The sequence below is a fragment of the Polypterus senegalus genome, chromosome 15, assembly GCF_016835505.1.
Source record: "Polypterus senegalus isolate Bchr_013 chromosome 15, ASM1683550v1, whole genome shotgun sequence".
NCBI classification, from domain to species: domain Eukaryota; kingdom Metazoa; phylum Chordata; class Cladistia; order Polypteriformes; family Polypteridae; genus Polypterus; species Polypterus senegalus.
The window spans coordinates 35,278,971-35,400,866 of NC_053168.1; the positions used below are offsets into that span (position 1 = coordinate 35,278,971).

A 121,896-nucleotide genomic window follows, 5' to 3' on the forward strand; every position below is an offset into this window, starting at 1 on the left:
GGCTGGAACAGGAACTGACGAGGCAGGATAGATGGGGTCTGGGTACCGAATATGACGTCATCAGAGGGAACCGGAAATGGCACCAACGGGGAATGGACTGGTGGTGATGTCATTAAAAGGCAGGGTCTTCAGCTGGTCTGCAGAGGGACAAAAGGAGAAAGGACCAGGTGACAGCACCAACCCCTGGTCCAACTGAGAAATAGCACTATTTGAGTCTGTAAACTGTCACCTATACACATGTGTGACAACTCCTCTACGTCTCCTATGTTAGAAAATAGTTTTCTTGCATGAAGTGTGAGTTGTCTATTAACTATAACAATAGAATTGGAAGAAGATTAGTTTTACAATGGTATTAGTAGTATGTGTTTATTACTTGAGGAAAAAAATTCAAGGTGGGGTGTCATGGTGGCATAATTGTTAGTGATGCTGCATCACAGATCCAGCATACTTGCATATTCCACCTGCGCTAGAGTGTTTTTATTCTCTGGATACTCTGGTGTCCCTCTCATATCTTAAAGACATGTGTCTGTGATTTTGACTGTTAACTGTAAATTATCCCCACATGATTGTGTATGTGAGTGGATCAGCATCCTCTCTAGGGTTGAGTCCTGCCATCCGGGCGGTACTGCCATGACAGGCTAAGGTATGCTTCAGAATGATGTTATGTTATGTTTCAATGCAAAGAATCACTTGGATAAATAAAAGAAAATACAGGTGACATTACAGAAAAGTTAGTCAATCTATTTCTTTTTCAAATGTGTTTGCAGTGTGTGTTGACAAAGCAAAGGGAGTGAGGAAGCAGATGTAATAATATGCACAAAGCCAACAGAGGGAGGACTCATGGGATTCCACTCTTGCTGAAATTAAACCCATCTCTGCCAGTATTACAAGTCAACAGAACTTCATTTTTCATTAACAAATGTATCTCATCGTTATCCAAGGGTAACTGTGGAGCAGTAGGATATTAAACATTAATTGTTTTTTCCATTTTCTATGCATGTATAATTGAACATACAAAGTACAGGATATTTTTGTCTTCTATTAAATGATGATTTATGTTTTATTTTAATGCACTTTAAAGCGATACACATACACATTATTACAATACCTTGTTATATTTGTTTATATGCATTGTGGTCTTTGTGTATGGAAACTAGGTACTGTACCTATTTAAAAAGTAAAAATAAACTAAATTACAAAGCTGTAAAGACATGCAAGCTTGGGATTGTAATTAAAACTTGTTGGGCAAATTTTCTATGCTGTGGTAGGCTAGTAATATCACTTCAAAAGAGGTCAACCAAATTGGTTGATTGTAAAGACAGACTCAGTTATGGGATGCACTCAACCTGCTAGATTTAGTGCATAAAAAAGGAGAGAGTGGGAAAATTGACGGTTGATTCAGACGATTCTGCACTTATGGAGTAAATTGATAAAGGGGACAGATTATAGGAGTCAGATGGAGAACTTAGTTTCTTAATGCAACGAGAATTGTCTACATCTTAAAACCAAGGAACTGATTAACTTTCACCACACCAAAGATGTCCTGTCACCACAAGGGTGCAGGCCCCTACAGCTTCTTGGGGGGGGATCTAGATCAATGACAGGTTGGACTGGTCTTGGAACGCAGAGGAACTACTGTATATACTCACATATAAGTCGGGTCTTGAAAACCTGAAAAATTTATCAAAAAATCAGACCCTGACTTATATGCCCGTTCAAAAATGTGTCACTTAATTTTTTTTTTATATCTTCTTGCCTTCTCCAGTCTTGCACCAGTTTCTCAGACACATCGAATTTTGTTGCAGCAGCGCAATTGCCAATTTCTTTTGCCACTTCAATAAGGGATGCTCTTACGATAAAGGTGTACGAGGTTGTGAGATACAAAAAACACAAATCAGTGCAAACGACGCTTGAGAATAGTTCGGGTGTTACCATGTGGTCATGTAGGCACAATACATAGAAAAAAAGGCTGTGTGCTCCGTGGTTACTCTGTCTGGTGGGTGTTAGCATATCATAATCTCTTGGTCAAATAGCGTGAGTTTTCTGCATTCAACTTATACAACCGACATTATAACTTACCAGTAATTATATGGTAAAATCAAGCCCTGACTTATCCGCGGGAGAACTTAAATGCAAGTATACTGTATACGGTATATAAGAAAGGGCACAACAGGCTTTTCTTCTTTAGGAGACTGAGCTCCTTTAATGTGAGAAGTGACGTCCTCCACATCTTTTCAACACTATGGTTGTCAGTGCAACTTTCTATGATGTGGTTTGCTGGGCTAGTAATATCATTTCAAAAGAGGACCACAAAATCAACAGGCTAATTAAAAGGGCAAGCTCAGTTATGGAATGCACTATGGACACCCTGGAGGTAGTAAAACAAAACTGTGGACATTATGAACAATGTTGCACATCATCTTTCAGCTAATGAATTATTCAGCAGAAGTGTGTCAAGAAACACTACTGGGGCTCCTTTATACCAACAGCAATATGTCTGCATATTGCCTCATTGTGACTAAGACAAGTTTTCTTTCTTTACAGTTTTTTTCCTTTTTAGTCAATCTGTGGCCCTACCACTGACCCTTGTGGGAAATCACTTTTAACATCAGCCGATTCTAATAGGGTTCCTTGCATCATAACCATCTGCTTTCTGTGTCCGAGCCAATTTTGCACCAACCTACAAACAACACCCTGAACTCCAACTTCTTTTATTTCGATGCCCAATTTCTCATGTGGCACCTTATCAAATGCTTTATGAAAGTCAAGATTTTTTTTGTTGTTTCCTCAGCATATTAGTAAAACACATTATTTCCATGTGTTGCTCAATCTTTTCCTTAATAATTCCTTCCATTAATTTACCTGTGATGCATTTTAATCTTACTGGCCTGTAGTTGCTTGGATCTGCCCAGTCACCCTCTTTATATAACAGGATAAAAGTTGCCATTTTCTAGTCCTTCAGAATTTCCGCAGTGTGCAGTGACTTCATAAAATATGCAGCAACAGTTTATATATGTTTTCACTAACTTCCTAAAGCAATTGATTATCTGGTCCTGGTGATTTGTTTGACTTCAGCCTTTTTAATCTAAGTAGTATTTCTCATTCCACAATTTCCAAATCACTCAGTACCTTCTTAGTAATTCCTTTTCCTGCTGGGAGGTTATCTACTTCCTCACATGTCAAGACCTCAGAGAAATGCAAGTTTAGAGCATCTACTATTTCACTGTCTGTATTCTTAAATTCTCTTTTACTATTTGTGTTGCAGTTCTGAGACTGATTTCCTTTAATGTGAGTAGTGTCATTTCTCACATCATCTGCATCATGGTAGGTGCAATTTTAGATTAGATTACTTTAGTTTAATCCCAAGGGGAAATTCTATACAGTGATGTGCCAAATTGGTAACTTCACTTCACGAGAATCCCACTGAATCAACAAACTAACTAACTAGTTGTAGGATGCATTCTGGACCCACTGGAGGTGGTAGTGAGGAAGAGTATTAAAACAAAACTGGCAGCCATTATGAACAATGCTGTACATCCTCTCTCTGACAAACTAACACTGAGGACTTTCAGCCAACAAATTATTCAGCAGAACTGTGTCAAGAAACTCTGAGGGGTCTCCTTTAAACTAACACCAATAGGTCTGTATAACGCTTCATTGTGAATAAGTCATATGTTTTCTTTCTTTTTAGTTTTGTTCCTTTTTAAACATTCTGGTATGTGTTGAGACCAAAGTGTGTCTATCTATCTATCTATCTATCTATCTATCTATCTATCTATCTATCTATCTATCTATCTATCTATCTATCTATCTATCTATCTATCTATCTATCTATCTATCTATCTATCTATCTATCTATCTATCTATCTAAATAACGTGAATTATGTTATATGTTACTGTTAAGCATGACATTACTTGAAAGAGACAACAACATTAACATGTCCTCTCAGGGATGCTATTTGTTATTTAACATAACAATCTCCAGAAATAACTATTCTGGAGATGATGTGTGGAAGAAGGTAGACTTGTTTTATTAGTGATTCTGTTTTCCATTCACATATTAAGGACATGCTCTTTTGAAGCTCAAAAAAATATTGCCTAAACATAAGTGTGTTACTGTCCTGTGATATGCTACCATCCAATCTAGGGTTGGTGTTAACTATTCTGATTGTTGTGTTGGGATTGGCTATGTCACATCTACCCATAACCCTGCAGAGCAATAAGCAAGTTAAGGAAGTGGATAAGTAGATGAGTCTGTGCTTGAGACAAAATACTGTCCTATCTAGACCTGGTCCAAGTCCTACACCTTTGTCAATGAGTACACTCTGTCTAACATCAATCTTGTAAAGAGTAAATGATGACAGATAAATAAAAGTGCATATTTTTCTGTGTCTAAATGGAAATCTGAAACTGGAATACTAATTCTAACATAATGAACTTTAGTATAATACTGTATACCATTTTCAATTTCGCTATCTTGGCAGCCAAGTACAAGGTAGAAACCAACACTAGAGAGGTCACCAGCCCACTTCAGGGCACATTCACAGAAAGCCAATTTCGCATCACCAACCCAACATACACATCTTTGAAAGAAAGGCTCAGACTGCTCAGACAAAAATGCTCAAACATATTTAATTGTTCAAGGCAACCATCTTCTTCCGCCAGTCACATTCTTTCATATTCTGTTGTCAATTTTTATGTGTTTTCCCATCTTTTTTCAATTTTAAATAAGAAGCTAAATCTTGTCATCTTCTTCTTTCTTGAACCAGATACTCCTGACATGCTAGAGTGAGATGTGATTGTTCCATATTAATGTAGTTTTTTCTCAAGTGCATTCTAATCTGGGGAAATATGTGTGAGGTTACAAATTTGTCTCCATAAATGAGTCATAAAGAACACAGGAACATAGGTGGAAACTTGTTAAGGGTACATTTTGAACAAACTTCAGAAAGTTTTTCGTAATACAGAAAGTCTTAGGCACTTGGAATAAGCGTGGTACAAGGAATAAGGTGGACAATAAGACTTTAGGGACCTTCAAAACTCAAATTGATGTTGTTTAGGAGAAATTAAGTAACAGGATTGACAAGGGGCGGCACGGTGGAGCAGTGGGTAGCGCTGCTGCCTCGCAGTTAGGAGACCCGGGTTTGCTACCTGGGTCCTCCCTGAGTGGAGTTTGCATGTTCTCCCCGTGTCTGAGTGGGTTTCCTCCCACAGTCCAAAGAAATGCAGGTTAGGTGCATTGGCAATCCTAAATTGTCCCTAGTGTGTGCTTGGTTTTTGGGTGTGTATGTGCCCTGCCTGGGGTTTATTCCTGCCTTGCACCCTGTGCTGGCTGAGATTGGCTCCAGCAGACCCTCGTGACCCTGTGTTAGGATATAGCTGGTTGGATAATGAATGGATGGATGGATTGACAAGCTTGTTGGATGAATGGTCTGTTCTTGTCAGAACTATGCTAATGTTCTAATGCAGGGACAAACACTAAGTTGTCAAATATTAAGCCATTAGAGTTAGTGTGTTATTGCATAAATGATCAAAGTGAACACAGCAATTCTAGGACAATTGTGACAAAAAGGATCTGCTTCCTGATTTATGGACGTACTGATCCTATCAGATGGCATGAAGCTGTGGTTTTGTTAGAATGTTAACTTTCATCCAGAACTGAGAATGACTGAAGTGCTATGCTTCTTGTGCCCCACTCTAAAAATGTGTCCCCATGGTCTATTATTGTTATACTTTCCTGCTAATCTCTCAAATGTATTTTACATTTTGGAATTTTGTGTTAGATGCTTTGGATGAAGGTGTTTATAATAATAATGACCCACACACTGATCAGTACAATATGAAGTTTTGTACAAACAGTTTTTTAGTTTGTGAAATATGTGAAGATTCATAGTGTCCTTGACTATTTAAAATGCTGACTGGCAGAGACTTTACATCTTCCAGCATCTGGCAGCACCCAGAAAATTGACTGCGTGCAATGTGTTTGAACAATCCCATGCAATGTTTAGTTTAGTTTTTTTTTTCTGTTTTTTTTCTCCTGCAGCCCCATTGTGCACAACAAGCAAATGGAGACACATATCATAAAGTGCACATTTCTCTGCTCCTCTTTGATTATGCCAAATTGTATGTGTTGGAAACGTTAGATTTACTTCTGCATCAATTATAAGTCAGGCATTAAATGCTTATGTGAGCAATAGTTTAGAGATTAGATGCCTGGCTGGCTTCTCCGTGTAACGTAATGGAGCTCCACAGAGCTGCATACATTTAAAAAGGAGATGTGGAGTCTTTGCTACTAGAAAGAATGACAACCATTTCATTGATGACTAGTAAAAAGTATAAACAAGCTGTTCCTGGATGTGATGTGTGAATATCAGGCAGATGGGGATCTGAAGAATCTGGCAATATTTCTAAACTGACCTTGATGTTCAAACATGAATACATTTGAAATCTGGATATCAATTTCATGTCAAGTCCCATCAAGTTTATTGTCATGGATATATAGTAGTGTGAAATTCTTACGCGCATGTGTTTTCAGAACAATTGATAAAAATATAATGCTAAATAAATAAACATTGTCACACAAGGATGCATAGGCCATAGTATAAAATCTCTAGTGATTGTAATTCCCTGCTGTTCCAGCAGTTGGCGCTGTGTCCTAAAGCCTCTTCATCCCTTTGCAGACCAGAAGATTGATGGCTGTAACACCACTGATGCCACCTTCTTTGTTTGTCTATCTGGACTTGACTCATCCTACCAGAAGAACTTAAAACCGGAAGATCTGCCATCTTGAATCAGTTCATACTTGGACTTGTGTCTGAGAAGACATTCTCATGATTATTTTGAATTTGTGTTGGTTGTTTTGCCAACAATTATATGGGGTTCGCCATGTGGTGGCCCAACTCATTATGATCTCTTTTGTCTTTTGTTACAATATAAAGTATGCATGCATGCAACAGAGATATATACCAATTACTGTATGTACTATATAGAAAATTATTTTCAAGTGTGTTTATGTATATATATATAGATAGATACTCTATATACAGTATATACTACCTGTTCTACCCATCCAAAATGGTTTGAAAACTAAATAATCAACATAGACCTCACTGTTAACATTTGCAGTGCACCATCCATTACAATGCGTTTTGTAATGCATGTAATAATAAAATGCATTGCATTTGTCATTCCAACAAATGGTGCATCACAGACATTTGTAGTAGTAAAATTCATTACTACAAAGATTTGTGATGCTTCAACTGTTGAAATGATAAATACAATACATTTTATTACTACAAATGTTTGTGATGTGCCATCTGGTGGAATGACAGACTTACCAACTGTACAGTCAACATATACACAGACACTTATACTTTTTTCAGGTATATATATATATATATATATATATATATATAGTGAAAGGCACTATATAGCGTATGACCCGACACAGATTGGACACGGGAGGCACGTGTAAAATAAAAGGATTTTTATTACTCTTCAGCTGGAGGGCACGTCTTTCCCGTACTCCCCCCAGCCACAACACAGTCCCAAACACCAGTACAGCACAAGCACAACCACTCTTCTCTTCCCCGGCACCACCACTCCTCCCTCGCAACCTTGTCCTCCTCCACCCGACTCTGGTCGATGAGTGGTGGTTGCTGGCTCCCTTTTATAGGTCACCTGGAAGTGCTCCAGGTGTTTGATCACCAAGATCCGGCGGCACTTCCAGGTGTGATGAAACTGTTGCCCACATGGGCTCAGGAGTCCCAAACACAGCACCCCCTGGCGGTAACTGCGGGACCCAACAGGCCAGCCCCACCTCCAAATCCCAGTGGGAAACCGAGGCACTACACCAGCCCAGGGGGTGGCCATCTAGCGTCCAGGGAGAGGTATTGCACTGTCCAGGGCTGCTCCCCTGAATATAGTGTGCAGGGGCGTCCCGGCTGGGCATGGACGCCAGGCGCCTGTCACAATATATATATACAGGTATAGCCAGGAGCCAGAAGGTTGACAGGACATGTCAATATAAAAGTGGGTACGTGGTCGTCAAGGTGGGGATGCCAGTATAAAGGTGAGATAGGGGGAGATAACCTATCTGGACTACATAGTCCTCCAACAGACAAGATGGCAGGATCTCCATTTCTCTGTAGCCGTAAAGATACCCACAAGGCATGCTAAGAACTGTTGTCTCATTATGCAGTACTTTTGGGTTCCGAAAGTGACACCAGGGGGTGCTGCAGCTTAAAACATTTCAGACAAAAATTTTTATAGATCAAACAGTATATATATGAAAAGATTCTTTGTTTGGGACTTAACAGTTAATGCTGCATGAATGAATAATGGTAGATTGCCAGAGTGAAGTGTAGTTAAATTATTATTCATTTGAAAAGTGTTGGCAAAGTTCAATAAACTGTAATGGGGAGAATTTAAAATTAAACTCAAATTATTTTTAGACTTTCTTTTTGAGTGATGTAGATACTTATGGTCAAATGCTTTTAATTAAATGTATTTTGAGTTTTTATTAAACTTAATTTGAAAAATTACATTTGAAAATATGTGTATTTATGCTATTTGTCTTTAATGGTCAAGCCTTTTATTTGAGTTTTTTTTTTTTTATTCTCCCAGTCTTAGTAAAGCACAGTTGATGAACAAGCATTAGAAAATTAAGAGCGTTGACTTGTCTCTTAACAGGTTATAATGTTCATGCTAGTTAACTACAGAACACTTCTCTACCAGCAGAGGTCAGTATGTGCAACTCTTAGAACTCCAAGAAGGTGTACTTCCCTCTAGCCATTTTAAGCATGTGCACATGTGGTGACGGCCCAAAGAATCTAACTTACATTGATTCATCTGGAGTAACAATAGTCCAGATAAACAATTCATTAAAATCTAGTTAGAATACAGAAATCAGGATATGCAATTGAAAAAAGGAAGTTCAAATTTTACCTAATCAGTGCTGATGGAAGATTTGATTTTTAGATTTCATTGGAAAACATTTTTGTTTATTTTAAACAATGATAAAAATAATGCACTGTACAAATTTAATTTTAATATAATGCAAATGGAAAGTGCAATAGCTAGCACTGTATTTCCAGCATTCTGATTTGGAATCATCTGGTCATTGCAAAATGTACATGTTGTCCCTGTGATTACAGTATGTGAACTTTCCATTACTTATTTAATTTTTCTTCCCACATTCCCAAAGTACTGTCTGTCTGACTGTTCCAGACTGGCCTTGTGTGAGTTTCAGTGTTAGCGTTTGCATGAGTGGACCCTGCAATAGGCTGGTGTCCTGTCAAAGGCTGCTTTCGAGTTTTCATTTACATGAAACTTTGTATAACAAAGGGATGGAGAGCATACTTTTTTCTGGAACTAAAAAAATGTGTCAGTAGTATCTATCAGATTGGAGTCAAGTACGAACTCATGTTGGGATATTAAGTAATCTCATAATAATACAAATAGCTAAATCATTAACATAATTTAATTTTTGCTATTACTTTTTTATTTGGTGAAGAAAGTTGCAGTGGTTAGGTATCTTGATGATCTGACGAGTCCTGTGTTCAAATACAGCAATCAAGAAAAGGAGGTAGTGCTTTGAAAGGAAATCACAGATGAAAACAGGACTGCAGATGTCTAACATGCTGGACTGAAAAAGTACATCAGCAGTACATGCAGTCCAATGAGAATGAACTGACACATAGGAACACTGAAAGCCATAATGTCTACTGCACTCTTCCAAAGCCAAAGGTGTCAAACATCCTGAGACTAGATAAAGAAGAGGCAACAGTAGTTTCATTTCTAGTTTGTTTTGGACTATTAATATTTACTGCACATACATTACACAACAAGCATGGGATGATCTAAACAGCAATTCCAGTATCAGTTACAACCTCAGCATGTATGACATTTAGCAGACTGATGACTTTTATTATCAAAACTATTCAGTCCATGACTTACTTCACATAGTGTATGTCTGTATAAGTGGCTTCAGACACTTTACAGAAAGACACTAATTAGAAGCCAAATAAAGTGAGAAGACAGCAGATGTACTATTTCAATAATAGGGGAGGCCACATTCTTTATGGGGTTTGCATGTCCACCAGTTGTCTTAATTTTGTATTTATTTATTATTCTTTTTGAAGTACTGTGGCTAAATGTGGATGTGGTGCATCTTGATTAAGAATGTCACTGTACTCTGTAACAATAATAACTCTATAAACCTGTAATTGTCCTCTTTAAGTCAGCCTATTGTGGGCGTGTGAGTGAGTATGTACTGTGATTGATCCATGAAATTGTATTGGAATAAGTGGATTCAGAGAATGAATGGATTTATAAGATAAGAAAGCCATGAAATTGTTTCTTTTTTGACTTGATTATTGCAGTGATACAGCATTTTGAAGTGTGTCCAAGATGCAGTTTAGGAATGTGTCATATGAAACAGAGCACTTTATCTTATAATTTTGCTGTTTTTTTATTTTAAACATTAAAACAAACATATTACATAGCAAACAACAATACATATCATAAGTAATATTCAAACCAAACCATTATCAGAAGTACAAATTATAAAACAAATGCAATTTATGCAAAAGTTCAAATGATTTAAATAAAGACTGCATTGCTTTTATAGTCTGTAGATAAACTTTTGCATCCTTTGTAAAACACTCATACACAGGATTTTTTGTGACTGTTTCATTTTGTGCATAGAATAATTTATCAATAGGTTAATTATCAATAACAAGTTGTGTTGTTATCTGTGGGGTTGTAGTTGAACGTGAGATCTACTTCCTCAAAGCCATTCAACATCAGACTCTTTTTTAATATAAGATTGCAACTCTGTCCAGAAGTTGGTTTGTTTTTATAATGGGAAATAACTAAAATAAATGTTGAAAAGTTTCAGGATTGCTGTCATAGAGAAGAAAATTTATTGTCAGTATTAATTTGAAATCACCAGAAAATAATGATCTTTATGGGACAGATTTGATAAATTATCCTGTATGGGATCTCTTTCACCTTATCAGGTTTTTTTTTATCTTTTTTTCAGAAAAAAGAAAGAAATTAAGAAAAAGTTCCAATATACTGAAACAGCATAAAACTGGACATCTGGTAATAAACATCTTAAAAATCAGTTATTGGATCCACAGATCAAAATGTCCTTCCCAAGGCGGGGGCCTAGCCTTCAAACATATTAGGGGATTATGCCCCCCTCTGGTGACGATGCTAGTCCTAGATGTATGTTAAATGGAAAGAGAGGGGTGTGTGGGTCCCCATTGCACTACCGTGCAGTACTGGGGCCTCATGTATAAACGGTGCGTACACACAAAAATGTTGCGTAAGCCCGTTTCCACGCTCAAATCGCGATGTATAAAACCTAAACTTGGCGTAAAACCACGCACATTCTCACACTAGCTAAAACCCGGGCATACGCAAGTTCTCCACTCAGTTTTGTAAAATGGCGGCACCCAGCATCAAAGCAGTGCTACTGTTCCAGTGTGGTTTCCCTTTCTTTTTTAGATCCACATCCCTGACGCGGCTTTATAAATACACTGAAATTAACTGCATACTGTTTTATTAGTTTAATGCATCTGATTGTAATTAACCTGTAACAATATACTGGTCCACAGAATGGTCAAACTATTCTAAATACCATAACTGCTTTAGCGTTGTTACTCTCACTGCACCTTCGTCTTCTTCTTTCAGCTGCTGCTGTTAGAGGTTGCCACAGCGGATCATCTTTTTCCATATTACTCTCACTGCACCACTCGGAATATTTATATCACTGTATCTGAGTGGGGAATCACAGCTCTACAGCAGCTGACTAGAAAGAGAATTATCGGATTACAGCATCTAGCACATGCTGCCTCAGCCATGCTGTCTATTGAACTGCTCTCATACGGCAAACGCTTCAGAGCCTTTCCTCGCGGTTCAGAAACAGTTTCATCCCAAGAATTGTAAACGCACTCAATCAGTCCATCAAGTGCTCCTTGTAGAATGCTTTGTAATTATAAGTACAATCACCTCACTGTAAACTTGAGATATAGTTATAATATTACACAACCTGAGCCACTTTATAAAGTGCGTATTTACATTTTTAAGATGAAATGCAGCAAAATATGTTTATTATATCCATCCATCCATCCATTTTCCAACCCACTGAATCCAAACACAGGGGTCTGCTGGAGACAATCCCAGCACATAAGGCAGGAACCAATCCCGGGCAGGGTGCCAACCCACCGCAGGACACACACAAACACTATGGCCAATTTAGAATTGCCAATCCACCTAACCTGCATGTCTTTGTCCTGGAAACTGGAGTGCCCGGAGGAAACCCACACAGACACGGGGAGAACATGCAAACTCCACGCAGTGAGGACCCGGGAAGCAAACCCGAGTCTCCTAACTGCGAGGCAACAGCGCTACCACTGCGCCACAGTGCCACCCTGTTTATTATATTATACAGATAAAACTTTAACTTCATTTAAATAATCTATATTGTTAATAATCTATACTAATAAAAGGCAAAGCCCTCACTCACTCACTCACTCACTCACTCACTCACTCATCACTAATTCTCCAACTTCCCGTGTAGGTAGAAGGCTGAAATTTGTCAGGCTTATTCCTTACAGCTTACTTACAAAAGTTAAACAGGTTTCATTTTGAAATTCTACACATAAAGGTCATAACGGTCGATAACGGTCGACAATGTCCGCCATGTTGAACTTTCTTATTTATGGCCCCATCTTCACGAAATTTGGTAAGCGGCTTCCCTGCGATAACCGAAACCGATGTACGTACTTATTTCGATGGTATGACGCCACTGTTGGCCGCCATATTGAACTTTCCAACGTCACTAATTTTCCAACTTCCCGTGTAGGTAGAAGGCTGACCCCATCTTCATGAAATTTGGTAAGTGGCTTCCCTGCGCTAACCAAAACCGATGTACGTACTTATTTCGGTGGTATGATGCCACTGTCGGCCGCCATATTGAACTTTCCAACGTCACTAATTCTTCAACGTCCCGTGTAGGTAGAAGGCTGAAATTTGTCAGGCTCATTCCTTATAGCTTACTTACAAAAGTTAAGCCGGTTTAATTTCGAAATTCTACACGTAACGTCATAACGGTTGACTACGTTCGCCATTTTGAACCTTCATATTTATGGCCCCATCTTCACGAAATTTGGTAGGTGTCTTCCCTGTGCTAACCAAAACCGATGTAGATACTTATTTCAGTGGTATGACACCACTGTCAGCCGCCATATTGAACTTTCCAACGTCACTAATTCTACAACTTCCCGTGTAGGTAGAAGGCTGAAATTTGGTACTTATTTCGGTGGTATGATGCCACTGTCGGCCGCCATATTGAACTTTTCAATGGTCTTTGTTACTTATGGGCCCATCTTCAAGAAATTTGGTACGCGGGTTCCCAACACTAACTGAATCCTACTTACGTACATATATACATCCATAGCCTGCAGCTCGGTCACCGTGTGAGGCGGCATTGGGTCCCCCATCCCAACGCCTCCCACGTTGTTGGCTGCCTGCCTGTATAAGGCCGTCCGTCGCTCCAGTCTCTACATTCCCTTCCTTGCTTTGCCACGAGATTCACGTCTCCCTGCTGATAACTACAGCCTTTTTATTTAATCCACAGCTTCTCCTCTGTTTTATTGTTCGTTTATTACGATTATAGTTATTGTGTAGGTATTTTAGACTTACTTTACATTGTTCAGGTACCCATTTCCTTTATCATTCCAACCGTACCCCCATTAACATGTCTATCGAGGTGATCACGATCAAAAAACTGTCACTTAATGAGTGGTTTCCTTGCCCGGAGATGGCACCTACCTTTTCCATTCTCTTTGTTACATATTGCACGGCCATATCAGGCTCACTCTTGATATCCAGAGAAACATTGTGTCTTATGTATTTATTGAATGACTGGGACAGGTTCAAGGTGTGGACTGATGACGGTACAGGAGATAATTATACTACACAGGAACACTAGAAGAGTGAAATGCTTAAGCCCTTCACCTATGGATCTGCATGTGAGTTGATGGCTGCCAGTGAATTGTTCGGTTATCGCTTTCAAGTGTACCGAAATGGCCAAATATTTTACACCTTTTGATAACCGCCAATGCCTCTTAAACATTTTAGATTGACAGGTGACGATTTCAGTAGTGGACACATTGATGTTTATGAATGTTTAAACTCTCAAAAGCTGGATGTGAAGTTATCGATGAAACCGGTTGTATACTTACAACGCTTGACAGATGCCGAATGTCTCTTCAACACAAGTCCTACAAATACAGTTGTAATTGAAATAAACCATGAAACTCAAACCGATTATGACAGCAGCAATCTAAGCTGTGAGATTTGAAACAAGATTACTGTTCACATGGCCAACTGTACGTTGCATGCTCAAGAGTAAGCTCAGCGCACAGCTTGGTCATATTACAACCGGAGGACCGAACTCACAATGTGGTATACAAAGAGATCCTTAACAAATAATTATTGGTATATTTTCCCTCAGTTTAAAAAGGTGTAATTTTCTTCTTAATAAAAATTTTAAGGCAGTACTTCGCCACTGCGAAGCTTGGGTATTTTGCTAGTTAAACATATGAGGACTCTGTGGAGCAGCGTTAGCAAGGAGCTGGTGCTCCGTTCATGGATTGTTCCTGCCTCGCGCTGTATTCCTGCTGGGGTTGGTGCAACACTGGAAGGATAGATTGATAGAATAATTAAACACGTACTATGAAGATATTTCAATGTTCCTTAAAAGTTTTGAAGAATCGCTGTTCTAAGCTTACAGATGGCTTAACGTCTATTACAGAGCTGATCGTGTGGCGATTGGGCATTTGGAGAAAGAAAAGTAAGGACAGGAATTGGGGGTTAGTACATTTGAAAGAGACAGTGCAGCAAGACAGTGCAGCAAGCATTTTGCATGAGGCAGGAACAATCTCCGGATGGGGCGCCAGTTCATCACTATCACTGCGCAACCGTGTTCCCATGTTTAATACATGCTTTAATTCCTATCATCATGAAAATAATATCCTGTATACATCTCAGTATTTTAATTATTCAGAGAGCTGTACTATTACAAATTAAATGGATTCTGTGTCCTGTCGGAGGAAGAGAACGTCTGTTTAAGAAGCACGTAGTGATTCACACACATAGAGCACATAGAAGAACACATACAATACAAAGTATTCAACATGCTACTTTCGTTACGATGGGATTTGAGAAACTAGTAAATTAAACGATTTTAAGATGAAGTTTACGATGTTCTACTTTAATGACAAAATAAACTGTGATTAAAGTGGATATTTCGAGATTAAAGTTGACATTTCGTGCTTTTTTCCCACTGTGTGCCTATTTTTTTCTCTGTACCCTAATAAGCTTTCATATGACACTCAGACGGTGAGCTACGACTCACCTTTTCACGATGACTTTAATACCAGACAACTTCTTTTTTATTTCGGACACTGTGCGACTTTGTGAGCTTGAGCTTTCAAGTTTCTCCGACACTCTACAGTATGTTATTCAATCAACTTTCTTTTGTTGATTATACCACTGTTTAAACCAACAAATAGTATGTTTTCCTTACCTCCACTTGGCATTCGCTGAAATTCTTTTATTTCCCCATGTGCTTTTGCCATTGCTTTTTCACAGAACGTTGAGCTTAAGGTCTATTTATATTGTTTTCCTTATTCAAAGAGGTGTAATGATGGGAGGAGTTTGGGGAGTGGCAGCAGGCGTGTGCACATGCATTACTTTTCACACTGACCGGTATTTATGGAGCGGAAGAACGTGGAAGTTGTCAAATGCACAGATGTATCCATCTGGAATTTTGTATGTGTACGCACAGTTCCGCTTTTGTCCTTACGCCCTGTTTTAGTGTGAATTCCATTCACGGCGTTATGCATGAGGACCCTGGAGTGGTGGGTGTTGGGGATGTCTCCCACGGAGTTTTGCTCACATTGTTCATGCACCTCAAAATGCATAATGGAAGGAACAGCTGGACTCTCGAGGATCAGGGACTGGACAGTTGAGTCTATAAAATGGGGGTATCTCAAATATTGGGGCAAAAGCATGAGATTATGGGCTAAGGCCCCAGAAGCACCCCACTACAATGCCAGAAAGTAAGCTAATGCATGCCAGAAACACTCTGAATGTTTTTATTGAATTGTCATTATAACTCCTTAAAAGAGTCTATATCTTCCTAAGGGTTGCTTTTGTTACAGTATTCATTAAGATTAACATAAATGTATTTATTAATAAACTCCTTATCACTGATCTTCAAAATTAAAGTGATACATCATTGTTTTAATTGTGAATAGTTATATTTATTTACATTCATGAACACAATAAAAAATAAAATTAAAATGCTTGCATTGTGTCATACTTATGTACAAGATTGAAAAGAAATGTAATTAAAACAAATTACACAATCGACTAATTTATTCCACATTGTTTAAAATTCTCCCTGTGTCTGTTTGGGTTTCCTCCAGGTACTCCAGTTTCCTCCCACAGTAAAAAGACATGCAGGTTAGGTACATTAGTGATCCTAAATTGTCCCTAGTGTGTGCTTGGTGTGTGCGTGCACACCCTGCGGTGGGCTGGCACCCTGCCCGGGGTTTGTTTCCTGCCTTGCACCCTGTGTTGGCTGGGATTGGCTCCAGCAGACCCCCATGACCCTGTAGTTAGGATAGAGCGAGTTGGATAATGGATGGATGTTCTAAATTACTTTAACATGAAAGTATTGTCAGTCTAATATTTTAAACATGTTTGTAAAGAAAACAACAATATAAACTGCTCAAAAAAATTAAAGGAACACTTTGAAAACACATCAGATCTCAATGGGAAAAAGAAATCCTCCTGGATATCTATACTGATATAGACTGGGTAATGTGTTAGGAACGAAAGGATGCCACATCGTTTGATGGAAATGAAAATGATCAACCTACAGAGCCCTGAATTCAAAGACGCCCCAAAAATCAGAGTGAAAAAATTCTGTGGCAGGCTAGTCCATTTTGCCAAAATTTAATTGCAGCAACTCAAAATTGTATGCAGCAGTTTGTATGGCCCCTGTGTTCTTGTATACATGCCTGACAACATCGGTGCATGCTTCTAATGAGATGACAGATGGTGTTGTGGGGGATCTCCTCCCAGATCTGGACCAGGGCATCACTGAGCTCCTGGACAGTCTGAGGTGCAACCTGGTGGCATTGGATGGGCCAAAACATAATGTCCCAGAGGTGTTCTATTGGATTTAGGTCAGGAAAGTGTGGTGGCCAGTCAATGGTATCAATTCCTTCATCCTTCAGGAACTGCCTGCATACTCTCACCACATGAGGCCAGGAATTGTCGTGCACCAGGAGCCACTGTACCAGCATAGGGTCTGACAATGGGTCCAAGGATTTCATCCTGATACCTAATGGCAGCCAAGGTGCCTTTGTCAAGCCTGTAGCGGTCTGTGTGACCCTCCATGGATATGCCTCCCCAGACAATCATTAACCCACCACCAAACTGCTCATGCTGAATGATGTTACAGGCAGCATAATGTTCTCCATGGCTTCTCCAGACCCTTTCACTTCTATCACGTGCTCAGGGTGAACCTGCTCTCATCTGTAAAAAGCACAGGGCACCGGTGGTGCATCTGCCAATTCTGGTATTCTATGGCGAATGCCAATCGAGCTGCATGCTGCTGGGCAGTGAGCTCAGGGCCCATTAGAGGACATGGGGCCCTTGGGTCAGCCTCATGAAGTCTTTCTGGTTGTTTGGTCAGAGACATTCACACCAGTGGCCTGCTGGAGGTCATTTTGTAGGGCTCTGGCAGTGCTCATCCTGTTCCTCCTTGCCCAAAGGAGCAGATACTGGTCCTGCTGATGGGTTATGGACCTTCTATGGCCCTCTCCAGCTCTCCTAGAGTAACTCCTTGTCTCCTAGACTCTCCTCCATGCCCTTGAGACTGTGCAGGGAGACACAGCAAACCTTCTGGCAATGACACGTATTGATGTGCCATCCTGGAGAAGTTGGACTACCTGTGCAACCTCTGTAAGGTCCAGGTATCGCCTCATGCTACCAGTAGTGACACTGGCTGTAGCCAAATGCAAAACTAGTGAAGAAACAGTCAGAAAAGATGAGGAGGGAAAAATGTCAGTGGCCTCCACCTGTTAAACCATTCCTGTTTTGGGGGTCATCTCATTGTTGCCCCTCTAGTGCATCTGTTGTTAATTTCATTAACACCACAGCAGCTGAAACTGATTAACAACCCCCTCTGCTACTTAACTGACCAGATTAATATCCCATAAGTTTCATTGACTTTATGCTATACTCTGATTAAAAAGTGTTCTTTTAATTCTTTTGAGCAGTATATAATTATTGACTTACATATAACTTCTCACATTATTGTCAATTCTTAGTTTTTTTTTTCAGGTGCATTCCTTATGAATCATCCAACAGCAGTCCACCATCATACTGACAACCCAACATCCCTAGGTACCTTCTTTCCATGTTCTTGGTATCCTAAAATCTTTTATACTACTCTTAACTCACCAGTTCAAGATTTTCAATGTGAAATTCCAAAAGCAAATCTGAAAAGTGAACTTTGTGACTCATGCTGCAAAACAATTCCTTAAACCTGACTAATACATTTTTCACAATTTTTTAAATAATTTGGATGTTTATTATCAACTAAAAACTTAAAAAGCACTTCTTTGAAGTAATCTTGTTTCAGGCCTTTCATCACACCATCAAATTCCACACCAGAAATCAGTGTGCTAACATTAGGTGCAGCAAAAAATGCCCTTCCCATTTACAGTAGTCTCAGTCAAACTCAAAAACGTTCAGCACAAACACATAAGACAGGCTCCATGTTTTGATAGGGCTTTGACAAACTGCTTCATTAAACCCAGCGCTATATGAAGTGGTGGGAGCAGCACTTTCTCTGGATCCACCAAATCAGGTCTGATGATGTTTTTATCACCAAAGTGAAGTTTTTTTTCTAGTTGGTCGTTCTTCTGAACACCATGTGTAACAAATAGAATTAAGTTTGTTGGTGAAAACACTGATAACCTTTTCTTTGTAATTTTGCCCGTTAAATAAGAGTTCAAATGAATTACTAAATTACAGATTTTAGTTTTTATTGCATATTTAGAAAGTGTCCCAACTTTTTTGGAAATGGGGTTTGTATAGCTTTCTCAAGAATATTGCAAATAGCATGAAACGCCTTTTAGCATTGCATTGAGTACAGTATAATTGGTTCCTGCCTTGTGCCCTGTGTTGGCTGGGATTGGCTCCAGCAGACCCCGTGACCCTGTATTCGGATTCAGCGGGTTAGACAATGGATGGATGGATGGATAATTACTGTTCCTCTGTCCAGGATTTTAAATCACATGTAGCTTGCAAACCATTTGACCTATTGACCTGAAATTTGGTACACATATACTAACTGACGTTTACTATTCGCTTTCGGGGTCATAATTGACATCCAGGGTTATTCCTCTTTTTATTTTGTTTTACTGTAGAATCAACTCTCGGCAGCAGCCAGGAGGGCGGCCATGCGCCGTTATCATCCCTACCACCTTCGCCATTACTTCCCCTACCTCAACATATCATTCTTAAGGCAGTTTGAAGACTTAAGTGCCAGCTTAAGTGGAAAAATTAAACAAAACGAAGTAAGCAATTGCAACACAAACACTGTCTTAATCGGTTTAAACGCAAAAAGATGCCGACGAAAGAAGGATAGAAGCGGGCCGCTAGTGTGGAGAAAAGAGGAGCTGCTAAGGAAGCAACAAGCACATCAACCTCTGAGCAAACGAATGCCAAACGTGCAGAAAAAGGGTATGAAAACTATGAATGCTCAAGACAAGTGTATTCACTACTGGTTTTTCAATATTACACGATCGGTTGAAAAAAAGCTTGATTCTTGGTTGTTAATTGCTCAGATACCTCTATCTAAATCTGGGTTTATCTAGGCTAATTTATGCTTCACTGGTTTTGGATGCATCAACTGTATTTATTAGAATACATAGTAATAAAGTATCGTATTTCACAGCCGTCCGTTCAAATCAGTGCACACCGAAAAAGACTCAAAGATTGACCAGATACAGAACAACATGGACCAGTAAACATTCTGTTCGATTCCTTAAAACGTACGGTGCCATCAGCTTTATTTTTTTTACCTCCTTAACGAATGTATTTCCTGCTACATGATTATCAATGTCATTACACCATTTAAACTGTACTCTCATAAAGCCTGAAAGACCTTTACCACTGTATTCAGTACAGTGCAGTTCATTTTCAACTTTTGCTCCGCTTATGAATAATTGGATACACAGAGGAGAAGACTGCTGCAGAAAAGAGCTTTTTATTAAAAGAGCAAAAACTCGTAAAATCTTGATTTGTTTATAGGCACGAATATAGATGAAAACAAATGCCTTCTGAAACGAAGAGTGCTTGGGCGAATTTACAATGCGCATGTTTTAACAAGGATGAAATCATTTTCAAATCTCGCGGTGTTGTGACGTAGTAGAGTCAGAGTGCAAGGAAAGCAAAAAGATGGCTGCGTCCGCAGTAGAAACATGCCATGTCGCTTGTTGTGCAAATCGTACCCCACATGTTCTTTCGTGGGGTAGAAATGGGATTATTGCTTTTGGCACTAGTGGGTCTGTTGCTCTGTATGATCCTCAGGTGAATACAATTTTTATTTTTTTTATGTTATGCTGTGGCAGCTCAATACAATTCTCAAACGTGATTCAGGAATGTTTACATTCTGTTTTGAGTTACCGCGGCGTGGCTCTTTAGTGGTTTGCTTTACTGCTCTACACCTCAGAACTTTGGTTTCGAGTCTCGTCTCGTCTCATCTCGGTCACTGTCTGTAAGACGTGACTATGCGGTGCCTTTTTAAGTGTGTGTACCTCGAGACTGGACAGGCACTCTGTTCAAGGTAGGTTCTCCCTGTTTACTCGATGCTGCCGAAATAGATCTCCAATACCCTCGACCGTGAACAGAATAAGCACTTTAGAATATAGACTGACATGCGTAATATGTCGGTGTTTTTACCATATCGAGAATGGTCATGAACAACTGCACAAATTATGCAAGCTGCTATACAACGTCAGGTTGCAGTTTTAAAAGTGAATGCTCCGCTGTCATATTCTCTGAACATGGGCTTTCCACCCTCCCGTGTAACAGTTATGACGATTTTCAAGTGGAATACACAATCTGTGCACTTGTCATTTATTTTTACCTTATGTTTGCTCAAATCATTGGCAGTGTAGTTCGAATTACAGAATGAAATCGTATAGCAGCCAAAATAAGCAATAAAACGACCATAACATTTAAGATGTAAATTAAAAAGAGAAAAATTATACTTCAGGCAGAATTATTACATTTTTTTTTTTTGTAGCCTTAAATTGCAAAATAGGTTTTTATTTCGAAAAATGAATAACGTTTGTGTCACTGTACACTAAATAAGTAAAGAGAGTTTAGTTTCCATTATTATTTAGATCAAGCATGTAAACATTGCAATATAAATTATTGGGAACACTATGGTAATACTGGGTGGTCTCTCCTTTTGCTGTCAAAACAGGCTCAACTCTTTACGTCATGGGTTGCACAAGTTAGAAATTTTCCTTTGCGATTCTGGTCCATATTAACATAATTATATCAGTCAATTCTGCGGTGGGCTGGTGCCCTGCCTGGGGTTTGTTTTTTTGCCTCACACCCTTTGTTGGCTGGGATTGCCTCCAGCAGACCCCTGTGACCCTGTAGTTAGGATATACCGGGTTGGATAATGGATGGATGGATACATTTCTGTAGATTAATCAGGCACACATGTATACTCTGAATCTCCTGTTCTACCACATCACAAAGGTGTTCTTTTGGATTCAAGGAATCCGGTGACTGGGAGGGCCGCTGTAGAAGACTGAACTCATTTTCATGTCCTTGAAACCAATTTGAGATAATCTTTGCTTTTTAACTTATTGCTTTATTATGCTGGAAGTAGCTGTTTGAAGGTGGGGAAATTGTGGCTATGAAGGGATGTACGTGGTCAGAAACAATATTCAGTTAGGCCGTGGCATTCAAGCAATGATTGATTGACGTTAACCGACCCAAAACGTGCCAAGAAAACATTACCCTCACCAACACACCACCACCAGCCTGGACTGTTATGATGATGATAATATTAATAATAATACATTTTATTTATGTAACACTTACTATGCTCAAAAGTTTACAATATATGCAATAATAATGGAGCTTGATCAGATATACAGCATGCCTTAAAAAGGGCTCCCCACAGCTCAAAATGTCATATCAGTCCAAGCAAAGGCATCAACCAAAAAATTGATTCTAAAATTACTAACCTGCTTGAAAGAAGCAGGTTGTTGATTTGAGTACAAACATAATCAAAGTCAATGACATCTGCGGGGCAGGAAATACATTGCCAGGTTAATAGACTGGGATTTTGCCATGTCAAGCTTACAGAGAATGATGGCTCCGGTCAAAGTAAATTAACTAGGTAATAACTCTAAAGTACTTAATAATAACACACACTGATAATCTCTAAAATAAAAACTTAATCCTAACATATTCCATCTACATATTTATAAAGTGAACTAAAAGGCAAAACTGAAAAACTCTATTAATGTGTGTTGCATTTGCAGAAGGTAGTAGACAAGTGTGCTTTGAAATGGCCCTGCCAGAAAATAAAAGTGGTGCACAGGGAATGCTGATTTGTCTAATGAATTACAACAGTCTTTTTTCATGCTCATGATGTAGTGCACGTTACACTTGCTGCTTATCAGTTAACACATTTTAAGTGGCACCCGTGCTCCGTCTTTTGCAACTTATTGGTATTTCACCTGTCAAAATGGTATATTTGTGTGTTAAAACGTAAGGGTTATGTGCTCACCACCACCTAAGGCATTTCACACCAAAATATTAATGTTGTTGCATAACCCCTTAAATTATACATAGAATAGTCGCAGACGCCTTTTAATAACAGATGAGCAGATACAACTGGTAGAAACGAGCTTCCTTTGTATGCCTTGTTGACTCAGACATAGGATGAGAAGCGCAGACATTTGGGATCAGGCAGCTAATTAGGATGCATCCTGCCCTGGGGATGTGTTTCTGGCAGGTCCAACTAAAGGGTCACTTTGGGGATGGCCCAGGAAACATTGGGAAGATTATATCTCTCAGCTAGCCTAGGAATGCCTCAGTGTGTCCGAAAGGAGTTGGAAAAGGGTTTGGATAAAAGGAACATATTGGCATCTTTACTTAGACTGCTGCACTCAGATAAGTGGCAGAAAATGGATGGATGGGTGGACGGTGTTTCTAAATAGCTTAAGTGGAAAGGAATACACATTGCATGATTTCTGTAAACTAATGATCCTGGAGGTTTCTTGTCATGACTCCTGGCAGCAAATTCTGACACTACCCTCTGTGTGCCTCAGCAGACATTGATATTCATCACACCGGGCTACATCTTTTCCTGTCTTTAACTGTCCAGTTTTGATGTGCCTTTGCCCACTGCATCCTTAGCTTTGTGTTCTTGGCTGACAGGATGTAGTTCTCTGCTGTTGTAATGCATATGCCTCAAGGATTGACGTGTTGTGAATTCTGAGATGCTTTACTGCTCATCACAGTTGTACAGAATAGTTATGTGAGTTGCAATAGCCTTTCTATCAGCTTGTACCAGTCTAGCCATCCTTTTCTGACCACTGTCATCGACAAGGTGTTTCTGTCTGCAGCACTGCTACTCACTGGATGTTTTTTTTTTGTTTTTCACACTATTCTGAGTAAACTTCTAGGGACTGTTTTGTGTGAAAATCCCTGGAGATCAGGAGTTACTTATATACTCACACTAACCTGTCTGGCACCAACAATCATGCCACAGCTGAAATCACATATTACATTTTTTCCCCATTCTAGTGTTTGATGTGAACATTAACTGAAGCTCCTGACCAGAATCTGCATGATTTTATACATTGCACTGCCGTCACATGATTAGCTGATTTGACAACTGCATGAGTAAACAGGTGCGCAGGTGTTCCCAATGATTTGATTTTATTTACTTTATTAATCCCCATGGAGAAATTGTGTGCGTTTTTAACTCTTATTTAACCTGCTTAAATTTTTAGTCTTCTGTTCCATTTATACTGGAGGGATGGGGTGGTGTTATTACTTAAATGTTATACCATGATTTTATTTGCGGATTTATCAACAAGGAATATGTGGTTAGTTGCACCACTCTTGTCCTTGGTTTGGAATTATTAATAGCAGTAAAACAAAACTTAAAATAATAAAAAAACAAAAAAAAAACCAAAATGCACTTGTGATCAGTCTAGTTCAGTTTCTTTTTAAATAGCTTATTGAAAGTACTTGCACATGAAATATATAATAATCCATGAGTTAAAAATCTGTAGTCGGTAAGATATTTACAGCCTGTCCTTACTCTGATTTTAGGTGCACAAAATGAAGACATTTATACTTTTATACACACACACACACACACACCTTCTGGATATACTCTTTTGTCAAAATGTCATTAAATTGTGCAAAATATAATTGGAGGTCATCATTGTCCAATGTGAAATAGAAAATAAGCATAATGCCTTTCATAGTTTTCTTGTGTTTTATCAATATGTTTGCTCAAATTGACACTTTATTAATTGGTTTCTGATACGAGATTGCATGCAGCACACCCTTTCCTGCTTGGCTGTGCAAATGAGCATAGCAAAGGACCCATTTTGTGTGCTTCTTGCCTTACACCCATTGCTGCTGAAATTATAATAACATGAGTATTTTTACTTCAGTTAGATAATTTAATTTGGTCACTCGTTACTTTAAAAAGTAATCGCACTGCTTAGCATGTTACTTTTAACGTGTTGCCCTACTATTCTTGAGATTGTGTTGCCAAGTTTAGCAAGGTACATTCACCTCATCACCACAAATTTAGCGATTTCTGATATATTGAGACCGGTTACTTCAGCCAAAAGATGGAATAAAGTGATCGCCTGAACATTTGCCTCTGCAAATGTATTTTGTTGACACTTCTACCGATGGCTACTGAAAGCTTGTGCAAAGCAGATATATGCTCAGGCTGAAGAAGTGCAATGGACATGTGCAGACTTTGAAATCCTTAACAGTAGTCTGGTTTTGGGTTTCCATTGCCACATGAGAGAAATCTACCTCTGTTAATCAGGTTTTCAGAGGCCAAATACCCAATTTCTGTAATTGGAAAAAGTGTTTACATGGCATTTTAGAAATCAGCTTTCTGTGAATATTAGATTTATTGAAGTTCCTGTAATTGTGCTAAATGTCAGGTTTGACACTCGTGATAGTCCTCTATTTTGTTTCTACAAGATTTCCTTTCAGTGAAACTTTTTTGTCACAAGTATATGTATGCTACATATGCAGGTCCGTCTATGGCTTCATTTAAGCTACAAAGTTTTAAATTATTCTGTTCCAATGAAGTAACAGGCTTTAGTTTTGTCCCTGCTATATAAAAATCATAACAACCTCATTAAACCAGACCCTTGAATTAAATTAGAGATCCATACTTGTATTTGTATTTAGTCATTCATAAATTGTTACAGTTTAAATAATATCCATTGTCCTCCACTTGTTGGTGTACCGTGTAATACTTATTGTGTTTGAAATAATACACTCTAACTAGTGCATTGCATTAAACTTTCTTTTGGCAAATATTTGACATAAAATAAGCGCATGACTACCAATATACAGCAGTTTTTTCATTTTTATTTTATCCTTTAAATCTTTTTTAAGTCTTGAAGTTTACATAAGCAATAAGCTTCATAGACCTTAAAAGTGCTGTCATTCACATCAAATTATACCAGTGTTATTTTCACGCTAACGCATCCTCATTCTGAAGTATACACATGTGCATATATTTCTCTATATTTTTTGTTGGCTGCTTAAAAGTAGTTGATTTTTTTTTGTTTTGTGGCTGTATGCCATGATTCATTTTTTCATTCAGCTGCTGTACTACATTTTGGCTTTAATTATAGTTTTCATTTAGGGAACGTGTCTGACAGACATCTGGACCAAGACTTTCATTTACATGTTTTTCCTTCTGTTTTCAATTAACAGAACTACAGAGTTATTGCTACCCTGAATGGACACACTGGAAGAGTGAACTGTGTCCGTTGGGTTCCACGAAATGACTATGGTGAGTTGAAATGACATTTCAGTGTGCTTTTTTAATATAATAGGGGGCTCTGCTTGCTTCGCTCGCCAACCCACAGGTGGACGCTATGTGTGAGCCACTTTGCGGATCTGCAGCTCTCGTATGGGGATGCAGATGTACAACTTAAACAGGTTGTTATTTTCATGGGAATTTGGCTTTGAAATTAACACGCAAATACTTTTTAAATTTACACTTTTACTGTAAAACTTAAGTAAAAACAATTTTTTGAATTAAATTTTAGTCAATATCGCATTGAATTTTGATTCCATGCTTGGACTGACATCGTGGCAACTCATTGTATAATTGCCCGTGGGTATCATATCATTTCTTTCTCTCTAATAAATAAACCAACTTTTTCGAATGTTTGTCCCTGTGATTTGTTAATTGTCATAGCAAAAGCTATTCTAACGGAAAACTGTAAATGTTTTAATACGAATGGCATATCAAGATCTCCTTTAGTGTCTAATGTTATCTGCAGAATATGTACTACATTACCTTTCTTGTCGCCTGTTAGAATTTTACATGTCAGAATTGTTTGACCAATTTTGCATACAACTAATCTTGCCCTATTGCATAGCCCATCACTCAGACATAAATTACGCAATAACATTTCGATACATCCTTCTTTCAACAGTAATTTGGCCGGTGGAAGACTGGATGGTGTTATTGCTTGTAGATATTCTATAGTATATTGTAAGCTGATGTTTTCATCTTCCACAACATCACCACCAACTGTTTAATCAATTTGCCATGTAACCGATCGAAAATTTTGGCGTTAATTCATTTGACTTCATCATTTCTCTGTGTTAGAATTGCCCATGCACACATTCTGTTGATAAACCTTCAGGATGAAATTCTCCAATAAGATTTGGACGTAATAAGTCTTCATTTATTAGGAACTTAAAGTGAGGAAAACGTAAAAATTTATAAGAGCTGAGAGCTCAGGAACTGTTTCTGACAAAAGCATTCACACGAATGAGAGGTGAGAGGACTGTGGGCTTGGTTGAAAATGGTTGAGAGGAGGGCGGGACTTGAAAAAATCTTTTGGCAAAAGTCTCATCTCTTGGGACTTGAAAAAATCTCTTGGATACAATGCAAAAAAGCTCTTGGATCTAATGGATACATGCAGATGTAATACAGTCGATTCCGGTTAATTGGACCACCGGTTAATCGGACCAGCCGCTTATTCGGACTGAATCCTAAAGAACCGAAACAGATCACATTACATAAACCTAACATTGCTTGCTTATTTGGACCAAAATTCCATTTAATCGGACCAAAGAACGTGACAGAGAATAAGAAAAAGAAGCCACAAGTTGCCCATGGAAAGCGGATGTAAAGCGGGTCAGCAACATCGGGAGGATCCCTGGGCTCCCCAGGAGAATTTATGCTTTTATCAAACGTCAGGAAGTCGGAAAATTTGTACCAAGTGCAAACCAGTGGGGGTGAACATGCCTGCCCTTTCTTTTCTAAAACGGACCGTGCAGTAACCGACGACATGAAGTCGAGCGTAAACAAGTGCACTGCGTAAACAGAATGTGTCAGATCACACTAGACAAGTTCTTTAAACGTTGACTAGAATTTGGGAATGTAACCTTTTTTATTGTGCTTCGCATGCTGAGTGTCGTATAGATCGTTTCGAAGAATCTGTAGATTTCTTTTTCAATAAACAAAGTTATAAGCAACCGTACATGTACGTAGTTCTTGTTTTACGTTCACCGTACGCATGTGCAGCACAATAAAAGTCACAATGACATTTTAATATGTTAATTATAGCACATCCCGTCTTGGTTGCACATGTATAGGGCATGTTTGTGTAATCGGACCAGCCGGTTATTAGGACCAAAGTGATCACGTCCCGATGTGGTCCGATTAACAGGAATCGACTATACTCGAAATATGTTTTTAAAATTTTTGCATAAGGTTTGGTGGGAATTTGAATTATTCAGTATTCACTTATCCTTATATTGCATTCAGATAGACATTTTTGTATTTAATAAAGGGAAAAAGCAAGGTCATAGTATTATATGATTGATTTAGACTTTACAAATGAAATTACTGTGGTCACAGAACCTGCATGCTTTCTAGGTACCTTAAACAGTATTTTGTATCAACAGATACATCAGATTCAGTATCTAAAATGGCACAGGCTGTGCAGAAATTGTCTGTTGATAATTATTTAGTTGATTGCACAAACCTGATTTTGTTATTAGTAGACTCAAATCCTTCACAACATGAAATGTCTCTGCAGCTTATCAAAATTTACAAAAGAAGCGGTTATAATAAAATCTTTATAATAATTGTTGTGTTCTGTTTATTATATTCTATAATATGGTGTTTCGTTTAGGAGTAGAGCACAGCTAGTCACTTTAATACCCCTAATAGCTCTCGAAACATTGGCAGCAGACCAGGAATTTTTGCAAGTGGGCCAAAGCTAGTTCCAACTGTGGTGTTTAGCACATCGGTTGGAGCCACAGCAGTTTGCTGCCACTGATGGTGTTGTTTAATCCTCTATTATTGTTTATTTTATCTATCTATCTATTTTGCAGAATTAATATCTTCAGTTACTCATTTAAAATGAGCTCTGGTTTATATTTATGTAATGTATAAATGATTAACTTGCTTACAAAATCTGTAGTACTAGGGTGTTGTACCTTGTTAGCCATTATGAATGTAGAGAAAAGCCAAGCAAAATGACACCTTTTATTGGCTAACTAAACAGATTACAGTAAGCAAGTTTTCAAGGCAACTCAGGCCCTTTAGCCAATAAAAGGTGCCATGAGTTGCCTCAAAAGCTTGTATATTGTAATCTTTTTAGTTAGCCAATAAAAGGTGTCATTTTGCTTGGCTTTTCTCTACAAAATCTGGAAATTTAGCAATTATAGGTATGTGACTACTCACCAGGTGAAAACCTCAAAATATAATGCTGACAATTGACTCTTAATCATGTTTTTAAAAACTCTATGAAATTTGCTAAATGTGTTTTTTAAGCAACTTCTAGGGATGCTCCGATTGATCGGCCGCTGATGTAAATTGGCCGATCACAAAAGCTGATCTTTTCAGCCACTGCTTTTCCTAACTCCTTTATGAAATGTATTACAGTAGTTGAGCTTCCTTCAGTGTAAACTAGCAGAGAGCTTAGCCTTTACATTAAAGAAAGTGGAGTAATAAACTGAGAACAAGGAATCTGAGTAGTCGCCCTCCGCAATTTGACAAACTGTAAGAAAATCTCCTTGAATTAAAACATTTTTAATTGGAAAAAGAAAAAATAAAGACGGATACGGAATTGCTGCTTAGTGTACAATAGGCTTGTTGGCTTAACAGCAAAATGTATTTTTTAAATATAAATCTATTAAGCATGTTAGTCTTTTATCTTGTTGATAAACAACTTATGAACATTTGATACATTTGTGGCTTTTTAAAGATTTGTACTGTGTTATTATTTGTTGCTGTGTGTCATACAGCATAAGTTTTGGTAAGAAACATCCATCCATCCATTACCCAACCCACCATATCCTCACTACAGGGTCGCGGGGGTCTGCTGGAGCCAATCCCAGCCAACACAGGGCGCAAGGCAGGAAACAAACCCTAGGCAGGGTGCCAGCCTACTGCAGGGCACGCACACACACACCCACACACCAAGCACACACTAGGGACAATTTAGAATGGCCAGTACACCTAACCTGCATGTCTTTGGACTGTGGGAGGAAACCGGAGCACCCGGAGGAAACCCATGCAGACACGAGGAGAACATGCAAACTCAGGAAGCGAACCCAGGTCCCCTAACTGTGAGGCAGCAGCAAGTACTACGTAATTAAAATGGTAATCCATATTTATAATTATCCATCAAAAATTACAAACCTCTAGCTGATACACTGAAGAAAAAAAACACCTTTATAAATATAGTAAATGTGTATTTTAACGGGAGAAAAGCTGTAATGCAATTAATGATTAAAAATAATTAAAACCTATAAGTACATGTATGTTTACATTTAAGCAGTATTAAATTGCTGATATTAATTTACTGTGTGTGTGTATATGTATATATATGTATGTGAATGTATATATTGTGACTGATAGGGGCCGCTGTCGTCCCCTTGAACCCTCAGATCAGACTCCAGACACCAGATAAAAGTCCCAAATATTAATTTACTAGCAAAATACCCGCGCTTCGCAGCGGAGAATTAGTGTGTTAAAGAAGTTATGAAAAAGAAAAGGAAACATTTTAAAAATAACGTAACATGATTGTCAATGTAATTGTTTTATTATGTTATGAGTGTTGCTGTCATATATATATGCGCGCACACACACACACACACATATCTACATATACACATATCTACATATACACATATCTATACATATACACATCTACATATATATATATATATATACACATCAACATATATACACATACATACATATATACATATACACATACATACAGATAAATATACATATATACACACATGCACACATATATGTATGTATGTATGTATGTGTATATATATATATATATATATATATATATGTGTGTATGTGTATGTGTGTGTGTGTGTGTATGTATATATATATATATATATATATATATATATATATACAGTGGTGTGAAAACTATTTGTCCCCTTCCTGATTTCTTATTCTTTTGCATGTTTGTCACACAAAATGTTTCTGATCATCAAACACATTTAACCATTAGTCAAATATAACACAAGTAAACACAAAATTCAGTTTTTAAATGATGGTTTTTATTATTTAGGGAGAAAAAAAATCCAAACCTACATGGCCCTGTGTGAAAAAGTAATTGCCCCTTGTTCAAAAATAACCTAACTGTGGGGTATCACACCTGAGTTCAATTTCCGTAGCAACCCCCAGGCCTGATTACTGCCACACCTGTTTCAACCAAGAAATCACTTAAATAGGAGCTGCCTGACACAGAGAAGTAGACCAAAAGCACCTCAAAAGCTAGACATCATGCCAAGATCCAAAGAAATTCAGGAACAAATGAGAACAGAAGTAATTGAGATCTATCAGTCTGGTAAAGGTTATAAAGCCATTTCTAAAGCTTTGGGACTCCAGCGAACCACAGTGAGAGCCATTATCCACAAATGCCAAAAGCATGGAACATTGGTGAACCTTCCCAGGAGTGGCCGGCCGACCAAAATTACCCCAAGAGCGCAGAGACGACTCATCCGAGAGGTCACAAAAGACCCCAGGACAACGTCTAAAGAACTGCAGGCCTCACTTGCCTCAATTAAGGTCAGTGTTCACGACTCCACCATAAGAAAGAGACTGGGCAAAAACGGCCTGCATGGCAGATTTCCAAGACGCAAAACACTGTTAAGGAAAAAGAACATTAGGGCGCGTCTCAATTTTGCTAAGAAACATCTTAATGATTGCCAAGACTTTTGGGAAAATACCTTGTGGACTGATGAGACAAAAGTTAAACTTTTTGGAAGGCAAATGTCCCGTTACATCTGGCGTAAAAGGAACACAGCATTTCAGAAAAGAACATCATACCAACAGTAAAATATGGTGGTGGTAGTGTGATGGTCTGGGGTTGTTTTGCTACTTCAGGACCTGGAAGGCTTGCTGTGATAGATGGAACCATGAATTCTACTGTCTACCAAAAATCCTGACGGAGAATGTCCGCCATCTGTTCGTCAACTCAAGCTGAAGCGATCTTGGGTGCTGCAACAGGACAATGACCCAAAACACACCAGCAAATCCACCTCTGAATGGCTGAAGAAAAACAAAATGAAGACTTTGGAGTGGCCTAGTCAAAGTCCTGACCTGAATCCAATTGAGATGCTATGGCATGACCTTAAAAAGGCGGTTCATGCTAGAAAACCCTCAAATAAAGCTGAATTACAACAATTCTGCAAAGATGAGTGGGCCAAAATTCCTCCAGAGCGCTGTAAAAGACTCATTGCAAGTTATCGCAAACACTTGATTGCAGTTATTGCTACTAAGGGTGGCCCAACCAGTTATTAGGTTCAGGGGGCAATTACTTTTCACACAGGGCCATGTAGGTTTGGATTTTTTTCTCCCTAAATAATAAAACCATCATTTAAAACTGTATTTTGTGTTTACTTGTGTTATATTTGACTAATGGTTAAATGTGTTTGATGATCAGAAACATTTTGTGTGACAAACATGCAAAAGAATAAGAAATCAGGAAGGGGCAAATAGTTTTTCACACCACTGTATGTATATATATATATATATATATATATATATATATATATATATATATATATATATAATGTACAGTATGTATATGTATATAACCTGATTTGGTCATGGCCTGAAGTAATTTCCCCCATTGGAATGTATGTAAGTACAATTAATCCATTCCAGACTGTACAAACTATGTAAATGTGTTTAATAAAGATTTTTAAGCACAAAAATAGTTAATCATACCATAGAATGCACAGCGTAATAGTAAACTAAATGTAAAAACATTGAATAACACTGAGAAAACCTCGAACAGAGAAAAGTAACATTGCAAGAATTCACGCTATAACCTTACGAACCGCTTGCTGTAAACACTTTTTTAATGAGTTTTAAGCACAGGGAAAACATGAACATTTGAAAAATCTGTAATTTAATAAACAACCAAGAAAAGTAACATTGCAACAATGCACGCTACGAACCGATCGCAGTAAACAGAAGTGGAGGTTAAAATCCAATTGAAAAGTCTTCATTAAGTATGAGGTTAAAACAATGCTCGAATCAGTCTCTTTAAAAAGAAGCTTGGTGCATTCTTTAGCTGCCTTCTCAGCCTTACTTGGTCAGCACTCTCTCTCGCTTGCTCTCTCTTGCCTTCTTTCTCTCTCGCATGATGCACAGGGAGAGACTGAACACGTGCGGAAGTCATCGGCGCATACGAACCAGAAGAGAAACTGGCTTGTTTGTCACCTGAGTGTGTGGTCGTGAACAGATGCAAAAGTTTGGCGAACTTTTTGGTCGTAACCCAATTTGTATGTGGACCGAGACGTTCGTGACCCAAGGTTCCACTGTGTGTGTGTGTATGTATATATGTATATAGAGAGAGAGATACATTACATTCTTAGTTGTGAATTACAATCTGATTATTTAGGTGGTTACCTACCAGGTAACACATGTGGTTTGTTGGCCAGTCGGCAAACATCTGCCCCATCCTCTCAGTTGCGAGAAGCAACTCCTAAATAAGCAATACAGTATCTGCCAAATAATACAAAGAGTACACAACATGTTTATGATACTTTAATTGATTCAATACTGCAAATTTATTTATTTATTTTTGTAGGCCCTGAAACTGAACTTCTCTCTGGTGGTACTGATAATCAGATATTAATCTGGGGGATTCAGGATGGTAAGGTATGTTTTAAAATATATATATTTTTTTGTATTCTTTTAAAAGATTTCAATGTAGTAGTTGTGAAATGCTGTTCTCACCTTTTAGCTTTTATTATTCCTTTGATATTTAATGTACAGTAACATTTTAGTAGCCTTGGCTATTGGCTCTCTTTTACATTTCCAGAAGCATGATCTCCTAAAGCAAGTCGACCCTGCATACTCTTTCTTTTTTGCATTTATTAACCCTTTCACATATGTACGCTATCATGGGAATAGTAAATTGCTAGTAAATTCCTGGGACAAAATAAAATAGTACATTTAGAAAATATTAAGTCCCCAGAAATTCCTGTGTTTATTTATGTATGAATAAAGGCAAAAACCTAAGTGCTAAGTGCAAAATGACAATATCGCAACTCAAAGCGTGTACTTATATTAATGGAAGTGAATCAACCATATAAAAGATCTGTATCATTCTCCCAAAATATATTGGTTTCTTTTATTCTTCGGTTTACCTTTGTCTAGTGGTAAACAACATTTTTTCAAGGACTGGCATGAAAAATAATTTTGAAAGTAAAGGTTTGGACAAGTACTTAATTAAATGTACATAGTAATACATTGTTTATTTGTTGCTTCAGAGTGATGTACAGTATGTGTGTATGTATGTGTGTGTATATTTTTATATATATATATATGTAAAATATACAGTAGAGTCTCGCTTATCCAACATTCCGTATTATCTGGCGTCCCACCGCAAAAAAAAAAGTAAACAAAAAAATATGCATCAATCGGCAACACAAACTGCAGATTGCGAGCGTGAGCGTACTCTATTTTTTGTTGCTCCCGACTCTGCCGCAGCTAATTACAGTGGAACCTCAGTTTGCGAGCATAATTCATTCAGGAAATGTGCTTGCAGTCCAAAGCACTTGTACAGTATATCAATGTGAATTCTCCCATAAGAAGTAATGGAAACTTAGATGATTCGTTTTTCAACCCAAAACTATTCATATAAAAATGATTAATACAAAATATAAAGTAAAAATACATAAAGCAAATTAACCTGCACTTTACCTTTGAAAAGAATCATGGTTGGTGTGAGTGAGTTTCTAAACTCTTGTGGGATTCCACCCAACGGGACAACATGCGGAAGAGCGTCCCAAAGCAATCGCAGTCTTCCAGCGCTGTAGCAATTCGATGTAAAAGCCAATCTGAAAAGATCGCAAACATGCTATAAGCGCCTACCGTTGATGGGTGATACAAGGAACAAGGGACATTATAAATGTGCTGGACTCAGTATTACTTTCCCCCCGTCCTAACCTGACTGCTGTGTCTGTGTATAGGAGAATGAAAAATCCCGCTACATTAAATAATCTCACTGTTGCTGTTTCAAGCTTAATAAAGCTTGTGTTGCTAAAAGTACTGAGACTCAGCTTCGAGTTTTTGGGTGCAAGACGGGGACTCGCACATCACAGCACAAACACACACACACAGTCACAATACTGTAGTAAACAGTATACGCTCGTACGGATGTTGATTATATTAGCGACGGAGTTAAGGATAGAAGCTGCAATTAATTACATTGAGCAACAGAAGAAGCTACAGGAATCGACATAATGATGCTAAGTGAATAAGTGAATACTTATGTTCATGTGATTTCTCAGTTTTTTTATTTTTAATAAATTTGCAAAAACCTCAAGTAAACGTTTTTCACGTTGTCATTATGAGGTGTTGTGTGTAGAATTCTGAGGAAAAAAATGAATTTAATCCATTTTGGAATAAGGCTGTAACATAAGAAAATGTGGAAAAAGTGATGCGCTGTGAATACTTTCCGGATGTACTGTATTTGGTGTCTTTTACACACAGCTGTGACATGCAGTACAGATGAACAATCATAGACAGCTGTACATCATTGGAATGCTGTAAACCTCAGCTATTCAATGATATGCACTACTTCAGTGCGATCTTTGATAAAAGCACTTACCTGTGATGTGCTGCTTGTCTCAGCATACATGTGTGCAAATTACATATTTTACTAATGAAAGAGAGCAGACAACATCAAAAGTTGTAATCTATTTGAAAGAAGGCACCCTTGAGTATGTAAAAAATAACCCTTTTTGCTTTTGATTGACTTGTGGTTTTATTACAGTGTGCACGTATAACTTTAAAACATAGCTTTGCACTGCCGGCAGTACACCTTGTGCATAAGTGGCTAAACTAATGGTCATTTCAACGTAAATCATCTCATGTTTTTGATATCAGATATGTAACAAAAGTTGAGCTTATTGCTCTTATTGCAGTCGTAAAGATTTTTATACATTTTTCTGTTTATCAGTTCACCTTAGTTTAACAGTTCGGTGTGGTTTCTTTGTAGCAAGATGTGCTTTTGACATCTTTATATTTAATTATGAGACTTGTGCTTCAGGCTTAAATCTTGTAACCTTAGAGGAAGTACTGAATACTAATCATTTGTGCGCCACGTGCTAATGAATGGCACAGATTGCACAGCAGTTAAAATTGTGTTATGTAGGTTATAAAGTGCCTCAGGGCATATCATTTATCACTGACACTATTAATCATACCGTATGGTAATCTAGTAGCATGCTGATGATTGTAGGTTTTTAATTGCTTGATTGCCTTACTCACTAAATATTATACCTCTCTGTATGTACTCTTTAAATCACAAATGCTTTAGGTTTTATTGAATTAAACGTTTTTTGAATATGTGAAGTATTTTTAGATTATGCGTAGGGAAACTATTTTATGAGATATGCATAATTTCCTGTAGTTTGAGATGGGGTGTAATTTGTTTTCAGTTAGCTGATGTATCATTTGATACTCAAGTAAATATTTCTGGAGTTCTCTTAAATGTTAATATTCATGTGTTTTTATTGCTTAAACATAGTCATTCTTGTAACAGATCTTATTTACTTTATAACAAAAACATCACCATCTACTGGTTGATTTAGTAATCAAAGCTATTCTGTAGCTTTTCCTTGGAACTTGTTGTGATGAAAATTTTCATCATATCTTTAAACAATTAAAATAACGCTGTATGATTCTAACAAAGGTACAGCATTTGCTATTAGGATTTTAACAGAAAAAAAAGAAAGGTTTTATTGATACATGAATGCAAATCCTTTCTAAATGTTAGTAAAGAGTATGAGTAAGACTAAAGAGCAATAGATGAGAAATATTTTGTTATGGAACCAATGACTCTATAAAGTAAATTAATTCATTGAAAAGGTAACTGATACAGTATTTGTTATGTTACCATTTACATTTTTATTTCAATTAAAATAGAACTGGATTGTTAACGTTCTAATAATTTGTGTTTCTCTAATTCAGAACTTTGCCTTAAAACATATTGAATCCGTTCAGAGTGACAAAGATGTATCTTTAGTATTAGAACATTTGGGAATTATTTTTTGTCGGATTAAAATGTTTTACTATAGCATATCATAACTAGGTGGCTAGAATTTGTGAAGCATTAGCTGTTTTCTTATGATTTTACTGTTCTCTTTTTGCCAAGTTCACAAAGACTGGGGAGCTTCTTGGTCACACTGGTCCTGTCATGAGTGTACATGGGATTGATCAGAAAGAGGAAGGCTTCTCCCAGATTCTCATTGCTTCATCTGCTTCTGATTCTACGACCAGAATTTGGAATAAGCAAGGTTCAAAGAGTAGGTACCTATTATTTAGTGAGTTAAGGTTAATAATTTGCTTTTTTTGCATTTTAATTTACATTGATTACTGTACTTAAATATTTGTAGTTGATCATTAACACGAATTTTACTCAGAACTTTGAATTTTCTTCTATTTTAAACACATAAAAGAGTTTTATCATCTACACCTTATGTCTTGAATTTGCTCAGTTGCGGTAGAGTTGTTCCTGTGGGTTGTTCCTTTTGACTGGATACACCTACATATGCAGATACATGTGAAGTGAGTTTGAGTGTTGCTCAATCTAAAATAAAACTTGAAAATGTGCAGTATGTTCCATTACCTGTTGCAAAAGATAAATATGTTGCATAATACTATGAATCGTTATTTTAATTTTGTGTAGAGCAATTCATTTATTCAAAGCAACATTGTTGGATCTTCAATTAAAATGTTTACTTTAAATGTAATGCAAAAGCTGCTGTGATATTTAAAATTACCAAGTTCCTTAAAGAAGCTTCGGATAAAGACATTTCATTGAAATTTTCACAATCTTCTGGAGACTTTAGTGAGGTTTCAGTTGACATGCCTGCCAACATCATTACATAAGTTTTCTGGATGCACATTATTATATAGACATTTCTTTTTATGTTAAGACTGAAAAAAAATATATCCAAGCATGAAGAACAACTGATGGAATTTCTCACAATGTATATCACTTTATGCAGACATTATTTTTAATGCCATTGTAGCCAATTTTTACGAATTCGGTGCCTTCAGAAAGTAAATGGACTCCTTCATTTTTCATGTTTTGCTATGTTGCTGTCTTATGCGAAAACCATTTAAATTTTTTTTTACCCTCATCAGACAGCACCCAATACCGTAGAATAACCAGGCAAAAACAGAATGTTAGGGAATTTTGCAAATTTATTAAAAAAATGAAATTATCACATTAAGACAAGTATTCAGACCCTTTGCTATGACACTTAAGATTTGGCTCAGATGCATCCCATTTTATTGGGGTCCAATAAAATTTCTCATCTTACAGACCAATTTTCGTATGTAATAGCAGAGTTAGGTTCTTGTTGAAACTCTTAGCAAAAATAATACAGAAAGCAGTTCTTTCTATAATATCACAAGATTAAACTAGATTTGTTAAAGCTAGGTAGATACAGTGGTGTGAAAAACTATTTGCCCCCTTCCTGATTTCTTATTCTTTTGCATGTTTGTCACACAAAATGTTTCTGATCATCAAACACATTTAACCATTAGTCAAATATAACACAAGTAAACACAAAATGCAGTTTTTAAATGATGTTTTTTATTATTTAGGGAGAAAAAAAATCCAAACCTACATGGCCCTGTGTGAAAAAGTAATTGCCCCCTGAACCTAATAACTGGTTGGGTCACCCTTAGCAGCAATAACTACAATCAAGCGTTTGCGATAACTTGCAATGAGTCTTTTACAGCTCTGGAGGAATTTTGGCCCACTCATCTTTGCAGAATTGTTGTAATTCAGCATTATTTGAGGGTTTTCTAGCATGAACCGCCTTTTTAAGGTCATGCCATAGCATCTCAATTGGATTCAGGTCAGGACTTTGACTAGGCCACTCCAAAGTCTTAATTTTGTTTTTCTTCCGCCATTCAGAGGTGGATTTGCTGGTGTGTTTTGGGTCATTGTCCTGTTGCAGCACCCAAGATTGCTTCAGCTTGAGTTGACGAACAGATGGCCGGACATTCTCCTTCAGGATTTTTTGGTAGACAGTAGAATTCATGGTTCCATCTATCACAGCAAGCCTTCCAGGTCCTGAAGCAGCAAAACAACCCCAGACCATCACACTACCACCACCATATTTTACTGTTGGTATGATGTTCTTTTTCTGAAATGCTGTGTTCCTTTTACGCCAGATGTAATGGGACATTTGCCTTCCAAAAAGTTCAACTTTTGTCTCATCAGTCCACAAGGTATTTTCCCAAAAGTCTTGGCAATCATTGAGATGTTTCTTAGCAAAATTGAGACGAGCCCTAATGTTCTTTTTGCTTAACAGTGGTTGCGTCTTGGAAGTCTGCCATGCAGGCCGTTTTTGCCCAGTCTCTTTCTTATGGTGGAGTCGTGAACACTGACCTTAATTGAGGCAAGTGAGGCCTGCAGTTCTTTAGACGTTGTCCTGGGGTCTTTTGTGACCTCTCGGATGAGTCGTCTCTGTGCTCTTGGGGTAATTTTGGTCGGCCGGCCACTCCTGGGAAGGTTCACCACTGTTCCATGTTTTTGCCATTTGTGGGTAATGGCTCTCACTGTGGTTCGCTGGAGTCCCAAAGCTTTAGAAATAGCTTTATAACCTTTACCAGACTGATACATCTCAATTACTTCTGTTCTCATTTGTTCCTGAATTTCTTTGGGTCTTGAAATGATGTCTAGCTTTTGAGGTGCTTTTGGTCTACTTCTCTGTGTCATGCAGCTCCTATTTAAGTGATTTCTTGATTGAAACAGGTGTGGCAGTAATCAGGCCTGGGGGTGACTACGGAAATTGAACTCTGGTGTGATACACCACAGTTAGGTTATTTTTGAACAAGGGGGCAATTACTTTTTCACACAGGGCCATGTAGGTTTGGATTTTTTTCTCCCTAAATAATAAAAACCATCATTTAAAAACTGCATTTTGTGTTTACTTGTGTTATATTTGACTAATGGTTAAATGTGTTTGATGATCAGAAACATTTTGTGTGACAAACATGCAAAAGAATAAGAAATCAGGAAGGGGGCAAATAGTTTTTCACACCACTGTATCTGTTACCAAACTGTGGAGGACTCGTCTCGTTCTAAGATCCTGCTTAATCCATTTCAGGGTTGTCAGAAGCATCATAGGCTTAATGGCAGACAGCAGTTCTATACAATAAATCAGTCTTTGGCTGGGTTCATTCAGATACACACCCCCACTCATACAACTGCCAATTTGGGAATTAGTGATTAACCAGCATGTCTTTGAGAAAAAATAGATTGCCTGGAGGAAAGAGGGACTGGTATAATATGCAAATTTCACATTCAAAACCAGGGTTCTGGATCTGTGAGATAGCAGTGCTACCCAATGTGTTACCATACCACTTTCTATATTAGTATACTATACAGTATACTCTTATAACTTCTGCCCTTTCAGATGTCCTGCTGCCACTGTAGACCGAGAATGCTTTTGATAATTTAATGTGAAAATTAGTTCACTAGATCACTGTGCAAATTTGGGATTGAATCTAACATCTGCTTATATTAAATGATTGTACTCTAGCTCAATAGCTTCTGTTCATTAAAAACAGTATAAATTCAGACTAGTTTACTCTAGAATGAAAACTAGACAGGGCTATATATTTACACCAATACTTTTCACAATTGCTATTAAACCTTTGGCTATCTGCCTCCACAAACAGTTGGAGGTTAAGAGCGTAATAAGGAAAGGACATGAACAAAAAAGTTATCTTTTTTTGGATTACATGGAGCTCTGTGTTAATAATCCATTCTCCTAACTGAACACGGAATCTACAGTATTGGAGGAATTCTGTAGGATCTCTGATTTTAGAATTAATTGAAATGAGTGTCTTGTTCACTATATATAGTCTTACATGTAAGTTTAAACTGGATAACTTTCCTTTTATTGTCACAGAGCAGTTCAAATAATAGGGATTATAGTTACAACAGATTTAAAGAAGATTTAAAGAGGTACAGTATATTCAAATTAAATTTTGCAGTCCAATGGAAAGCATTCAGCAAAGTGGTAACAGATGGTCACTTCTTCATCTCTCATTGTCCTGGAGATATAAAATTGTTAATATAAGTACCATTTTTGAGTTCCAGTCTTTTTTGTATATGCAGTACTAACAAGTCCTTCATTTTAAAATTAGACACAATTGCTTCTTCATTCATTTGGAGCACAATAAGGTTGCATATAAAGAAGACAATATTGGTAGGATCTAAAGTAGAAGGGCATGGCATTATGTAATTTTCATTTTGTTTGCTGGTTCATTTATTTACATACTTTAAGAGAGTGGGAGGGAACAGAAGGTAGCAAAACTGTGCCTTCTTTGCTAGGCATAGAAAAGAATTCCTTTTTAAGGCTTTACATTCTTCTTTTCTCCCCATTTACTAATTACTTTTTCCAGTTGCTCACTGTAAATTATAATCATTTATTCCATATATCTTTAAATTGTACACTTTTTAACTCATGGAAGTTGTCATTAGTACTATTAAATACTTCTGTCATTAGTCAGGATCTAATCAATAACATTTTAGAATAAGCATTTAAATTGAGGAAGCAGGTTCTTGCCCCTCTTATACTCCATTTATTTTTATTCATTTATTAATTGATCTATTTACTTATTTTTACTAGCTAAAGTTTTACTCTTCTGGCCTAGCTCTTTTTCTCAGGGGTGGGGGTTGAATTGTTTCAAACCTATTTTTGTAAAACATATTTTATTTGTATGGAATGTTATTTGATTTTAACAAAATCAATAAATAAAAAAAAGACTTCTGTCATTAGCATAGGTCTTCATCTATTGAATATTTGCACCTCTCATACAAATTTGCTATAGCACACTATTTCTGTAAAATTAAACCTTTTATAATTGGCAAGAATTCACTTATTTTGTCTTAAGAACTCAACTGTGCTTTTTGAAATCTCAGTATAAAGGAGGGAACTAATGTATACTGGGCTTTTTTTTTTCACGTAACCCTCTAGATTGGCTATGGGAGGCAATGGATTTGTTAGGGTATGAAACAAAATGTATTGAAGTGGCATACCTGTATATTAAATATTTGGTTGTTCTGTGTTTGATTCACTCTAATGTGGAAAAAAAATACATTAGTATAATATAAAGGTTGAACTTGTGACAAATGAGAAGTCAGTTATATAGGATGTGTTAATGTTATAGTTAAGAAAACAAGTGAATGAATGAATGAATGTTATTTGTCCCCAGGGGAAGTTTTGCAAATGTTCTCCAAGACGCCAGCAGGCAGCGTGGTTTATGCTTGCTTGCAAGTGCATCTGGGAGGCCACATAATCTAGCATTCCCTAGTTCATTTCTGGTGCAGGGAGCTTAGAGGAAAACCTTGTACTGCTAGGGAGAGTCCCTCAGCCATTCTAGAAAGCTTTGACTTGTGCTCAGGTAACTGGAATTGTTTCTAGCCATGAGCTTAAAAACCCATTACAGCCAGTACACAGGTGAGCTTGGAGTTGAGAGGTAGCTGGTGACAGAGAATCAGTTGGTGTCCAGAAGAAAGACCAGAGGACTGGAGAGAAGGGTGATTTGTACGTATTAAAAATAGAGAAAGGTGTGCAGCACTGTAGGCAAGTGGACAAGCCACCCTACGGAATAGTTCAATACCGAAGATCAGTTGCTATGGTTTGGTTCTTTTACCCCTTGTGTATTGTTCCTTTTTCCTGATCCTTTTCTTCACTATATTTTTTTTTAGTATGTTTCCTTTCATTTTATATCTTTGGTCATCATTTGGGTTCAGGAATACTATGGAAAAATAGTTTTGAGGACCTGCCTCTGTGTAATTGTCATAGCTGGAAAGTTTATTATATGCTGTTGGTCAGGGGTCCCCAATGCATCGATCGCGATCAACCGGTAGATCGCCAAAGTAGTGCAGGTAGATTGCGTTGCATTCAAAAAAAATTTTTTTAAATGTTAGTCAATCATATTTCCTCCCTATGGCATTTGTCACTTGATTGACATACAGGGTGGCCAGTCTGAGATCTCTTTTCTTGTAACTGGTCATCCCGCACGCACAATCAAACGCACGAGCTACTGCAAAATTACGGCTGTGATCTAGTTAGTCTTCCAATTTATATCGACTAAAGAAGGGATTTAAAAAAATTGTTTGGGGAGGTTATGGGCTGGATGTGGAATTGGAAGAGGATTTTTTTCTCACAATGTCACAATTGAAGTGCATTTGTCTGATCTGTCATTCTATCATTGCTATTCCAAAGAAGGAAAATGTGGAAAGGCACTTTAAATGTATTGAATTGTTATTGTGCCATAAAGGTTATTCAGTTCAAGATACGACAACATACATATACACACTCACACACAGTGCATCTGGAAAGTATTCACAGCGCATCACTTTTTCCACATTTTGTTATGTTACAGCCTTATTCCAAAATGGATTAAATTCATTTTTTCCTACACACACCACCTCATAATGACAATGTGAAAAAAGTTTACTTGAGGTTTTTGCAAATTTATTAAAAATAAAAAAGCGTTTATGTTTTAAGAAAATGTCAAATGTTTATTATTGAGATTTTTGTGTTGCAGTTCTTGGCACAGTATTTAGCATTATAATCACAATATGAAGGTTTGCCCAAATTATTTATTGCTCTTGGCCCCTTAATTGTTTCCATCAAGTATTGTTCAGCTTTTAAATATTTTACATATTATTGAAAATAACTATAAAACAAGTTAAATTGTTTATTAGATTAATTATTTTACTTTCAATTTAGAATATATAATTTTAACCTGTTTTTAAATTACAGACAACTTACTTCAACTTCACTTATACATATCCAATACCCATCCCTGAGAGCAAAACAGTTTTCCAAACATTTATTGAAACAGCAGCAGAGTTGCATGTGCAGCCAGGAAATCACCATCAGCTGCTTCCACTTGTCGATTTTAACTTTCCTTTGGGTATTTATTTATAAAAATCTAATGTTTAATAAATATGAGATACAGTTAGACATAAGACCTTTAGCATCTAACACTGAATAATAATATGTTAGTCAATGTAATCTTTGCATCACTTGAGTCGAAATCTGCAGTCTACGAAAGCTATTTCAGCCAACACAAGTCTATTTGTACTTGGGTTTTAACCACATGATATTGTAAAATGGTACTAAAAATGCATCTTAGGTATTATACTAGTACATACAATTTATTATTACTTATTTTCTTATATGATGTAATACAGAAATATGATACCTTTCTCTTTGCTTATGTAAGCAAGCACCAATAAAAATGCTTCAACTTTGAAAATCTCCAAGTCCAGAATATACAGTAACTGAATGTTATGTCAAGCAAACATTTTCTAACTTGTCTTTATTTGTTTTAAGGGGAAATTCTAAGAAGTTTCAAACATGTTTTAAAGCTGGATAAAGTATTGTACAATGTCTTTTACATTTTAAAATTATTCTGATTTGTTTGCTTTTTAGAGTTTGGTCTAAATTAAACCCACCAGTAGCACAGAGGATTATAGTCTTCTCTGCTTGTCAAATTTAAACGGACACAAATATATAACTATAGTATAACTGTTTACAAGCACACATACTTTTTCATTCAGATAATCTCACAGTTGCACAGAATTTTATTATTTCTGTTTTATTGTAGGATACGTTCAACTGTCTTCATAGCTATAATCAAGAGTCATCACTATATCTATAAAAAAGAATGTGACTAAATACTGTATTCTTCACATGGTGAATTCTGTGTGCACATCATTCTTGTTAACATTCTTAAAATAGGTTGTGGGAGTAGCCTTCAGTCAATCTGTAATTAATGCTTTTTATGTGTGGAGGCAGGAAACAATGGATCCTTTTTACAGACATCATCTCAAATATATTAAGTGCTTTCTATATAAATCTAGTGGTGTACATTTTTTTATGCTTTTTTTGCTTGTTGAAAATACAGTTTGATAACTTGTAATAAATATATGTTTAATTCATCTGCTTGATTCTTTTTTTGTGTATTTTCACATTTCTTTCCTTTTAGCACAGTGCCTTCAGACTATATCCTTTGGAAATGGATTTGTGATGGATGTATCTCTGGCACTTTTGCCAGGTACTACTGGTGAGTTTTTTTTTTTTTTCTTTTAAAGAAGAAATAATTCAATTATTTGTTTTATTCTATCTTTTGGCTTTTTGTGTTTTAGTATTTTATAATCCGGAATCATGATTTTTTTCACAATAGATATAGGTGAAGAATTACAAATGTCTCTTTCAAATAGTGTATTCATTTCAACCGTTAATTGGGCAGTTAAATTACTTATTTTTTTTAATTCACCTGTAACAAATTACTAGCTGCATCTTCGTTTCAGAATGGGAGACATGCTGGTTGATCTGGTATAATGGACGTAATTGTTATTACTGTTTTAGTGATATACTAAAAATAAGGATAAAACTTTAAAAAAAATTTAAACGTAAACCACAAAATATACCAATCTATTCATGTAATAAGTAATTGGAAATGCCACGGCTTGTGCTGTGTTTGCTGGGTGGCAGTGGTGACAGAAACAGGATCATCAGTAAGTGAGGAAAAAGTGGTACTTTTATTGGTTCAAGAGTGGTAAATACCTGCTGTCAAATCTATTTAAATAGCAGAGCTTTATCAATGTTTTTGATATATAAAATGCTTGCTAATTTATCAGCAGTATATTTTATTTTAAAAAAAAATAGATTTGTCAGAAAAGAGTTGTCAAGTACGTGCACATGGGGAACATCTTGAAAGCACAGAAAAAGTTGGTAATGCCACCCTGAGCAATGAGAAGCTACTCTTAATAGCAACCTCTTCTGTCCACAGTTTGCCAGGTGGAAGATGACTGACCTTCTTTCTGCTTTCACCGCCAAGCTCCACCTCTTCTTGGTTAATAATATAAATGCCTCAAAACCACCAGAAGATGGTGTTCATTTGAGAACCACTCCCTAAGGTGGAAGGATTGATCCCTCACTTTTCTTATGTCAAGTTTTTGAGCCCTTGTATACCATTTTATTTGCCATTTTTCTTCAGTTCACCATCAAATAGGGAGGCTGTCTGGTACTCCAGCTCCTTTTATGTGTCTTATCTTGTCTTTTCAGATCACAATAAATACAGATACATTATAACAGTATCTACCTAAATTGTCAATATTTTTATATAAATAATTTTTGACCATACCGCCCACTCCTACCCCCATTTCATACAACTGAAGAATGTAGATATTTGAATAATTTCAGACTATTTTATAAAATAGCAGGGTATGTAATTCAGCACCATTGAAAGAATTAGAAAAAGTGTTTGCAATTTGTTTACACTGTATTGTCCAGTTCACAGAAAGTTTTTGCACTTTAAACCAGTAGGACCACAAGGATACTGTGTAAACATGATGCACAAATGTAGGAAAAAAATTAGAGAGGCAGTATAAGTTATTAGTTTTGTTGTCATCCAAACTAAACAAATTGTTTAGTATATTCCTTCAAATTAGCGTTTTCATCCATCCATCCATTATCCAACCTGCTATATCCTAACTACAGGGTCACAGGGGTCTGCTAGAGCCAATCCCAGCCAACACAGGGCACAAGGCAGGAAAGAAACCCCAGGCAGGGTGCCAGCCCACCGCAGGGCACACACACCAGGCACACTTCAGTATTTCCAAATAGCAGATACAATAAGAATTTAAATCTGTTCAGCGATTTTCTTAACATGTTTGTAGTTTAGGGTCCTAACAACATCCGGCCCAAGGTGGGAAATGTCCCAGTATGGGACATCTTGCTCATTGTATGGCATACTTACCACATATCTACATGAATTAATGCAGCTGTAGTGTAGAGTTGCTAACTAACCTAATTTTCATTTCTTTTGGATTATTCCCCACCCATCTTTTAATGTATACATGTAATCTACAATGAATATAAGACCTTGGGCATTATTTGTTGTATATGAAAGGGCATGATTGTGAGTTGCAAACACTTGAAATAAATTGTTGCACCCACTATATGTGACAGGAAGAAAAACTTGTTGATAACCAAGAACCTTAGGGTTGAACAACTTCTTCTGTGAATAGTTTAGGAATATCATAAAGATGCCCCCTGTTTCCTTCTATAAGTGTTGTGCAGGGCATAGCCTAGTGGTAGACTAAGGAAACAATTGAGGATATTTTTTTTGAGTGGTCTGTGAGCACCTGAGAATTCCCCATGGGCACAAGGAGTGAGGGATAAGTTGCCCTAGTGTGTCTATTTCTGCATGTGAACCTCATAACGACTAGTGGGTGTAAAATTTGTTTTTTCTGTTTGTTCTTATATTTTTTGTTGCAAGCTTAAAATAAGTTTTGTTTTTGGCTGTATGGCTGTTCATATGTCTTTTGCTGAAAAAAGATTTTCAGTTGAAAAATGTTGCTATAATTGTCTTTTAAAACTGGAACTGATTTTTTTTAGTTAATTTTTTGTGCCAGTACTATCTTAGGCAAAACTTGGCCCACAAAAATCTGTATTTTTCTGGTGATTTATGCATTTTATACTGTAAAAACCAAAACATGTAATTTTGGTAAATGGAAACCATTTTATTGAGATGGAAAACAGCTACATGACTTCCAATCTTGTGCTAAATAATTAATAGTAGTAATGGGCAATAATTTCATTCTACTGTAATGACAAATATTAGGGTTGTAATTTAACCTGTCATTATCAACTAGATTTCTTTCCAGCTGTAAGTAAAATCACAATGGTAGCAACGTATTCCTTTGCTTTTTTATTTTGGTGGGTTTATATCTTTCAGTTTGTGGTAAAAAGAATAGTTTATGTCAGCTTAATAATAATATTAATAATACTTTTTATTTGTATAGTGCCTTTCCTATGCTTAAGGTGCTTTTGTGAACAACAATGTCAGAATTATTTTCTGTAACATAATACTTAACATACTGGTCTTCATTCATGCACTTGATAGGATAGACTGCAAACAAAAACCCTGCAATGTTTTTTAAGATGAAATATTTTGGAACAATTGAAAATAATTTCAAGTGACAGAACCAAGTGTTATAAATTGTGTTTAGAAACTGTATTAATTTTGATAATATTTCTCTCAGTTCCTATTTTAGCTTGTGCTGGTGATGACAGGAAAATCCATCTATTTATAAGCCAAAATTCCCAGGTAATCTGCTATACCCAATATACTCTTTTTTTTTTTAATTTTGTCCATATGGAGTCATATGTCCCAAAACATTCTTAGTGAGTGGCTGAGAGAGCGCTATATGCAATATGAAAAAATGGCTAAGCAGTATTTTATGGTAGAAGATACTGTATGCAAATGTGCCAATTAAAATAGAAATTAATAGCTCTGACCAACATTGAAGCACATATTTTATAATGTTACGTTGTTCTTTTCTGCTGTTTGAGAAGATGATTGTTAATACCTAGCACATGTTTTTTCTAGCTGTTGTATGTTATCCCGATTCAGGTTTTGTCATCATTTTGAAACTTGTACCATTCATATTGCACATCAGACAGTGTATTTATGGCACAGTCCACATTACATTTTTTTCATGATGTGATTTTATCTTCCAGTTTGTTCTCAATATGTGTTTATTGGTCATTTTGATAGATATTATAAAAGGGTGTTTACAAAGATAAAATGAATTTCCTTTTTTATTAAGATAAAATGTTCTGTATAATTCTGGGAAACTGTATCCCAGGTTGGAATTTATCAAACATTTTTAGTGGACCTTAAAATAAGGACAGATTTTGTCTAATAATATTTACCAATGAGGTACTCATGTACAATTAAAAAAAAAAAAGACTGAGCTGATTTCTGTTTTCATATCCTTGTTATTACATCTGATTTTATTGTTCTTCTTAGTTTCACAAGGTTCATTCCTTAGTAGGACATGAGGATTGGATTCGCGGCGTTGAATGGACTGTCTGTGGTAAGATTATGGGTCATTATGTCTGTTCTTGATTTCATTTTTCATCCTATATGATGCATTTCAAAGTATTTCAATCTCAAATTATAACAAAAATACACTATAGTTTATAGTTACTGATAACTTTGATTTTATTGCTTCACCTTTGCTTTGCAGATGTTATTTACTTTCATCGTTTGAACTCATTTCAGTGTGTTAAATATCCTTGTTTAAGCAAGGGGGGAAAAAAAACGGTGATTCAGTTTGAAACAAAACATGTCGTATTTGTTCTGCTGCAGTGTCTGCGGAAATGCAAACTCTTATCTGGCAGGTAACAACCTAATAAGCAGCAAAAATAGTTAGGAGTATAAACAGTGCAGTGGTCTGTCAAGTGTGTAAGTGCATTGTAAAAATAGAAGCTTTAGGTAGACATAATGTAATAAAATGATAGTTGGTCCTGAAGTTGCAAATAGAGAGAGATTTAGATAGCTCATCTTTGTACCAAAAAAGAATGACATTTCACTGATATTATTATTTATTTAGCTGTTTGAAATAATGGAGATTTAGGTATGAATTTCAGTTTTCATACATTTTTGTCACTTCTGATGGAGTGAAACCAAAGTTTTTATTTGCATAAACATCTTATGTGTAATTTTAAATCAAGTACAGTTACCTTTTTGTGAAGTTTTAATTAACATTAATGAGCAATAGAAAAAGTTTAGTTTCTTAATTATATAAACACAAGATCCTTTCAACATTTTAATGCCTGTTTGTTGAGTTTTTTTTTTTTATTTTAATCCCAGAAATATGTGAGAGTCCTCACGTTGAAAATGTAAGATTTAGGAAATCCAATGGCATTTTTAAGGTTAAAATGTTAGGGTTAATAAATCACTTCTTTTACCCCAACCTCTGTCTAAATGCATTTATTGTATGGTATGAAATATTAATGGAAGATTATGTTTTATGCTTATACAGGTAAAGATATATTATTAGCCAGCTGTGCTCAGGATTGTGTAATCCGGCTCTGGCGAGTATTTATGAAGACAAGCTCAAGTTTTGATAATGCAGAAGATACAATCAAGCTGAAGCAGGATGATTTTGTCTTGGAAACAAATGGTGAGTCATTTATTATTTGTATATATTTTATTTTTTTCAAAGTCTTCTCACTTAACTGAAGTATTGCATATGGCCAGACCATATTCCAGTAACCAGCCCTGGACATGGACTCCAGTTTACTACAGGATTTTCTTATTTTGGGCTAGGTGTTTATTTGAAATAAAAATAAATATTCAGGTAGTAATGCCATGCCAATGCATGTTTTATAACAGATCGACTGGTCTCAAATTCCCTTCGTTTTCCAAGGGTTTTGGTATCCTTGAGTGTCAAGATATAATTTTTTAATTGTCTTTTATTACTTTACTACTTCACCTGCTGCAACTCTTCTTTTGGCCTCACCTTGGTCTCTATTACAATATATACTTTGCCTAGCCATTAACCACCTTTTTCTTTTACACTGAAGCCATCTCAGCTTATTTCTCCTTAATGTATTTCGTTAATGTTTCTTTCTACACTGTTTACACGGTTATTTTTCTGTTTAATATTTCACATTTTGCTATGTATGTCATCTTTATCAGTCAAATCACATACATACAGTTAGGTCCATAAATATTTGGACAGAGACAACTTTTTTCTAATTTTGGTTCTGTACATTACCACAATGAATTTTAAATGAAACAACTCGGATGCAGTTGAAGTGCAGACTTTCAGCTTTAATTCAGTGGGTTACACAAAAAGATTGCATAAAAATGTGAGGCAACTAAACCATTTTTTTAACACAATCTTTTTATTTCATGGGCTCAAAAGTAATTGGACAAATTAAATAACTGGAAATAAAATGTGCATTTCTAATACTTGGTTGAAAACCCTTTGCTGGCAATGACAGCTTGAAGTCTTAAACTCATGGACATCACCAGAGACTGGGTTTCCTCCTTTTTGATGCTCTGCCAGGCCTTCACTGCAGCGGCTTTCAGTTGCTGTTTGTTTGTGGGCCTTTCTGTCCGAAGTTTAGTCTTCAACAAGTGAAATGCATGCTCAGTTGGGTTAAGATCAGGTGACTGACTTGGCCATTCAAGTATTTTCCACTTCTTTGCTTTAATAAACTCCTGGGTTGCTTTGACTGTATGTTTTGGGTCATTGTCCATCTGTATCATGAAACGTCGCCCAATCAATTTGACTGCATTTAGTTGGATTTGAGCAGACAATATGTCTCTGAACACCACAGAATTCATTCGGCTGCTTCTGTCCTGTGTCACATCATCAATAAACACTCGTGTCCCAGTGCCACTGGCAGCCATGCACGCCCAAGCCATCACACTGCCTCCACCGTGTTTTACAGATGTTTTCTATAATGAGCTGTTCCATGCTTTCTCCATACTTTTTTCTTGCCATCATTCTGGTTGAGGTTGATCTTGGTTTCATCTGTCCAAAGAATGTTTTTCCAGAACTGTGCTGGCTTTTTTAGATGTTCTTTAGCGAAGTCCAATGTAGCCTTTCTATTCTTGAGGCTTATGAGTGGCTTGCACCTTGCAGTGCACCCTCTGTATTTACTTTCATGCAGTCTTCTCTTTATGGTAGACTTGGATATCGATACGCCTACCCCCTGGAGAGTGTTGTTCACTTGGTTCGCTGTTGTGAAGGGGTTTCTCTTCACCATGGAAATGATTCTGCGATCACCCACCACTTTTGTCTTCCGTGGACGTCCAGGTCTTTTTGTGTTGCTGAGTTCACCAGTGCTTGCTTTCTTTCTCGGGATGTACCAAACTGTAGATTTTGCCACTCGTAATATTGTAGCAATTTCTCAGATGGGTTTTTTCTGTTTTCACAGCTTAAGGATGGCTTCTTTCACCTGCATTGAGAGCTCCTTTGACCGCATGTTGTCTGTTCACAGCAAAATCTTCCACTTGCAAGCACCACACCTCAAATCAACTCCAGACCTTTTATCTGCTTAACTGATAATGACATAATGACATACTTGCCCACAGCTGCCCATGAAATAGCCTTTGAGTCAATTGTCCAATTACTTTTGAGCCCCTGAAATGAAGGGATTGTGTTAAAAAAATGCTTTAGTTGCCTCACATTTTTATGCAATCTTTTTGTTCAACCCACTGAATTAAAGCTGAAAGTCTGCACTTCAACTGCATCTGAGTTGTTTCATTGTGGTAATGTACAGAACCAAAATTAGAACTAAGTTGTCTCTGTACAAATATTTATGGACCCTAACTGTATGAGATGTAACTCCTAACACAGTTTAGCTTTTTTGTTTATTATTATTATATTGGAGGAACTGTTTTGGAAGCCAAAATGAGAGACCGCTCCAGGGAACATCTTAATTACACATCTCACTGCTATAATGGTTTACCTCATCTGCTGCTAACATATCAGTTTTTCAAAGAACAGTTGATTTGTGTCAATTTTTCATAGTTAGGGCATTTATGGTTCTGTCTGTTTTCTGTGATGGAACCTAAATTATTGACTATTTGATTTTGATTACTGACATTATTAGTTACACTTCTTGTCTGATTAAGTATGCTTTAACCTTTATGTGCTAGGTTACCTCTTCTTGTCCGAGTCAGTGTGTTTAAACCTTTAACCTTGGGAGCATCTAGAGCCCAGAAAAACTACCTAATTTATTGTTCATGTGTTTCTGTTCTAAATAGAAGGGGGCACAGTGAGCTGTGACAGTAACTATGATTGGAGCTCACTTTATCATCAGGTTTCCATCAAGGATAAAGCATATGTGTTGCCATAGAAACTTCCCTTGATTAACAGTGAAGTGGTATACCTGGACCACTAAGATCCACATAATCCCACTGCAGTTAGTCTCTGTGTTTCAAGCCATCTTTTGCAAGGCAACATAATATCTTTGACCAGAGAACCCTAATGACTAAATAAGACTGTTGTGCTTCTCCCACAGTACCTTTTATTTTATCTATAGGTTAGAGCTTGTGCATTACAATTCCACACCTTTTACAGTCTGAGACAGTACTCCTTCTTCTGCTGGTTTATAGTGAACACATCAAAAATCTGCTTGAGATTTCTTGATATTGTTGTAAGTGTACAAAGTGCCATTATGTTTAGTTACTGTGACAATATGAATGGACCAGGTGCTTTTAAACTTTTCAGTTATATTGAAGGTTATTATTTGTTTACCTTCTGCTCCAACTTATACTCCTTAAGCCTTATGAGTCTTGCATTGAACATATTTACTCTTGTGGCTGTTTAAATGTCATGGGAAATAAGCTCACATGGAGAAAGGTTTATATTCATTAAATCTCTCCCCAACCGTTCGCACATTGTCTTTTTTTTCACAACCTACCATTTTCTCTAATAGAAACCTGTATCTGAAGGTTGGAATGCCTGAGTTGCCCAAAGCTGGCATACTCCTTTGAACCCGAGACATTGATAGTCATGTACCTAGGATGGATTTCTTTACTTAGATATATTCTTGTTTTATTTCAGTTTTACTCTGTTTCAACCATATTGCATGCTTAAAGAGGCAATGCTATAAATCATCATTTGTTTTTAGATATACTTGAAAGGAGTTGTATGTCTGTGTAGTTGAAGAAAGACTCTTTTACAAAGGTAAAATATGGGGACAAGTGTGTATGTTCTAGTTAGCAAGATATCCCATTTCAAAGCCTCCAGGGAAAGGCATTTGTTGCTGGATATAATACACCTTCTGATAGCTCAGCCTCAGATTCATGAGGAGTAATGCAGATTCTATTCTGACTATGGAAAGGTGAGAAATGCTAGTTTGGAAAAACTTTTTGACTGTTTTCTTCAGTGGTTGGTCCTTAATGTTTATGGGGTTCCAGGTGAAAATACGTGCATGCCAAAAAAAAAATCATTTTATTAAACCTGGTGTATGCACATTCCTATCCATCTTACCCTTTATAAATCACACTCGCCTAGTAAATGTGCATTCGTGAATATGCCACAATGCTAATCAATACGCCTGGTTAAAACTATTGATTTCAGATTATTTTTGCTTAACGATAGAATCCATGAAGAGTACAAAAAAAACCTCATAATCCTGGGCCACTTAAATTCCTTCGCACCTCTCCTCATCAGCGTCTTTTGTTTTGCAAATGTGTTGATCAGCACAAACAGCAAGCAGCCTGGTATCCCATCCTTTCCTTGATGGAGCTCAACTCGGGCAAAAAGTTCTCCCAGCTCAAGTGAGTTTATCTGGGTGTGAGGTGCCTAGAATTGTATAGGGTAAATAATATATTGTTATTTGGAATACATACCTATCTATCTACTGTATCTATCTACATTTCATGTGTGTTCCATGTGTACAACAATTTGTATAAGTGTAGGATGAAAGGAAGTGCGAGGCAAGAAATGCTGAACACATCTAAAACATACGTAAAAATATCTTTTACAGGTAGCAAAACTTTACACCGGCTGTTTCAGACTGAAATCAGAGGCTTCTTCTTTTTGGGGACATACACTGTCATCACGGTACTGCCAAATCTAAACACTAGTGTGGCGAATTGCTCACGTACTGAAGTGACATCAACTGCAGGTGGAAGTCCCATTTTACTTTTGGTGTCAAGCAGAGTTGTGTTGTGGTGCAGCAATCTATTAGCCAGAGAAATCACTCTGAAGAAGCTGTCTGTTATGGTTGTGTCTTTGTCCAGAAAATGCTCCATAAGCTATATGACCACAAACTTGGAAAGTCTTTGCCCTGAGCTGTAACTCAAAACACAGTCTCAACAAAACATTACCAGATGTCCGAGATCACAGCAAATGTGTCATTTTTCACACGTTCTGCACGGGTGTCTTAGTTGTCAAAGTGCAAATGAAGCATAGTAGTCTGATAGCGGTCCATGGACATCGTATCTTTGATTGCCAGTACAAAAAATAGTTCTGAGCAGACATCAATCACAAAATGGAGATAAATGTCATCAACTCAGAGGGGGAGAGGCAAGTTCATTGTACCACGTGAATGTCACTGACATAATAAAACTGAATAATAAAAAAAAGCTCTAACTTTTACAAATAGCAAAAATTTACACCGGGTGTTACAGACTCAAATCAAATGTATGTTTTCATTATATTATAGTAATAATAATAGCAGCTCACCACTCAAAACGCAGAGTGCCCGACTTCGAACCCAGAACCTTTGGGTTATAAGGCAGCAGTTCTTACCTCTGCACCATCCAAGAATGCATATCAATTTCCTGTCAATTAACATTTGAGCTTGGGTTTTTAACTCATTAACAGCAACAGGAAAATAAAAAGATTTTTTTTCTTTGTTTATATTATTGAATAAAAGCACACGTGTTTATTTGATAATTGGATTAAAGTCTTCACACATTATACTATTCACGTCATTATTAGTATAACATGGAAAAAGTTTCTTTTTTATCTATGTGTTCAGTGGTTCCTGACATTCTACACTTACACAGATCGTTGTAGACATGGAACACACATGAAATGTATGTATTCCAAATAACAACATATTGTTTACCATATACAACTCAAGGCACATCACTCCCAGATAAAGAGACCTGAGCTCTGAGAATTTTGCAACAGACTCCGCTCCAGTGGTGGGGCGGATGGGATAGCACAGGCTGCTTGCTGTTAGTGCTGATTGACACATTTGCAAAACGAAAGATGCTGATAGAGAGGTGAGAAGGAATTTAAGGTGGCCTGGGATTACAAGTTTTTTTTCATAGTCTTTAGGGATTTTAAATATGAACAACTGAATAAAAGCAAATCCATATGTAAGCTGTGCAGCTCAGAAGTATTGTAACACAACAAATTTGAGAAATAATTTGTCTCAACGTCACCCATAAACGTAATCTCAGTCGACATCCAAACTAGACAATCCATACTGAAGACAACGGGTAACTCCAAGCTTCCATTTTTTTCTCCTCATGCCCAAAAAATAACAGAATCTATAGTAGTTTTTATCTTTAAAGATATAAGACCCTACACCTTTTTGAAAACGAGCTTTAAACAAGTTATATAGGTTTCTAAACTGTGGTTTGCTATACCAACCAGAAAGCAAACGAATAAAGTTGTTGTACCTAGGGTTTATGAAGATCTTAAACAAAGCATTGCCACGTGTCTCAAGTCAGCAAAGAGAGCAACCCTAACTTGCAACATCTGAACATCCAGGCCAGCAGATTCCTATGTGACAATCATGTGTCACAACATTGAAAATGACTGTGTTGCAGACTAGCACACTGCATGCCAATCACAATGGTAGCAACTTTGCTGCCTATTCAGTATGCAGAGCTGCTCAGATGATAGGCTGGTATTCCAAAAACCTTTCTAGCATTTCCAATAAATGTTTCATTGCATGACCACATTAATCACAAGTTTGTGTGTTGGCAAGTCCAATAAATATTGCTTCTCATTAAGCATGTAGCTAGTTGTACTGTCAGGTGGAAAAAGTTTGCAATGTTTTCTTTTTCTAACCTTCACCGTTGTGCCTGCCTTAACTCCCTGTCTATCTATATAGTAATAACAGTAATTTTATTATTATATAGCAGCTTCCCTGTTTGCCTATCATATATTACCGTTCCTTCATATCTATCTATATATCTATCTCCTTAGCTGTTTTTTTTATATATCTATTATACAGTGCTCTATGGGGTGCCAAACAGGCAATTACAATGATTTTCGGAATATATAAAGTCAAAACTTGAATATATAAAGTAATTCCTGAATATATAAAATTGGCATCAGAATATATAAAGTCATTACTGAATATATAAAGTCAGACTTAGAATATATAAAGTCATTACCAAATATGTAAAATTTCCATGCTTGTCATTTCACTCGTACTAGTGAAAGGTAAACTTCGACAGAAGCCACTCAGAGTCGATCGGGCTTTTGAGGTTCGTCCAAAAATGCGCCCATACAAAAAGAATAAATAAATATAGTGTTCAAAATCCCGGGTACATACATCATTTTGAATGAATTAACTAAACAGTTGGTTTTTTAAAATATTTTTCTGAAGATGTTTTTGTTAACTTAGTTCATTACGTTGTAGTAGGAACTCATTGAGTTTACTAAAAATGTGCTTGAGTCATTTCAATCAATATCAATATAATCTGAGGTTATATATTCTGACGCTGACTTTATATATATTCGGTAATGACTTTATATATTCTGACTTTATATAATCAGGCTTTGACTTTACATATTCTTTATATATTCTAACTCTGACTTTATATATTCAGGAATGACTTTATATATTCTGAAAATCATTGTAATTGCCTGTTTGGCACCCCATAGGGCAATGTATAATAGATATATAAAAAACAGTTAAGGGGATAGATATATAGCTAGATAGGAAAGAAAGGCAGTATATGATAGGCAGACAGGGAAGCTGCTATATAATAATAAAATTACTGTTATTACTATATAGATATTATTTATTTACTTAAATCCTACAGCATAAAGTCACGAGTGCAGAGCTTCCCATGTACATATACAAAGTACAGCAATGGCAAAAGTCCATTCTTGAACGTAGAACCGTCATCATGTAAATAAAAAACTCAAAGGAAAATAACATTAGATCTGGCTTTTATGTAAGTAACATATAAATGTTAATGTTTTGGGCGCATTTACTGTCCTTTGTATGTTTTGGTGCATGCACCATCCTTTGTATGTAAGAGCCAGATCTAATGTTATTACCTTTATTTACTTACTTCCTACAGTGTAAAGTCACAAATGCAGTGCTTCCCATGTACATAGTCAAAGTACAGCAATGGCAAAAGTGCATTCTTGATCCGATGTAGAACAGTCATCATGATTTGAGTTTGCCTCTGATATAGCGTGTCTGAGAAAACAGCAGTGTCAAAAACGTTACTGGGTCTATGGGGTTTGAGTTGGGATCGTGAACGCGGCTGAGAGAATAACAGAATAAAAAAAAAAAGATAACCTTTACAAGTATCATAAATTACACTGGCTGTTACAGACTGGAATCAAATTTATATTTTTATTTCATAATAGTAAGAATACGTGCAGCTCAATTTTCAAAACGGACTCATCTGGAATTTAACCCGTAAAGTTCAGACTACCAGTCAAGAGCTGAAAGCGTTGCGCCACCACAGCGCTCTTAGCAAATGCATGTCAATATCACATTCTAACGCGGGTTGTTTTTCTGTAGTTATATTTTAATAAAATATTTTTACTTTTTGTGAAACTGTTTCTTTGATATTTGGATTTCAGGCTTCACACATTAGAAACTTCATGTCTACATTTTGTCAATTATGACTAAAATATAAAAAACGTTTCTGTTTTAACGATGTGTTTACATAGATCGCTGTAGACACGGAACACACATGAAATGCAAGTGTTCCAAATAACGATATAGTATTTATAAAAGGTGTCATTTTGCTTGACTTCTCACTCTGTACAACTCCAAGCAACTGACATGCAGGAAAACAGACTTGAGCTGAAAAAACCTGCTTGCTTTTTGCTGCTTAGCCACAAATTTAGAAGACAAAAGACGTGACGGAGAGGAGTGAAGTGTTATAAGGTGGGACGGATCTACAAGTTTTTTCGTAGGCTCTGGTAATTCTAGTGTTAAGCATGGGTTTGAATTGCCGGTTATCTTGTCTCCTCTTTTGTTCTGAATTTTCATTGGGCAGGATATCATGCTGTAGCTGGGGTTTGGAAAGTATTCAGTGTGGGAACCTAAAGGTTGCACATTTGTTGTTTGCAGTAATGTGTTGTTGACATTATTAGACTATGGTCTCTGATTCTCATTGGAAAGGTTCACGCCTGAGTATAATTCAGTTGGGATAAAATTTTCTACCTCCAAATTTGAGTTCATGGCTTTTCTCAGAAAATGTAGCTTGCTTCTTATGTGTAAGGGTTGTTCAAGTGTCTCAGGGGTCTTGTTCATGAGTTGGGTAAGTGATGATTTTGAGAATGGCTAAAATATTAGTGTAGCAGCAGTATTTTTCAAAAATGTTGTATCTTTGTAGTAAAGAAGGATCTAAGTCCTTAGGCAAAACGTCCCATTTACTACTCAGTCTGCAGTTATTGGCTTAGCCCTCTGCCAATGCACGAAATTCAGCCTATTTGGGAAAGACCTAGGGTCAGCATCAGATCACTCTGGATTGATTATATCTTTGATATATACCTTTGAGGTGCTGGAACATCTTGCAATTCCCCTTAAGGTACTGGAAATTTTTCTCAGAATAGAGTACCTTGATCTTCAGGATCAAGTGCCTTGATCTGTTCATTTTAGCATACTGCTATCGCAATCCTCACCATAATAAGTGCAGTAAAAGTAAAGTGAAGCAGTAAAAAAATGTACAGTATAAACAATTATGAACTTGCATTTTTTTTAACTGTTTAACACTAGAATTACCAGAGCCTACGAAAAAACTCGGTAGATCCGTCCCACCTTAAATCGCTTCTTAAAACCGTTCTCACCTCTCCACCAGTGTCTTTTGTTAATCTAAATGTGCTGATAAAGAAAAGTTGCAAGTAGCCGGCTATTCCATCCCCCGCCGACTAAGAATGTGCACAAAGTTCTCCCAGGTCATGCCTTGATTGATTATCTGGGAGTGAAGTGGAGTTTTAGAGTGGAAATAATAGATCATTATTTGGAATACACGCATTTCACGTGTGTTCCGTTTCTACAGTAATCCGTGTAAACACATTTTTAAAACAGAAACGTTTTTCATATTGTAGTAGTAAATGACAAAATGTAGGCATAAACTATATAATATATGAAGCCTGAAGTCCAAATATCAAAGAAACAGTTTCACAAAAGGTAAAAATATCACAGAACAAGAATACTTTTATTCAAAAATATAACTGCAGGAAAAAAGCCGCCTTAGCATGCCACATTGACACATACTCATTACAACTGCCACGGTAGCATAATGGTATCAGCTGCTGACTAGTAATCAAAAGGTCATGAGTTCGATCCCGCACGACTCAGTTTTGAGAAGTAAACTGCTCTTATTCTTACTATTTTAAAATAACATACATTTGATTTCAGTGTGTAACAGCCAGTGTAATTTATGATACTTGTAAAGGCTAGTTTTTTTTCACTTTTCATTCTCTCAGTCATGTTCAAGATCCTTCCCTACCTCCCCCCAATCTGACACTGCTGTTTTCACACAAAGATGCGCTGTAGCTCTGCAGCGTACTTGTGACTGCATTCTCATAACAATGCTTGCGAACTGCAGTGCCTGCGTGCACTTTTCGTGGCATTACATGTCTATTTTTTGAGCATGCCCGTGTCGCTCAAACACAGGAACATATGTTGGTGTACAAGTATAACAAAACAAGTGCACTTTTATTCTAGACTATAAGTGAAGAAAAATAAAGCAAGTTACAATAGGCGGATGATGCAACAGCTTGCTTGGTGCAATGCTAAGAACTGCTGATTTCCGATCCGTGCTATATAAAATCATCACATTCAAATATTAACAATTCCCACACGCCCTTCCTACATCAGACAGACAGACAGACAGGCAGAGAAGGCACTAGATATATAAATAAACAGGGAAGGCATTATATAAAAAACAGCTATATCTGATTGCATATAGCACAGAACTTACTGCTCTGTACTATTCTGTCCTCTGCGTGTCCTGGAGTACAAAAGAAACACCATCATACAGTAACATCTGCGAACTGGCAAGATCAGGGAAAAAACACGCGGTCACTGATTACAAACTGCAAGATTAATGAAAGAGACAATATATGTAAAAACATCGCATTAGTGCAATATTATTTGAAAACGAACAGCGTCAGATTGGGTTTGAATATGCGCCCGATCTGACGCTGTTCATTTTCAGATAATATTGCATGTACTGTGTGTTGAAACTGCTGCACTGAATAAGCTGACTCCTTCTGTAACAGCGTCAGAGTGTATTCAAACCCGATCTGACGTTGTTCGTTTTCAAACAATATTGCATGTACTGTACTATTTTAGAATAAAAACATACATTTGATTTCAGTCAGTCTGTAAGAGCCAGTGTAAATGCATAATTGTAAAGGTTAGCTTTTTGTTTTTTTAATTCAGTTCCATTCTCTTAGTCGCGTTCATGATAAAACCCCCTTCCCTAACCCCAATCTGACACTGCTGTTTTCACATAGAGATGCGCTACAGCTCGAATATTATTTATATAGGGAAGAAAGTACAGTGTCAGGAGCTCATTCAGTGTAATAGGAACCATAGTACAGAGAGACGTGTACACTGCAACAAGTACACATGTTGTGAATGTAGGAAGGGTGTGTGGGAATTGTTAATATTTGAATGTGATGATTTTATATAGCACGGATAGGAAATCGGCAGTTCTTAGCATTGCAGCACGCAAGCTGTCGTATCAACCGCCTACTGTAACTTGCTTTATTTTTTCTTCACTTATAGTCTAGAATAGAAGTGCACTTGTTTTGTTATACTTGTACACCAACATATGTTCCTGTGTTTGAGCGACATGGGCATGCTCAAAAAATAGACGTGTAATGCCACGAACACTGCACACAGGCACTGCAGTTCGCAAGCATTGTTACGAGAATGCAGTCACAAGTATGCTGCAGAGCTAAAGCGCATCTTTATGTGAAAACAGCAGTGTCAGATTGGGGGGAGGTAGGGAAGGATCTTGAACACGACTGAGAGAATGAAAGTGAATAAAAAAAAAAAACTAACCTTTACAAGTATCATAAATTACACTGGTTGTTACACACTGAAATCAAATGTATGTTTTTATTTTAAAATAGTAAGAATAAGAGCAGTTTACTTCTCAAAACTGAGTCGTGCGGGATTGAACTCATGACCTTTTGATTACTAGTCAGCAGCTGATACCATTACGCTAATGTGGCATGCTAAGGCGGCTTTCATTCTGAAGTTATATTTTTGAACAAAAGCATGCTTGTTCTGTTATACTTGTACCTTTTGTGAAACTGTTTCTTTGATATTTGGACTTCAGGCTTCATACGTATAGTTTATGCCTACATTTTATCATTTACTACTACTATATGAAAAACGTTTCTGTTTTAAAAATGTGTTTACACGGATTACTGTAGAAATGGAACACACGTGAAATGCGTTTATTCCAAATAATGATCTATTATTTCCGCTGTAAAACTCCACTTCACTCCCAGATAATCGAGGCATGAGCTCGGAGAAATTTGTGCACATTCTGAGTCGGTGGGGGATGGAATAGCCGGCTGCTTGCAGTTTGTTTTTATCGGCACATTTACAGGACAAAGGAGGCTGGCGGAGAGGTGATAATGGTTTTAAGAAGCAATTTAAGGTGGGATGGATCTACGGGTTTTTTTCGTATGCTCTGGTAATTCTAGTGTTAACTGCCCATTTTTATAACAAATGAACTTGTCCCCGGAGGAAAATCTGGCTTTTTATAGAAGTTTAATAAATAAGTATTATTATGACAATCAACAACCCCCTATCAAATACTCACCAGAATGACTAAAAAGGAAGACAACTTCCCACTTGGCAATCACAGTCACAGTGAAACATTATTTGGGCGTATTGCCATTGGTATAAGAGATCCCCAGAATTTATGAAGATTTAATCAGAAATAAAAGACATCAGCCTGTCACCTTCTTTTAATCTCAAGCTATCTATATAGCTATAGATTATGCAGTATAAAAAATGGGTAAAATTTTATTTGTCTCCAGGTGGAAATTTGGCTTTTTGCAAAAGCTTTTTAATTAAATAAAAACATAAACAGATCGATAAATAAATATACCTGTCTATACACACACATTATAGTCTGAACACATACCAGAATAATTAAAAAGGAAGAAAATTTAAAAAGAAAGAAAACTTCTGACTTGACAGTCACTGTCACAGTGAGGCATTATGTAGTTGTGCTGCAGTTAGTATAAAGGAACTCCAGTACTGTTTCCTGACACACTACTGCTAAATAATTCATTGGCTGAAAGTATTCAGTGTTAATGTGTCACAGAGAGGATATGCAGCATTGTTCATAGTGGCACTCGGTTTTGTTTTAATTCTCTCCCACACTAGTACATCCATGGGGTCACTAGTACATACATGGGGTCCACAGTACGTCTTCTAATTGAGCCTGCCCTTTTAAATAGCTTGTTGATTCAGTGGGCCTCTCCTGAAGTGATTTTTCCAGCTGAGCACACCATAATGTACAAAGTTGCACTGGAAATCACAAGAGTTGTAGAAGATGTGAAGGATGTCGCTACACACAAAGGAACATAGTCTCCTAAGAAAAAAAGCCTACGCTGCCCTTTCTTATATAGTTCCTCTGTTTCACAAGACTAGTCGAACCAGTCATTGATCTGAACCCCCCAAGTACCTTTTGGAGGGCGACACTTCTACATGCATTCCCTCATTAGTGACTGGACATAGAGGCTCTTTGATTTGGTGAAAGTCAATAACCAGTACCTCGGTTATATTTATAGCTGTACTTTTTTGTGTGTGTATGCATGCATGTATGTATATCTATAATATAAGAAAGAGCTTCCTTATGGATTCACTGATTGGTGGTTTTTTTGCATTGCAGAGGCAGTAGACATGTTGGACTCTTTAGATTAGGGAGATAATAATTTAATAAATTTTAGTTTAGACCATTATAAAATTCATCTTATGTATTAATACAAGCAAGAGTTTTAGAACAGTTCAGCATAAAAATTCAAGGACTCTGCATTCTTTATCAAAAGCATGGTAACATACATTTGTTTTTGTTTTCTAAGATGTTGTGGCACTGTTTCTTTTAATAAATTTTAAAATACTTCCTAAGGAGCAAAAGAAGTGTTCACATTTAAAGAAAAAAATCACTGCAAGATTTCATTTTATCTATTTGAAATGATTTTTCTCAAAAGTAAGCTTTTAAGATTGTGAAATAATTAAATGGTCTCCTTATATTCAATAGCCAATTTAAATAAAAGAAGTGTTTTTCATCTAGTACACAATCATTGTCAGCAATCCTCCTTGCATATAAAGGGAGATGATGTACATATTTAGAATGACTGTTTCAGAGAAGTGCTTTGAATCTGTTGTCTAATTTCTCTTTAGGACATTTAACAACATTTGCAGTTACTTTGGAGGCTGTACTGGCAGGCCACGAAAACTGGGTATATGGTATACATTGGCAGAATCCCCTTTTGAAAGGTGAGATGAGTATTACAATAATACAAAGCTTTTCATACCTTTCATGTGTATAGACATTACTCGTCTCCCCAGTGTTTTCACATTTTGTTCCTGTTACAACTCCAGGTTTTAACACATTGACATTTTCCTTCCTTTACTAACACAATTAATTCAGTATATTTTGAATTGTAAGTATTTTTTTATTTATGGATGGTCATTCCAAATGTATGACTTCATTCTCATGTACCTGGTATTTTCACATACTCATGATTCAATATTTTGTACAGTACATAATTTAGCAGCAATTATAGTCTTCTTGGGAATGTCTGTAAGAGTTTTGTACATTTAAATTTTCAATGCATGTTCTCTCCCCAGTCTGTCAAATTAAATGGAAGTGTCTGTGCACAGAAATTTTCATGTCATACCAGAGACTTTTAGTTGGATTCATGTGTGAGCTCTGACAGGACTATTCTGGTCTACGAACGTTCTTTTCAGATCATGATTTATTAGTTTATGCATTGTGCCTTTAATCATTTTTCAGCTGATGAATAAGTCTTCCCCCTAAACTGTAACCCCTAGTTGATTGAAACGGGTTCTCCTCAAGGTTTTGTTTTTGTTTGGCCCTGTTTATTTTGTCTTGAAATAAAATCCCAGATCCACATTCAGTTTAGCCACATTCAACAGCATGCCATTGATTCAGCAACAGTGGTCCAACTGCAATAATACTGTAATTCACATGAAACATTAAAAATTCAGAAATGTTTTTAAAGCCTGGTCTTTGATACATGACAGATTATTGATTGTTAGTTTGGAAAAATTATTAGAAGATATTCTAGGCTACTTTGGAGTTTACAGGGAATATTCACAATAACTAACGTAAGTATTAAACAAGTAGATTGAAGTAATTTCTGTGGTTGAAATTTTTATTTATAGTGTTTAATTTTTCATAAATCAACTACAGTAACAACACCACCACCAATAGTAATAGTAATGATGATCCCCTAACTGGAGGAACAGTATGTAGGAGATACAAATGTGACATATGAAAATGAAACTATACTGCAACAGGACTAAGTTAGAATAATTGCTAAAGACTAATTTAATTCAGAGTATAAGCCAGTGATGGTGAACCTATGACACACATGTCAAAGATGACACTCCACGACATTTTGGGTGACATGTTAGTGTTCACTAAGACCTGAGTTACCAAAGAAACTGAACAAACAAAAATATATTAAATATGAGACCTTGCACCACCCAGAGCTTAAAATTGATTCTCACCATCCATATCAGCACATAATCTTCACAGCGACTACACAGTTCAGTTGACTTCTAACCAGTAGCTTCTTTTCATGGCATAAGTGTAAGATCTGCAACTGCAGTCTCCAAAATGAGCACACTATCATAGTTTGTGTAAAAGGTTTTACATTTTTTTGCTCATATGAAATGTATTAAATTATTTTGTGCCAGGAGCCAGTTCAACAATTACGGAAGCTCTGAACCGGACAATAATAAAAAAAAAAATTCGGGATAACCCTTATCTCGTACATATCCCATACATACTGCGTTCATGATATTTTCATGTACATACAGATATGTATGATATAAGGGTTATCCCATTGTTTTTTCCCCTATTGTGCAGTAAAGAGCTTCACTAAACAACACTGCTGCAGAGGTAAGGAAGTTATCAACCTCAAAGACTATTTTGGTATACTGTCTCCATAGAGTCTGCAAAGGGCAGTGCTGCCATTGTTTTCTCTCCGTGGTTACACTTCCGCAGAGGGCAAGTAGTCTTCATTATATTCCTCTCAACTGTCCCTCTTAATCCCTCCTAAAACTCGCTTATTTTCTGCGTTATACTTTTGCGAGACCTTATTCTTGAAGTTAAACAACATAAAAATGGACAAAAGAAACTAACTGACTGATAGATGAAGTTAGTGCTGCTTGTTTGGACTTCAAGTGCACAAAGCACCTACAGTGCATCCGGAAAGTATTCACAGTGCATCACTTTTTCCACATTTTGTTATGTTACAGCCTTATTCCAAAATGAATTAAATTCATTTTTTTCCTCAGAATTCTACACACAACACCCCATAATGACATGAAAAATGTTTACTTGAGGTTTTTGCAAATTTATTAAAAATAAAAAAAACGGAGAAATCACATGTACATAAGTATTCACAGCATTTGCTCAATACTTTGTCGATGCACCTTTGGCAGCAATTACAGCCTCAAGTCTTTGTTGAATATGATGCCATAAGCTTGGCACACCTATCCTTGGCCAGTTTTGCCCATTCCTCTTTGCAGCACCTCTCAAGCTCCATCAGGTTGGATGGGAAGCGTCGGTGCACAGCCATTTTAAGATCTCTCCAGAGATGTTCAATCAGATTCAATCTGGGCTCTGGCTGGGCCACTCAAGGACATTCACAGAGTTGTCCTGAAGCCACTCATTTGATATCTTGGCTGTGTGCTTAGGGTCGTTGTCCTGCTGAAAGATGAACCGTCGCCCCAGTCTGAGGTTAAGAGCGCTCTGGAGCAGGTTTTCATCCAGGATGTCTCTCTACATTGCTGCAGTCATCTTTCCCTTTATCCTGACTAGTCTTCCAGTTCCTGCCGCTGAAAAACATCCCCACAACATGATGCTGCCACCACCATGCTTCACTGTAGGGATGGTATTGGCCTGGTGATGAGCGGTGCCTGGTTACCTCCAAACGTGACGCCTGGCATTCACACCAAAGAGTTCAATCTTTGTCTCATCAGACCAGAGAATTTTGTTTCTCATGGTCTGAGAGTCCTTCAGGTGCCTTTTGGCAAACTCCAGGCGGGCTGCCATGTGCCTTTTAATAAGGAGTGGCTTCCGTCTGGCCACTCTGCCATACAGGCTTGATTGGTGAATTGCTGCAGAGATGGTTGTCCTTCTAGAAGGTTCTCCTCTCTCCACAGAGGACCTCTGGAGCTCTGACAGAGTGACCATCGGGTTCTTGGTCACCTCCCTGACTAAGGCCCTTCTCTCCCGATCGCTCAGTTTAGATGGCCGGCCAGCTCTAGGAAGAGTCCTGGTGGTTTCAAACTTCTTCCACTTACAGATGATGGAGGCCACTGTGCTCATTGGGACCTTCAAAGCAGCAGAAATTTTTCTGTAACCTTCCCCAGGTTTGTGCCTCGAGACAATCCTGTCTCAGAGATCTACAGACAATTCCTTTGACTTCATGCTTGGTTTGTGCTCTGACATGAACTGTCAACTGTGGGACCTTATATAGACAGGTGTGTGCCTTTCCAAATTATGTCCAACCAACTGAATTTACCACAGGTGGACTCCAATGAAGCTGCAGAAACATCTCAAGGATGATCAGGGGAAACAGGATGCACCTGAGCTCAATTTTGAGCTTCATGGCAAAGGCTGTGAATACTTATGTACATGTGATTTCTCAGTTTTTTTATTTTTAATAAATTTGCAAAAACCTCAAGTAAACTTTTTTCACGTTGTCATTATGAGGTGTTGTGTGTAGAATTCTGAGGAAAAAAATTAATTTAATCTATTTTGGAATAAGGCTGTAACATAACAAAATGTGGAAAAAGTGATGCGCTGTGAATACTTTCCGGATGCACTGTACCATCAGTTTCAGGCTTGTCTATTAAAACTCTGTGCAAAAAAAAAAAAAAAAATCATTAATTAATGTCAAATAAAATGCAGTGTGTTCAATTTTTTTCAGTTCAATTCAAAATTACTATTAAAAGTAGGGTAATATTTTAGTGCACTATTTTAAGCCCAATTATTAGTGTGCATATAATTTTTTCTTACTTTCTCTTTACTTTTATAATACAAAGCAGCACATATGATTGGGTTGTATTTTTTTGAATAAATGAACATGTAAAGAATTGTTTCTCTTGTTTAGCAGGGCGACACACCAGCAGAGTCAAGTTATCCATTTTCAGAATTTCTGACATGCCAAGCCCAAAAGATTCATCATCACTGGTATAAGCATCTCACAAACTTCCTTACGTTCAAACTGTGATTAAAATCTTGGCAAATATCACCCTTTGTTCTTTACTCACTGCCATGGTGATCATATTTGCCCCATTTTAACTAAAGGTTCTCTGGGTTCATTTTCTCCTTGGAAAACTTCTCTAACATCGAACAAATGGTGATATTGCATTCATTGAATGTTTTGATTGTATTGAGCAAGTTAGTATTTTTACCTAAATTAACCTAAATGTGTATGTTTATTGAGGTTTCATTTGTAAGAGTTTAATTTGCTGTCAGTTTAAAGTTTTTTTTTATGTGATACAAATTGCATCTTTTTATAGAGATGTGAACAGAAAAAAAACACATTGAATCCTGATGTTTCAAATCAGATGTAGACCGATATAGATATATGTGACTTGAATGTGACCGGAGTTTGAATGCTTAAATTAGAATTGTCTGCAAATCGCTCCCCATCTGGACATCATGAACGTCATATCATTGGGTCATTTAGTCTGCTATTACAACATAACATGCTTTTTAGAAAAACACGCTCACTACCAGCTTTCTTGTTGGACTGTGTATGGCACTCTGCATCTGTTGCTTGCCAATGCAGTGCCTGTTTTTCTGAGAGGATCTTATGGTCAGATGTTGTGTTAAGTATTTAGAGGCTGCTATAGACAGACATTCTTAGATTATGAAACTGTTTTGCCGTAAACTCTTCCACATCTTGCCCCACCAGCTGTGATGCCACTTTTTTGTCCACAGGTTTCTACATAAAGATATGACAGTAAAACTGTGCTCAAAGCAACAACTGTGATTTTTGATTTATTTCTTTAATATGCCATCATAATCTGCCAAATTTGCACCGAAAAAAACATGAAATAGTGCAGCAGTAAGCATGGTGTTTTTGTTTACAGGTTACTTTTAGGTGACATCAGTTTGACAAATTACTTTTTATTAATTTTTCACATTCAATGCACATTCAAGAGTAGTAATTTATACAAGTCATATTAAATTTGGACTGTTTGCAAAATTAACTTGGATAATCAAAAAAAAATAGTTCTATAGAGTTCACACAAAAATTATTGGAACAGCAAGGCCAATTTGTTTTTCCTGAAGACATTTGTTTGTGAGATCAGAAGATGACTATGAGACGGCCAATGAGAGTTTCAGCTTTTATTCCATGCTATGTGCATGTAGATATGTTAAACAACATAGTACATTTTGCATCAAACCATCCAGTTTTTTAAGTGAGCAAAAGTATTGGCACATGACAATCGACAGGTGTTTCTTGTTATGTGGGTGTGTCATATAAAGTTGATTTTTTCCTCATTAAGTCACTCTGGATATCTACTCTCAGTTTAAGTTTTTGGTTTCACCTGTGAAGACTGCATTTGTAGTTAAAAAGGGCAGACCAACATGAAGACCAGAGAGCTGTCTATGGGAGAAAAACATGACATTCCGAAGCTGTTAAAAGGTGGAAAATTCATCAGAGGTATTTCAGAAACATTGGGCATACCCAGTACCACAATTTGAAATGTCCTGAAAAACAAGGAAACCACTGGTGTACTGAGCAACAGGCATTGAACTGGTCATCCAAGGAAAACAACTACTGATGACAGATGAATGGTGAGAGCAGTGAAGAAAAAAAAAAAAAAACAGCAGTCAGTAACATCATGAAGAACCTTCAAAGAGCAGGGATGGAAATTTAACAGTCCACTGTTTGAAGGAGGCTTGGAGAATAACAGTACAGAGGTCAAAAATTGATTGTAAAAATGTATACATTCAAACACATCAATATTGGATGTTTTAACTAATTTTTACCAAAATAGGCTTTATTTCTCAAGCTACTATATGACTTGTCCAAACTACTTGCAGGAAAGAGATAAAATTCTAGAAGGCTATGTCCAGAGAAGCTGGCAATTTTTCAGTTACATGCCTTACATTTTCGCATAGTTTTTGTATTAACGAGGCACAAATACTATCTGCATTGTCCCTCTCTTGAAACATAGTAGATGTCAGTGTAGGGCACTTTTAACCTCAAGTTGAAGCAATACTGGAATTGGAGAACATTTTTAATTTTTACCAGAAGTGACATTTGAACGATTGTGAGGTTTGGAAGCTTCATTATGTTTGTTGTTAACCTGACCGAACAAGGTAAGTCATAGAATGATGCAGACTATTTTTTTTAATTTATTTTACTGACTTCTGTCATTTCAGTAAGATCTTTCTGTATATTTTCTTTTTTGCATTGAATTGGAATAAATGTAAAACATTTCAAAGTTTGTCTTGTATATAGTAGACTGATATTTATTAATTAAAGTAGGGATTGTAAGGTTTGTTGCACTAGCTCCCCCTTTGGTTATATGCATGCACCCATAGAGAAATACAAGGTGAGTGCAGGAAAATTAAGTATGGTGCTAGCAACTTCTTCCTTTCTTTACCATTTTTATCCCCAGAAGATGGCAGTATTCAACAGCCAATGTGCTTACTTTCTGCTTCAATGGACAAAACTATGATTTTGTGGGCTCCTGACGAAGAGTCTGGTGTATGGCTGGAACAGGTGATGGTGTTTTATTTTATTATTTATTTTATTTATAATTATATGTGGATAAAATTCATAAACTTCTTTGTTCATTCTCATCTAAATGAGCTTGTGAATATACTTTGGGAAATTGCTTTAGTAGAAAGTCCATTCTTCTTATAAAAGATAGTCTTCTAGAGATCTGGAATTTTTTTTTAATCGTAAAGTTTTAGCAGTCTCTTTTAGCCACAAAACCAAATAAGCCACAATTAAACACCTTTACATCGTGCAAACACACTCCACTCTTTATTTTGTCAGAAAACATCTATAGTAAACAGGGCAACCACATAAAATAACACTTTAAAAATATATATGTGAAGTACTTTTTCTTAGAAATGTAGATTTGTATCAGATTTAGAGTTTAAAATGAATTGGTAAATATCATTTGAAATTTGTTTCAGTCACTGGCAATCTGCTGCATGTCAAAAATAATTAATTGGTACTTTTTGGCACAGTACAGATCTGTAACATTAACATGTAGTTTGCATATTAATACATAATGTTAAAGTTCTTGTTCTCTGCTAAGGTGGAAAGTGGTTTACTGGCTTGTTTAACGTTCTTAGTTGTCATACAGTAAAACTCATAGCCCAAGCACACAATATAAGTTCATGATTAAAGTATATTACCAATAAACACATATTTGGCTGCCATCTTTCATGTTTTTAGTGGTTTTTATCCAGTTTTTTTATCACCCCCGAAACAACAGAAAAGCCTTCCAGAATTGAGTGTACCATTTTTCACGGATTTCATAATCCAGTGGTGGTTCTGAGTTTGGTACCATCTTGAGAGCAGTCTCTGGAATCCAAAGTGTACTCAAGAAAGTGGAAACAGCCATTGAAAACTCTGAAAAGCTAGGGGAAATTAAGCATGTTTTACTTTTCTTCTCCCATAATTAGGACTTAGGAAAATTAATGATTTCAGTTGTGTAGCAAAATATGAGAAATGTGTGGCCTCTTAACAAAAAAAAAAAAAACAATACCTGTTTAATTTGGTATTGGTGAAACATTTGTAATGACCCTGTCTTGGACAATCTATTTAGCTGAAAGATGGAGAAAAATTATATTTCCTAAGTAAGGAGTATTCAAGTAATGCTAGTAAAAACATTAAAATGTTTAATAAAGAAATAATTCAAATTGGCCAAGCTGAACCAAATGTCAGTCAGTCAGTATCCAACCCGCTATATCCTAACATAGGGTCATGGGGGTCTGCTGTAGCCAATCCCAGCCAACACAGGGTGCAAGACAGGAACAAACCCCAGGCAGGGTGCCAGCCCCCAGCAGTGAACCAAATTTCTTTTCATAAAAAGTAGCATAACGAGAAAACTTGACCTTTAACAAAACTGACTTTTGTTGATGTCAATTTCTACTGTATCATCTTACCAAGTAGGCCCTAGGTCCTACTGTCCCCATGTTGGGTAGAACATGGATAGATTGATAAAGTTTTATGAGTTCGGTCAATCTTTAGCCAGAATAGATTCTTCATTTGCTATACTACATTTAGCACTGCAGCCTGAGCAGTCATAGGCACATGAACATACACACATACATTGTCCTAAAGAAAGAAAAGCTGTTTGTTGAAACAAAATGCAAGAGTGGAAAATTCATAAATCAAAGCTAAAGTTTTGCCCATTTTAACATTTAAAAGATCAGAAATCCTCTTAAATGCATTCAGAATCCCAATAGTGAGCACTGTTTCCAAGGGTGTTTAATTGGTTGAACAAGGATTAAGGGAGATACAGCTTGCATGACTGCCCTCTTTAAGAGAGAAAGATAACAAGGTCAGCCTAGTATTTGTAGTGTGTCATTTGTTAATGTCCTTTCTGTTTCTTGTGTATATACATATATTTATAAATACATACAATAGTATGTCTTCTGCATTCTTTGTGTTATTAGTGTTATTAGTAATGTTTTGTAACATTACTATTATTTATATGCAAAGCTGGCTTATATGTGAGTACCTAAAGTAATTCAAATTCTACTTATGGTAAACGACTCTAAACAACTTGCCCTTAATTGTAAAGCATTATTTCTTAATAATTCTAATTATTTTAGAGATGAGAAATAAAATGAGCATTGCATACAGCACCAGTAGTACTTGCATGTTTTAAAATGTAAATTGGTTTCAATATTTTAGATTCGAGTTGGTGAGGTTGGAGGAAATACTCTTGGATTCTATGGCTGTCAGATTAGTCCAGATGGGTCTTTGATAATTGCTCATGCATTTCATGGAGCTCTACATCTCTGGCGCCAGAATAATTTCACAAAGGTAATACATTGTTTTATATTTCTTATTTATCTATAGCAAAAAAAAAAAAAAAAACATGAAGCCTATTTGTGTTAAATATTGACTTTTAGGTTTGGCTGAAAGATAGTACTATATTTGCTGACAAAAAATTTTGTTGCGTCCAGCAGCTGTAGGAAATCTGTTGGTATAGAGAGATCCAATGAACTCGACTTTGTCAGCAATGCTGTGATCTTCAAGGAGTCAATGGAGGCTCTGATCATGGCTTTCAGAAGACTGAGCGAGGAGTCTGAGAGCCTGGGTTTGCAAGCGTCCTAGATATAAACCAAGATCCAGGCCTTTAATGACCTCTTGGGCATAGCCATCAAAGCGTGTCTGTCTGTAGAGAGAGTGTTGACCTTGTCGAGAGGTTTACTTCCCTTGGCAGCATCATTCATGTCTCTGGTTACTCTTCCTGTGAAGTCAGTAAACAGATTGGGAGAGCGGGGGGTGCGTCATGAGATCGTTGGAAAGGGGTTCGTGTTGCTCCAGATATCTCTGCAAAAAGACGAATGTACAAGACTTTAGAGTCCTGGTGCTTTCTGTTTTGTTATATGGTAACATGACTTGGATGCTATTCAGCGACCTGAGTTGAAGACTGAGGTCCTTTGGTACTGTCTTTCTTAAGACAATCCTTGGGTACCACTGGATTGACTTTGTGTTGAACAAGCAGTTGCTCACAGAGTGGAGTTGTAAATGATGCACATTACCTGCATTATGAGGGAGTGTCAATTATGGGTCTATGGCCATATGGTGCGATTCCCCTGAGGGTGATGCGGCTCGCAGGATCCTCATTGTTGAAACCCCGAATGGCTGGACCAGGCCAAAGGGGACACCCATGTAACATCTCACTGCGGCAGATACAGTCATTTCCAGAGGTGGGACTGGACCATGTGTCTGCTTTGGGGGTTGCCAACTGGGATCCCGAGCTTTTTCGTCATGTGGTGAGTGTGGTAATCTGCTGTACCAGTGCATGCTCCCCAACCTGACTGAACTGTGTTAACATATTTTGTAGAAGTATACCCAGGTACTGGCTGCATTAACTCTAACATGAACCATACACACATGAGTCATCTCTGAATGTGTAACAAAAATATATCAATCTTTGTCCACTTTGAAAGCAGGATAATGTAGTGAATGTAGTCAAAAAATTTAGAAGTCCAAAAAATGCACATAAAACGATTTTCACAGAGTTATGAATTCGGCAATACTAAGTGCAAAATGGGAAATGAACCTATATGGACCCCACTGGATCATTAAAAAACAGACACGTCATTATTTACTCATGCTCTGCTTTTGAAGTTAGTGCCTATATATTTTTAACATTAATATTTTGATTTCTTGATGTTACAAAAAGTGTAGATTAGCATATTAGGCAGCATAGGTGCTTTTCAATGCCCCAGCCTTCCCTTAATATTCAAGGGTCATACAGTTTTGTAGCCTTCTATTTGGCTTTGTACAGTAGCATATTTCTTTGGTTAATTAGGTATCTTTGGAATATGCAGTTTTTTGTATGTAATCCATCTTATCTTTATGGTGTCAGTGATTCCTTTAATCAGTACCCTTATTCTAAAATGAAATTTCTGAGTAGCTGAATTCCACTTTGGTGTTATTCTGTATATAATGCAGCAATAATAATAATAATTATAAAAACTTGGGGCTTTGTCCCCTGCTCACTTCGCTCACCATCCTCTTTCCTCCCCTGCCAGCGCTATGCGCTGTTGTGAAGAGTGGGGCACATACCAAGGAGACAGTCTCTCCTCCGAAACCCCTTTTAAATGGTGATACATTGGGAAACAAGTAACAGTTGTTTTTTTACCTCCTCTTTGCTCGATCAGCTGCTGGCTTGCTGCTCCTGCCGTGCTGTGTGATCATTTGTATCACTGGACTTGCTTCCAAAGTATGACGTGACTTGTCCGTCTCGCGGAAAGTAAAAATGTCTCTCTTCAAAAGATCTCCCTTAAAAAGATCACGTCTCGTCGCAGGAAAAAAAGTCTCATATCATCGCAAGATTTTTTTTTATAATAGAGAGAAAATTTTCATATGTACGGTACCTTACCCATACCCAATTATCTCAACTTAAAACTGTTCGTGTATATATTTTACTGTTAGAGCACATTAAGATAAAGTGACTTGAAATACACAGTGCAGAAAAACAGTAATAAGTAAATTTTAAAATTCAATGTTTTTGAATTGAGTATTATCATTTACGGTCGATATTGTCTTTTAATATGCAGTAGCCTGTGACCTTTTATGTTCCGTCCATGACAAAAGTTCAATTTCTACCGACAGTGTGGTAATTTGAAACCTTTTTCTTTACCTGTTTTGGGCGGACTTATTTTTCACTTTTTAATTTTGCTATTAACAAAATGAAAAAAGCAGCTCTAAACTGCTACTGTTCTTTTAAGAGTGACAGAGATCTCGTGAAATGTTGAGGGAAAATGTTGTGGGCATTTGAGTAAAAACTTAACCTGTTTATAGTGTATGGGTCTAGAGTTTCCATTAAAAAATATTTCTGTTTTATAGGGAGAGTGGACTCCAGCTGTTGTTCTTTCTGGGCACTTCGGTAGTGTACAGGACCTAAGCTGGGACCCTCAGGGAGAATTTATAATGAGTGTTGGTTCTGACCAGACTACTCGACTATTTGCACCCTGGAGAAAGAAAGGTCAAACAAAGGTACTATATGTTAAGTAGCATCTGCTAATATCTTTGTTAATTATTTTCCTGCTATTTTTTATTTAAACTTAAATTTGGAAAAGGCTTAAGATGATTTTTGTTAACATAAATAGTTTAGTTTTTCTTTATTCTGATACAAAAGCCCAGCAGAAGGCGCAGCGTTTTCTATGGTTGCACCAATGTTGGTTTTTAATATTAATTCTGCCCATGGACATCCTTTAAAAAAAAACTGGAAAAATGACATTTGTTTGCTACTTTCTGTGTGCTCAACAGTTGGCAACTTTCAAGTGTATAATTCAAATCAGAATTGTGCTTCAGCATATGACTAGTCATCACATGGAACATCTATGTTTTATTTTTCCTTCCCTCCCTATTCACTTTTAGAAGTCAGTTTTATGCAGTACAGGATCTTAATGTTCATGTTCCCGAAATTCACTCTACTTCATGGTTGGAATCTTTTTTCTTCTTCTTCTGCTTTATACAACAGGTTTCTGCTGCAGCACGGTACCCTCATAATGTAAAACTTTTAATAAACAAAACACAGAGTGTAAAATTTCTGAAATGTATGGCTATTATTTTTTGGGATCTAGTTTTTAAAAAAAAAAAAAGAAAGAAATGTCCAAAACTGTTTAGATTGTATATAATAGTTCTGGAACATGATCTATATATAATCTGTCTACATGTAGATGAAAACTAAAGACAAAAGTTTCCACAGCTTCGAGAAAGGCCTGTTTATTTTCATTTATTTTATATTGCAGAAATTATACTCCACATTGCTTAGTATTAACTCCCTTTTTTAAAGTAGTTTCTATTTAAATAAGCAATATTTCCTTTCTCCAGTAATTGTCACTCTCACTCAGAAAACTACATAACCAGTATGTAGATTATGCAGGCTCTCTAATTACTTACATTAAATTTAATAAGTGATTAACACTTTTTTTGGTTTTTTTTTCTGACTAGAATATTATGTTACAGCAACTACAAGTTGTGAATTTTTAGCTACGTTTTGGTAAACATTTTTGTATGAAAATGTTTGCCATTGTACCATTTGTAATGTTAAACCAATGAACTTGTTTTTTTAGCATCATGCCCACTAAATATTTTCCCAATCATGTTATACTTACATAAATATTCTATATTGTAAAAAATAAAAAAGTGTGATGTTTTCGTCTTTTTGTTGAAAATTTGCCTTTTAGGTATGTCAAGCCTTAACATGAAGCAGTTAAAAATATCTTTTATATACCGTATATACTTATGTATAAGTCGGGTCTTGAAATCCGAAAAATGGATCATAAAATCAGACCCCAACTTATACGCCCATTCAAAAATGTGACACTTACATTTTTATATCACATCTTCTGCCTCCTCTAATCTCGCATCAGTTTCTCAGATGCATTGCATTTTGTTGTAGCAGCACAGTTACCAATTTCTTTCTCTACTTCAAGGGCGTTTGATTTAAAACCAACTTCATATTTTGTTCGGATCGAGCGCTCCATCGTAGATAAGGGATGCTCTTATGATAAAGGTGTATGAGGGTGTGAGATACAAAAAACACACATCAGTGTAAACGTTACTTTGGAATAGTTTTGGTATTACAGTGTGGTCACATAGGCACAATAGAGAGAGAGAAGTTAGGGGCACACGCTGATAACAGCGCATTGTCACACCCACATAGAACAAAAAGGCATTGTGCTTCGTGGTTACTCTCTAAAGTGGGTGTTAGCATATCATAATTTCTTGGACCAATAGCGTGAGATTTCCGCATTCGACTTATACGACTGACATTAAAAATACATTATTAAAATACCAGAAATTATACAATAAATTCAAGTCCCAACTTATTCGCGGGAGAACTTAAATGCGAGTACATACAGTAGCTTTATATAGCTTGTTTTACTGTGGTATGTTGCAGTCTTAATATACCACAATCCTTTAATTTTCTAAGACAGTTTAAACTTTTTAAAGGATAACCCATCAACCATCATTCATTGCACATATTACATTCTTTTTCAGGTATCATGGCATGAAATATCCAGACCACAGATCCATGGGTATGATTTACAGTGTTTAAGCATCATCAATGGCTTCCAGTTTGTCTCTGGTGCTGATGAAAAAGTTATCAGAGTTTTTAGTGCTCCAAGGAATTTTGTGGAAAATTTCTGCAACATTGCTGGATTACCTTTAGAAAAGGTTCTAGCTTCCAGTGTAAGTGGAGTACTACTCATGTTCATTTTTAATTATTATGAATTTGCATGTGTTTTAAGACATTTTAATGATTATGAATGGATGGAATTGTCTTTTTAGTCTACATTTAATCTGCAAGAAGCAGTGTATCCTCCTGATTTAAAGCTGCTGCTGCTTTAATACATCTGTCTTCCTTACACTTTTAAAGTTAAATATGCCAGTGCTGCAAGTTGTTGATTATGGCACTCTTATTATTAGATACCAAATCTATCAAGGCACTCACTAGTTTTTATTATTAAACCTAATATGTATTCATGATTTCCTATATACATCACAGTAGAACAGAAAAAAGTAGTATTGGTCTGAAAAGATTCTAATTTCTTTTAATGAATTATCACTCTTTGTAATCATCAAGCTGATATTACTAATAGTTTTAATGGTGTTTCTAAAGAAAATTATCATCTCTGGATTTATTACAGGCAATTACTGTGCAATTTAGTAGACGCCCCACATGTGCCACTGTGATTCATCTAATAAATTAAAGGTTTATTGAATGTTATTTGAAGTCAGTACTAATCATTTTGAAATGCTACAAAATTTATATTGAGATTATCCTTTCCTTTTTTTGTATTTTGTGAAGAATTCAGCAGATCTCCCAGAAGGTGCCAGAATACCAGCTTTAGGACTCTCAAATAAGGCTGTTTTTCCAGGTGGGATTGCAGCTTATGTTATTCATTTCATTCTAGGGCATTAGGTGTGTATCAGAATATTAAGTCTTCATTTAATTATGTTTTACATTTTGTTAGATACAATATCTTATTGGAATAAGTGTCAGGTTAGGTATAAGATCAACATTTTTTTTTATCATTATTATTTCTTTAACATACAGTTGTGATTGAAAGTTTGTGAACCCTTTAGAATTTTCTATATTTCTGCATAAATATGACCTAAAACATCATCAGATTTTCACTCAAGTCCTAAAGTAGATAAAGAGAAACTAGTTAAACAAATGAGACAAAAATATTATAATTGGTCATTTTTTTATTAAGGAAAAAGATTACATCTATACTAATAAAAGGCAAAGCCCTCACTCACTCACTGACTCACTCACTGACTCATCACTAATTCTCCAACTTCCCGTGTGGGTGGAAGGCTGAAATTTGGCAGGTTCATTCCTTACAGCTTCCTTACAAAAGTTGGGCAGGTTTTATATCGAAATTCTACGCGTAATGGTCATAACTGGAAGCAGTTTTTCTCCATTTACTGTAATGGAGATGAGCTTCAACGCCGTGAGGGCGGAGTTTCGTGTGACATCATCACGCCTCCCACGTAATCACGCAGTACATAGAAAACCAGGAAGACCTCAAAAAAGCGCTCAAGAAAACATGCATTATATAATTGAGAAGGCAGCGAAACAATAAGAAGCGAGCGAGTGACATATACAACTATATTCATGAGTTCTGCTACTTCGGAAACAAAGCACGATGTAAACCTACACTTTAAATTAAGTTCATAGACAGGCTGCGCTGGCGTTTGTAATTTAGTGCCTGCCCATATAAGGCCGTCCGTCAGCGGCAATCCAATAGCAAACTGCCACGGGTAAATATTCACGGGTGAAGGACTGTGCTTATGGAGAGGAAGATGAGATGGTCAGGGTGGTGTTTGACACAAACTCAGCGAAACTGCGAGAGAAAGTTTTAAGTGCCAGGACTAAGGTAACATTAAATAAAGCTATGGACATAGCATGAGATGGCACCAGCACAGCTGGGAACCTTCGATGCAAGTACACCGAGTGGCTCACGTGAACTGACGAGTGCACAGATAAAAGCAACAGTTCCAAAGAGCTGAACAAAACCGAATTACACAATTGAAAAGGCAGCAAAAATATGAAGCGCCTGATAAGCATATTCATAAATGCAGCTACTGTGGAAACAAAGCACACGGTGGAAAAAGTCAATGTCCCGCTAAAGGAAGACAGTGTAAAAAAAACCTGTGCATGCAGTGTGTCAGGTCTCAGATAAAGAAGAAGACGAGCTGTTTATTGATGCAGTAAGAAACAAATCGATGAATGAAACCTGTCATCTTTACAACGATTGACAAACACGGAATGTAACTTGAACACAACACATCCTACAAATACGAACCTGATTGAAAGAAATAATGATAATCAAATCCTTGATGACAGCAACACTCAGTAACACTCACAAAACAAATACTGTATATTGACAGTCATGTTACGTTATTTTTAAAATGTTCCCTTTTCTTTTCTACCTTTTTAACACACTACTTCTCGCTGCGATACGCGGGTATATATATATGTATATATATATATCCCGCTCTACATACTCGAATAATGGATACTTTATTCGCCATCAATGATTGTTTTGGTAAAGCCATACTCAGTGTATTCATTAGATGAACGGTAAAAAAGTAAGAGCGAGGGGAGGATGACTCATTGAGGCATGCAGGCTGTAGTCTTGCGTCAACTCTATCTGAATTTGCGATCACATTTGAAAAATATATCTTTTCAAGTTCTATTTAGTCCATATGTGTCAAACTCAAGGGCAGGGCCACATCCGACCGGCGTAATTATATCCGCCCGAGATCATTTTATATACTGTATTATTGTTATTAAAGCCGGGTATATGAAGCGCTGGTAACACAATAAACTACAGATCCCATAATGCAGCGCTTCAGCTGCCTTGCCAACACTTACCGCTTACTAGAGTTATTGCGCACTGAGTTTGCACGGCGCTTTGGTGACTTTGAAGAACAAAAAAAGTCCGTCTACATGCGGCTCGAACCTTGTGCATGTTTGGTAGCACATATCTGTGTGAGAAGCTCTTCTCAGTGATAAAGAATAACAAAACAGCACACAGGAGTCGCCTCACTGATGAGCACCTGCAATCCATCCTGAGAATCTCCACAACACAGAACCTCACACCAAACAGAAACGAACTTGTGGCTAAAAAAAGATGCCAGGCGTCCAGCTCTAAAATGACATATGAGCAAAGACAACTGAATGATTTGATTTTTATTGCACGTAAGAGCGGAGTCAACCGTTTTAACAAACAGCGTATTGCACTGATACTGAAATAGCTGTGTGTGTATATATGTAGATATGTATGTATATGTATATATATGTTTATATATGTGTGTATGTATGTATGTATATATATATATATATATATATATATATGTATGTATTTGTGTGTATATATGTGTGTGTATGTATGTATATGTATGTATATATGTGTATATGTATAGATATATGACAACAACACTCATCACTCACAACAGTGACAAAACAATTACATTGACAATCAGGTTACGTTATTTTCAAAATGTTTCCTTTTCTTTTCATTGCTTCTTTAACACACTACTTCTCCGCTGCGAAGCGCGGGTATTTTGCTAGTATTACATATTTGTGAGTGGCAAAAGTATGTGAACCTTTGCTTTCCGTATCTGGTGTGACCCCCCCTTTGCAGCAATAACTGCAACTAAACGTTTCCAGTAACTTTTGATCCTTCCTGCACACCGGCTTGGAGGAATGTTAGCCCATTCCTCCATACAGAACAGCTTCAAATCTGGGATATTGGTGGGTTTCCTCACATTAACTGCTCGCTTCAGGTCCTTCCACAACATTTCGATTGGATTAAGGTCAGGACTTTGACTTGGCCATTCCAAAACATTAACTTTATTCTTCTTTAACCATTCTTTGGTAGAACGACTTGTGTGCTTAGTGTCGTTGTCTTGCTGCATGACCCACCTTCTCTTGAGATTCAGTTCACGGACAGATGTCCTGACATTTTCCTTTAGAATTCTCTGATATAATTCAGAATTCATTGTTCCAGAACAGGCCCAAACCATGATACTACCACCAGCACCATGTTTCACAGATGGGATAAGGTTTTTATGCTGGAATGCAGTGTTTTCCTTTCTCTAAACATAATACTTTTCATTTAAACCAAAAAGTTCTATTTTGGTCTCATCCGTCCACAAACAATTCTTGAAATAGCCTTCTGGTTTGTCCACGTGATCTTTAGCAAACTGCATACGAGCAGCAATGTTTTTTTTGGCGAGCAGTGGCTTTCTCCTTACAACCCTTCCATGCTCACCATTATTGTTCAGTGTTCTCCTGATGGTGGACACATGAACATTAGTCAATGTGAGAGAGGCCTTCAGTTGCTTAGAAGTTACCCTGGGGTCCTTTGTGACCTCACCGACTATTACACGCCTTGCTCTTGGAGTGATCTTTGTTGGTCGACCACTCCTGGGGAGGGTAACAATGGTCTTGAATTTCCTCATTTGTACACAGTCTGTCTGACTGTGGATTGGTGGAGTCCAAATTCTTTAAAGGTGGTTTTGTAACCTTTTCCAGCCTGATGAGCATCATCAACTCTTTTTCTGAGGTCTTCAGAAATCTCCTTTGTTCATGCCATGATACACTTCCACAAACATGTGTTGTGAAGGGCAGACTTTGATAGATCCCTGTTCTTTAAATAACAAAGGGTGCCCACTCACTCCTGATTGTCATCCCATTGATTGACAACACCAGACTCGAATTTCACCTTCAAACTAACTGCTAATCCTAGAGGTTCACATACTTTTGCCACTCACAAATATGTAATATTCGATCATTTTCCTCAATGAATAAATGACCAAGTATAATATTTATGTCTCATTTGTTTAGCTGGTTTCTCTTTATCTACTTTTAGGACTTGAGTGAAAATCTGATGATGTTTTAGGTCATATTTATGCAGAAATATAGAAAATTCTAAAGGGTTCACAAACTTTCAAACACAACTGTATTTCACCCCAAATTCATCACTAATTTTTTTTTTTTTAATTTATCCTTGTTGCTTATCATAAAAAGGTTTGTTAACATTGTTAAAAGTTTTTTTTTATCACATTCAGCACCAAAAGCAGGAAAAATGTAGCAGTGGTACAAATTACATTTATTCAAATCATATAATTTCAGTTTTCTAATGTACACTTTATTTTAGTAGTAGCTAACCCATTTCTTTCATTTTTCTAAATGAAAGAAAGCAAATAAATTACAACAAAGGATTAGCTAGCTGTACTTGCACAGGCTTTCTCATCTCCAGATTCTTTTTACTCAGTTATGCATTAGATTATGTAAAAAATAATTATCTATCTAGTGAATTGGCTAATAAAACTGAATACAAGTTACCAAATTAGACATCTCATAAAGTTTAGTGTAGTTTATTAATCAATCATTGAAAAATAAACTGTGAATGTGCTTGGGTAAACATTTCCTTAATTCTGGTAGAAAGATGTGCTTAAAGAAGAAGAGATCTAACGTGGGAGAGGAAGAAACAATTTGCATCTTAAGGTCCTGTGATGCAACAAATGAGGTCAAGAAACAATATTAAAATAATTTTGGATTAATGTTGTCATGTTACAGTGGACCCATAATAATGTTTTGTATCAAAGTGCATAAAACACTTTTACAATGTAGTTTTTATTCTTACTGTATGCATACATGCATCATTGTTATTTTTATTTTTATTTTTTCCTGGTCAGTTGTTGTGGTAATAATAAGTTGGGCTGATCTGACCATTTCCCTCTATCCCTAACTACTTCTTAAGGAATGTTCGATATAATCCCTACAGCGTGTCTTGGATATGCCTCTTGAGTCACTACCTACGAGCTGCCCCTTGTTCTCAAGATACATCCTAAGAACATGGCCAGTCCACCTCAAATGGCTTTTGATTCAGGGAAACTATAGTATTGCTGTGAACTCCTCTTTTATTGCTAAGCTGCTTATCCATTAACCCTGCACAGGAACCTTATTTTGACTGCTTTTATTCAAGATCTCATTCTTTCAGTCACAACCCACAGCTTCTTACCATAATCAGCTACTTTTTCCTAGGCTTAGCTTCCACTTCACCGCTACAAACCAGGAAAATATTATTAAACACTTTTTTCAACCACGAAAATCTTCAAACCTTAGGTTGTGCTCCTGGATATTTTCAGCTGAAACAAACAGATGTTTTTTGAGGTGTGGGAGAAACAAACATCTGAAAACTGTGTGGTAACACTTTTAAGTATATGACAACCATATATTACATATACTATATATTACATACCTATATACTCGTATGTGTAGTACACTCCATGTTCACTGAAGTATGAAGAACACCTGGCTGTTAACTGGCTACATGTACAAAAGATTCCTGAGGACTTCAATGCACTCCTGTTCTTAAACATGTTTCACATATAAATGCAAACTTGGGGGCATGTTTTCAGTTAAATGTGAAGCAAATCTTATATGTCTAATGCATAAGTAAAACGTTTTCAGGGTGCACTTTTAATTTCTTTGTTAATGTGCACTTCACTATATTGGCATTCTCTCCATTGCTAGATCCTGACTTGCATCATTAAGATCAGACAGTAATAGCAAGTCTTCTGGCTTTGTTCTTTGTATAGAGCAGTTGATTTGCATAATCGTTCTCTACCCCTGCTCCCCGCTCCCCAGCCCCATTTGTTTGTATATACTTATTTAAAAGTCATTATTCTATGATAAAAATGATCATTAAGCGTTGTTTGTCATGCAGTTTCATGAAGTTGCCACAAGAATTCATTTTGCTTGTGATTTCAAGTAAAATGAAAATTTTTAAAGGTGGAAAGCAAAGAAAATTGCTCCCAAATGGTTATTCTTTAACTTAAACTGCAACTGCTTCACGTCTGCCCTCCAACTCCACCTAATCTCTCACGGCTTCTTCCGTTCAATATCCAGCTCCCTGCCTGTGCATTCACACCACTCATTTTAGGTCAGAGGTACTACCATCTGTGCTCACTTTTCCCAAGTGTGTAAGCTGATCCAAGCAAGGCTCAGCAGTCATAGACACAGACTAGTGATTTTTAACAGTGCAATGCCTCTGTTTCCATGTTTGCACTAGAATAAATCGTGCCATGCTTTTGTACATGGTAAATAAGGTTGCAGATGAGATTAAGATATATGTCCTAATAGTGTGAGTTTTTGCTTGTGACAAATAATCAATGACAGAAAATTATCACAGATGGTTTTTTTTTTTTTTATTTGCACCTCTTTTTTAACTGGTCACTTGTTTAAAAAAAAAAACTTAAACATGCGTTCATAGGCTTAAGCTTAAATGTGTGCAATAAACAAAAATTTGTATCTGTAAAATGCAAGACATTTTTCTGAATTTCTTTGAAAAATAAGACATACTATTGGTTATAGAATGAGTACAGGGGTATATCATATAAACTGACACAGAATTCAATGAACAGTAGTTGTATATATAAAATAAAGTAACTTCTTTTCAAGAAATCTGTTATCTGGAAAGTGAAAAAAATTTATAAATTTCTCTTAACCTTTCTGTCATCTTTTTATAGGTGATTCTAAACCTGAAAAAGATGAAGGCCAGTTTTCAAGCATTTCTAATCAGTATTTGGAAACTTATTTCCAGTCAGTCACACTCGCAGGTATTTGTTCTTTAAGTATTCTTTAATTATGAACCCTCTGTATTGTGCCCATTGCACTTTTCCAGAAATTTTACTGCTTTTCTTTCATTAATTCCTTCTGTTAGACTTTGCATTGTTTTACCATTTTCTCTTGGATATATTGACATTCCTTGTCTTGAAAAACTACCATGCCTGCAGAGTTTATTTACAATTAGTTCTTCCTCCACCTCTTATTCCAGATTTCATGTAGCGCCTCTAACTGGTATAAATCAACATATTTGGACTTGTAGGTTACAACTTTGTCTTATTTTGCTTTGCTTTTAATAAGTGAACTGTATAATGAATTGTTTCATGCGTTGCTGTTCTTTTTGGCTGGATTTAATAAACAGAAAGTACACTGATAAGGTAAATGTTTAAATGACAGTGGAGTAACTACTACTTTATTTTGACCAATGTAATGCCATGGAAAATAGACACTTTTTTGTATTTTTAAGGCAATTGACTTTATTCTTACACTTTCGTGCACTTAAAGTGATTAAGAAATTAAAGAAAACATAATACATCAGAAAAATAATCACTTAGTATAAGAAATATACAACATGCAATTAACAGCAAATAATCTGATTAAATGCAGGCATTAGTCTTTGATTAAAAAAGAAAATCACATACTTCGTGGTGTTCTAGAGCTTGGAATACATTAATTTGGTGCAGTGGTACCATTGTGGGTGAGGAAAACGTGCAGTTAATTACCAAGAATAGTTAATCTCTCTATATAATGCTCACTTTAAATGACTACTAGGTACTGCTGACAAATGAAAAAATATATGTACCTAGCCTGTTTGCCAAGCTTTTTCATCCCTACAGCATTGACTAAGTATTGAAAGCACCTCCTGATGGGCATGTCAAAAGCTGTTTTATTATTACACAATTTTATATCCAGTCAATTTAAGTAGACAATTGAAACAAATCTAACTTTATTGGTGATTGTGGAGATCCCACATTGTACTTGTTTTAGGTTAACTCACAAGCAAGTTAGTATTTCATACAGATTTGTTCTGTTAAACATCGTTGTATTTGAGTTGGACACATTTCGCTGTGCGGGTGGCACAGTGGTAGCGTTGCTGCCTCGCAGTAAGGAGGCCTGTGTTCGCTTCCTGGGTCCTCTCTGCATGGAGTTTGCATGTTCTCCCCGTGTCTGAATGGGTTTCCTTCGGGTGCTCTGGTTTCCTCCCATAGCCCAACTTTTTAGGGTAAGTATTATTTAGAAGTTTTAAAAAGTGCAGCTTACAATAGTGGTCTGTGGAGAAGCATAGCAATCATAAAATAAAAGTCTTAAAACTTATCAAGTATATCCATCAGCCCTGTTACTATAGAGGCAGATGAAAATATCTTAATTGAGGCCTTCACAAAGGTGATATGTGAGTTTGTGGCAACCTGTTTTCCAAGAATGTCTACTTATAGCCTCAGACAAAAAGAAAGAAATGAAAGAATGTTCCTAATCGCCATTTTCTAAAAGCAGAATTGAATTAGTAAACAATTCATCTACACAGCAGATTGTTTCAGAATATGTCCTGTTTCTGTCTGCTTCTTCTGGCTTCCTTTACTTATTCTAATGTAACTTTGGAAAATATGCAAGATCTCCACAATCGTTGAATTCCAAGAATATCATCTCAATCAGTAACACCCATGATGACCTATTGGAACACATTGGACTCCTCCTCAGATTCTTTTGTTTTCTAGAGGCAGTAACAGTAATTCTGTCTTCAGTAAAGGCATTGATTCTTGGTAGGCAGAACTTGACATTTCCCTTGTTGCCTGCAAATTGTCAGTTATCTTAAGCCTTGCTTTAGATTCAAACTGTAAAATGTCCTGCCTCTGTTTCTCAAGTTCCATCTTTGTCCTTTTTCCCCTTGTGTTTAGTATGCTGCACCTCCTCACTGGTACAGTACACAGAACCTCGGTTCACGAACGTCCCGGTACACGAACAACTCGGTTTACGACCAAAAAGTTTGCCAAACTTTTGCCTCGGTTCACAACCACACACTCGGTATATGAACAAGCCAGTTTCCCTTTCAGTTTGTACATGTTCAGTCTCTCCCTGTGCATTTCCTGTGCAGCGAACAAGAGACTGCGACACACAGACACACACGCACATAGGCAGCGAGAGAGAGGCGCGTGCACACACACGCAGGCAGCGCAGAGAGGCGCACGCACACACACACACACACACACAGAGCCAGAGCCAGAGAGAGCAGTGCGCAAGAGATTGCGACACACACAAACAGAGGCAGCCCGAGATGCAGACACACAGGCAGCGCGAGAGACAGCTGGACGTATTAAGGTAGGAAGGCAGTTAAAGAATGCCCTGGGCTTGATTTTGTTTTCACTTCTGTTTCCAGCGATCTGTTCGTAGCGTGCATTGTTGCAATGTTATTTTTCTTGGTGGTTTATTAAATTACTTATTTTTTCAAATGTTAATTTTTTTTCCCGTGCTTAAAACTCATTTAAAAAGTGCTTTTAGCCAGCAGTTGGTAGCGCTATAGCGCAAACTATTGCAGTGTTAGTTTTCTCTGTTGTTCAAGGTTTTCTCAGTGTTATTCAATGTTTTTACATTTAGTTTACTATTATGCTGTGCATTCTATGGTTTAATTAACTATATTTGTGCTTAAAAACTTAAAAAATATATATAATTACATACAGTTCTTATGATCTGGAACGGATTAATTGTATTAACATACAGTCCTATGGGAGAAGTTGCTTCGGTTCACGACCAAATCGGTTTACGACCAGAGTTTTGGAACGAATTATGGTCGTGAACCGAGGTCCTACTGTACTGTATATTCTGGCCTATATAGTATAGTATAGTATTTGTAAAGTTTTATGGCTTTTTTTTCCACATTTGTTGTGGTGCCTCATAGACCACGATTGTTTGTTGCTTGGGTAAATGGTTTTTAATTTATGTACAGTTACCTCATTTAACAACATAGGTTTTAAATGCAAAATAATATTTGCGCCAATTGCAAAAAATACTAAATACTACTAATAGTATTTTTTAGATTCAGTAGTCTCTAAGATCCTAAGTTGAATTGTCATGGAAATTTTAAAAACATTGTGTCACAAAATTAACTATTATGGTGTGTTTTTTTTTTTCTGTTTTTCAATGGCATACTGCTCTATCACATAAATAGCTTTAAAATAGCAGATACAACTATTTACTTCAAAATCAGTACAGAGAAAACAGGGAGTTTCTCCCAATAGTACAAGACACCAATCCATCACAGGGCCCACTCACTCACACATACAAACCCACATCCTCACTGAAACTATTGCAGAGCCAGTTCAGAGTGGGAAGAAAGTTCACACAGATACAGGGAGGATCTACAGATGTCACACAACCAATAACTGGGCACAGCCTTCAATGCTGATACTGTGAGGCAGCAGCATTAAACAGTGCACCACCACGCTGACCCAGTTTTTTGTTTTTTGGAAATGTAAAATTAATTTTTATTGGTTATAAGTGTATGTTGCTTCAGACTTTACAGAATGCAGGTTAGACAAAACAACACATTGACAATGTCATCATTGTATATGTTATTTGTTGTTTACTCTTTTTTATTATAACTTTGTAAACCTTCAAGTCAGGTGATATTTTGTGAAAATTGTTGTATTAAAGAAAGCAAATCATTGGCTTCTATGAGATTTTAATTTAAGTTTAATGACATAATTGCTATTTTTCTTTCACAAGTTAACATGATGCTTTTAAGTTGTGTTTTTCAGTAGTAACATATAACCGATAGTGCACATTAGGTTTAATAGTAGTCTTTTTTTCACTTTTTAAGTGGTCTCTCATTTCCCACTTTTTTTTTTGGTGAGGGTTGCAGTGGCTGTTGTGTCTAAATATAATGCTAAGAGCTCCTTTACCCGCCATAGTTAAATGGCATTTTTTATTAAAGAAATCGCAAATTAGTGAAGTGCAGTGTAAAATCCATTATTGCTTAATACTTTGTAATCTTTTAGTTTGCCATTCAGCCACAAGGCCTTTAATTGCTTCATTTTTCAAGCTGATAGATTCATTAGTTAGACATGGTGCATAAATATAGGCATTCATTTGTGACACAAAAGCCCATCGTACAAAACCAGAAAACTAAAATTCTAGCAGCTTATTTATCATTGTTTGTACATTCATCCACCCTTATAGTTAACTTCTGCTGCACCAGGCACGCTGGTTAAGTTAATCTTCTAAATATTTTGCATGCATTTCTTGAGAAATGAATTAGTTCTCTTTCCCATTTTTCCCTTTTCTTTACAACTACATATGCAAAATGTTCTTTTCCCCAAAATCGTTTCCTGCTCATTTAGGTGAGCAGAGGCAGACAGCATCATGGTGAGTGCATGTAATTTACAGGATTTGTAGTGTAAGTGGATGGCACAGTGATAATGCTGCTGCCACACAATAAAGACCAAATACATGTAGGATGAATGAATTTGCATTGTTTGTCTGGCCTGTTTGTGTTCACGGTGTGATGGGTTGGCGCCTTGTCCAGAGATTGTTCCTTACTTGCACCTGACGATTGCTGGAATATGGTCCTGCTTCCTTGCGACCCCACTCTGAAGAAGCAGTTTAAGAAAATGGATGGATGGATGTTTTGTAACTCCAGCAGGTCACTGTCCAGTTATTAGACAGGATGGGTGGAAATTGGTGGACACCATATGAACCCACTGTAAAGTCATCTGTAGCCTTACTTTGTATGTTTCATGGCTCATATTTTATGTAGATGTGGTATTCTGTGTACTGCATGGTACCAATGAACTAGTTTTTTTTTGGTGCATGTTTATTTACATTATTGAAGGCATCTACAATGCGCAAGTCTTAAATTGAGTTTTTTTTCCCCTCGGTAACGCATTTATTTACATATTTATTGTATTTTTTTTACATACATAATCTGCTCCAGAAAGATCAATCTGTTCCTATTTTGAAAGTATTATTGTTCTGGGTTAGTCCGAAAAAGAACAAATTAGAAATTAATAATAATACTGTTCAGAATTCTATCCCAGCATACACTTTTAACTCCCAAAACGCTACAGATTTGCTCTGCATTGGGAAATAAGTATATGAATATATGTGTGTATTTGTGCATATGCGTGTTCCTCATAGCAAATACATTTGAAAAAAAATATATATATATATATTTATATACAAACAGTATTTTCTGAGAATTGACTGATGTGAATTACTTTATTCAATTTGGCAGTTTCATACAAATGTATTAATTTAAGTTTTCATCCTTTACAAAAGATTATTCCCATATTATACAGTGTTCATACTATATTCGTCTGATTTCATCTTCTTTTTATCCTGTTAGAAGATGGGTAATGTTTTTCATTCAAGCTATACCCTGTTATGCCTCTCTCTTGGAAGAAAAGCTGTAAATGAAAATCAATGTGCATGGTAAATGCATGCTGCTGAGGATTGATATAAATTATAGTATATTACAGTGTAAACACATATTTAGTGATTAAATACCCTTTACTTTGCATCCAGCAATATGTAGGCATGCCTAGTTCTATTAAACCAGAATAAAAGTATAGCTACTTTACTCCTGGTGCAGCTGTGTTGTTCTTATGTGTGAGTGGTCGATTCTTGTGGGGAGGGCTTCTGTTCTCTTTCTCCAATGTAGAACCCTCATCCTCATCTGAGTTCACCTCTGTTATAGCATGTCTTTATTTGAAAACAGCAGTGTCAGATCGGGCAGAGCATGACTGAAGGAATAAAACTGAATTAAAAAAAAAGAGCTAACCTTTACAAGTACCATAAATTTTCACTGGCTGTTAGGGACTCAAATTAAATGTATAATTTTAATCTATAATAGTCACAATAAGAGCAGCTCACCACTCAAAACGGTAATTCTAGGGAGCTCATGGAATCAAACCTGCAACCTCTTGGTTATGATTTAACAGTTGTTGCCGATGCGCCACCCAAGCAGTTGTGTCAGCATCATACGATTTCTTTTTCTTTGATTATATTCTTGAATAAAAGCATAATTGTTTTGTTATACGTGTACCTTTTGTGAAAGTATTTGATATTTGGACTTCAGTCTTCACACATTATACACTTCATGTCAAAATATTGTTGTTAGTACTATAACATGAAAAAAGTTTCTGTTTTAGGTATGTGTTCAACATTTCTTGCTTCGCATTTCCTCTCCTCCTACTTTTACATAGATTGTTGTAGACACGGAACATACATGAAATGTATGTGTTCCAAATAACAATATATTATTTATCCTATACAACTCCAGGAACCTCACTCCCAGATAAACAGACTTGAGCTGGGAGAACTTTTTTTCTGAGTTGAGCTGGAGATGGGATAGCAGGCTGCTTGCTGCTTGTGCTGATCAACACATTTGCAAAATGGAAGACGCTAATAGAGAGGTGCAAAGAAATTGAAGGTGGCCTGGGATTATGAGTTTTTTCATAAGCTTCAGGGATTCTAGTGTTAAATAGCTTGCAAACGTTTCTGTTTGCAATCACATAGTTAATTGCTGACTCCGAGGTTTGTTTTAATGATTTGTTATAGTTGTCATTGCATGACAAATAATGACCCAAAGATGGTTTATTTCTTTAAGCTCTATCATTGTTTACTAGGTAAATGTATGTATGAATTTATATTTTCTTAATTTTTGTGGTGCATTTGTGTATTTTATAGAGCCACCAACAGAGGATCACCTTTTACAGAACACCCTGTGGCCTGAGGTTCAAAAGCTGTAAGTCAAATTAAACAATTTGTCTGTGTACGTTTTTACAACAATCTATTCTTTTTAAATCATCATGTTTGTTAAAGATAACATTATTTGACTTTTAAATCATCATGTTCATTAAAGATAACATTAACTGCTTTTTAAGCTATCTTTGCCACCACTGAGCTTCCTCATATACAGTGTCTTCACATAACTACAATATTCACTTAGCTGCTCATACTATTATAATACCAAGTAGATCTATACCAAGGTGACTGCAGCATTGGATCAAAATGTGAAAACTACATGAAGTTTAAGCTTTCACAGAGACACTTTATGTATAAGTTGTATTGTGGGTATTGACTTTGGACTGTGGCAGTTTTAAATTGTAAACAACACCACACCTGCTCTTCATTTTTGCCAAGAAAAGCATACATGCTCCATTCAATTCAATTCAGTGTGTTCTTGGTAAATGTAAAAACAAAAACAACATTAAGGCAACATATGGACCAATAACAGACCATGTTTAATCAACAAAAACAATAAAGATATACCATAGTTACTTAGATCCATCCAACCTGCTAAATCCTAACTACAGGGTCACAGGGGTGCCAGCCCACCGCAGAGTTATTTAGATATTATCATTAATTAATGTTAGTGATAATTTTTAAAAAATAAAAGTAAACGAAGTTTAAACACTGAAGTGCAAAACAAACCTTCACTGTTATCAGAAACAGGTTAATTTTTTTTCTAATTAGAATCCTTATACATAAAGATGGCAAGAGAACAACCAGGTCTAATTTACATGTATATAAAATATGTATATAGTATACTGTATATCAATCAATCAACATTTATTTATATAGCTCATTTTCATATAAAAAAATGTAGCTCAAAGTGCTTTACAAATTGAATAGAAAAATCACTGTATATCTACATTTTATTTTGGCATGTGTACATGGCAACACATTAAGTAGAAATAGTTTGTTTTAAGTTCAGTGAAAAGGTACAAACCAGTCCATAGCAGTTTCGGTGATTAAAAAGGTGGATGGTATTCTTGATTCCTGAATGTGTTTAGTTAACCAGCTAACACAGAGGAGAGAAAAACAAAAAAATCCTACGATTGGGACAATAGTAGAAAAATAAACCTCTGAAGGGCCACAGTCGGAAGACAGAAGTGAGCAAATCAAATAGTTAAGTGTGATTGTAATCAGTTTCTGCATCATAGAAGTCAGCATGATCGAGGCCATTTGGTCACCCATCCTTTACTAAGCACAGTTGATAAGAGTTGTCAATAAAGATTTCCAAGGACTTCACTGCCCTTTTCGGTATAGCCATCAGTAGAGTGTCTGTCTGTGGAAAGAGTGTCGTCCTTGTTGAGAGATTTACTTACCTTGGCAGTGACATTTATGTGTCTGGCGACTCTTCCTATGTCAGTAAACAGATTGGGAGAACAAGGGGAGTCATGTGGTCGCTAGAAAGCGGATGTGTGGTGCTCCTGATATCTATGCAAAAGAATGAAAGTCCTGGGGCCTCATGCATAACGCTGTGTATGGAATTCACACGAAAACATGGTGTACAGATAAAAGCAGACATGTGGGTATGCAAACGAAAATCCAGATCCAGAAATCTGGGCGTATACCAACTTCCAAGTTCTTCCGCTCCATGAATCCAGGTCAGCATGAAAAGGAACATACGTGCATCCACCTGCTGCCACTTCCCAACTCCTCCTTTTTGAATATGAAAATCAATTTAAATAGACTTTAAGCTCAGAGTTCTGTGAAAAGACAATGGCAAAAGCACAGGAGAAAAATAGAGGAATTACAGAGACTACCAAGTGGAGGCAAGGAAAAACGTACTATTTGTTGGTTTAAATAGTGGTATAACCAACAAAAGGAAGTTGATTGAGTCACATAGATTGTCAGAGAAACTCGAAAGCTGAAGTTCACAAAGTCGCAAAGTGCCCAGAAAAAAAAAGAACTTGTTAGATATCAAAGTCGCTGTGAAGAGACGAGTCGTAGCCCACCGTCTGAGTGTCATAATAAAGCTTATTAGAGTACAGAGAAAAGAAATAAAAAATAGGGACACAGTGGGAGGAAAAAGCTTGAAATGTCAACTGTAATCTCCAAATTTCCACTTTAATGACGTAGTTTATTTTGTCATTAAAGTAGAACATCATAAACTTCATCTTAAAATCGTTTAATTAACAAGTTCTTCAAATACCATTGTAGCTAAAGTAGCATGTTAAATGCTTTTTATTGTATGTGTTCTGCTATGTGCTCTATGTGTGTGAATCGCTACGTGTTTCTTAACAACAACAACAACATTTATTTACTGTATATAGCACATTTTCATACAAACAGTAGCTCAAAGTGCTTTACATAATAAAGAATAGAAAAATAAAAGACACAATAAGAAAAACAAAATAAATCAACATTAATTAACATCAAATAAGAGTAAGGTCCGATGGCCAGGGGGGACAGAAAAAACAAAAAAAACTCCAGACGGCTGGAGAAAAAATAAAATCTGTAGGGATTCCAGACCATGAGACCGCCCAGTCCCCTCTGGGCATTCTATCTAACATAAATGAAACAGTCCTCTTTGGATTTAGGGTTCTCACGGAAGGACTTGATGATGATGGTCACGTAGACTTCTGCCTTTTAATCCATCCATCATTGTTGGAGCATCAGGAAGCTTTGAGTAGGTGGAGGTGGCGCAGGCCACCACCACAAAGAAACCGGAAAAAGAAACAGAAAAAGAGAATAGGGGTCAGTACGGACTTTCTCTTCCTCCGACAGGACACAGAATCCATTACATTCGTAATATTACAGCTGTCTGAATAACTTAAACTAACCAACCCGTGGCGTTCCATACACTGCATCATCAGGCCGGTTTTTTTAATGATTTTTAAGCACAGGGAGAAAATTAACATTTGAAAAATCGGTAATGTAATAAATCAGCAAGAAAAGCAACATTGTAACAATGCACAGAACTAACCAACACACAATCGTCTGTGACTGAAAACTGGCGGACCCCCTTTGCTCATGTCCCCACCTCCAATTCGTCACTAGAGTCGTTGTTGTCTTTGCACAGTCCAGATGCGCCTGTGACTCACGTAGACTTTCCGTGTTCCTGCAGGAGCATCTAAGAAGACGCATGTTTGTTGCGGATGCGAATTGCTGTATGTAGCATGTAAAACAGTTTGCTATGGTGCACACTGTCTTGCGTCGTAACCGAAAACTCAGTTTTTAAAGACTGCTTACTTCATTGTGTTTTAACCTCAGTTGTACAGGATTGTTTTAAGGATCCCATAGGATACCCCACGCAAACCGTTTTACACGCTGCATATGGCGATTCACCTCCGGCGTGGTTGCTTCCTGCGTGCGCCATAGGTGTCTTACTTGTCCGCGGCTTAGTGAATCCACACTCCTTTCGGCGTGCTTTCCATGGTTGTCTTGCCTTAGTGAATCTCTATCTCTATATATAATCTTCATTTGGATCTTGATCTTTGTTTGTCCGCGAATGAATTAGAAGAAGAAGCACTAGATGGCAGTAGAGAGACAGCTAAAACATAGGCATTGCATTAAGAATCTTCTCCAGGCTTATACTACTGAAGACTGTAGTACTCTAGTCACACCTCAAAACACAGACATTCAAACTAAACAAATTGTTGTGCTTTAAATTAACTAAAGAGATCTTCATTTAGATTTTGATCTTTGTTTGTCCACGAATTCCACGCATGCGTAGACCACCTTCCAGTTTAGTACGTTGTTGTTACTCACGGATGTCAACAATATGCTGGAATAACGAAAGGGGTGGTGGACAGTGTTACACTGGTTAGCTCCTGAGGCCTGGTTAGAGAATGAGATTGCTGAAGATAAAAGGTACGTGCCTATGTAACATATGAATGAAAGAAAGACAGTGGGTAAAATGAATGACAAAGTAACAGCACGTTCCGGAAATTATTATTGTTATGTTGTAGCCGGTGAGTGCTGCACATCTCACAGTTGTACCGTGTCTTGCTCACATGTCAGTGAAGTGATCCCTATTTATGCTTTAAAGAGCCTGGATACCTATGTGTCCGTCTTTTATAACCAATGCTCTGTTTGAATTGCCACAAAGCAACCTGCAAGATTGGAGAAAGGTTGAGAAGACATCATGAGAGGAAACGATAGCATCGTGAAAACGAGACGGACTGTGAACGGACAGAAGCAGAAATGCTCCTACACCACCACATAATTACTATTCGGACAGTGATTCCGAGTAGGCCGTTCCTATCGAATCAATGTCCAAGGTTTTCTTTTGTAATTTTGTTTCCCTTATAAAAAATCATAATGCTGTGCGACGAAGGGCCCAGTTCACAACTGCCAGCTGCGTTTAAACAGGGAGCCCTTCACAGACAACTTTAACACGCAAGCGAAGTTGGCACACATAGTTATATATATATATATATATATATATATATATATATATATATATATATAGATACTGAGATGTATACTCAATATCATTTTCATGATGATAGGAATTAAAGCATGTTATTAAACATGGGAACACAGTGTCACAGTGATGGTGATGAACTGGCGCCCCGTCCAGAGATTGTTCCTGCATCACGCAAGATGCTTGCTGCGCCGTGCACGACATTTGATAAAATAATTTACTGCAGCAGTACTGTCTCTTTCAAACATACTAACTCCCAATTCCTGTTCGTCCTTTTCTTTCTCCACGTAACCAATCACTACATAATCAGCTCAGTAATAGATGTTAAGCCTTCTGTAAGCTTAGAACAGCGATTCTTCAAAACTTTTAAGGAACATTGAAATATTTTTGTAGTACATGTTTAATTATTCTGTCCATCTATCCTTCCAGTGTCGCGCCAGTCCCAGCAAGAATACAGCAGGAGGCATGAACAATCCGTGAACGGGGTGCCAGCTGTCCACAGTGTCCTCACATATTAAGTTATTAACAATATAGATTATTTAAATAATGTTAACATTTTATTTGTATAATATAATAAACATATTTTGCTGCATTTCATCTTATAAATGATATTGTCATCATATGTAAATACGCGCTTTATAAAGTGGCTCAGGTTGTGCAATAATATAACTATCTCAAGTTTACAGTGAGGTAATTATACTTATAAGTACAAACAGTTCTACCGGGAGCACTTGATGGACTGTTTGAGTACATTTAGAGCTCTTGGGATGAAACTGTTTCTGAACCACGAGGTCCGTACAGGAAAGGCTTTGAAGCATTTGTCGTATGAGAGCAGTTCAAATAGACAGCATAGCTGAGGCAGCGTGTGCTTGATGTTGTATACCGATAATTCTCTTTCCGATCAGCTGCTGCAGAGCTGTGATTCCACACTCAGATACAGTGATTTAAATACTTCAAGTGGTGCAGTGAGAGTAACAACGCTAAAGCAGCTGTGGTACTTGGAATAATTTGGCCAGTCCGTGGACCATTATATTGTTACAGGTTAATTACAGTCAGATGCCTTAAACTAATAAACAATATGCAGTTAATTTCAGTGTATTGGATAAAGCCGCATCAGGGATGTGGATCTAAAAAAGAATGGGAAACCACACTGGATGAAAACCACTACTTTGACACTGGGTGCTGGCAGTTTGCAAAACCGAGTGGAGAACTTGCGTACGCCAGGGATTGAGCTGGCGTGAAAATGTGCGTAGCTTTTTGGAAAGTTTAGTTTTTATACATCGCGGTGTGAGCGCGGAAATGGGCGTACGCAACATTTTTGTGCGTATGCACCGTGTATACATGAGGCCCCTGGTGCTTCCTGTCTTGCTATATGGTTGCGAACACAATCCAGTGATCGGAGACTAAGAATGGACTCCTTCGGTACTGTGTCTCTTTGGAGAATCCTTGGGTACCGCTGGTTTGACTTTGTGTTTAATGAGCTGTTGCTCACAGTGTCTCGCATTTTGAAGCAAGTGTCTCTTATGGTACCACGGCCATGTGGGGCGATTCTCCTGAGGGTGGTCCAGCTCGCAGGAGCCTCTTTGTTGAGGACCTGATTGGCTGGACCAGGCCAAGGGGATGTCCACATAACACCTGGCTGCAGCAGATCAAGGGTCATTTCCGGAGGGTGGGAGTGGACCGAATGTTTGCCTTATGCCAACCAGGATCCCGAACTGTTTCATCATGTGGGGGTGCAGCAACGCGCTGTACCAGTGCATGCTCCCCAAACCTGACCTGACCTAATTTCCTCCAGCACACCAGGTGACTGTAGAATAGAGCACTTTGTGCTAGTGTGGGTGGCACATAGAGCCACCACACAGGATGGGAGATAAAAAAAAAAAACAAAGAAAGCATTGGATTAATTCTGGGTACATATTTATACATCAAAGAACTATTATTTTTTGGAAGTTTTTTGAAATGTTCTATAAATTATGCAGTCGAGTTTCCCGCATTTGGGGGAATCGCAGGGGTCAGCACGCCCGGAGTGCAAGGGATGAGCCTCACCATGGGCGAACCACATTAGTGATCATGGTATCTCCTCTGCCAGGTAAGTGCTGTTACTCGCAGACTTTTCGTTTTTGTGTCTTTTTTTGTTATTGTCACTGTTTTATTAAGTATGACCGTACAACACAGGTAAACATCGGAGCAACAAAGGCACAAGTCTTCTTTTGAAGTTATTGACCAGGCACTGCTCGCCACAATACCTCGAGACCAAGGTGGCAGACGCGACCCACCCGACCATGCCCTTAGGACGCGGAGGAGAAAACGTGGCCGGCGTGCTGGGATCCAAGTGAGGACGAAATATCGAGGACTGCGACTTCCACTGGCTAGCATTTTGCTGGCCATTGCCTAATCTCTGGACAACAAACTAGACGATTTCCGTGGTAGACTTCGTTTCCAACGAGGTCTGTGTGACTGTTGTGTTTTCTTCCTCACAGAAACATGGCTCACCCCCTCCACACTGGATTCGGCTGTCCAGCCAGATGGCTTCTCTATCCACTGCGCTGATTGGTCAGTCTCTTCCAGGGAAAAAGAGAGGTGGTGGGGTATGCTTCCTCATCAGCAACGCATGGTGTACGTTTGTGGAAGTCATTTCATAAAGCTGTTCACCGGACCTGGAGTGTCTGATTATTAAGTGCCGGCCACTTTACCTGCCCTAGGGAGTTTACAGCTGTACACATGGTGGCTGTTTACATCTCCCCGCAAGCAAACACCAGCACCACACTTAAGGAACTGTATGGCCTCATTACAGACTTTGAAAACACACACCCCGAAGGTCTAGTTATCATCGCTGGGGACTTCAACAAAGCAAGCTTCAGGTCTGTTTACCCCAAATACTACCAACACATCTCCTGTCCCGCCAGGGATGCTAATGCATTGGACCACTGCTACACCGCACACAAAAACGCGTATCGCTTGCTCCTGTGTCCGAACCTTGGGCAGTCAGACCACCGCTCTGTACTGCTCCTCCCTGTTTACAAGCAGCAGTTGAAGCACGCAGAGCCGGTCTTGCGAGAGGTCCGCTGTTGGAGAAACTTGGGGACTGCTGTGAATCTGTGGATTGGGATGTTTTCAAAGAGTCCTCCGAAAATCTGGACGAGTATGCAGCAGTTGTCACAGGCTTCATCGGGAAATGTGTGGATGACTGCGTACCCACAAAGTCTGTACGCGTATTTCCCAACCAGAAGCCCTGTATGTATGCTGAAGTACACCGGCAGATCCATGAGCGCAGCAGTGCATTTCACTCACAGGAGATACACAGGCATACAAAAAAAGCAGGTATGATCTCCGAAAAGTCATTAAATGTGCAAAGCACCAGTACACCCACAAACTGGACTCTGTTTAACAGCACAGCAGACTCTCGTTGGATATGGCAGGGTATTCAGCTGATCACAGACTATAAACCCTGGACACACGTAGCCACAGCTACCGCGACTTCACTCCTGAATGAGTTGAACGTGTTTTTCGCTCACTTCGGGCTTGCTTACACAGACCGGCCCGTGCAACCCCCTGCACTGCCGCAAGACTCCAGCCTGAGGCTCTCCGAGGATGACACGAGGAAGACTTTTTCCCCGACTCGTCATCCGCAAAGCACCTGGCCCAGACAGAGTCTCAGGTCACGTTTTAAAAACATGTTGCGACCAGCTAGCTACTGTCTTTACAAATATTTTTTACACATCTCTGAGAGTTTCATCTGTGCCCACCTGCTTCAAGCACACAGCCATCATCCCTGCCCCAAAGAAAAATAAAGTAGACTGCCCTAATGATTACCGCCCAGTAGCACTTACTCCCATAGCCATGAGGTGCTTTGAGAGGCTGGTGCTAGAACACATCAAGGACACCATCCCTAACAGTCTGGACCCCCTCCAGTTTGCCTACCGTTACAACAGGTCCACGGAGTATGCCATCGCCATAACACTTCACACCAACCTGTCTCACCTGGAGAACGACTATTATGCCAGTTTGCTGTTTGTGGACTACAGCTCTGCATTTAACACTGTCATTCCATCCCAGCTCATCGCTAAACTCCAGGATATGGGGCTTAGCTGTTCACTGTGCAACTGGGTACTGGACTTCCTCACTGGCAGACCTCAGCAAGTGCATATTGGTGGAAAAACCTCCTCCATCATCACCATCAACAGTGGCACCCCGCAGGGCAGTGTGCACCCATGACTGCTTAGCTAAGTACAGCTCTAACACCATCTTCAAGTTTGCTGACAATACCACTGTAATAGGTCTGATCAGCGAGGACTATGAGACAGTCTACAGGAAAGAGGTCAGACTCCTGTCAGAATGATGTCAGGACAACAAACTCACCGTCAACATTATCAAAACTAAGGAGATGATTGTGGATTTCTGCAAACAGACAACAGAGCACAGCCCCATCTACATCGGAGGTGAGGCTGTGGAGCAGGTCAGCAGCTTTAGGTTCCTCGGAGTCACCCTCACTGATGACCTTAAATGGTCAAGTCACACTGCAGCAGTAGTCAAGAAAGCCCAACAACGCCTCTACTTCCTCAGGAGACTGAGTAAAGCCTGGATGTTCCCCACAACCCTGTGCAGATTCTACAGGTGTACTGTGGAATCCATCCTGACAGGATGCATCACATCCTGGTACAACAACTGCTCAGTTCAGGACTACAGAGCTCTGCATCGTGTTTTGTTAACACAGCACAGCAGATCACGGGCACACAGCTCCCTGCGATCCATGACATCCACACTACACGCTGTCTCAGGAAAGTGAACCGTATCAGGTGAGATCCCAGCCACCCTGCACTGTCCCTTTTAACCCTCCTCCCATCAGGGAAGCAACTAAAATCCATTCGGACGAGCACCTCCAGGTTCAGGAGCAAGTTTTACCCAACTGCAATCAGACTCATTAACATCAGTAACCTTGTGTCACCTCCACTGCTACCTGCACATATACTTCTGCCAATGTCTCTATTTATTCCTAGGATTCTGGTTTTATTTATTTACTTATTATATTCATTTATTTCTTGTGTATGGGGTTTTTTTTGGTCTATGTTCACTGTCTACAGGAGTACATAAAAGCAAGCATTTCATTGTATGTGGTACTTGAACTTGTACACATGACAATAACGTATTGAAATTGGGTTAGTCTGGCATATTTCTATTGGTAAATTATTCCAATTTTTAGGTGTATAAGAACATAAAGCTGCCTAACCAGTTTTTCTTTGCTTAGATCTTCGAATAATGAGCAAACCAGTATTTGCAGATCTAAGATTTCAGTTCAGTACATAAGGAAACAGACATTCTGAAATGTAGAGAGAGGCAGGATTGTACAAGTATTTTAAATTTGATTCTAAAGGACACTGGCAGCCAATATAAAGATATTAATATTGGGGATGCATTCTCATATTTTTGCTTTTTGGTTAAAATTCTTGCTGCTGCATTCTGGGCAAGCTGTAGCTGATTTACATCCTTCTTGGCTAGTCCTGATAGGATAGCATTGCAGTAATTTAGTTGGCTAAATACATATGCGTGTATTAATTTTTGAGCACCTTTAAATTTTATAAGAGATCACACCCTTGCAATGTTCCTTAGATGGAAGAAAGCAATCTTGGTAATATTAATAAGCGCTCCAGAATGAAGGTTAGAGTCAATGATTACACCTAAATTCTTGATCTCTGGTTTGATTTGCAGGGTCAGATGATTAATTTTGTTTTTAACAATCTCACTTTGTCTTTTGCTGCCAGTAATTAACAATTCTATTTCTTCCTTGTTTAGTTTAAGGAAATGCATATTCATCCATTATGTTATACTAGTTATGTACTGGATCAAAGTGTTTAGAGCCTCTGGGTCATCAGGCATAATGGATAAATAGATATGTGTGCATCTACTAATTTCACTAGAACTGTTTCAGAACTATGATTTGATCTAAAACCTGACTAATACATATCAAGAATACAATTTCCATTATAATCACTGGCTGAAAAACTACTTTTTCTAGAATTTTCCTAAGAAAAGGCAAATTGGAGATTGGCATATAATTGTCTAAGGTAGAACAATCAAGGCTATTTTTCTTTTGAGCAGAGGCTTAATTACAGCAGTTTTGAAAGAATCTGGGTAAGTGCCAGAATCTAATGAACAATTTACAATGTTAAGAACGTTGTTGATAAGTAGATTAGAAACTTCTTAAACTTTTTGGAATAACGTCTTTCTCCATTCTTTCTCCAAACTGAACAAACTCTCCACCAAAGTGTTTTTGTTTTTTTTGTTTTTTTGTTGTTTTTTTTAATGTGGAGATGATCCACTTAAAGGTTTTTTAATGCTGTCTCGGTCCAAGTGTCTATATAAACACATGGAATTACAGTTTCTATATTACACCTTGTCTGAAGAATGGGCCTTAGGTACCTTGAAAGCTTGCATATTGTAATCTGTTCAGTTAAATATAAATAAAAGATGTTATTTTGCTTACCTTCTCATTGCATCCATTTGAAGTTTGTGATAAGAGATTGCATCCTCTCATCAAACATCAAACAAATATCAGAGTCAAGCTAACTTTACTTGTTAAAGTAAGAGCCCTTTAACTAAACTAATCATATTATTTATACACTTCATTGTCTGAGAGGTTGTATTTACAACCACTTATTGGACAAATCACTAATTATATATGGAACAAAATCTAACATTTCTTCTGATTATAGGTACAGTAGTAAGAAAGGTTACATGTTATTTTTAGTTTTTTTTTTTTTCTATTTGTGCATGACATGTTTCATTGTTGTTCTGAAACTATCAATACTTGTTATGCCTTTATGTTCACTTTGCCTGAATTGTATGCCTGATTTTATGACCAGTGTAGTGTATAACGTTTGTCTTTATCATTAAGTAACGTACAAAAAGGTCAGAGTCACAGATTACATAGTTGAGAATATTCTCATTGCACTTTTCCATAGAAACAAGATTGATATTCATATCTAATGTCTACTATTGTTTAAAATCTTTGTAATTACCCATCAGTTAAATGAACATTAAAATACTGTACATTTTAATTCCGTTAAAATTTACTTTGTGAGTTTTTTCATATTTTTTCAATCTTTTCTTTGTGGCAAAAGTTATTTTTATTAATGTTTTGATATTTTTTTTTAAACACAAACTAAATGTTTCTTCTGCTGTAGCTTTATGTAAGCAACCTGAATGAGCTGACCAATTAGTTAATCACTTAAAACTCATATTTAGCATAATTTCTTTATATGTGCTTAGGCTGCAGCTTCTGTTTTGGTATTTGGGGAGTCTGTCGAGTTTACATTGTAAAAGATTACACTTTTGCAGATTTTGGACTCTGGTTTAGAATCAGTATGTTTATTTCACATAAACTGCTGAGTTGATTTATCATTGCACCTGATAGCGTTAAAGGTTTCAAATTCCCCTGTTGTTGCAATGCAAAATGCATTCAATTTTAGCATTACACACGTATAGGGTGGTCCAGATCTAATTTTTCAATTTTCATTACGCTATAACTTATTAAGTTTATTACATAGAAAATCACCCGAAAAATCCCGAACCATGGTGTGCAAACTGACGACATGAAGAATCGTCTTCATGCCGAACTGGATTCATCCCTGCATAAATCAGTCATCCAGATGATCTGGATCTGCATAATTAGATCTGGACCACCCTGTATGTGTAATCTATTTTAATTCAGTTTATATGCTTAAATGACAAAAAAATGAATTTGTCAAAACAGTACTAGTTTTTTTATTAATGGATATTAAAGGATAATCTGGCATTTTCACATCATTTTATACTTATTATTTATTTAATAGTCTTTTATTTATTCTTTTAAAGTTATTCAGACTCTAAAGAAAGGAAACCAATAATGTCATTGTTTTTGTATTTGTTAAATTAATTTGACCAAATTTTAATTTTGAGGCATAAGCATTTATTATGAGATATGATTGCTAATGTAGCTTAAAACTGAAAGGACTTAATAATAGTAATAATAATATGTTACATCGTTTGTTTGTTGCAGGTATGGTCATGGATACGAGATATTTTGTGTAGCCTCCAACAGTGCAAAAACAATAATGGCTTCAGCATGCAAGGTATTGCTCTGCACATTTGTAATTTTTCTTAGTGAAAAAATGTTACAGTTTCAATCTGCATTCCAAGTTTGTGTTAATTATTTACAGTGCCTCTATCATAATTACATTTGAGTTATGTGTGTGTGTGCCTCTGTCTCGCACGCCTGTGTGTGTGTGTACCTCTGTCTCGCACTCCTGTGTGTGTGCCTCTGTTTCGCACGCCTGTGTGTGTGTGTGCCTCTGTCTCGTGCGCCTGTGTGTGCCTCTGTCTCGTGCGCCTGTGTGTGCCTCTGTCTCGTGCGCCTGTGTGTGTACGCCTCTTTCTCGCGTGCCTGTGTGTGCCTCTGTCTCGCACGCCTGTGTGTGTGTGTGCGCCTCTGTCTCGCACACCTGTGTGTGTGTGTGTGTGTGCCTCTGTCTCGCGCACCTGTGTGTGTCTCCCGCGCCTCTGTGTGTATGTGTACGTGTACCGAGACGTTCGTGAACCGAAGTTCCACTGTATATGGCCTCCGACTGACGCTTACGAACGCTCTCGGCTGTTTGTTTACAATCGTTCAAGTGGATACACGTGACTGCATTCAGGTCGTAACTCAAGACGTCGGTCGTAATTCAGAATAAAAATTTTGGTCGTAAACCAAGTTGTTTGCATGTCAGGCCAGTCGTATATCGAGGGTCGACTGTACAAGCACGCACTTTTAAATCTCTTCAGCACTTGCATGCACTTCATTTCTCACTATTAAAGACCTGTGTGCAGTAAATGCTGTCACACAACAATGACGTTGTGCTAATGACACAGACGAAGAGAGACAACGTTGAAATGAAGCAAACTCTGTAGCTTAGCAACGTACAAGGGAAACACTTCAGTAATGGAGGCCAAGGCTTGAAGTTTTCACTTAAAACAGTGTCTATCTGGAGGTATTTTCTCAAGACAGAGATTAATAGGATTTGTATGCCAGCGATATGGCTAAGATATGGTATTGCCAGTTTCTTCTTACGAAAGCCAGTTGTGCAGCAAGCACAGGTGGGTCCACGTCCTCTGCACTGGGTAATACTTAAGAGTTAGCTGACACTTCCCCCAATTTACGAATATAGTAAATTAGTAAACTAAGTAATCTGTAGTGTAGTCTGTAGTGTTTTTTTGTCCCAAAGTGTTGAGAATTTAAATTAGGGATCAATGTGCCTTATTATTAGTTTTAGAACTATTGACTATTAAAAGCAGATGCTTGACATATTTTTTAAGTGGCTTGGACAGACACTATTATTTTACAGGCCACTTCTTTTGTTTTTAATGTGACCTCCTTGTTTTTCACTTGTTTTGTTTTCCATGAATCAAGGACACTGGGTTTTTTGAGGGAACTGAGTAAGCAAGCTTTTGTTCTGAGACATGGCGGTCTGCTGGGCCTTCTGACTGATAAAAGAGTAAGCAAGTTTCCAAAAGCCTTCGAGGCCCTTAATCTTAAAGAAAACTAAGCAAGCCCACACAGGAGCACATACACATTTTAAAATTGCATTTAAATTTATATATTAAGGCTTATGAATATCTAAGATGATCAAGTTAAAACCAAGCTACATTGTGTTAGCTAGTTTAAGCTATACAGGAGTTTAAGGGTTGATTATTAAAAAGCTTGGATGTCTGTGAGCACATGGCCATTTGCATTCATCTACAGCAGCTCAACTTCTGTGCTTGCAAGTCAGATAGTATGCGGCTGCGTGCCACTGCCTAACGACGTAGTTACCTGTGCTCGCAGGCTGTCACATTGGCATGCATACATATATTTTAGATATCATTTAAGTCTATATCTCAGTACTTCCTCGCAAATCAATAACACAATCAAGTTAAAGCAAAACGTATTATTTTAACTGGCTTTGAGCAAAATATGATTTTAAGGGTTAATTAGTAAAGGCTTGTATTTTTTTTTCTTTCTAGGAAGCATTGTGCTTGTCTGCTCAAGGCTGTCTACCTGCTTCCAGTTCTAGTAGCTTAGCCCTTATCAGTGAGTCTTTGTGCTGCCTATGATTTTTGCCTTATGGTATGCTGATGCAACAACTAATTATTGATTGAGCAGTTCAGTTTCTCGTATGTGGGTCATCCTGGTTCCAACTTAATGATGAGGATTGATAATTAAAAGGCCACCAATTTTTACTTGCTCAAGATTAGAAATATGAGGAATGTTAAAGGTGATTGTCATTTCCGGGCCAGGTGTCAAGTACAAACTTCAAATCGCAATGATTGTTAAAAAAGGATTTATAATTATTAGTCAATTGTTATGGAAAAAGTATGCAACGAGGTCATTATTATGAAGATAACACGTAAAGTGGATGACAAGTAAAATAGTTCAGTAGTTAAAGTTGAATATAATAGAAGCCAGATGTTGTAGTTACATCCTTGAGCACTGATGCTCATTAGCTCTCGATACACAGCCAATCACAGAGCCCACCAATGCACACACCCACAATTATACCCTTACACACAAAGCAACCTAACCTGCACTTCTGTGGGATATGGAAGGAACACTGAAATACCTAGAAAGAAAGACCATCTTTTTATGGGTAGGACTTGGAAACTTCACTTAGACAATATCTGGTATTTAAATCTGGGCAATAGGTCTGTAAGGTAGCAGTCTCAACAATTGCACCATTTGCAGTTCTGCCTTCATTTTAATATGCTGAAAGTATGTGATTCTGATCATATTTTATGGTGATAAAAACAATAAATTCTGAAATGTAATCTTGATTTTGATCCTGCTCACCAAATGTGTTGATTTTTTTTGTTTTTAGATGTTTCCATTTTTTCTTTAATATTCATCTGATAAATTACTTGAAATTTCGCCCACTTCAGCTTCTGTGTTTTTACCTCCATTTTTTTTAGGCTTCAAAAGTGGATCATGCAGCTATATTGTTATGGAGTACCTCAGACTGGAAACAACTCCTCAGCCTTCCACTACACAGCCTAACAATCACCCAAATGGCCTTTTCTCCAGATGACAGATTTCTCTTGGCAGTGTCTAGAGACAGGACATGGTCCCTTTGGAAGCATCAGCCGCAGTCCCATTCTGAAACTGGTAAAAATAATGAAACAATTTTCTAGATGTTTGATATATATTTGAGTGTAGTTCTTTCAGCTTTATTTCTTCTTAAGGTTAACAATTAAAGCACATACTCAAAAGTTTTGTCCTTAAACCAAATCTATTTTGTTTTTAATTCCTTCTTGTCTCTGCGAACACTTCTGTGATCAATACGCTGTCCGTACAGATATTCTTAGTTGCGGAATTATCCTACATTTTTCTTTTGTATGTTTTCAATCTAGGATGTTTTTGACTTAGATTTTCTTTTGTGGATTTTAATCTTCCATAATTTATTTCTACTTTTCCTTCCACCCCAGTAGGCAATTGAGGTTGTTTTTTTTATTCACAGCAAATTCCCCAAACTGTTTTTGCAGCATGTTCTCCATTCATAAGATGATTGGAGAGCTTTGAGGAAAACACTGTGCATACATAGTTTGCGTCCTTAATCTGCTTTTCAGGTTTTATACTCCCCTCAGCCTCTTATATTAAATCATATTTACAACATACTGTGATGAAGAAGAGGTCTGAAATGACCATTCATGATGCACTGCACACTAGTTCCACAACATGGTGATTTTGTAATGGAAACTGATGTAGCTGGTGTTTGTTATTCACATCTGCTGTAGTAAAACAGATCTCCTCTAAACAATGCTGTAATAAAAGCAGCTTCCACAGGCTTGTCACTTGCAAAGCCAAAGCATTGTTTCAGCTTTGCAACTTTTGTCTACTGTATATAGAGTGCATGGGCTTTAGAGCAACTATAGAACCCATCACCACACTTGAAATTAATTTAAAATTTTCAACTATTGATATTTTCAGAAATGTTTTCAGTTGTTCAGAAATAATTTAAAAAGTAAAGTATCAACAACATTCTCTCTTACATTATGCAGGCTGCCAATTTGAAATACTGCAAAAACAAAATACACAATAAAAATACCCTCAGCTTAATCTTGCACCTCTCAGTTTACCTATATCACAGTCATTTTTCTCATACAAAATTCTTTTCTGGTTTGGAATGCAAACATACACATTTAGAAAAACAATATGAAACACCTAGTTTATTTACAGGTATTGGTATGCAACCCTTTTTCATAACATACCTTGAGGAAACTGGCTTCACAAGCTGCTTCAGTCCTGAAATCAGAATTTAAGCCACTATTAGTTTATATATACTATTTATTAAAATGGATATGCATCTGTCATTTTATGTATATTTTTTAGAATACTCTTTTTCAAAGGGTAGAATGTATCTTATATGTTACAGTTTTTAAACTGTTTTAAAAGGTACTCCCTTTGACATTCTCAGCTTTAAGCTTATCTGCAAATCCAAAATAATGAAAAAGTAGCTTTCTCTTCACTGCAGTGTGGATGACCTACATTAAATTCTTGCTAGGCTTTTATAACCTTTTAAAGAATTTATCCAAGAAAGGCACAAACTACATGATACATTTCTGGTTAAAATTATGTTTTGAAGCATTATCAGTTTACTTTTCATTCAGCCAAATTTGAAATTTGAAGTAATGATAGAAAGACGTCCAATATAAAACCTTAACAGTGTTTAGAAATATTAAGCATTCACTAATAATGCAGTATTTACAAAGGTAAAATTATGTTGGTGTTAGCATTATGGATATCTTTAAATGATGTTTTTATTATCATTTTTAAAAAGAAAGTAATGCAGTGAGCAGTAGGTTAATTTAGGCATCAAATCTTTTCTTATTCTATTAAATGTTTTTATTTTATTTTATTTTTTACTTTGAACTATTTATAATAACCATGTGTGATTTTTGTTGTTTCAATCATGACTTTTCTGATTAAGCTGTGTAATGTAATATAGGACTATTCAGTTGGGGTATCCTCTAGTAATTGTTGAACTTCCATTTCAGAATGTTCCTTTGCAATCAGATGAAAATGTGAACACTATTACCCATTTCCGGGTTCCACTTAACCATAAGTTTACTTCCTTGAATCACTATTGGAAAATGATTATATATATTTTTTTCTTTGCTTTGTTTTAGTAATGCTGTTTTAGGAATGTCCATTGTACTGTTTTCTTTTCACAGGTACTTGTTTTAGTCTTTATGCTCATACCAATAAACAGACTGCCATACACAGCCGAATTATCTGGACGTGTGATTGGAGCCCAGACAGCAAATATTTTGCAACAGGAAGCAGAGATAAGAAGGTAAATTGTTCACTTTGCAATGTTAGATGTGAACACCTGGTTGTGAATTAAGCATCACATATAATGTAAATGTTTTCTAAACATCTCTGATGTAAAATTGATAATCAGATCTCTGTTCACCAGAGTATGCCAAAAGTATGCAATACTCTTGAAAGTCCATTAGACTGTCATTAAAATAAAATTTCAATACTTAATTAAAATGAGAAAAAACTAAAGACAATAATTGACAGGTAAAAATGTGTTTTATGAAAAATGTTGCATGATGGAGGAAAGTGGTTTTCTTTTTTTAATATTGTAAGCAAAAATCTCAGTATTTTCACATGATTATACAACTACACCTTTACACCTAAATTAAATATTGGCAGTTGCCTGTCATTTTGTTTTTAACCAAACAGAACAGTAATTACATTAAATTAACTTCAAAGATGCCTAGGCACATTGTTGACATTGGCAGGTTTGGGCTACAAAGCAAACTCTAGATCGTGTACTCAAACTGCAGAATTTAACACTATAAGTATTTCTCTTTTGGTAATTCAAAATTGCTAATGTGAATATCTTGCTTTCCCTTAAGTATGTATGAAATTATTTTATAGTGAAGAATTTTTTTAATATATTTTAAATTTTATAAAGCTTTATAATTTTCAGTTTTCATTTATATTGTGATTTTTTTTTCTAATATCATTGTGGGTACTGTATGAATTTCTAATTTAAGATTGTATAAAGTGGTTCACTAGCAACACTTAAATAATGTAATAAGTAAGAGCTAAAGCTAACACTGGCAATATACAATGGTTTTAATTAAATTATATAAATCATAATGCTTAATATAATTATGTACTTGTAGAATTTAGTCCAAAATCAGTCCTGCAGTGAATTGCAATACTAAATGAATTTCTTTCATTGTATAGATAGATAGAAAAAAAAAAAAGTTTTGTCACTATGCTAAAAACCTGTAGAAAATGTGAGGAAACTTTTAGGTCTCATGTTGGACAATGTTGGAATTTGATGTTTTAATTATTGAGTTTAACACAGTGCTTTAAACGTTGAGTAATTTTCACAGTTCTATAATAGAAAACTGTAAATGACAATTTTTCATAAATGCCTGCCTGTTTCTATTTATAGATGTATGGTTGATACTAATAATGTCAAGACACTAGACAGAGACCTTTTACGAAACATGTATGGCCAATTGATGCATTTTTGTATTTCATTTAAATTCATTTTACTGCATGTGTACTGTCATTCATTAAACTTACTTTGTCTAATAGAAGATTGAGGTATTGAGTTTCCTAAATTTACCTCTTACAGTGTTTGGAATGCCAGATGAAAAGGCCTCAAATGACTGCCCTTACCATTTTCATCCTCAGTTGCATTGATATGAATCAAATGCAGCATTAATAATGGTTTTTATGCTTTCACATTGCCAGTTTTCCAGATTTTCAAAAGGAAGTTCAGAAAGACATAGACAGTCTTCAAAATCTGAGCAAACACTTTGAGAATACAGTTTAATAGATGTGTGAAGTAAAAGGAACCATAAGATTTGGGAATTTCGGCTGCCACAGCTGTAACCCTAAAATGCAAATATGTAAGACTATTAGTAAATACAGTATTAGCTTTATATTCATAATAAACTGTTTTTTTCCCTCCCACCTCGAAAATATGTGTGTGTTAAGTTAATTGGCAACTTGAAATTGGTCTTGTACGAGTAAACCTGAATGTACCAAGCAATCTTCATGTTCAGTGTACTCCCTGACTTCTGCAACTCTGTCTGGAATAAGTGTGTTGAGATAATGAATGAATATATTGGTGATTATCATGCTTTGAAGTAGAATCTTTTCATTATTATATTTTAGAGTGTTGTGTAGTCACTGCACAACCACTGCACACAAGTGAATATTTTTATTCTTTGTTCAAAAAATGTATTCTTAGGTTATAATTTGGGGAGACTGCACCTCCAGTGGAAATGATTCAGCAGCTATAGTTCCCTGTTCTTCAGTACTGGATGTTGGAGATTCTGCAACTGCAGTTAGTTTTGCATCAGTCCAAAGTATAGACCAGAGGTATGGCATTTTGAGTCTGTTTTACATTTAAACTTGATTATATGCTCATTTGTTAAAGTCAATTTCAGTCTGCTGTACACTTTTAATGTTCTCTGCTGAAGTAATTTAACCTGGTTTGTAATTCATTGAAGCTGTCCATTGTAGAATTCAATATGAGCTTATTTTCATCATTTCTAAGAAGAGTGAATTTTATTTTGGAAAGTTCCATGTATCATTAAATTAAACAGCTCACAATAATATTTGTAACGAAAAACCTTGAGTAAAATGCAATTTAAATGACCTGTGATTAGAAACTTTCAGATTTCTGGTAAAAAAAAAATGTAACAAATTCTGCAGGATAAGGGTGAAGAAAATAAAATGTGTGTATTTAATCAAAATACAAATTAATTACCTTCATATTAAGAAACTTTAATATCTTGATCTCTGTATTTACAATTTGAGGAGTATTTTGTGAAAGAAACTAACAAAGTAAAGTGTTTATCATATATAAATTTTTAAAAATCTGTATTTTTATAATGATTATTGTTATTTGGCACTACTGCTTTTGAATGTTATTAAAAAAATGTTAGGCAGGCAGAGAGGTATAGTGGCTTGGAGTATCCAGCAGAAATCATTTGCTCCTTGTGAATTTGTTCTCTAACACTAGAATTGCCAGAGCCTACGAAAAAACTCGTAAATACGTCCCACCTTAAAACGCTTCTTAAAACCGTTCTCACCTCTCCGCCAGCATCTTTTGTTAATCTAAATGTGCTGATAAAAGAAAAGCTGCAAGTAGCCGGCTATTCCATCCCCCCACCGACTTAGAACGTGCACAAACTTCTCTCAGCTCATTCCTTGATTGATTTTCTGGGAGTGAAGTGGAGTTTTAGAGTGGAAATAATAAATCGTTGTTTGGAACACACGCATTTCATGTCTGTTCCGTTTCTACAGTAATCTGTGTAAACACATTGTTAAAACAGAAACGTTTTTTATATTCTAGTAGTAGATGACAAAATGTAGGCATAAACTATATAATGTATAAAGCCTGAAGTCCAAATATCAAAGAAAATTTTCTCAGAAGGTACAAATCTAACACAACAATTGCGCTTTTATTCAAAAATATAACTGCAGAAACAAAAAGCCGCCGTAACATGCGACATTGACACGTGTTTATTATGACTGCCTTCGTGGAGCAATAGAATCAGTTGCCGACTGGGAATCAGAAGGTCGCGAGTTCGATCCTGCACCACTCCGTTTTGAGAACTAAACTGCTTTTAGTCTTACTATTTTAGAATAAAAACATACATTTGATTTCAGTCTGTAACAGCCGATGTAATGTATGATACTTGTAAAGGTTAGCTTTTTTATTTTTATTTTTTATTAGTCAGTTTTATTATCTGTGGCCGTGTTCACGGGCCCAAACACACCCCACCCCACATCTGATACTGCTGTTTTCACATAGACACGCTATAACAGAGGTAAACTCAGCTCCCTTCTACATCGGAGCAAGAATGCACATACCATTGCTTGCATACTAAAGTGTCAGCAGGCACTTTTCGTGGCATTACACACATTTTTGAGCATGCCCTCTGCACACTACTTGTGACTTTAGGCTTTAGGAAGTAAGTAAATAAATAAAGGTAAGTCGTGTCATAAAATGATTTCTTCGAAACGTCAAATATATTTGTCTCTTTCTTTTTACAAAATGTGCGTTGATCACCGCCAGCATGTTGTTTCATACAGCATCTGGCCACCTGTATGTTCTTGCATGCACTGAATAAGAGACAAATATACAGTCTGACTGAGAGAATCAGACTGAAAAAAAGCAAACATTTAGATATGCCATACTCTTACAGCTGATTGGACGCTGTTCGTTTTCAAATAATATTGCATTTCTCTCTATGCTGTGGTTTTTATTACACACCTGAAAGAAAGAGACAATATATGTAAAAACATCATCGCACAAATGCAATATTATTTGAAAACAAACAGCGTCCGATCAGCTGTAAAAGTATGGCATTTCTAAATGTTTGCTTTTTTTCAGTCTGATTCTCTGCACAATTTTATAAATTTTATTTTTAAAAATAGAAACAAAAGAATGTATTACAATTACTAAGGGATAACATTTTTCATCTTCTCTGGGAGTTCACATCCAATAGAAGTCATGTGGATTACAATCTGGCTGTAGAGCAGTGAATAAACTCATTACCTTTGCATTGATACTTGAGGGTTAATTGTAATTTGCCAGCCCTATCTACTTGTGATTTGTTGTTTTGGAAAAAGCTTTCACCCTGTGTATGTGGTATCCTATGGAAGGTGCTTTGAGATTATAGGGTTTTTGTTAATTACTTTTTGTCAGTGTTTTTGCAAGGTGATTATTTCACATCGTTGATGTTACGTAGAGACTTTTGAGTGTAAGCGTTAAGAATATGATATGGGTGCATTCTTTGTCTTTTTCTGCTAATGATTTCCATAAACGGGATATCAAGGTGCTGTGTAGAATTGGTGAATATCCAGTTTGGCAGCCTAAGTAATTATATCTGTGCTGTTTGTAGATGCTTTTGTTTTCTTGGTTTCATTTTGTGTTAGAGTGTGATAAAGGTGGGATAAATATCTGCAAATCTTGGTCCTTTTAGTTAAAAGGTGAATAGCTGACCCTAAAATGATGAGTTTGGATACCCTGGAGTCTTGTACATGAGAGATTGTGAAAATCCCTTATCCAGACTCAAAACATTTTGCAAGCATTAATTTACCAGTTACTCAACATTACAGCTGTACCAATGGTCACAATATCTGGGAATTGACCAAAAGAATGAAATCATAAGTACAAGCAGTCAAGCTAAGGATTCTAGACAGAATTGAGGTCCTCACTCCCTGTGATAGGAATAAGAGAGAGAACCCTGGAGTAGAATTGTTGTTTCTCTGGCACAGGTGAAAAGTGATGTAAAGTGTTGCCATGGTAAAAAATGATGATGATGATGATACAGTATATGTATTATAAAGGTATTATAATGAATTAAAACTTTTTTCTGTATCCTGATCATGTAACTTACATTAAATAAAGCTGTGCCAAGTAGGTGATAAAAATTTTATTTACACAATGGTAAACATCATTGGATTAAGTAAATACTGTATTAATCACTAGTCATAAGATAATGCTAGCATCTACACAGTTTTTTTATTTAATTTTGGTAAAGTTCTTATATCAATTTATGTTTCTTTCTTTACAGCTATATCCTAGCAGTTGGCTTAGAAAGTGGAAAAATAATTCTATTTAAGTGGAAGCCGTGTGTCAATTTCCCCATGATTGCTGACTGGCATAAATGTGTAGAATTCAACGATCTGTATCCTTTCAGTCTCATGTCAAATATATTTTATGGGTGTATGCTTTCTTAATTAGTTTACTATTCTTAGTATGTTATTGAAACTTTTGTGGGCATATTTGTTTATTTTCTTTCAGTGATTTTTTTATTTAATTTGTAGTAGAATATTTCTTTAGAGTAAAGTTGTATATAACATGCATGTTATGTTAATTAGCAACATTAAATTGTGCCCATTGTGAGTACAAGTGTGGGTGGTTGTGTGAGCTTAATGATTGACTGACAACCTGTCCTTATGTCTGTCAGTCCACCTGCAACCCTGATTTGAAGTGAGTTTCAGAATATTATAAAATACACTATAATGTAATGCGCAGTAGATAGATAGCATTTATGTATTATGAGTCATCAATATTTCATTATTAATGGATAGTTAGTACTTTATACAGTTATGAGTTATTAATATCGAAGTTTATTATGATTATTTTAAGACCGGCATGCCAGAGAGTAATTAATTTTTATCTTCAAAAATAATACTTACTGTTTCCAACATAAAAAATAAATATTCTTAACCTAAAGGAAAATACAGTTTCTCAAATAAAAGATTTCTTGAATGTAATTTCCAAACATAGTGTTTGTAAAAATCAAACAGGATTTTAGTTGTTGGTTTACTGGATGTTATACTGTCCAACAATAACCAATATAAAATGAATACTTTATGGCTATATCAAACAGAAATTGAAACATTACACATCAAATGACAATGAATCAGACAGCAGACAGCACATTATCTATGTCCTACACAAGTTCCTAACCTGCATAAACCATGCTGATTCATATATCTCAAATGCCTCTGCTAATTTCAGAGAAATACCCAGGGCAGGACACATACACCTGAAATAGTGGATGTGTTATTTTGAAAAAAGTATTGCTGCTTACAGAATCTATTTTTGTAGTGTGATTACTACTAGCAACTGACTAAACTGTTGTGAATAGTGCTCACTTCTGGCAGCAGACAATTTGAATTAATACAAATTTGTTTTGCTTTGCTAATATTCACTTCTTTGCATGTGCATAGATAGCTCAATCTACATGAATACATGTACTAAATGATGAAGATGCAACATGAATAATGCACATCAAGCAATAGAAAGGTAGGACATACAACAACAACGTTTATTTGTATATCACATTTTTGTGCAAATTATGTAGCTCAAAGTGCTTTACAAGATGAAGAAAGGAAAATATAAAAATAAGATTAGGCAATACTAAGTAACAAAGAATAAAGTAAGGTCTGATGACCAGGAGGACAGGAAAAAAAACACAACTCATGAGGGCTATGTATATGTAATATCAGATTTATACTGAGGTACTGTGGACATACATAATGTTAAAACTCTCATGTAAAGGAATACATTTTTCTTCTTGTTTGCAAGAACCTTTTTTGCTTCACAACAAACATTTGATTTTGAGTTATACCACCCTCTGCAAACCACATCTGACGTATGTAGTATGTGTAAAAAGTCTGAATATTTTTTGTTTGTGGCTGGGTAGTAGACAACATCATCTATGTCTTGGGTACAGTTTACACCGCCAAAGCCACAACAAAGAACTTGCAACTTTTTGTTTCTACTTTTCATCCCAGAGGCTATCATGAGCTCCTTTAATAAAGTATTATAAGGAGACAGTTAGCTTTAGTTTTACTGTCCCTACTATTTTCAGTTTAATGTTGAAAACTGGAAAAGAATGAAAACATGTCACTACAAGAACATATTCTTAAAATTTTAGAAGCCTGTCTGAGAAGCTCTCCAAAAGTTATAGCATCTGTTGGCCATTTTCATCAGTAGTTTGTTTCCAACCACAGGACCTGCACCCTTGACATTGTCAGTCTTGTAAACAACAGCAAATATGCTGCTCTTTTTATATTCACATCAGTGTACATGGCCATGGCACATTCAAAGTCATGTAAATATTTAGTCTTCCACGTTCTCTCTTTGAACTGTACAGAACCATGATCTGTTTTACTCACCTACTTGCTTATCTAAAGCTATATTTATTTGACCAGGTAATGTTATAGAATGGCAGGTGTACCTAATAACATGGCCAGTCAGTGTACTTTATGAGAAACAGAGAACATTGTAACAACATATTTTACTAGTATTTGTAAAACAAAAGAAAAGTGACAAAAAAAACCCCACAATATTCATAATCAGATTTAAGGCAGTTTTTTTTTACTTTGTTTTTTATGGTAGGCAGCATTTTTCTAGATCTGCATTTAAATTGGAAAGTAAAGGGATATTGGTAAACCTCTGCAAAACCTTATAGTGCTGAAGTCAGCAATAATGGTTTAGCTTTAAGCTTAATACTGAAGCCTAAATAAATGTCTGGCAGGTGAATGGAATATTGATTTATCTTGCAAATTTCTTAGTGTCTTATTTCTTAACTGGCTTTTTGTTCCAGTCAATGTCATACTCTTTCAATCAAGAGACTGCGCTGGCGACCTTGTTTGGGCAGAGCTGGCACTGAAGATGACCCCAAGAGCAGTGAATTTCTGCAGTTTGCCAGTGCAGGAGCTGATAATTGCGTCAGGATATTTAATGTAAATCGACTCTGTCTTTAATTCACAGAACATGATGTGTTTAATGCTCCAGTTTAGAATTCTCATTTCACAGCAGTCAGCAGGACACTGTTAAGCTCTGAGCTTGTCGGTTTAGGCCTGCAATTTAGGCAATTTCTTATATTTCTTATATGTACAGACCTCTTTAATGTATCTAATAAATTGTATGTCAGCATTTTACTAGACTGTTTTAAAAAGTTTTTGTCATATTTTTATCCTTTCTTCTTGTAATAAATTGAAATTGATTAGACTTCATATTTTAAGACATTGTTTCAACATCTTCATCAATGTTTTTTTTTCCTGATGAACTGGATTTTCATAAATACCATCCTTTCTGTGTTACTGTATTTTTAACAAACTTTCCAGTAAGAAATTAAGGTTTATTGTAAAGCTTTAAGAAAATACTGTAAAGCCAGTTTATTTATACATCAGTATGTCATTAAAATTTTCCTTTGTCTATCTGACAATATAAAATGAAGCCCAATTAAAGCATTGGTCGTTGTCTAGTCTATTTTCATGTAAAGAATCCAAAAGAGTGACGCATACGGATGCTTTCTAATAGGATTTAAGGATTAAAGCTGCAGGTTGCCAGCATTTTGCTTAAAATGACAGTTAAATAGGAAAACAAACAGCACTTCACATTACTTCCTGCTCAGAATTTTGATTGCTCAGTAGCTCATATGTCAAAAAGAAGCTTGTTTGAATAAGTAGGGAGCCAGATGGATTAGCCCATGATGAATTCAGATCATCTGCTGTAGCTTAACAGCGAGTCTCTAAATCTTATTTTGGTATCTTTTATTAAAAAGGTACCATGTGTTTTTTGTACATGAGATATTTGTATATTGCATCTTTGGATGTTAATGTTGTATTTATTCCTAAAAAATTTTTATAAGCATGATGTAATTTTGTTTCATATTTGTGCCTTATATACAAATATTTGCTATCAATGTAAAATGTATGTAGCAAATTAAATGCCTCTCATTGTGGCATATGGTATGAACAATTTATTTGCTTATTTCTGTTTTAAAGAAACATGGGTTAATCAACTGATATCAGTTAATGGCTAAAATGTGGCCCCTTTTTTGATATTTGTATACAATAAAATCAAAACTGAATAAAAGGAAAATATAGCTTTTCTCATTTTAAGTGAAAAAATTACTAAACTTTTTTTTTTTAAACTTTGTCTTTAATTGTTATTAAACACACTATTTTAGTAAATTACTTGATATTATTCTGCGAATGGGGAAAGCTCCATATGTGACCTTATCTGTTAATATATGTACCCATACATATATAGTACTTAAACACTACAAATGTTAGTACCCTTGATTAAAAAAAAAAAAACATAAAAAGTTAATATGTATATTTTATGCCAAAAATGGGAAAACTACATTTCTTTAAAATATTATATAAAATAAATAATTTATACAGTGTTGTGATGTGAGATTTTGCATATAACTTTATAAATGTTTTGTATGTCTTTATTTATAATTTAGGCAAACCAATGTAATTTAGTGTTACTTTGGTGAGAGGTATTCGTGTTTGCCCACCATACCCGCCGTTTACAACTTTTCTTTGTTTTACGACAGGATTTGGGGGATGTGTCTTAAACCAGTTTGATGAGTATTTCTTTGCTAAAGTCTTTGTCTCATCCCCCACACCAAGCCAGGTTAGCGTAACATATGGCTTGGGGGGTTGCAGGTGTTAAAATGTACTATATCCCCCATTGGTCTGAGATATGGCTGTCTGGATTGGCTGAAGGGGTTAGACAGAAAACCTATAAATTTGCTTGCTCAACCACATTCTCTCTCTCTAACCAACATATGATGAAGAAGCATCTCTCTTGCTAACCTGTGATGATGAAGACAACACAATGAAGAGCACAGCTCAGCAGCCATATTGAACAGACATGTGGCTGAAAGCTGAGCACCAACGATGCCCTTAACTAGAGACATTTTAAATAACTACAAGTCTGTGTGCCACCTGAATTACACATCACCATTTTATCAGGTTGTATGGTTGCCAATATTCAAATGTACTTTGCATTTTGTTATTATTTATGAATATTATCAGTAATACATTATTTTATGTGTAACTTAACTCCTGCTTGTCTTTTTACTACATCTAATTGCCTGAGGTTATAGATATAGAAGGGAAGGTGGGGATAAGTTATATACAGTGGTACGTCTGCGAGATTAGGCATTCTAAGACTACATATTAATAATACAATAGGGGAAAGTAGAGGGATATATATATTACTCTACCAAGATAAAAGATACAGTGATTATTTTTTTCCTTGTATTTCCTACTGTCAGATGTGGAGCCGAGTAAAACACAAAGACATTTGCTATAAAGTTCTGTAAGACTGGAGGTGACACTGGGCATGATCTTGGAGAAGTTTCCTAATTGGTTAATATTTTTAGGTTTAGAATTTTTTCTGTCAGTCTTCAGATTGTGTAAGGATATAGCTGGAACGGCAGTGAAGCTTGTGTAATATCATAGCAACCACTCTTACCAATAAAAGTTTTTTATCAATAAAGCCACAGTTTGTTTTTCTAATAATAATAAAATAGTGGGGCTTCCCTGTGTTTTCATATCATTGTTCATGACTATTCGTTTCTCACAATGAGTTTTGTTTATAATTCACATTTAACAACATTTTTTGCAGTTGCAATTTTCCTTGCTCCCAGTACATTGGTATTCATTTCTACTTAAATGAGTTATTTGGAAAGGCATGTGTGCACATATATGTCCAGTACATGTGTGTTCGCATCCAGTCAAGTAACACCAGGAGAGTGATATAAGCAATTGCAGGCTTAACCTTAAAGCTTCCACTATTATTGATTCCTCCACCGCATTCTGTTTGTTTTATTTTCCCCATTACTACATTTTTCCTATTTTTTGTATATTGTGGCATGGTAGTAGGTCTATAAAGTTCATTTGCCGAAATCCAGCTGCTTTAATTAATTTATTGTTGTAAGCGTAAGCCATATTCAGTAACTATAATCCAATAGTTGCTGATAGAGACCTTGTGATCACATGATGCAGCCAGACACTATACCAGTTGCAGCTACTTAACTGCTATGTTGTCTTTTTTACCTGTTTCACCAATTTGTGGTTCTGACATCTTCCTGGTAAGTTGGCAGTTGTTTAACAGTTTTGAACATCTAAATGGTAATCTTAATACATCAAAATTATATATATATATATTGTGAGCTGGAGGGCTGATCGCACCCCAAATAGAGACAGACGCCCCTGGGAAAACCACAAACCCTGAAACACTGACTACACATTGCTCCTTATCCTTGCACTATAACGCGTAATACAAGCCTCGCGCGGTACTCCGCCGACTTATAAGCCTTGCGCAGCGCCTGTCAGTTTGGGAATTGATTGTTTGCTTTTATCTCTCTCTGCTCCTAGCGGAACTGTTATATCTGACTTGTCATGGAGCACGTTTAAGCTCATGTGTTTGCGGTGTCTGAATAAAAATCCTTCTTTTTTTCTACGACCTTCTGTGTCTCTGTGCAAATCTGTGACCCAAGCGTGACAAGTGGTACCAGAAGTGGTTGCACAGATGGATGCCGCCGAAGACTTATTTCAGAAGTCTAAAACATTTGCACTTAAAGACTGGAAACTAAACATGGATGACCCAATCCGTGCGCAAATTCAAGATTTGATACATAAAGTGCACTGTTGGTTTGAAGGAGACGTAATGGAAACAGTTGTCGTGAATATATTACTGGCCGGCATACCTGAAGTTCTTCGAGATGAATTTCTACGCCATGATATTAAATCATTAACGATTATGTCCAGACGATTAGAGGGTTCACAGTCCACTTGGAGAAAGAGCGGTGGATTTCGTGCTTCGCAACCTGTGAACGAACGTCCAGGACATTCTCGTCGCTTCGATCGACAAGCTGCAGGACCTGAAAATCTAATGGGGTCAGGTAGGACCCGGGAAATCCAGTCGTAGATGGGACGCCTGTTTCTGGGGAGACAGCGGCAACAGCGGTCGACAAGACCGTGGAGGCTACAGAGCACGCCGGCGTGGACGTCGAGAGGATATTTCGAAACGGAGCCGACCGTAGATGTTTCCGATGTGATCAGCTCGCCATTTGGCAAGAGATTGTCGCTTGTCTCCAGCTCATTCAATGGGATTGGACTGGCGAGATTTGTTGCTCAACTATTACATGTCCGGATGGAAAAGATGGCTTGTTGATCCCGTGAAATTGGGACACAAAGAAATCTCAGCATTGTTAGATTCGGAAGTGACCTTTGTATTGTGAGACGA

The 121,896-nt window shown here is 36.7% G+C and overlaps 1 protein-coding gene and 1 pseudogene across 2 annotated transcripts; one reads left to right on the forward strand and one right to left on the reverse strand.

The window, feature by feature from the left end:
• Positions 1-20,544: 20,544 nt before the first annotated feature.
• On the forward strand, positions 20,545-117,785 carry elp2 (elongator acetyltransferase complex subunit 2). Of its 2 annotated transcripts, none has more exons than XM_039736866.1 (22): positions 20,545-20,688; positions 26,119-26,197; positions 33,507-33,577; positions 37,083-37,233; positions 44,963-45,040; positions 48,027-48,091; positions 48,797-48,863; positions 49,815-49,955; positions 63,901-63,996; positions 70,402-70,505; positions 72,660-72,791; positions 75,333-75,482; positions 77,496-77,687; positions 78,307-78,376; positions 85,050-85,139; positions 91,825-91,882; positions 104,331-104,403; positions 107,252-107,444; positions 109,511-109,632; positions 111,562-111,692; positions 114,902-115,015; positions 117,449-117,785. In XM_039736866.1, the coding sequence occupies exons 1-22, from the start codon at positions 20,557-20,559 to the stop codon at positions 117,606-117,608; spliced, it is 2,469 nt and encodes an 822-aa protein (XP_039592800.1). In that variant the 5' UTR covers positions 20,545-20,556; the 3' UTR covers positions 117,609-117,785. The 2 variants fall into 2 exon arrangements, with proteins under 2 accessions (XP_039592800.1, XP_039592801.1); XM_039736867.1 differs by having other exon boundaries at positions 70,405-70,505.
• Positions 98,257-98,392, reverse strand: LOC120516206 (annotated as a pseudogene).
• Positions 117,786-121,896: the final 4,111 nt, after the last annotated feature.

Coding starts and splice junctions, on each gene's coding strand:
- elp2 (XM_039736866.1), top strand. CDS start 20,557: ATGGCTGCGTCCGCAGTAGAAACATGCCATGTCGCTTGTTGTGCAAAT. Junction 70,506..72,659: donor CTGGTGTATGGCTGGAACAG/GTGATGGTGTTT, acceptor TCAATATTTTAG/ATTCGAGTTGGTGAGGTTGG. Junction 77,688..78,306: donor AAAAGGTTCTAGCTTCCAGT/GTAAGTGGAGTA, acceptor TATTTTGTGAAG/AATTCAGCAGATCTCCCAGA.